Genomic DNA, 125203 nt, shown 5'->3' on the forward strand with positions numbered 1-125203 from the left:
AAATTTTAAATTCATCCCTTAGGATCTTTTATTTGTAGAATTAATAAGAAAATAAAAAAATAAAAATAACACAAGATTTTAACTGAAAAACTCTTAAGCTGGAGAAAAATCATTAGATCAGAAAAGAAAATTTACTATGTAAAAAATTGTTATAATTATACAATTTTTCTCATCACCCCAAATACACCCATAAAACTTTCTCCACTAGCAAAACTTTAACTCACACCTCTTACCCTTAAAAAAAAAGGATAATAGAGGAATTTAACTAGAGTTAAAAGTTACTAGCTAAGCATTTTACTTGTATATTTTACCAAGGAGCCTAAGACTCTTTTATAGGCCTTGGACCTTTGCTCCTTCTTCACTTCCCATCCATGTGAGACAAATGCAAATGAGCAAAAACTCAACAATCTCCACCTTGAGATTTTGGCTAGTCCCACAACCACGCTTCACTTCAATGAAGATCTTTATAGTTTCTACTATCATACTCTACCATAAAAGTATATCCATTTAGAATAAATCAATTCCAAGTATTTCATTTCGGCTCTGTCGAAAAACAACCTTACTGAAAATTGTGGTATAACTTTCACGTTTGTCTTTCTTGAAAATTCATCAGCCATCGACATGAATTTCCACCATACACCATACATCAATGTGAAACCAATGCCTGTGTACAAATTTGTGAACCTGTTAACATTAACACGTCATCTATCATAGCAACTTTAAAAATTAGCGGCATGTCATGAGAATGTACATATCCATTTTTACAAGAAATCATCTTCTATGGAGAGAGACATAATGTTAGCATCATTACCAGTATCTCCATTTACTGACTTAAAACTACTTGCCGAACTTGCTCTAACTCTTGGACAATTTTTTTTTTATATGCCCAGATTGTCCACACCCACAGCATACTGCTTTCTTCTTTATGGAGTTCTTCATCTTCCCATTTTCAGTTGCTATCAGTACTAAGTTCTCAGGTGGACCATTACTTCCACCACCTAGTCTTCTCTTTTAAGAAAAAAGTTTACTGGTAACCTTAAAAAATTATTCTCCTTCCCATGTATCTAGGGTTGTAATCGAGCTGAGTCGAGCCAGTTTTTGGCTTGCCGAGTTTGGCTCGACTCAAAATACTCGAGCTCGAGCCCGAGCTCGAGATTTTTTTTTGAATTCTTTGTTCGAACTCGACTCGATAATCTAAAATCTCAATTCGAGCTCGTTCCACAAACGAGTTCGAGTCGAGCCGAGTTCGAGCTTGAAGTGTTTTTTTTAATAATATTTAATAATTAATAAATTAAATAAATAAATAAAAATAACTAATATTGAATTTATACAACTAACAAGTAGAACCTCAATTAAATTATAAAATTTTAAAAAATTTATAAGTAATTAATATTTACCTAGTTGATATTTATCCAAAATAACAATATATTATATGGTTATATATATTATTAATACATACACTTAAATAACAATATATTATATGGTTATATATATTATTAATACATACACTTAATATAATAGCATATATCTATTTCATATATGGTTCCCACCTATTAGTACATGAAATTATTAAATTTTATCAACTAATTATTATACAAATTATAAAATATACCTATGAAGTATATTTACTACATAGACATAAGTAATTAGAATACATATTATATATTTAATTATAAAAGTGGTATGCTTATATTATTAGCTAATACATATACACATGCATAGGTGTATGTATATATTTATCAATATATGAATGAGTTTTAATCGAGTCGAGCTAACGTGTCGACTTGAGCATAAACGAGCGAGCCTAAACAAGCCTTAGCCGAATCGAGTTGAGTTTTGTCGGGTATATGTCATTTACAAATCGAGCGAGTATCTGCTTCAACCAATGAGTTTTTTTTTTTTTTTTTTTTTTTTTACGAGTCGAGTTCGATTCGAATTTAACCGAGCGAGTACCGAGTAGGTTATCGAATAGACTGGTTCATTTACAGTCCTACATGAATCAAAATAGGCTTTATATGCTCATAGGAAGGTGGAAGAGATCAGATGAGCCTCAATGCTTGATCTTTATCATCAATTTTAACTCTAATAAATTTTAGCTAAGAGATAATGCCTTTGAGAACACTTACATGATCTAAAATAGTCGTACCTTCACTTATCCACAGTATATGAAACTATTCCTTCAGATGCACTCGATTCGAGACGCCATTCGTCTGATACAAGTCTTCTAGCTTTTCTTAGAGTTCATTTGCCGTAGAAATTCCATGCACATTTGCAAGAACATTCTTGGCTAGATACAGATGTATTGCACTTGCTGCTCTCAAATCTAGATCCTCCCAAGTTTCATCACTTATTACAGATTTGCTCTTTGTTTCACCTGTCACGCTAGTACCACTGTTGACTTCAGGGGTTGGTCGGCCCTTCAACGCCTTGTGTAAACTTGATTGAATCAAAATATCATTGACTTGCACTTGTCACAAGCAAAAATTGATTCTCCATCAAATTTCTCCACATCAAATTTGATAAGATTTGAAACCTTACTTCCTGACATTGCGTTGATGAATTTTACCGTATAAATGAATAGTACCTCACTAAGTAAGTTTCCAAGAAAGATTAGAAGGTCACAATGGACACACTTAAAATTTTCAATCTTCTAGACAGAACCTCCTTAGACAGTATCTATCCACACTACCACACCAAAACTCCATCCCTACAAAAAGAACCTAGGCTTTGATACCACTATTGAGAATTTGGACCTCCCAAATTCATCCCTTAGGCTCTACCATTTGCCGGATTAATAAGAAAATATAGAAATAATAATAACACAAAATTTTATTTGAAAAACTCCTAAACTGGAGAAAAAGTACAAGACCAGAGAATAAAATTCAATATGTGGAAAATTGTTATAAACACACAATTTTTCTGCTCACCCCATATATACCCACAAAGCTTTCCCTAATAGCAAAACTTTAACTCACACATCTTCCCTTTTAAAAAAATGACAATAGAGGAATTTAACTAGAGCAAAAAGTTACTAACTAAGCATTTGACTTGTGCATTTTATCAAGGAGCCTAAGCCTCATTTTATAGGCATTGAACTTTTGCTCATCCTTCACATCCCATCCATGTGGGACAAATGCAAGGCAGCAAAAACCTAACACTACGTATAGTCATTTTTACGTATTTCTTGCGTATTCCACTGATGTGACAACGCAGCTCGTCAAAATCTATAGAAGTTGCTCAAAGGAATAGGGTATTGAAAATGAAAGTTCTATGCTCCTCCATGGTCAGCTCATAGTCCTACTTTACTTTGGTGGCTATACCATGAATAAAATGGCAAAAGGCATATCCCAATAACAATTTCTTTTAGTAGTTTTAGTTTCCTTTTTTCCAAAGAATTTCTTGGCCCAAGTTCTTCCTCAATCCCCAATCATCTTTTTTATGTTCCGCCCGCAATTGCTGTTGCATTACCAAGCACAATATCATGTTGTTGTTGAACTTTCAATGACATATGTCTTCTGCTCTGGCTCTATCCAAATTCCTCAATTCATCAGAAGCATAATCTTATAAGTTCCTCACATCAAAATCCTGAAAATCATCATCCATTTAAACAAATATCTATGGGATGTGTTATGTATTCAATTTGAAGCAGCAACTTGAGTGCATTGTGGCTGTAGTGGGTTGAGGTGGTTGTCAATTAAATAGCTAGATGCTATTGATGTTTGGTGAAACTGGTGGGTATGGCATGTTGAGGAATGTGGAGTCTGGTCCACACCGCTCGAGCGGAGGCATTGGCCGCTCGAGCGAAGTCAGGCAGAGTCGAACGCTCGATGTTGGCTCGACAGTGAGCTCGAGCAGGAGGAGTTCGCTCGAGCGGAGGCATTGGCCGCTCGAGCGAAATCAGGCAGAGTCGAACGCTCGACGTCAGCTCGACAGTGGGCTCGAGCGGGATGCGGAAGGGAAGTTCGCTCGACGCGCGCTCGACACGCCGCTCGAGCGAACATACAATTTAGGGATTCCGCCGTTTGAACTATAAATATGATTTTTGCCTCTTAAGTCTGTAACAGAGCAGCTACGAAAACACTGTGGATGAACAGTGTTGTGACCCATCTTGTAGTGTGATTCCTCAATAATAAAAATCCTCTGCAGCTCCCGTGGACGTAGGCAATTTGCCGAACCACGTACATCTTGTGTCGTGTGTGATTGCGTGTGTGATCGTTTTCTCATTCGGTGTTATTTTTCAATTCATTGTCATCGTTTTTCACAACAATTGGTATCAAGAGCCAAGGTTCGGGTCTGAGGAGAAACGATGGCTGGAGATGAATTGAAGGTATCGGGGATCGAGAAGTTTGATGGCACGGATTTTGGATACTGGAGGATGCAGATAGAGGACTACCTCTATGGGAAGAAACTCCATCTTCCACTATTGGGGCAGCAACCGGAAAAGATGGATGATGCTAGTTGGAATCTGTTGGATCGACAGGTTCTGGGGGTTATTCGATTAACCCTGTCGAGATCCGTTGCACACAACGTCATCAAGGAGAAGACGACGGCGGATCTCATGGCGGCTTTGTCAGGTATGTATGAAAAGCCGTCAGCGAATAACAAGGTACATCTGATGAAAAAGTTATTCAATTTGAAAATGGCAGATAGTACGTCTGTTGCACAACATCTGAATGATTTTAATACTATCACAAATCAATTGTCGTCTGTTGAAATTGAATTTGATGATGAGATACGTGCACTGATACTATTGGCTTCATTGCCAAATAGTTGGGAAGCCATGAGAATGGCTGTTAGTAATTCTGCTGGTAAAAATAAACTGAAGTATGATGATATTCGTGATTTGATTTTGGCTGAGGAGGTGCGCAGGAAAGATTCAGGCGAGACCTCGGGTTTGAGTTCAGCCCTGAATGTTGAATCTCGAGGGAGATCACATGACAGGAATTCAAACAGAGGAAGATCAAAATCAAAGTATAGGGGCAAGAGCAAGTCGAGGCCTGGTCAGCAGGCAACTTGCTGGAATTGTGGCAAAGCTGGCCACATAAAGAAAAACTGCAAAAACCCCAAGAAGACGGAGAATGATAGTGCTAATGTGGTAACTGAAGAAGTACAGGATGCACTATTGCTTGCAGTTCATAGTCCAGTTGATGACTGGATACTGGATTCAGGGGCTTCCTTCCATACATCTTCCCACCGGGAACTAATGAGGAATTATGTTGCAGGTGATTTTGGGAAGGTATATTTGGCTGATGGTGAGGCTTTGAACGTAGTGGGGATGGGAGACATTGACATTGCACTCCCTGGCAAGAACAAATGGACCTTGCAAAAGGTTAGGCACATTCCTGAGTTGAAGAAGAACCTCATTTCTGTTGGGCAGCTTGATGAGTGTGGTCATTCAGTGGTGTTCTCAGATAGCACCTGGAAGGTCACAAAAGGGGCATTGGTACTAGCTCGGGGTAAGAAAACTGGTACACTTTATATGACTACTGGTTTAATTGACACTATTGCTACTACCGTTGCAGAGAGCACAGCAGATTTGTGGCATTGTAGGCTTGGCCATATGAGTCAGAAGGGCATGACGGAACTTCTGTCTAGAGGCAAGCTACCAGAACTGAAGACAGTTGATCTCGGTATGTGTGAGAGTTGTGTTATGGGGAAGCAAAAGAAGGTCAGCTTCTTGAAAAGTGGCAGGACGCCAAAGACAGGAAGACTTGATCTTGTGCACACAGATGTGTGGGGTCCTTCTCCAGTTGCATCTCTTGGAGGTTCTCGCTACTATGTTACGTTCATTGATGACCATAGTAGAAAGGTATGGATTTATTTTTTGAAACATAAATCTGAAGTATTTGATGTTTTCAAAATTTGGAAAGCCATGGTTGAGACAGAGACAGGCTTGAAACTGAAGTGTTTGAGGTCTGACAATGGTGGTGAGTATGTTGATGGCGGGTTCAAGGAGTACTGTGCAGCTCAGGGTATCAGAATGGAGAAGACCATTCCTGGGACATCACAGCAAAATGGAGTTGCTGAGCGTATGAACAGGACCATTAATGAGCGTGCTAGAAGCATGAGGTTGCACGCTGGACTACCACCCACTTTCTGGGCAGATGCAGTCAGCACTGCCGTTTATTTGATAAACAGAGGGCCATCAGTTCCACTGGATTGTGGATTGCCTGAGGAGGTTTGGAGCGGGAAAGAGGTTAAGTTTTCTCACCTTAAAACCTTTGGTTGTCTTTCTTATGTGCTTGTTGATTCTGATGCTCGCAGTAAGCTTGAGGCTAAGTCAAAGAAATGCTATTTCATTGGCTATGGAGACGAGGCACTTGGCTATCGTTTCTGGGATGATCAGGGTCGGAAAATCATAAGAAGCAGGAATGTGATTTTCAATGAGAAAATGATGTACAAGGATAAGTCGAGTACAGTTCCTGCAGTAGCTCCTCAGGAGTCCGAGTTTGTAGGATTGGATGACCTACCAGAGGTCACAGTGCAGTGTAGAAATGAGAGTGACGGGGAGAGTGGGTCCAGTACACCCATTCCTATTATTCCGCAGGCAGTTTCAGAACCGTCTACTCCTACAGTTGCAGTTCGCAGGTCAGTTAGGACTATACGTCCCCCACAGCGTTTCTCACCTACTTTGAATTACATTCTGTTGACAGATGGTGGAGAACCGCAGAGTTATGAAGAAACCTTGCAAGATGAGAATTCTAGCAAGTGGGAGCTGGCCATGAAAGACGAGATGGATTCCTTGCTAGGGAATCAGACATGGGAGTTGACAGAACTTCCATCAGGGAAGAAGGCATTACACAACAAATGGGTGTACCGGGTGAAAACTGAGCATGATGGCAGTAAGAGGTACAAGGCTAGACTTGTTGTAAAAGGCTTTCAGCAGAAGCAGGGTATTGACTACTCTGAGATCTTTTCTCCTGTGGTAAAGATCACAACTATCAGGATGGTACTGGCTATGGTTGCCACTGAAGATCTATTTCTTGAGCAGTTAGATGTGAAGACAGCTTTTCTTCATGGAGACCTTGAAGAAGACATCTACATGCACCAGCCTGAGGGGTTTGTGGTACAGGGAAAGGAAGGTTCAGTTTGCAGACTGAAGAAGAGCTTGTATGGCCTGAAACAAGCTCCTAGACAGTGGTACAAGAAATTTGACAACTTTATGCACAGTGCAGGGTATATTAGATGTCAGGCAGATCACTGTTGCTATGTCAGGCATTTTGGCAATTCTTATATTATTTTGCTGTTGTATGTGGATGACATGCTTATTGCAGGGGCTAGTATTGATGAGATCAATAATCTGAAGAAGCAGATGTCAGAGCACTTTGCAATGAAGGATTTGGGAGCTGCAAAGCAAATCCTTGGCATGAGAATTGTCAGAGACAGAGTCAGAGGTACGTTGAGACTCTCACAGGCTGAGTATGTGAAAAAGGTACTCAGCAGGTTCAACATGGACAAGGCCAAACCAGTTGGCACACCCTTGGGAAGTCACTTCAGACTCAGCAAGAATCAGTCACCAGAGTCAGAGGAGGAACGAGATTACATGAGTAAGGTTCCTTATGCCTCAGCCATTGGTTCACTTATGTATGCCATGGTTTGTACAAGACCGGATATTGCCCATGCAGTGGGAGTTGTGAGTAGATACATGAGTAACCCAGGAAAGCAACATTGGGAAGCAGTGAAGTGGATTTTTGAGGTACCTAAAGGGTTCCTCAGAAACCTGTTTATGTTTCTCTGGAGAGAGCTTGGAGGTGCAGGGCTATGTTGATGCTGATTTAGCTGGAGATATTGACAGCAGAAAGAGTACCACGGGCTTTGTTTATACACTTGGTGGTACTGCAGTGTCATGGGGTTCTAATTTACAGAAAACAGTTTCTTTGTCTACAACAGAAGCTGAGTATATTGCAGTGTCAGAGGCTGCAAAGGAGATGGTATGGCTACAAGGCTTCTTGGAAGAATTGGGTAAGAAGAATCAGAAAGGCACTCTCTACAGTGACAGTCAGAGTGCCATATTCCTTGCCAAGAATCCAGCATTCCATTCCAGGACCAAGCACATTCAGATCAGGTACCACTTCATACAGTCATTGTTAGATGACGGACAGTTGTTACTTGAAAAGATATGTGGAAGCAAGAACCCTGCTGATATGTTGACAAAGGGTGTTACGCTTGAGAAACTGAAGTTGTGCGCAACTTCAGTTGGTCTTCTAGAATGAAGACAGGAGCAGTGAGTTGCAGAGGTGGAGGATATCATGTTTGAGGAAGACGGAGATACAGCGAGTGTACCAGTCTCCAAGTGGGAGAATTGTTGAGGAATGTGGAGTCTGGTCCACACCGCTCGAGCGGAGGCATTGGCCGCTCGAGCGAAGTCAGGCAGAGTCGAACGCTCGATGTTGGCTCGAAAGTGAGCTCGAGCAGGAGGAGTTCGCTCGAGCGGAGGCATTGGCCGCTCGAGCGAAATCAGGCAGAGTCGAACGCTCGACGTCAGCTCGACAGTGGGCTCGAGCGGGATGCGGAAGGGAAGTTCGCTCGACACGCTGCTCGAGCGAACATACGATTTAGGGATTCCACCGTTTGAACTATAAATATGATTTTTGCCTCTTAAGTCTGTAACAGAGCAGCTACGAAAACACTGTGGATGAACAGTGTTGTGACCCATCTTGTAGTGTGATTCCTCAATAATAAAAATCCTCTGCAGCTCCCGTGGACGTAGGCAATTTGCCGAACCACGTACATCTTGTGTCGTGTGTGATTGCGTGTGTGATCGTTTTCTCATTCGGTGTTATTTTTCAATTCATTGTCATCGTTTTTCACAACATGGCATTTGGTTAGGTGGGCCATACAGTGGTAGGCTAGTCGTTGGTGTCATCTCTTGTACTGGTGGTGGATGGGTGGTTCCGGTGGTATTGACAGGGGATTGTATGGTTATTCTAGTGCTGGTAGATTGGGTGGTGGTGCTCGTGGAGGGTATTGAGTTGGTGTAAGGGTTCAGAGGGATCAGAGAACAAGATAGAGGGGGAGAGAGGGAAAGTAAATGGATTTTTTCGTTAGGTTTACAACAAAAAACAAATGTGTGGCATGTGACATGCTATCATATCAGCAATTTATTCAATGCATTACTATGTTAGCTATATGGAAAAAGGAAAGATGAGATGAAACAGACACATTGATCAAGTTTAGAGGATCAAATATGTTTTATCCTTAACTTTATTGTTTTGCTGTTTGCTATTGCTCATGTGGGGGTGTGTGTGTGCGAGAGAGAGAAAAAGGGGGGGGGGGGGGGGGGGGGGGACAGAACATTTAAGGCTGATCCAACTAGAGGGAGGGAACTTCAATCTCCCAAAACCAAGTTTGTTTCTCTTGTTCTCTTGTTCAAAGATTCCTTGTCACCTGGACTTTAGATATTCCAGAACCCACATATGTTCCTCTTTATTGCATCAATAATGCTTTTAGGAAATAAATTGACTGACATTCTATCTGAAGGCAGAAAGGTATTATCCTCTTTGAGACTGTTATTCCAAAGGAACACCAAGTTCATGTTACTTAAAAAATATGGAAGATTATTTGCTATGAAACTTATAACCAACTCTGAATAATTTATAACAAAAGGAAGTGGTTTGTACTGTTTACTTCCGAGCAGCTCATATTTTTGTTATTTTAATATGCGAAGCGAGAGATGGTTGCAAAGAACATGGCAGGATTCTCATCATGATGTCAATTTAATCCCGCATATAAAAAGATTCATGATGCTATGTAATTCTAAGCAGCTCAGATTTTTGAAGATTCACTCTGAGGCCTGATGCTGCAGTTTTATATCATTGAAATCAGAAAGTTTGTATCTAGCCGAAAAAAGAAATCGGAAAGTTTGTAAATGAGTATTGTGAAACTATAACATATTCTCTAATGAGCTACTGGGACCAAATATGTGATTTTTCTTATAGGTTCTGCTTGGATGGCACTTTCGAGGCAATTCGTTGATTACATCATATGGGGATGGGACAACCTACCTTGACTTGTTCTCATGTACTACGCAAACTTCATATCTTCCCCAGAAGGATACTTCCACACTGTTATATGTAATGCCCAGGAGTTCCGCAACACTGTGAACAGTGACCTCCACTTCATATCCTGGGATAACCCTTCCAAGCAACATCCACACCACCTCAATCTCAATGACATGCAAAATATGATTAATAGTAATTCTCCATTTGCACGGAAATTTCCCAAAGAAGATGCAGTGCTTGACAAAATTGATTGTGAGCTATTGTCTCGGGGTCCAGGCATGCTTGTTCCTGGTGGTTGGTGCATAGGAATCAGGGAAAATGGGACTGATCCTTGTTCTGATATTGGTAATACGACAGTCCTCAGACCTGGCCTTGGAGCGAAAAGGTTGGAAAATTTGATGAGCTCTCTATTATCCAGTGAGAATTTCCGGCCCAGGCAGTGCAAATAACAAGCACCAGAAACTACTTCAGTAAGCACCTCTCGTGGCAGTCAGTAGTTTGTATTTGAAGATGGAAGACATGAGTATGATCATCAGGGACTTAGCATGTCTTCTAGTAGAAACAGAAATGAAAGAATACACAACTCTGCCTTAATAGAGTAGCATGGAAGGAGATGGATTTGGTGGAATGATAGGAGTTACAGAATGACATGGTATTTGGCATACACGATGAACTGATTGTGTAGCCCACACGTTTTCCTTCTTTCTCTTCCTTTTTTTTTTTTGTTTTTCTAATGATATGCAGCAACTCCGTATCAAGCAAGCACTGAAGTTTATTTTGCTCTGATCTGGGGTTGGGTTGGAAACTTGGAGACATATTGCCGGGATGAATATTTGATTGAGGAATGAATATTTGTTATCTGATCCGGTGTATTTTTTATTTTTTTATTTTATTTTATTTTTTGCTTTCGCTAGCCAAATCTATTAGGAAGTATGATTCAAGAATATGATGTTCCATTACTTGGGGAAAAAAATGCAACGGTCATTGCACTCGTTTACTCCACGTTTCCATTCAATTAGTTCAACGGTGATTTTTCGTTCCCTCAAGAAACTTCTACTGCGTAAGAACTTCAAACCTAGAAACTTGATTTGTAAATGGGCCTGAATGAGCATATGACGAGCTGGACTCAAACTACTATGCCCAGTGCCGTGCTTGACATTTCTTGTTTTGGGTAATTATACAATGCAGTTGTATCGGTCAAAATGCATTTCATGAGCCCAATTTATCAATGATCTTAGAATGAAGTCGAGCACCATTTGTGTGAACTCACGGAAAGGTTGTTTTCTCGAGCAATATATAAAGGAGACATTTAATTTCAGTGAACCTGGTCTTCGTTTTATTCCGTAATTATCACATGAAATGAATAGTAAGGTATTTATTCCGCTTACTAATTAATGTTATATAATTTTGTTATGCGTCAGCAACTGTTACCGCTCCACATTCCACACAGCTGTTTTTTTTTTTTTTTTTTAAATATTAAACCCATCATCACCTAACATCAATCCCATCTCTCTCTCTCTCTCTGTCTCTCTGTGTCCTCAAGCTCTCTCTCTCTTCAACTTCTCTTTCTCCTCTTGTCATTCTTCTTGATTCCAACAAGTTTCAAACACAAATAGAGAGAAAGTATTTTTTTGTACCTATATTTTTTTTTTCTGATTACAATAGTTAGTTTTATGACTAACCTTGCTTCCAAAAAATAATGGTAAGTATTTTGGTTTTTAAAAGTTTAAAAAAGATTATGGAGGGAGCATGGGAATTCAACGAGGAGGGGGAAAACGTTGAATGGTTAGTGTGAGTGTATGAGATTTGGCACACTGATCGGTGAGAAGATTTATTAAATGTAATATTTTGGTAATGTTTTTAATTGAAATCGATCAATGATTGTAACGTCTTTTCCACCATCACTTCTGTTTCAAATGCAACATATGGGAGGAGGATAGTTAGGCGACAACATACTGTTATTATATTGAAAAATTTTAAATATAAGCTTATTATATACATTATATATATATATATATTTTACTAAATGTTTGATATATGGATAGTAAGTATAAAAATTTAATTAATTTAAACAATATAAACTCAAAAAAATAAAAATAAAATATATAATGTATGAACTTACGTGTAACAGAGCTCTATTACTTTGGGGGCATGCATTTTCCCCGACATTATTATCGTCCGTGATAAAAATGTGAAAAGTAAATTTCAACGAAGGCTAAAAGCAGCCCAACAGCCTCAGCTTCTAAAACGCAGTGTGGGTCATGTCACATCTAGCTGAGAGCCCCAAGACGATAAAGCAGCCCACCACATCCTCAGCTTCTTTTCTTTAGCAATTTTCGGTCATTCTGCTCCATTCAGATGTAGTTGAGCATGCTGCATGTGACCATATTGAAGGAGAGAAGCTTTCTTGGCGAGAAACGACCATTCATTCATGAATTCATCTACAGTGAAATCAGAAAACAGATGTATAACTTGCAGAACATAATCACTTTCGGCCAGCAGTGGAACCTAGTCCCACACCCAATATAATAGCTTTTTTTTTTTTTTTTTTTCTCGAACAGATATTTTTGACCAAGCTTCATGTTCTAATCATATTTTCCGTGCTTCCTGTAGTTGTATGCCCGTGTTTGACATTGCTTAGGAATAATCATAGCCTTACTACTATTTTACTACTCTTTTATTATTTTTTTAATTTTTTAATTTTTTAAAAAATTTTTCTTTTACTTAATGATTAAGCAAGTCACTATAATTAAAATTATATATTTTTAAAATTTTTACTTAATGGCTAAGAATGTTAAAAAAATACTTAAAAGAAAATAATAAAAAAATAAATACACTACAGATGATAAAATAGTAATAAGTGTATCATTACCCAAATAGAAAATAGACGGGAAATTAAAAAAAAAAGAAAAGAAAAAAAAATATCAGATAACTAATGGAAAAATCTGTTTCTTTTTGCTGGATGTGCCATCTTGCTTGGAAATTGGCTTGCACGTTTTTAATTTGATTTTTTTCTATTTAAAAAAAATGATACTACAATTTTATTGATAATTTTTATTTATGTAGAAAAAAACTGTAATTATAACCAGACTTACAAATCAGCAAAAAAACAAATCCAAGGTATCAAAACCCAAAAACACCAACCAAATAACGAAACTTCACCATAAATGAAAAATTATAAAATCACGACAAGACACCAATCCCAGAAAACAACTAAGACCTGCAAGATAGAGCACACATACAAATAATAATAGAAATTTAAAAATACTGAAAATAAGACCAACTTACCATGAACAAAATATATGAGATGCGCAAATAAGGCACATTTTTAATTTGATGTTGTCTGAATTAAGGATGTTCGGTTGCCCAAGCGGCCAGCTATTGGTCGTCTGGCCGTTGCCTTATCTGGTTGCAGGCGGCTGCTGTGTAGGTACATGCATTTCATGTGCTGTTATATAATGGATTGAATGACTATTTTTGAAACAATTAAACAAAATTTTCTATTATTATTAAATTGCGGGTTGGTTGGAAACATAATTATTTTAGATATTTTAAAATTATTTTATTATTATTTATGAATTATTTATTATTATTTTATTAATAATCACAAAAACGGAACCTCAGAAGTGTAGAAGATGCTTGCATCCATCTATAAAGACTTCTACGCCCGCAAATAACATCTTTGTTTTTTCCGTTCTTTTAAATTGTACTAAGTAAAACTAATGATATTGGTCAGAAATAACGGAAGCTATACCTACACAACCAATGGCATCATTTTTCTTGAAAAAGAAGACAAAGTTAAGCCATGATTGATCATGATGTGAACTGATTCGCCGGTGATATGGAAGGAATATGAGTACAAGCACAATCAAATTATGAATACGACGAAGTCTACGCTTAAGTCCCGATCTTCCGCCCATACCACATATCGCTTATGTGGTTTTTAATTTTTGTTATGTACAGTAAATTATTATTTTTAACTCTTTTCAGATACATTTCGTGTTTTCCTTTTTCGTTCCCGTACGCGACGCATCTCAGATTTAGAGAAAGTTTCAAATACATTTTCAGTTCGAGAAAGTCATCCTTCCAAATTAACGCCTCTATCCTTCTAGTTAACTTTTACGATTCGTCAAGAGTATGTGGTTCAGATGATATGAGACCCAGTCTTCATAAGAGAGGTCTTGGGTTCGATCCCCTCCCCAATCCCCAATATAAGAAAAAAAAAAACTTCCACAATTCAAGATTCTGCAAAGAGGTACTGTATGAAGAAGGGCATTTCTTCGCGTTGATGATTATAAATTATAAATATATATATATATATATACACGATTTAAGTGGAAATAGTATTACTGGACGAGCGAGAGTTGCTGAAATTAAGACACCAATCACGAACTGAACATAAGCTTGTATTGTCATCATTTATCAACCAATGAAGAGTCAATGCATGGAGGGGTATGAAAGGTAACTCTGCTTCCTGTAGCATGTAATGGTTCTAAGATTGAGACTAAACGAAAGTGGTTTTCCTTACATGAATCTGGGTTCTTTATTGAGATTAGTTGAACTAAATCATTTGTGGTTAATTTTCACTTTTTCATTTCATTTTTCTTGTAAATATGCACTTGAAAAAATATATATATATATTTTATTTTCCTTGCTAAGTAATATATATGATTTTGTGATTTTAGGAGATTAAAAAAATTGTTAAGTCTGCCACTGATGCCTTACCACATGTCTGCATATGTTCATCTACATCAATGTCTTGCAAATTAACCACAACAACAATACCAGGAAGACATTTGAAGTAGAGGGGACAAAGATTCATCAATCTTGGTCAGATAATGTGTTTCCTCTCATACCTAACTAATAATCTTCTTTCAAAATTGTGTTTTGTAATTCATATATTGTAATTTGGTATTTTGTAACGTAATGTATAAATATCAAATAATGTAATATATAGTGAATTATATTGTGTTGCATGCATTTTTTACATGAAAGATCAGATGATTGATCAATATAATAAGCTGATACCCTACTAGTACTTCTCCTGCATATATGCCTTACAAATATGATAAAATTAAGCAATTTGACATCTTATATATTGTAAGTTTCAACATTATTATATGAACTAATTAATTAATTAAGATGAATTAATCATTCAAGATCGGTTTCCTTAGTGAAAACCAACTGTTTTTTTTTTTTTTTTAAATATATATATATATAAATCGAACTATAAACAAGAACATGAGTTGATCATCATGATCAGTACTGTAATTGTTATATCGATTTTTTTTATATCTAGTCTCCGGCCAAAGTTCTCAACTATTATATCATCATGGAAAATATTAGATCCCCCGGGGGATTCTGCTGCAGCTCTCAGTGTTTTTTATTTTAATGATTAAGAAAAATTTGTTTAACATTATTATAAATTTTGTTTATTTAAAAAAATGTTTAAAAATATTAAAAAATGATTTTCCTAAGCCTAGTGGAAGCTCCAACGGGGGCGGTAAAAAGATCCTATCTTCATAGATGTGGGTGGACCGATTATCAGAATCATCATGATATATGTCCGGAGAGAGAACGAACAATTTTATTTGTTTATTTATTGTTGTTGTTTTCTGGTGAGGGCATTGGGGATGGCCAGGAACTAGCGAAGAGAAAGATCCCAATTAAAGATCGATGTTCATATCAATTAAAGTCGAACATGATCATGTCTACCTGATCATGCATTTTCTTTCCTGATAGATAAGGCTTTCTAATTCCCTTGGCCTGCCTTTTTTTTTTTTTTTTAGAAAGAGACGAGGTCACCTGTCCATGAGTGACCCCTTCCCAATTTTATTAAAAAACCCTCACTTATGGCGGAGGAAAACCGTGGTTACAACCCGATACCTGGGGGTTACAAAAAAGGCCAAAACCCAGGAATCAAAAAACCAAAACCAACTAAAGAAACCAACAACTGACAAGACCAAAAACCACCAAAATAAACCAACCTGCAAAAGAGCTCACATATAAGAATCAAAAGGGAAAACACAATTACAAAAGCATACCTCATTTCGAAAGCCTCAAATATGGTAAGCCAATTCTATCCATTCGAAGGAGACCGCGCAACTGGCTAGGCAAGTCTTCCTTCTCATCAAACCAATCCCGAGTAAGGCCCCCAGCTCCCTGCTTAGCCAGAAAATCAGCCACAGCATTACCTTCACGAAAAACATGAGTTAGTCTATAATCCAAGCATGCAAGGCATGCACGAAGTTCATCCCAAAAATCCTCAAGATACCAAATATTACAGGCACCCTTAGTAACCCAGTTGACCAGAATTTGAGAATCAAACTCGATATAAACCTGTAAAAAACCATACCGACAGCACCTCCTCACACCTTCCAATAAGCCTTTCAATTCAGCATAATTATTGGAACCCTGACCTAAATCCATGGAGTAAGCTATACACAAATGACCACTGGTATCTCGAATAACACCCCCAGCACCAGACTGACCCGGATTACCCAAGCTACTACCATCCCTTGGCCTGCCTTGATTCATGAAATCATCATTTACAAATGAGATACTGTACACTTTTCCGTACATGAGCTAGCTGTCTCCCTTACAGCTAATTCTAATTTGGACCTTTGCAGGCATATATATACATATTTAGGGTAACGCTAGTCCACTGCCCACGTGCCTAAATATCACTTTTTAATTTTTTCAATAGATTTAAATATTTTTTTTTATAAATATATCAATATATTAATATTTATTTTTTTAATTATTAAGTAAAAAATAATTAAAATATATAAGCGGTCATATAAATTGATAAGACGGATTAACATTTTCCATCCATTTAATATCCCGAAAACCCCACATATGGAATAAACTCAAGACCTAAAAAAGCTTGACTTAGGGTTCCAGCTAGCGGACCCCAACAGCGTGAGGAGTCCTCCCGCCCTGCCTTGTGATCAATATTATAATTTTCTGCCCCAAAACGTGGTTACTCATTCTGGAATCGTCATTATTGAATAGTTTAATAATTAATTAGCAATTGGTATATAGGATGGACGGCTAATAATTTCTGGATGTAGAATATTAATTAAGAATTATTAAAAGTACAATCATGATCATAATGATTCGACTACTTTTAGATTAAGGAAAGTAGGAAACGACACAGACACTGCAAGTTTTGGCTTTTTTATACAATTGCTTGCATGCCCCCACTGAGGGGGTATTTATAAATTAATTAAGTTAATAAAAGCTGGCTTTATTATATATTGATGCTATAACAAATTCTATTGGTCAGAATCATTTTTTTTTTTAAAATTAAAAAATTAATAAAAAATCTTATCCTCACGACCCATTAATTGATGGGCCCAATATTAATGCAGTAGTGCTCCATAATGGGGTGCATGCTATGATCTTCATGCTTTGGTACATCAAACAGAATAGAGAGATTTTTGTTGAAAGGAATTTGTATCTAATACATGAAAAATGTACTCTAATTGAAAGATGAAGAGGAAAAAACTTCCAAAAATCAGAGGAAGGAGGGGAAATTTGCGAGTCTATCTACCAGCCCACCTAGAACCTCTTTTCTTTAAATAATTAATATTTGTAGTTTTAAAGTATATAGTCTTTGTGTATTTTATTTTTTAAAAAAAAAATAAATCTAAAACTCACATAAAAATATTATCTTTTAAATGATGATCTTTACTTTTTTTTCAAATGGAATATGCAAGAACGGTAGAATCTAGGAGTATATATATAGCATTACTCATTTCTTTAATGTTATATATTAATTATTAGCATTTAAAATGACTCCATGACAACATTACATTTAACCAACTACATATAGATATGCAAGAAAATGATTAAAATAGGCATAACAATAATGACATTAATTTATTTAACAATCTATAATTATGAAAAATAAAGTTCAATGCGTGCATGCAGTAACAGAATATATAACTCGTGAGTTATCTTACCAACGTATATATTAACTAGTATTTTAATTTTTTAAAATGGAAAAAGCATTATAAGAAAATTGTTTATTTTTTGCCAATTATTTTCTGTTAAAATAAATCTGTTATTATAATAAATAGTTATTCTCGTTACAAATAATTTGTCATAAATTCTCGTTTTTCTTATAGTGAAGATTTAACCTTTAATATTCAAATGTATAGTACTGTAGAATAGAATCGAATAGAAAAGGAATTGCTCAGTAATCCTTGTAATTAGGAAAAATATAGTTGCAAGCATAATTATGTACTAATCTGTGTACCAATATGATGTGATTGGTCAAAAAGTAGATTTTATTAAAAACAGTGTTAATTTAAATTTTAAGTATGAATAAATCAGTATTGGTACACAAATTAGTATACGACTGTATTTGTATGTAGCAAAACTCTTATAATTAAGAAAGATAATGTCATGTGCCTCAGAACATGTAGAATAAATTGGGGTCAAACCCATACGTACGACAACAAAGTATAAACATCCTATATATATATATATATATATATATGTTATACTACATTCCGCAGCCTAGGATTACCCTAACAACAAACCACAACCAGCAAATGACAACATATACATCCATCATGCAGAAACTAGGAATTAAACCATAATGATCATTGTTTCATCCCACCCACAGTACTACATGAACTGCATGCACCCAGATACAGTATAATACAATTTACCAATTCCAAATATTCAATTTTGGAGAAGCACCAAACAATATTACAACACCACACATTCCAAAAAAGCAGAAGAACATCTACCCCACATAGCAGAGCACGGACTGCAGTCTGCAAAGACAACACAAAGAGCAAGAGAATGAGTACGACTGTAATAGCCAGAATAGCACAAAAACCAGAAACTCATACAAAGCCAATTACAGGGACCAGATCTACTACATAGACAAAAACGACACATATAACAAAGCAGATCGAGATGGGGAGTGATGATTCTATCAGCTTGAGCTAGCCCCTTCACAGCTATGCCTATATATACTCGTAACTCGACGCTGGCTCCTTACGGCATAATTAACATTGGTTGGGAGAATTCTCGAAACTGTTTTGGACTTTGGAGCTAGCTCATTAGGCACAACTTAGATGTGATTATACGTACAAACCTACGTTACAACATATATATATATATATATATATATATATATATATATATATTCTCTTCCACCCCACCCAAACCTTTTCTAATTAATTCATACTTAGGATGTTCAAGAAATTGAAATGGAAAGTGGTGACCTCTATCAGCTCGAGCCCCCTTCACAGCTACGCGCTGGCTCTATACGATATAACATAGGTTTAGAGAAATCTGGAAACTGTTTTGGAGCCAATTACTCATTAGGAACAACTTTACATGACTATTAGAATCCTTAAATGTGAACGACTGTTGAGGGACCACCCCATGTGTGCCATCCACCCACCCCATGTGTGCCATCCACTATGTGTGCCCATGTGTTGGTGGTGTCCAATTCACATGATGATATTCCTCACTAAGTGCTTTCATTGAGTGTCTAGCTTGTGCATTCCAGCACATATGTGGAGGGAGAAGGGTTGAGCCTCTCCTATAAATAGGAGAGGCCATATGAAGGGAAATTTATCCCATTGAGAGAGAGAAGCAAGAGAAGTGTGTGTAGTGTGCCATTTGAGATAGAGTTGTTTTGAATATAGTGTTTCCGCTCAGTGGACGTAAGCAAATTGCCGAACCACTTAAATATTATCTCTATCTATTTTGTGTTTATTTTCAGGGTAGCTTAAGGCACAACAATTGGTATCAGAGCCAATTAGGCTCTTTTTTGTGGGGTGGATTTTTGTGGTAGTGTGGATACGTACAGTCTAAGGAGGTTCTGTCTAGGAGATTGGAAATTTTAAGCGTGTCCATTGTGACCCTCCAATCTTTCCTGGGAACTGACTTAGTGAGGTACTATTCATTTCTACCGTAAAAATTCATCAGAGCTTCGGTTCGTGCTACCCAGAAAATTGCAGTTGATCGGAATCAACTTTTGATCACACCACAACGTTCCTCTCGTCAAGACGGATCCGTTGCCGCAAACGGCATCGAAAACGAACACCGGAGGAGCCCGCACGCGCCTCTAGAAGTTAGAGCGTGCATCTCACGCGCCAGACAGATCAGAACCGTCCGTTTTTCAGATCCATTTTGGGCTTGATCTAAGCCATCCGGAGTCCGATTTCAACGATCAAATAGTGCTTTCCAACTATTTGGATCATTCCGGACTCATCCGTACGGTTAGAATTTTGAAATTTTGTGTCTAAAGTTTCTAAATTCAAATGGAAAGATCTGGAAGAGATAGGGGCTCTGAAAATGCCAGTAGCTCTGGACATCGGTCCACCGTGTCAAATGCCAAGTTTGAAGTTGAGAAGTTCGATGGAATAAGCAACTTCGGCATGTGGCAGTGTGAAGTCATGGACGTTTTGATCCAACAAGAGTTGGATATTGCGTTGGAAGGAAAGCCAGACGATATGACTGATCAGGGTTGGAAGAAGCTTAATACTCAAGCTTGTAGTACAATCCGGTTATGCCTTACCAAAGAACAAAAGTATTTTGTCATGAGAGAGACAGATGCTAGGGTACTTTGGCAGAAATTGGAGGATAAGTTCATGAAGAAGAGCATTGAGAGCCGTTTGCACTTGAAGAAGAAGCTCTTCAGATTCCAATTTCGTGAAGGTATTTCAATGACTGAACATCTAAATAGTTACAACCAAATTCTTGCTGATTTGTTAAATTTAGATGTTAAAATCGAAGATGAAGATAAAGCTTTACTTTTGCTAAATTCCTTGCCTGATACATATGAGCATTTGGTTACTACTCTATTGTATGGGAAGGAAAAGATTAGTTTTGAAGATGTATCTAGCTCTTTAATTAGCAATGAGTACCGGAGAAAAGATAAACAGGTACAACAAGATACATCGAGTGAAGCGCTAACAGCAAGAGGGAGACCCCAATCAAGGTATCCCGGAAAGAAGAAAGGTTTTCAATCGAAAACCCGAGCCACATCACGTGGTCCATCAGTTGGAAGAAAGCTCGCCAAAGACGAGTGTTCCTTTTGTCACAACAAAGGACACTGGAAGAAGGATTGTCCCAAGCTGAAGGGACAACAGCAGAATCAACCCACCACAGCCAATGTCGTGGACAGAGATGATGATTCAGATTTTTCCTTGATAAGTTCATCATCCATTTGTCATTCCGATGAATGGATTATGGATTCCGGATGTACCTATCACATGTGTCCCAATCGGGACTGGTTTACTGACTTCAAAAAGATTGAAGGTGGAACAGTACTTATGGGCAATGACAGTGCCTGTAAGACTCAGGGAATAGGTAGCATTCGGCTAAAGCTGCACGATGGTAGCGTCAAGACTCTGACAGAAGTTCGGTACATTCCGGACTTGCGGAAGAATCTCATCTCACTGGGAGCTCTGGATTCAAAGGGATTCAGAATCACCATTGAAGACGGAACTCTCAAAGTACTAATGGGAGTTCAGGTGGCTATGAAGGGTTTGAGGCAAGGAAACTTGTACTTCTTGCAAGGAAGTACTGTTGCTGGAAGAGCTTCCACAGGCTGTGAGAAGCTAGATGAGACTGATGATGACACCTCCAGTCTGTGGCATATGCGTATGGGACACGCAGGAGAAAAAGCTTTGCAAACACTGGTGAAGCAAGGCTTACTCAAAGGTGCCAAGACTGGTAAACTGTCTTTCTGTGAGCACTGTGTATTGGGGAAGCAGAGGCGGATCAAGTTTGGAACCGCAGTACACAATACACAGGGAATACTTGACTATGTGCACTCCGATGTTTGGGGACCTACCCAAAATGCATCTTTGGGAGGTAAACATTGGTTTGTAACTTTTGTAGATGATTATTCTCGTCGTGTGTGGGTGTATACGATGAAGAATAAGGATGAAGTGCTGAAAATCTTCCTTGATTGGAAGAAAATGGTTGAGACTCAGACCGGCAGAAAGATCAAGCGGCTCAGATCTGATAATGGAGGTGAATACACTTCAGATCCCTTCATGGAAGTATGCTGGAGAGAGGGAATTGTCAGACACTTCACAGTACGAGGTACACCGCAGCAGAATGGTGTGGCAGAACGAATGAATCGTACTTTACTAGAGAAAGTACGATGTATGTTGCTGGATGCTGGATTCAGTAAACAATTTTGGGCTGAAGCTGTGACATATGCCTGCCACCTCATCAACCGACTACCCGCATCTGCCAATGACGGGAAGACACCCACTGAAAAGTGGAGAGGTACACATGCTACTGATTATAACTCTTTACACATTTTCGGATGTCCTGCTTACTATCACGCTAAAGAGAGTAAGCTTGATCCTAGAGCCAAGAAAGCAAAATTCTTGGGCTTTAGTACTGGAGTAAAAGGGTATAGACTCTGGTGCATAGAGTCTAAAAAGGTGATCATTAGTAGAGATGTTACCTTCAACGAATCTGAGATGCTTAAGTCACATAAGCATAGAGATTCCAGTGAATGCAGCCATGATAGCGAAACACCTGGTGATTCGCAAAAGGTGGAGTTTTCCACTCGAAAGGATTCAGGAGAAACAAATGGAGAGCACGAACAAGATGAGGTTAATAGTCCAGTCACAGTACCTCCAATACAACCTGAATCAATAGCAACCAACAGACCGAGAAGAGAGAAACGTGTACCGTCACGTTATGCAGACTATGTGACATATGCATTACCAGCTGAAGGGGGTGAGATCCCAACCACTTACAGAGAAGCCATACAGTCCAGTGAACAAGTTGAATGGACAAAGGCAATGAAGGAAGAGATGCAGTCTCTTCACCAGAACCAGACTTGGGAGCTTGTGCCGCTTCCAAAAGGAAAGAAGACAATTGGCTGTAAGTGGATCTTCAATCAGAAAGATGATCAAGCTGCTAAGAATGGAGTGCGATACAAAGCTAGGTTGGTAGCCAAGGGCTACGCTCAGACAGAGGGAATTGACTACAGTGAAGTATTCTCTCCTGTTGTGAAGCATTCATCCATTCGGATATTGCTAGCTTTGGTTGCACAATATGATCTGGAGTTAGCACAGCTTGATGTAAAGACAGCTTTCTTGCATGGTGATCTGGAAGAGGAGATTTATCTGTCTCAACCAGAAGGATTCAAAGAAGCTGGCAAAGAAAACTGGGTATGCAGTCTGAAGAAGTCTCTCTATGGCTTGAAGCAGTCACCTCGGCAATGGTATAAGCGGTTTGACCGCTTTATGATGGATCTGAAATACACTCGTTGCCAATACGATCATTGTGTATATTTCAGAAAACTTGCAGATGGATCTTTCATTTATTTGCTTTTATATGTAGATGATATGTTAATTGCATGTAAAAGCAAGGGGGAGATAGATCGCTTAAAAACTCAGTTAAGTCGTGAGTTTGACATGAAAGATCTGGGAGAAGCTCGAAGAATACTGGGGATGAAGATCAGCAGAGATAGGGTGAAAGGTATAGTTCACCTTACTCAGAAGCAGTATCTGAAGAGAATACTGCAACGCTTCAACATCGACTCAAAGACGAAGCCGGTGAGTACTCCAATGGCCCCATATTTCAAGCTCAGTGCATTGCAGTCTCCTAAAACTGATGAAGAGCGGGACTACATGAGAAATGTCCCATATGCAAGTGTTGTAGGAAGCTTAATGTATGCCATGGTGTGTACACGACCTGATATCTCCCAGGCCGTTAGCTTAATTAGCCGCTATATGCATAATCCTGGAAAGACTCATTGGCATGCGGCTAAGTGGATTCTACGGTACATTTTAGGAACCGTAGATATTGGTTTGAAGTTCGAGAAGAGTGAAGATAGTCTAGTAACTGGGTATGTTGACTCAGACTATGCAGGTGATCTTGACAAACGCCGATCGACAACTGGATATGTGTTCACTATGGCTGGAGGACCAGTTAGTTGGCGATCAACTTTGCAGTCGACAATTGCACTATCATCAACTGAGGCTGAATACATGGCTGTAACAGAAGCCGTGAAAGAAGCCATTTGGTTACAGGGATTGGTAACAGACTTGGGCTTTAAGCAGCAAGAGGTTACCGTTTACTGTGACAGTCAGAGTGCAATTCATCTGGCCAAGAATCAAGTATATCACTCTCGAACAAAGCATATAGATGTCCGTTTCCACTTCGTACGTGAGATATTGGAAGAAGGGGACATTCTACTTCAGAAGATTGGCACTAAAGATAATCCAGCAGATATGTTGACAAAGGTCGTCACCGGGATCAAGTTCCAACACTGTTTGGACTTGATTAATATCTCATACTGCTGAGCACCCACGGGTGCATTGGCGCCTTAGGGCGCATTTGGTAGCGGAGATCTCTCATGGCAAACGAACATTTCGATAAAGGGATGAAATTATTGGAAGGATACAACATGTAGTATCCTAATGTAGCACACTTGGGTGGAGGGGGTGATTGTTGAGGGACCACCCCATGTGTGCCATCCACTATGTGTGCCCATGTGTTGGTGGTGTCCAATTCACATGATGATATTCCTCACTAAGTGCTTTCATTGAGTGTCTAGCTTGTGCATTCCAGCACATATGTGGAGGGAGAAGGGTTGAGCCTCTCCTATAAATAGGAGAGGCCATATGAAGGGAAATTTATCCCATTGAGAGAGAGAAGCAAGAGAAGTGTGTGTAGTGTGCCATTTGAGATAAAGTTGTTTTGAATATAGTGTTTCCGCTCAGTGGACGTAGGCAAATTGCCGAACCACTTTACATGACTATTAGAATCCTTAAATGTGAACCCTTAAATGTGAACGACTTATACATTTATGATTTTTTTTTGCCTTTTTATTTGAGTTTTCAGCACTACTCGTCTGAATTAAGATGATGATCTGTAAATCTATTAATCTAATATACAATGCCGGATTTCACCTCGTCTTATCTGATCATATATATGTACGTTAACATCATGATCACTTGGATGATGTCTGACACTCAAATCCAAGTGGATGAATAAATTTTAATCTCCTCCATATTGCGCGTATTTTAAAAATCCCTTTTGAAGCGTTTAGATGACTATATTATTAACTTTTTATAGTGCTTATATACATCCAATATGTGCTACAAAGTTCTTCCGGTGCTTAAAATGAACTTGTATTAAAAGAGGCCACTGTCAAAGACCAAAAAACTCTCCAACAGAAAATCATCAGAGAAAGCAGACAAATATAAAACGTTCGATCTGAAGTTAAAAGAGTACTTAGAACATCAGATTCTCAAAAAACAACGAAGCAGCAGTGATATTTATCCATAATAATAGCATATGCAGTAAATATATATATATATGTTCTATATATGGTGAGAGTAAGTACCTGCATATATACCTGCACAAAGGCACTTGGTATGATCAAAATGGCAAGGAAAGAGAAAATGGCGCACCTGAAAGAAGAAGCAGAAGAACAGGAACAAGAAACAAAGAGAATACATTTTCAAGATGAAAAAAATTCTTGGAGTTTCGTACCCTTGATTATATATAGATCATTAATTGAAATAAAAAAAGAAAGAAAAGAAAGAAAGAAAGCTGGAGGCAGAAGAAGTACTTGAAGGGGTGTCTTGTCCCAGAACAATGGCACTTGCTGCATGCATCATGTACCTTGCAATACCATAGCCAGTGCCATCGCTCTCGCGACAAGAAACCCCCAAACCTTGCGACTTTAATTTGTTTCTTCCAGTCCCGCTGCTCGGTTTCTTTGCGTTGTACACCTTTTATATAGAGAGAAAAAGATGGGTCTGATCTCTATATATCTCTACACAAATTATTGGGTATCGAATCCGGCCTGGAAGTGACTTAAAGCTCATTTAATTTGGAGGCCTAGCTGTCTACAAAATAACTACAGAATTAAATTTCTTTAATTAAAGAGTCCATCCCCACACGCATGTTTAATGTGGTTAATTGGCTTTTTAATTGAATTAGGTTCTTGAAAGAACTGAGGAACACAATTTTGCCCAACTTCCTTGAGCTTTGCCATTCCCTTCACTTCCAATTTTCAACTTCTCATGGTGAAAAATATAGGGGGAAATGAGCTATTTTGGTGCTTACCTATGCAAACCTTGTTATCATAGTGCTAATTTAGGGTCCCCAAATTTATCTTTGTACTCAAAAGTCTTGGAGATTGATGAACCTAATTTTGAGGGTACATATCGACCCTGGGCTTTAATTAAGGTCTTGTACGATCAGAAGATGAGATGACCAAAGATTCCGTGTCTGAAAGAAAAAGAGGAGGTACCTTTCATGCTGGCATACCCTCATTTTGTCTTCTTATATGAAATTCCTGCTTGATCTCATCACCTTTCATGCATGCTTGATGGTCAGTACTTATATATAGCTGTATCCACGGTATTGACAAGGATATATATGATAGCTAATGGTGATTGATGAAAAGGTTAAATAATATATAGTACCAACAAGAACATGATCATATACCATAGAACTTAACCTGCTAGCTAGCTATTCCCTGTCTGGTATGTGTAGACCTCGTGTAACTCTTGGAAATGCTGAGATTGCAATTTCCCTGATTCCCAGATCGGTTTATACTTTTCTAGCATGCCATGGGAATCAATGACCCAAAAAAAAAAAAAGGATACACACACATACACGCTTTTCAGATCAATAGAAGCTAGAAAAAGATCATTTGAAAATCAATTAATGCAATATGGAACTGCGTACCTCTTAATAGAAGCTGCATGGATTCATAATCAAGTGCACGAGGAAGAAACTTAATTAGGAGCTTCAGTCGAGGGGAGATGGAGCCTCCTGTTCAAAATGGCTTCTGCCGCTGCATAAGGCGCCATCTCTCCTTCGACAGAAGTTCCTGTACACCTTTTCTCTTGCCTTTCATGCTTCAAATTATATGTCTATTGTTGCCGAGGTCTGGTCTCTCGCAACTAGAACCCCAGTTATGCCTTCTATTGTTCTACTCCAACTTCTCAAATCCTACACACACACACACACACGCACATATATAACCTGGCCTTCATATAAGAGGAATTGTACTGGTTGGTGTATGGCATATACAATTGAAAGGCTGATTCTTTTATGAAGGAGACTTCAAAGAAACGGAACTTCGGCACAGTTGTTTCCAAGATAATCCAAAAAGGAAACTTGAAATTAAGACACACTCTCTCTCTCCCTCTCTCTCTCTCTCTCTCAACATGTTATTACTGGTAATTGGTACTAGGGAATGGGAGGGAAATGAAAAGCTCATATGGGACAAACAGATAATACAGTACTAGATATGCAATGAACTATATGCTCACTGGATCACATACAGACTTACAATATTATATATCCCCCGTGAATAAATGATTTGTTTATGCAAGTTGTCAGCGCTAATTACAGCTGGAGATGATTAAGGGAACCTTTTATTCAATACACCATGTCAGCTTCATCATCGTCTTATCTCATACATCGATGTCATCTGGATGATGAATGGCACTAAAATTCAAGTAGACATATATATATATATATAATCAGTTCTTTTTATCTTCTTCAAAACCAACTAATAACTCCAATATGACGGGTTCTGAATCCATATTCATAATCAAATGGTCTTCTTGAAAAGGATATTTCAACTGACATGGATAGCTAGATGGAATAGGCCTAAAATAAGCTTGTCCTTGAAAAGGTCAAGAGGCATTTTCTTTTTCTGAAAAATATGAAACGTGCAGACTTGCCATGGCGAAAAATAAAATAACATAAAACATAAAAATGTACTGCCTCTATATTCTTAAGAGACAACTCATACGGTTGTCATGATATGATCTGTTCAACAGAGATCACATATATATATATATGCAAAGTAGAGATATTCAAGCTACCATGGATATATATTATATAGCCGCCTGAAGCTCATTCTATTACATGTCAGAAAATTCAGATCTAATATCGGGGCCTGTAAACAGAAAATGGCATATTGGCTGAAGAAGAATAGTACAACTGGTGAAAAAACTCATAGATTCCAAATATAATGGGGTGAATATTACCTTAAACAAAATGAAGAAATAAACACAGACAATTACAGCATCATAAGCAGAAGAAGTCGAAAGTTTCTTGTTACAGAAGGGATGCAGTTGCCGAATATTGGCCTACATGGCATAACAATAATGGCAATGCTATCCCTCCAGTAACAAGAGCCCTGCAACCCCTTTTAGCTTTCTTTCCCTGCAGTTGCCCGCCATTTCCATGACTTCCACAACAAGTGGAACGCCCCCATACATTTGTATATATAGATCCAGAACGTCAAGTCTTCCAATAGCGAAAGTCATTGGAAGCTTCTCTAGTCAAGAAACTAATCGAGGAAAAAAAATCTTCTAGTAGCAGTATTGCTACTGTAACCATGCCACAATGTGAAACGCGCGCTCTGTACTTATTTATAGTGCGTGACCTTAATAATAATATTTATATGAGTTTTACTAAGTGTTAGGAATTTGGACCCCTCAAATTTACTCCCTAGATCAATCTCTCCTTTGTATGATTAATAAAAAAATAGAAAAATAATAATAGTACAAGATTTTATCTGAAAAACTCCTAAATTAGAGAAAAATCACTAGATCAGAGAAGAAAATCTACTGTGTAAAAAATTGTTATAATCACACAATTTTCCTCCTCACCCCAAATACACCCACAAAACTTTCTCCACTAGTAAAACTTTAACTCACACCTCTTCCCTTAAAAAAAAAAGGACAATAGAGAAATTTAACTAAATTTAAAAATTATTAGCTAAGCATTTTGCTTGTGTACTTTACCAAGGAGCCTAAGACTCCTTTTACAGGCTTTGGACTTTTGCTCATTCTTCACTTCCCATCCATGTGGGACAAATGCAAAGGAGCAAAAACCCAACAATCTCTACCTTGAGATTTTGGCTAATCCCACAGTTACGCTTCATCTCAATGAAGATCTTCATAACTTCTGTTATCATACTCCATCATAAAACTATATCCATTCAAAATAAACAAATTTCAAACATTTCATTTCGGCCCATGTCGAAAAACAACATTACTGAAAATTATGGTATAACTTCCACGTTTGGCTTTCTTGGAAGTTTATCAGCCATTGACATGAATTTCCATCACACACCTTACATCAATGCCAAACCAACACCTGTGTGCAAACTTGTGAATTCGCTAACATTAATACATCCTCTATCATGGCAACTTTAAGAATTAGCGGCATGCCATGAGGATGTACATATCCTTTTTACAAGAAATCATCTTCTATGGAGAAAGACATAATGTTAGCATCATTATCGGTAGCTCCATTCACTGACTTGAAACTCCTTGCCGAACTTGCTCCAGCTCTTGGACAATTTTTCTTGACGTGCCCAAATTGTCCACACCCCCAGCAGACTGCTTTCTTCTTAATGGAGTTCTTCATTTTCTCATTTCTAATTGCTACCATTACTAAGTTCTCAAGTGGACTATTACTTATACCACCTAGTCTTCTATTTTCAGAAAAAAGTTTACTGGTAACCTTGAAAAATTATTTTCTCATTCCCATGTATCAAAATAGGTTTCATATGCTCATAGGAAGGTGGAAGAGACTATATGAGCCTCAATGCTTGATTCTTATCATCAATTTTAACTCCAATAGATTTTAGCTAAGAGAAAATACTATTGAGAACACTTAAATGATCTGAAATAGTCGTACATTCACTCATCCTCAGTGTATGAAACTGCTCATTCAGGTACACCCGATTCGAGACGCCTTTCGTCTGATACAAGTCTTCTAACTTTTTCTAGAGTTCTTTTGCCGTAGAAATTCCATGCACATTTGCAAGAACATTCTTGGCCAGCTACAAATGTATTGTACTTGCTGCTCTCAAATCTAGATCCTCCAAAGTTTCATTGCTCATTATAGATTTGCTCTTTGTTTCACCAGTCACTCTAGTATTACTATTGACTTCAGGAGTTGATATGCCCTTCAACGCTTAGTGTAAATCTAATTGAATCAAAACATCCTTGACTTATACTTGTTACAAGCCAAAATTGATTCTCCCATTAAATTTCTCCACATCAAATTTGATTGGATTTGAGACCTTACTTCCTGACATTGCCTTGATGAATTTTACCATATAAATGAATAATGCCTCACTAAGTAAGTTTCCAGGAAAGATTGAAGGGTCACAATGGATATACTTAAAATTTTCAATCTTCTAGACAGAACCTCCCTAGACAATATCTATCCATACTACCACACCAAAACTCCATCCTTACCAAAAGAACATAAGCTTTGATACCACTATTGAACATTTGGACCTCCCAAATTCACCCTTTAGGATCTACCATTTGCATGATTAATAAGAAAATATAGAAATAATAATAACACAACATTTTATTTGAAAAACTCCTAAACCGGAAAAAAATACAAGACCAAAGAAGAAAATTCACTATATAAAAATTTGGTACAATCACACAATTTTTTTGCTCACCCCATATATACTCACAAATATTTTTCCACTAGCAAAATTTTAACTCACACATCTTCCCCTTTAAAAAAAAAAATAATAGAGGAATTTAACTAGAGTAAAAAGTTACTAACTAAGCATTTGACTTGTGCACTTGATCAAAGAGCCTAAGCCTCATTTTATAAGCCTTGGACTTTTGCTCATCCTTCACATCCCATCCATATGAGACAAATGCAATGGAGCAAAAACCCAACACTATGTATAGTCATTTTTAGGTATTTCTTACATACTCTATTGATATGATTGACTAAAATATTTATTTTATATTAAAAAATGAGACCCAACTAATTATATCAGTGAAATACACAAAGAACACGTAAAAGTGATTGCATATAAAATTTTTATATTAATATATATTATATATTATGTATAATATATATATATATAGAAAAGAAAGAAGAAAGCATGGTACTAGTGCCCAATGTGGCCAATGACGTATTTGGATTTGAAACTTTTACAATTACAAGACTAACAAATTTTTACGATAAAAAAGACTATTTCTGACAAAAATGTTCTAAGAAAGCCTTTTGACATATGTAGTGGCCGTTGTTGGATAAACAGGGCATATATAGAGAATTAATTACTAATTAATTATGACCCTGATCACTCCATTAATTACTATTTGAGAATGAGGCCAGGTGAAAATTAAAAGGATGAGAAATCAGACCTTCTAATTTAGGATTTGTGATACCAATTAATAGATTAATATTAGAGTACATATATATATATATATATATAATCAGATCCTCCTCGTCCTAGCTAGGTAGCTACAGCTTATAATTGAGATGATCTTATCTAATCAAAACATGAATATGGTACGTGCGTATTATTTTTATCATATATAGGAATATTCTCCGATCCCTTCAATTATTTGGCTGAAATCCTAAAATAAATAAGGCATCCTAACTTAATTATTGTAGCCTATTATACTTGAACTACTACGCAGTTTTATATAGAAGTCAATCCTAACGAGCGGCAGATACGGAGCATTGATTTAATTCAGCGGATATTATCATTGGAGCTGGTTAATCTTTAATTAAATGAGTGGTCAGATCACTGCTTGCATGCGTCCTACATATATAATAAAAACCCAAAATGAAACGACTCTATAAAATATAGATCAATATAACCCTTGGCTACTTTTTTTATTTTTCTGAAAATAAAAACGCAAAACCTGATACCGGTTCCAGTTGGACCCTCCCTTGATCAGCTACATCACACTCCGGGATTTCGACGATTAATAGGCTTTCAATGAGAGCCCAACTACTTCGACATATTCGGGCGGGTTTAGAAATGCCACCCGTGGTCCCGTGGTTACGCCTATATATACAATAAACACACAAATACGGGGATATGTACAAGAATACTCATAAAGGGAGAGAGTGAGAGGATTAATCTCTGAAAGCGAACGGCTGATCAATAAAGTGGCCATCATGAAGAGGTCGTATTAATTGGAGGCAAGCTGGCATGCTTTAGAAAGTTAGGTCCAATTCATGCGCGTGCTGATCAATAACCGGCACAAAATGCATACGAGCGGTGCTACTCTGCCGCGAGTGCACCTCTCGTTTTGACCGTATGCATACTTTTTTTTTATTTTTAATTTTATTTTTTTCAAAATTTTTTAATATATTTAAATATTTTTAAAAAATAAAAAAAATATATCAATATATTTAAAATTACTTTCTTAATTATTAAATAAAAAAATTTTGTGATCGGCAATTACTTTGAGAAGGCATGGAAAGAGGGCACACAAGCATTTTCTAATACATAAATCATGTTTGAACCACAAAACTTGATCTTGTGTGTTTTGCCTATATGTAGCATTACTTTATTACTTTTCTCTCTAACTAAAGCCTATACCCACACAGGCAAAACACACAAAATCAGATTCAAACATGTATTATGTATTAGAAAAGAGTAATATTACATATAATTATTTTTATGTACTTTCTATATATTCTATTGGTATGATTGATTAGATTATTTTATTTTAATATATAATTAATTAAATTATTAAAATGTATAAAAAAAATGTAAAAATAATTATACATAAAATTTTTAAAATAAATACATGTGTGTGTCAGAGAGAAGTAATACGTACGGTACGTAGAGGTTGGAAACTTGGAGGGTACTTTTGTAGAGGAGAGATGGTACCTAGTAATTACTAATTATTACCGTGCAGTACTAGTTACCATGACCAGTGCCCCTGCGATAGAAACCGGAAGATGTTGTAATTTATTATTATTTGATAATAAAGAATTATTTAATAATAATAAATATATCATATTTTATATAATAAAATAAAAAATAATAATAATATAATGTATAGAATTTTATATACATATATGTCAGCAAATATCTATAGTGTGCGTGATAGAGAGAGAAGTATGGGGTGACGTGGCCGATCATGACGAAATACAACCCCGGCCTCCAAAATAATTAATTGCATTAATTGGCCGTGAGTCCATATAAACATGATGAATCGCCAGATCATCAGTATTGATGCCTCAATATAAACCAAGTTCTATGCATGACGATCGAGACGTGTCTTAGTTCTGGTCCAGATAATTCATGTATATTAATATTTTGCTTAAGCATGCGTGACCATTGTGAACTCAAAGGGAGAAAATTCTAGAAGCAGATTAATTAACGTTTATCATGATCACGTTTTTCTTTAACCCAAAACCTTCACAGTAAATGGAATTAATTAAGGATCGATGAATCTAGGCTGTGTTGAGTTCATAGCTAATTTTCATCCTAGTTTCATTTACAGAGAATAGTCTTTCGATGGACTTTTCAAAATAAATATTAGGAACTAGTCATTCGCGAATACAATTAAGATTCATTCCAAAATCAATTAAAGCAATAGTAAAAAATTTAAATTAAAATCAAATTGACTGCCTTTCAATTCCATATTTAAAAGATTAAGAATATATAACTTAGATAGCACGAGACATAATTTTCATAAGATAGATCATAGATTCGATCCTCTTTTCAAATCTTTTAATATAATAATAATAATAATAATAATAATAATCTATCTTTAAAAAGTAATTAACTCTTTTATCTCTGTATTTTCACTATTATTGATAAAATCAATTTAGCCGTACCTCACTCGTTCCAATATGCCGGATGCTATGGTTTGAACATTATATCTTTTCTACACACCGTCTTAAAAGGAACAATATGTAATATCATGCATGCTAATCACGATCACCGGCAAGAAAACGCATAACAGGTTTGAAATCAAGACTAGTTACAAATTTCAATCTATAAGGTACACCAAATAATTTGTAAATGAAAGAAATCTTTTAAAAAAAGGGTTAAGGCGGCCTTTGGATATTAAGATCATTTTAGATGATTTGAATTTATCTGTAAATAATAATATTTTATAAATTTTATTAAGATGTATTTAAATATAAATAGATTAAAATATGTATTTAAATAAATGAAATAAGTTGAAATAAATTTAATTTTTTTATAAAAAATTAAAAAAATAATAAAACCTCTCAATAATAATTAATTTGAGATATTTTAAAATCATTTTGTCAACCAAACATTTGCCCTTCCGATTGTATCCTTCAAATTTCAAAAGCTAAGCGCTCGAGTTCCGAGGCTCTCCCGGCTGCCGTCTCCATACACTGATCACGTATTCATGAAATTAATATATAATTAACTTATAGGAATAGCTTAAGTATGCCAACTATATATATATATATAGAGAAATATTTTTTGCAGTCGGTAAATACAGTCGACGTGTAGTCGGCTGTAAAAAAAAATTAACACGGAATCTCCATAAAAGGAAAAATTATTTTTATAATTTTTTATAATTCATGTAAGTCTCCTTAAATATAAAAAAAAATTTTATAATTTTTTTTATTCATTTTGTACAGCCGACTGCACGCCAACTACATGTGGCGACTATATGTAGCAAAGCTGATATATATATATATATATAGCTCGAGTTTGAAGTGGCCGGAAACATTAATTAACAATAACAAATTATTATTACTTAGTCCTGACAGAGCCTGATCATTTTTTTTTTATAACTGAAATATCGCATTTACTGATAATCTGTGAGGACTTTGTATCATAATTAAGCTATTTCCAACGTATTTTTGGAGTTTTGTAGAGGAATTTGTCACAATTAACTTTATTACGGCTAGCTAGCTACAATTTGTCGAAACCTCGCGCGTAGAGAGCGACCCGACTACCGCATTTTAAAACAAGATATAGTTGTGAAATTAGCAAGTATTGCATAATTTTTATGAAAAAAAGAGTAAATATGAAGCATATATAAAAATAATAATAATTTTTTAATAATAAATTATATATATTTTTAAAATAATTATATAATATTTATACGCTTTATAATTATATATAATATTATTTACTTTGATTCGTTAGGCTTATCATGTTAATTTGTAGCTAGCATTTTGAATAAATATAATAATTTATTGCTAGCTAGCTAGTCATGAACTTGTACTGCATTATTGAAATTGTCTTTTCCGGGTCTGAGCACAGCATGCATGTGGGTCATCCATGTTGCCGTTATTTTTGAATAGTTCCAAATTAATCAAGTCCTTGAATACAATAGGTATGAATGTTTTGAAGGCTATATAATTTCACGAATAGAATGATCAGCTTTAGCTTTAGTACTGAAGATATTCTATTGTTGAAATGATTTTCTATTGTCGGTGGATCATTTTCGTTGATGGTGCGTGTATATATATACAAAATTTTTATATATAATTATTTTTGCGTAGATTCATTTACAAGATCATATATATACATATACCAATCTTTCTTTTTTTTTTTTTCTTTTTTTTTTTTTTGAAAGATACATACAAATTACGAAGGAATTAATTAAATGGGAGTAACAACTTTTGTTTTTTTTTTTTTTTGTTTTTCTTTTATATAGAGAGTAACCACTTTTGAATTGGCCTAGAGTGGGGTTATCGGATTAATTAATGTTGGGTATAACGAAAGTTTAGTTAAAGTACTAGGTACATTAATAAAGCACTAGCTAGCTAACTTATCGAGTAATTAAATATTATTTTTATATTAATCTAGAAAGTTTGACTCATACGAAACTATGTTCAGGACGTACTCATCCGGTCCTGGCCGAAATTCCCTTTGATTTTATTATTCAAAAAGAAACTTATAATGTTTTTTTATATTTAGTAGACATGAAATCAAACCGACCGGGCAGAAGGGATATTATTAATATGAGGAATGTTATATATAATTATAGAATATGTAAACGTAATGTAATTATTTTGAAAAAAAGTTGAATCTACAGTTAAAAAGTTAATTTTTTTCATGTGAATCTTATATTAATTTTTTTTTTAAATTGCGCAACATTTACATAATCACAAATATGATTTAGCATACATACATATATATATATATATATATATATATAGTTGCGTGAAACATTCATTGTCATGATGGACTTGGCATGCATGGGGGTTGAATGGCCAAGTAGACTCGATTAGCTAGTAACGTCGACTACTCCATCCAAAAGAAACGCAGCTTGCAGACCAGAAATATAATAATAATTACGACGACTTACGACGCCGATGGTCATTCTAATAATACTAGTGCAAAGATTTTTATTTATTTTTCCCTCCCACACGTGGTTAATTAGGTGATGAATGATAAGCGGATTCACATGCAATAATCAAACCACACGTTTTGTTTCCTTGAATGTGTACATATAACTATAGTCTTCCTTTCAGACCATGATGGTCGATCAATTCATGAGTCCTCTCACGTAATGAGAAGGCCAGCTAGCCCAAATTAAAGTCAATTCATGAGTCTATTCTCCACATTGTGATGCAATATAGAATTGGTCCTGAAAACTAACTAGTTAATCAACAAAAATTAGCAGTTGAGATTGAAAAAATATAAAATACAGAGAGAAAATTTTGAAGAAATACTAATTTATGATAAAATTTGAATTATTAGAATTGTTAAAAAAGAAAAGGCTAATTTTTTTTTCCTATTTTGCTAATAAATAGCATGCGAGAAAACTTATCGTTGGCCTTCAGTAACAAGTCGAGGGAATCCATGAGAATTGCGATGTCGCCAGATGATTTCTATCTCTTTTTTCTAACCACAACGTCGACAATTCCTCTCTTTTTCTTTGAAAAATTTGGTTGATGGACGGTGACGGGTCGAATCATGGTCCGGTTACGTGTGGTTCATGGATTTGGAGGCTCAATAAAGTGAATATGGTGGTGTTGGGCAGGTTGAGGCTTGGGGATGCCTCTCCTTCTCAGCTCAAGATCTTTTCCTTCGATCTCAATACCACTTCTCTCTTTTCAATTCCTCTTCTTTGATGTGTATATATATCTCTCTATCTAAAATTCAAATTTAAACAGTTTTCAGTTTGGCACCATAATTGAGGACGTTTTGATCGGGTTGAGTCGAGCACAAACCCAGCTACTAGCTAGTTTACTGACCGGGAGGAAGGGCTGTTATTGATATATGGTTGCGTGAAAATTCGTTGTCACGATGGATAATTTTATTGAAGGCCTAGAATGGAGTACTTAATTGGCTTGGGGGTTTGACTGGTCAAGTAGGCTCAGCTAGGAACGTCCAATTTTGGTTGGACTACTCCATGCATGGCATGCAGCTGGCAGCTTAAATATTCCTTAATTATTTTTTATTTAATATCATTTTTATAACGCGGTCATAATTAATTAATATTATGAATAGTATTATATATATTTATAATTTTACTTATAAGACTTATTTTATTAATTTTTTTTTAAAATTTAAATTTCATAATTTTCAACATATTTATTATTGACATATGAAAAATTAAATTTTTTATAAGTATATATTTCTTAAATAAATTTAACATTTTCCTAATATTATTGCTACTGGGAAGAAGTTAAAATATCAGAGACAAGTACTTATTGATCTCACTTATTATGCTCTTGAGCAATTAAGTTGAACTCTTCAAATATTATAATTTAGGTCTCGTTTAGATAGTAAAGTGATTTTAGATATTTTATAAATAGTAGTAAAAAAGTAATAATAAAATATTAAATAATAATGAATATATAGTAATAAAAAATAGTAAAAAGTAATTATAAAATAATAAATAGCAGTTGAATATTCTCAAAACATATGAGTTCTTAAACGGAGTCTTAGGCTCGGTTTGGATAGTGGGTTGAGTTAAGATGAGTTTAGATAAAATTTTAAAATATTATTATTATTTTAAGATTTGAAAAAATTGAATTAGAATTTTAAAAAGTTGAATTGTTTATTATATTTTGTATTGGAAGTTAAGAAAGTCGTAATAATTAGATAAGATAAATTGAGTTGGGTTAGGCTTAATAACCAAACGCTGCCTTAAAGTAGTGCTAATGGTGTACCGCGAGATTTGTCACTGATAAAACTTTTTTTTCTCTTTTCTTTTTTGTATATATATATATATATTTATTTATTTTTAAATATTTTAAGAAGAAATCATAACATTATTAAAAAAAATCTTTATTAATTATTAAGTAAAAAAAAAAAAGGGTGACGATACTCGAGACAATTCATCCGTGGGTTTAGCATTATTGTATGATATATATATATATAAATTATATATGCCGAAACGTAGATGAAATTCCAAGGATTAATATTTAGCTAGACAGGAACTTAAAAGTACTTGTAGCACAATATTGATCGCAACGTACAGCACCACCTTAATTATTCATTGCAAAGACCGAAATATTTAAATATATAGACAAGTCACAACAATTAATTTGATATGTCAATAGCATGTGATTTATATGACATGCAATCTAACTTTTATAAAAGAGATTTTAGATTCGATTCTTCTCTGCAAATCTTTTAATATCATTAATAAAAAAAAAAATTAATTTGTTTAGTATCAACAACAACAATAATAATGATAATAATAATAATAATAATTACAATTACGAGAGAATGATGATTCAAGTAATACTAGCGCAATGATTTTTTATTTATTTTTTCCATATGGTTAGGTGAGTAATACCATGCGGATTCAGAACAGTCAAACCATAAGTTTTGTTTCCTTAAAGCCGTACATATATAATTATTAAATTATAATGTTCCTTTCAGACTACGGTCAATTCAGTCGTCTCACATATAGAGGCAAGGCTAGCCGCAATTAAAGTCAATTCACGAGTCTATTCACACGTGATGCAAGCTATAATTGTCCTGAAGGCTGGTTACTCAACAAAAATTAATAATTGAGATTGAAAAAGTATACAACACAAAGATAAACTTTTGAAAAATATTAATTCATAATAAAATTTAAAGTAATTAGAATTGCTACAAAAAGAAAAAATCAAAATTATTATCCATGACTAAACAATAATCCTGCCAAAATTTGATTAAAATTGAAATCAAAATCATTTCTAAAATTTGAAATAAATTATTTCTTAAGATAACAACAATAAGGTAAGTAGATGATTTGTGAAACAAAAAAAAAATACAACAAGAGATATTACTTCAATACAATGAATATTTATTGTTTCCTAGCTAGCATATTTGCACAAATCTATTTTTTTCAATTGGGTTATTGACTCATTGATATCAATATAGAATCTAGACTTGGATACCTAATATCAATTTAGATTTGTATCATTGTCACTAGATTAGAGAGAATTCAATATTCAAGAATTCAAAATTTTATTACCTTGACCTTTTGGATGTCTAATTAACCCATATTTCTTTTCTTTTATTTGTAGTCCCATCCCAATCATGATCATGGCAAGATTGAAATTGGTTTGATCAGTTCAAAATAATAATAATAATAATAATATCAACATTGAACAACATTGAACATGTCAAACTCTAAAATCAAATTTTTTTTCCCCACATCTCAAATCCAAAAGCAATATTTTGCAAAGGAAAATTTGATAGAAAAAAAAAAAAAAAAAAAACTCATCTCCAAGAAAAATAATATATTTAATTGCCTCAAAAGTTGTTTCATATTCAAACTCCAAAACCTCACCACTATTCTTGTTTTCAAAATGTTATATGTCTTCAATAAAAATAGTTACTTTATTCACTAAGTTATTTTTGTCAGAATAAGTGTTGTAGACTAGTATAGAGTTTCACTCTATGGATGATTGTATGTATTCAAATATCTTTATCATGGTAGTAAATTCGGTCAATTTCATGCAAAAAAATCAATGAAACTTTCAACTTGCAAGTACCCAGAAAAATCCAATAAATCAACTCTGAATCCTAGGTCTTCATGTTGTCCTTCTCGAAAACTGAACTCCCAAAATAGAGCACCATTGTGGTATTGGTTGTGAAAACTAGAGTCTGAATCATGGTCATTCATATGATCCTCTAGGTCTTGCACCTCTAGGTGTAGGTTTAATTCCAATATTTGTTTCTGCAAATCTGCAATAATCACATCCTGTAAGTTACGATCGATTACAACAAGGGGCTTTCTCATTCAGAACTTGTCCACGTCAACCACCACGTCTACTACCTGCAGCTATAAAAATTGATGATAAAGTTAATCGTATTGACAGCCATACCTACATTATATACGTTATGGTCTGTAATTATATGACATACGTAGATAATGTATATGTCATGTATGCATTTAAGAGTTATAACCGATCGAATTAATTTCCTGCACACAAAAAAAAAAAGAAAAAAGAAATTAAGAAATTAAGAAAAGAAGAGGGAAAACACCAAGCAGTACGATGATTATACGTAGGCACAACCAGAAGATTATGAATAAAGACAGCCCAAGATCAGGTAGCAGGGTATCTGGTCGCAGGGTGATGGCACCTGCTGCTGGGTTATAGCCATTTATATGCAACAACCGCAGCAGGTGTCGTCTCCCCTGCGACGAAATCCCCCAACCCATTTTATCTTTCTTGCTTTCTCGCCCCTCCCGTCTACTCAACTTCCCCATCGTGTATGTATATATATAGGGACGTACGTACCAGACCCCGAGTATAACTTGGGTCTCCCTCTCTCTCTGTCTCTCTCTCTGAGACTATATATGTATATTGCGTGCCAAGACCGAGGTTTAGGGTTCCTCATACAAAGAAGATGCACTAGCTGGGCAAGCGTTGCCATATTTACTACTACATACAACAGCTTGTGCCGTCTCCCTTGCGACGAGAATCGCCAAACCCATTTTATATTTTCTTGCTTAATTCTCTCCGCTCTCCATGTCTACTATATACCTGATCATCTCTTCCGTGTATTTATAGACCCTGACCCCAGAGTTAGCCGGTTCTACTTTAAACAATATCACGAGTTAGTAAATTTCCCATCCATTTCCGTGAAGTTGCTCATCATGATACTTCTACCCAACTAATAAATAATTTGCTTCTCTGGGCTGTCCGAGGAATTGAGTGGAAGGGCCAGTGATATTGACATATAATATCTTCAACAATGACGACGTTGAACTTCTCCTTTTACACTTGAAAATTAATATTTGATGTTTTATGCCAAAACAATAGGTTATTCTATTTTTAATTTAGATAATTTATCAGTTATGTTGTAGTTAATATCTTCATTTTACTACATGATATTTTGCTTTAGGTTGCACCACAACTGTTCAACCAGGCGAATCCTTCTTTTAGTCTTGGCTCGAGGATACAGCAAAGGCAAGAGGAGTACAAGAAATTAGGCTAGTTTGGGTCCCAAATCCATTTCAACTCATTTTATCTAATCATTATAAATTTTTTCAAATTTCAACACAAAATATAATAAATAATTCAACTTTTTCAAATCTTAAAATAATAATAATATTAAAAAATAATATTCTAATAATATTTTATTCAATTTTTAATGTTTATTTCAACTTAACTTAGCTCAACATCCAGACGCAGCCTAAAGATCTTGTTTTGGAGATAACATATATATATATATATAGCCTAGTGTGGCGTACATAAAGAAAATATTTAAGCATATATATGTGAAGTACTTAAACGTAGAGTAAAGAAAATTGGGATATTCTTTTGGTTGAGGGAGATTCTTTCTCTTATATGATCGGTTAATCCTTTTTTTTTTTTAATTTCTTTCTTTCTTCTCTCCATTTTTTGTTTTCGAGCATACCTTGGTCAAACTTTGATTTATGTGTGGCTTGGATTCAGAAATAAGATGAGATAATTTTAGATGAGTTGAATAAAATATTGTTATTATTATTTTAAAAATTAAAAAAGTTGAATTATTTATTATTATGTGAAAATATAAAAAAATTGTAATGCTGAGATGAGATAATTTGATTAGTATTCTTATAATCTACATAATGTCCTTTTCATGAAATTACCTATATATATATATGATCTTTTCATCGAAAAAGAGGGGAAGTCTATAAACAATGACGTCTAAGTCGAACGAAAATTGCGAGGCAGCTGCTTCCAATTAAAGAGGCTGTCTATAACATAAGACAAATCAAGCTGGAAGGTCTTGATCATCCCCGTTTTTTCTCAGACCATGCATGTTGTGGAATTTGGAGTTGATGGTGCTATATATGACCATAACTTGTGGAATTTCTCACGCCATGCCTGGCCGTATTGAACCAATAATTTGAGTTCTATAAATACTGCATGTGTGGCTACAGCCTACATGAAGATTAATGAGGAAAGTCATGATGATCATCAAATTGGATGGTCAGATTTTGAAGTAAGAAATACATCATACGTACGCATGGATGTTACTATTCTAGATCGAACGTAACCATATATATATATAATTAGGTATGTCTCTCAAGTCCTGCCTCGTGCTTGGACGTTCCCTTTCAAACTTATAGTCTTATGGACCAAATTAAGATAGCGAAATATTGACGTAGGACCAATTCATGATGATCTATATATCTCTTCACTCCTCACAACTCAATTAAGACCACAGCACTACACTAATATATATATATATATATATATTTATATTATCCTTTATTGTCAGTCGCTTGCGATGTAGAAATATTTAACCCATATCGAATCTTCTAATTAGTTAATTAATTCACAAGTTAAGACGATAAATTATATATTTATAGAGGAGAAATAACATAATTTTTTATATTTCAATTTTAGTACCATTTGATAAATAAATAAATAAATAAAAACGCCTGGCATCTTGTGGGCGGGCTCTGGATTTAAAGATAGCCCAACTTCCGCATTTTTGGGTCTGTCTGATTAGGGCTGGGACCAATTAGAATTCGAGCCGTGATGACATCCAAATTTAAAGGTAATATCTATGAGTATGATTCGACGACAGGCCGCTGTAAGCACGTACGCTAATTTACAATTACTGGCCTGGGGATAAAGATATTTCGGAGACACCCAAGTCTTTGACGAGGCCGTCTAGATGAGAAATGTCTAAGAAGATGATTAACGTAACATAAGATAAATGGTTTCTGATATATATCCACCAACTAATTGAATAGGATTGATCATGAGAACAATCTGCGCCTTTAATTGGTTTGTATCCAACAAGTAATTATTATTAATCAACTGCATTCAGGGGAATTAATTCTTATATATATATATAATCAAACTGTATTCATGCACATTAATCCAGCATCTGAATTTTAGCCAAACCCATGCATTAAAGTGAGTTCCATTAATAATACTTCAACTAGCTAGCTTAATCAGACCCAAGAATCTGAATTTTAGCCAACCCCATTTAAGTGCTTGATGATCAGTAACCAAGACAACAAGGTCAGCAGATTTCCATTCTAGCTAATATATTATTATTATTATTATTATTATTATTATTATTATTATTATAATTAAGCTTCATGCTTTGAACTCCTGATCACCTTTGCCAAAGGCTCATTTATCATTAATACATCGTCATGCACGCACGCACGCACGCATGCACCTTCCGCAAAGAGATGATCATGCACTAGAATGAGTGAAGCAGCTTTCACGTCAACGAAAACTGGTTCCTTTTTTACCATAACCCATTAACAAACTGATGCCATTGCTGCTTCTTGTTACAGTGATTTTCATCGTCTCTGTATATAGATTTGCGATATATTCAGCATTTTTTTACCCACTGCGCTGGCAGAGAAAAAATGGTGGAACGAAACGAATTAATTAACATCCTCGACCTTTCAATTCCCAATTAGCTAGGGAGATTCCTGGCCAAGGACAAATACAGCTTGATCACAATAATAGCTCTGCTTTTAGAATCCTTTTCGTCCGGCATTATTGATTTGCTTTTTATCTTTGAAGTTAAAACAGATACCCTAATGAGTTTTCATTGGTTTAAGGGGTAATTAATTATAAGTGGGTCAGATTTCACGCCTGCATATTCCCATGAATTATACGTAACGGGAAATTATCAACATGTAGGGACCCACGTTGAGCCGCCCAGTACCATTTTCCACAAATTTTCTAATTTCTGATTCGGCTCATGTCAGATCTTCATGCTCGTCGTAGTCAGTACCACCCCCTCTCTATGCCACTCGAACATGTACTACAACACCCATATTTTCCTATAAATACTTTCGCCTTGAAGATGATCATAATTCAGATCAGCAGCTAGCTAGGAAAAATATAGAGCTGTTACAGAGGGTTTCTGTTCCAGGAGAGATGGCACCTAGTGCATCAAATACTGCAATAGGCGCCCTCTCTCCTGGGCAGAAACCCCCTTCACTCTCTAATGCATACTGCGCCACTTGGTGAGGCTGTTTGTTTAGGGCTGACCTTTCTGATCTCTCTCACAGTCACACATGACACGAAAAGAAAATATCTACACACAAACATATATATACATGGTTCTTATCGATCTTTCTGTGAGGCTTGACTATTTTGTGCAGGTTACGCACGAGCTGGACGAACCCTTTTCAAAGCACCTCCAATCTCCTCACGAATGTTTTGAGCGGTGGTTCATGGCACTTGCAGAGACTAAACTCCTCCCAATGATCTCTCCCTTGTTTCCTTGGACGGTGAGTTTGTGGGTGCGTGCACGAAATTTAAGCTGAGAATCATTACAAGCAAACAATATATATGGCAGGCCCTTTACTAATTAATCAGAACCCTATATGCGTCAGAAAACTCTTGCAAGGAGACTAGCTACTAGGCATTAATGACCTTATGCCTTCCGATAAAGAGAATAAAAAGTCGGCCGAAACTCTTATCTCTTCCTCTATATTATATAAATATATATTCATCACAGAAAGATTACATCTAAAACTTGATATGTAGATAAATTCCCAAATCACAAGTTAACTATTGCGTTCGGAGCTTCACTAGCACACACTTGTGATTGATATGTCTTAACTACTGTTGTAACTCTCTATAGACAAACAGTCTAAGAGACAGTACACTGTCTAAAATAGAAACTCATATACTACCCTCCATAGGAGGAAATGACTTAACCTCTACGAATAAAACGTCAAAAAAGCGATCTTTTATTATTATTATTATTTTTTAAACTAAACAAAAGGAAACAACAATGAAAGTTAAAAAATAGATGTGAAAATAATTAATTACAGTTTATATATATTCTAGTAGATTTTGAAATTAGCCATAAAAGTCAAATCTGAATGATCTGATCTAGTGATCCGCCACTATTTTTCCAACAATCAGCATAGGAAGCATCTTGTGTTGCTCGCGTGTCACAACAGGTGTCAAAAAACTATAGATCTGTCTTTTCAATCTTGAAGGAAACAAAAAAAATTAGGGAAGGTGATCAGGGAGAAGAGAAGGGAATGAGGGATGAAAAGGGGAGGAAATGAGAGAGGGAAAGGAAGAGAAAGAATGGATAGAGAATGAAGGAATGGGAGGGGAAAGGGAAGAGGAGGATCGAGGAGGAGGAGGAGGAGGGGCCTCCTCCCGCAATTTGAAAAATTTCTAAGAGAGAGTTTGAGAATAAGAGTGTCGGAACTAGGATTTCTAGATTCTATCTCTTCATCTATATTGATACGAAGAAACTAATTTCAATATATAGGTATTAATCCTCTTTCTTTGGCAAGTATGGCATCTCTAGTCTCCAACTTAAGATTTACGCATTCGCATTTGACAGTCTGATCAAACTTTTAAAGCATTTGATCAAATATGCCATACTGTTACTAAGGCATTAATTAAGGTCAATTATACGTGCGGAGGACAAAAGCCCTAATTAAGGTCAATTATACGTGCGGAAGACACAAGCCCTGAACCAATTAAGTTAGCATGCATGGGCAATATCTATAAAAAGAACACACGAACAAAACCTGCAAGGGAAACCAAAGTTAGCCTGGGTACTACACCATTGCAGGCAACCGGCACTAGTAATAACAAGCACACCAAAAAAAAAAAAAAAATTTAAAAATCCCAACCTCAAATTGGAGGAGTGAAAATTGAGGTAATTCATTTCTTAATCCTTGAGAAAACACACCCTTGAGGGTGCCCTTAATTAAGACATTAGAGCGGTCAGTGTCACCATAATTTTGTTTGCAAACTGGAAAGCATAGAGGCCGAATGTATCAGTTGCATCCTTTATAAATATGGCTATATATTAAAGATAAAGGCATACTGCTTTAAGAACTACTTTACATTTTATTTGAATTCCAAAGTACTGCTACTTCCAAAAGAAAAGTGTAGGTTCCAAAACCCTCTCTCTCCAAACACACATACGTAAGAGCCAAGAGGAATATTTATCTGAATTTTAACAGGGACAAACCGGCCTCATCATGAATATCATGATCATCAGAGGTAAACACACCGGTCTTACGACGAAGCTACTCACGTATTGGCGCGTGCAGCTTTTTCTTTTCTTTTTCTTTTTCTTTGTTGTCAATGGATTAATTGAGTGATCATGCGAATGTTCCTAATTATTAGCGCACGGAGTCCAAGTTCAAAGTTTGAATAAATCCCTTGGAGACAATTACGTTTACATTGCAGCGGGCGGCCGCCCCCGGGGGGGGGGGGGGGGGGGGGGGGGGGGGGGGTGGGTTAGATCATGATCACCAATTGAGGTAGTTGATTAAGGGACAAAAAGATGATCTTCCAATAGAGTTAATTTAAATTTAACTGTAAATTACTTCTCTATCATTTCATTGATTATTGAGTAATGATCACTTCGATCCCTTGTTTTTTTGTTTTTGAAAGAAAAGGTAATTTCAAAACAAGATGAGCTTCCTTTCAATTACATGGCCGGCCGGCACCCAGAAATCAAAGAATCACATCAAATCTCGGAGGTAAAATATCTTCGATCTGGTCCATGCATACGTATCTTCTGGTGCCACGTGGCACTTTTGAGTGGAATAAACTGGATCGAATCTTATTTGGTCAAGGTTATGGTGAAATTCGGAAAACTGTTTACGACAACCCTAATCAACATTAGAAGAGATCAATTCATACATATATAGTCGCCAAGATTGATCACATGAGAGAAGGTGAAATCCGAAGGAAGATATCGAATATAAATTAAGACAACGGATCGCAATATAAAAAACATGAAATCTAAATAAATAAATGAATATATAGATCGAGCAAAGAATAAAATTCGATTTCAAAACCTCCATTAATCTTTTTATACCGCGCTGAAAACATGAGTCCTGCATGATCGGTTATTCATAATCAAGCGGTGCTAATTTTTATCTGATGATCTCCATGTATCTAACATTAACTTACGTACGGTTTACATGACGTGCAATACAATCATATTAATTGATTCGTCTGATCCATGAGTCTCGTGCAGAGTCTATGCTTGTGTATCGAATATTGATAATCAAGCTGACCCAGGGAACTGATCTTTTGGGCTAGCTGGGTGGGTCATGCTTTTTGAAGGACAGGAAACTTAGAGGATAAAGCCAGGAAACTACATTGAAGCCAGGAAACTACATTGAAGCCGGCCATGATCATTTGATTAGGTGGAAGTTAAGGAAATAGAAAAGGGCGCGCATGAGTGTAATATATGTTTGTAATTTCCGGCCAGTTAGGTACGTAGCAGTTGAGAGGTGACGAGGCCTCAGAAAGTCATCATGATTACATATTCAAAACAGTTTAGCCATGCTCGCCTCTGTTTCCTTGAAGCTATACATGCATATAATAAGAATCCGGCCTCTTTCTTTCAGACGTTTTGGTCACGGTACCATCTCAATCAATCTGCATCATGTTCAAATGATTGACTTAAGCTAGCGCCCAGAAGATGTTCAGATGGATGCCTACTTTTTTCAATGCTTCGTTGTAGATCGAGATCAAGTACTCCGTCATGATCAATCTTCTCCTCGAAATTGCGGGAGAGCAAACTTACGTACGTACATGAATGAGGTCATCATCATGTCCATTAACCACGTTTTTGGCATTTTTCCCATATGGACCAAACATTAATGTTATTTTATGCATGTAAGACCATGCATGCACCCAGGAAAAAATGTACACTGGTCCACTTTCATCACAATTTTCTTTTTTACGCACGTCCGTGATCTCAGATATATGTATAAATATATATATATATATATATATATATATATTGCTGGCTGTCATCAATATTTAGAAAGTTTTTTTTAATTTTCCTCACTCCATCCGATCGATGAAACTACATCACCATTAAATTATTATTTCACTAATTGATTTCTTGACATGATAATAGTCGACATGAACCCTTACATAAATTTTGTTATAAGATCAGATAAGAACTTAAGGATTAAACATTAACCAAATATTAGTAGCTAGTTCATGAGATAATTAATGATGTAATTAATGGTGATACAACTTTAAAAAAAATTGATCTTTTCATTAATAATGATAGACAGCTAGCATCATGGTATGCAGAAAAGGAAAATTGAAAAGCTTAATTTTTGTCTTGTCACGCATGCAACTTTTGATCTTGAAGATCATATTAACGGTGGATTAATATTATTCTCTGAATATAAGTAAACACTGTTTATTCAGAAAGTAGAAAATCATTGACTTTGAGCCAGGTGCTTATTGTTGGTGTTTTTTATTAATTATAGTATCTTTTCTTTTACCGTTGGAGAGAGTTTGGGTCTTTTAGTGGCAGCCTTCAAGACTAAACACAACTAATTTTTTTTTTTTTTTTTAAGTTTTTTTTTTTTTTTTTAAATAGCCTAAACACAACTATATACCTCTCTCATGTTACACATGTAAAAGGAAATTAAGGAAAAAACACTGAGATTAACAGATTAATTTCCTGAAAAAAAACAAGCATTGGAATCCTAAGACTTCTCCTCATGAGGTATAACCAAACATAGGCCAGACATATTGTATTAATTTTAAAAAGTTTTATAAAATGCACCCCTAGTTTCAACTTAACTAGGTAGTTGAATTAATGGGAAGCTAATCCCATAGCTAGCATTAATTTTTAATAATGGGATTTAGATATGTCCAAGATTAACAACAACAATGAAATCTACGCCCATATTGTCAACTTAGATATATATATATATATATACATATATATTTATATATAGTCGAATTAATTATGAGTGACACTTTCAAAAAATTCAACTACGTACTGATCAATTCCTTAAATAATTCGTGGGCAAGAAATGGAGTACAGCGCCTACGCTATCTGCGGTTTGCGGCTAATCAATGTAAAGCACATCAGTAATTTTAGTAAGAGTAATCGATTACGTACAAAGACATTAAATTCAACGTGAAGTCGTTAGCTATATGATAGACCCTGCATTTTAGCCCTCGTTTTTCTAAGTTTCAAATTTTTGACTAAAACTACATTCATATATGTATGATCGATCAACGCTACAAAAGATTTCCATTACTTCATAATATAATATTAATAACAGATTAATGCTACTTACTAATTAATTAAAGCCCTAAGATCATAAACTAGAAAAAAAATACTATATCTTATCTCGAGTTTTATTTTAGTGGCAGCCTTCAAGACTTGAAGTTCAAGTGCTAAGTCAGTATCTTCAACCGTTGTGTTTTAATGGGCATAAAAAAGTAGCCGTTTAGCTCTTTAAGTTGTTAATGTTGGCTTTATGGGGTTGTTTACGTTGTCTCTTTATTTCTCTTATATTGTTTTTCCCGTTTATTTTAAGGATCGGTTTTTTGTGCAATAGATTATATATATGTTTGTTTATTTTGTTATTTTGATTTTACGAGTGAGAAAAGATATACCTTAAAAAATTGAGGTTGGCGTCCAGATAAGGGTTTTGTTTTACGAGTGAAGTTATTTCTTGTTTTTGATGAAAGCTGTGTACTGCTTATTTTGAGAAAAAAAAAAGAAAGGAAAATTGTATGTATATTTTTTTAGAATTTTTCCAGACAATAGAGAGATGTTTTTTGAGTAGAGATTTGGGTTCAACCACTTGTGCAGAGTTGGTTAAAACTATACGACGATCAGTTGAGCTATTGTATCTTGAAGGAGCCAAGTCAAGAGAAGTTTTACTGCACAGATTAATTTGAGATTTTGTATACTGCAGAAGGCTTAAATTTCTTTAAAGAGAACGAGATTTCCGTACCTCAGCCAAACTAGTATCGTTTGAATATTATTTTTGTTGTAATTTTTATTACGTTATTATGTATTTCACTAACATTTATTGCCGGAAAACATTAAAGATCCACACGGGGGATCTTGCATGGTTTACACATACTTCAACCAATCTATACGATATTGATATGTTTAGAAGCACGTGCTTCACGCGCTCGATTCCCTTTGCCATCATGCATTAGGATGATCATGATGTCAGTGTTCTAGCCTAGAAAATCATCGGAAGATGAACGTAAATGAAGAAGGAATGAAACAAATTAAGGAATTGGAATCCTCCTCGACCCCTTGATTAATGGTCGTGGATACGGATTATTAATTTTATTAACATGATCACTGACTGGTACTTGAATATTATAACTTCAAATCGTGGCAAAGAATTAGGATATATAATTTTATTTTTTAAAATTATTTTTGAGTTTATTCTTCTTAAACTAATTGAATTTTTCTATTCATTGTTCATATACCAAACATTTGGTGAAAGGAAAAAAAATATATGTTGTATGGTGTGTGAGCTTATGTTTAGAGTTTTTTTTTTTTTAATAAAATTTGGAGTATTTTATATATGAGTATTATTATATATATTTATAATTTTACTTATAAGACCTTTTTTTTCAAAATTAAAAAATAAAATTTAAAATTTTATAATTTTCAACATATTAATAGTTGACAAGTGAATTTTTTGTAAAATTTTTTAAAATATAGATAGCCTTTTGCTTTAAAGTGTGGAGGATAATTTTTCCTTTATAAATTTAATTAATTGTTCTCTAAAATAATATGTATCTTTGCTCATATGTGGGCCTGAAGCCTTTACATAGGCTGTTTACACATTTGATGGTCCTTTAACAGAGGTGATCGATTGCTAACTACAAAAGCGAGTTAATAGTATTTGGGCCGTCTCCACCCTAACAGTCCATTTATGCCTTCATCGCTCGGTTGTTTACTGTCCAAGTTTTCTGTTACTATTTTGTGCTATGTTTGTGATGAAATTAGTTAGTGGGTTGATATTTGCTGGTTAGCTGCTCGTAGAAAGTCCACTTCCAATTACTCCATAGTAATTTATGATTTGTAGTCGGCCAGGGCCAAGAAACTGACTCTCTGAACTTTTTCGAAGGGAAAACGGACGTCAGATTGGATTTGATTCAAGAACAGGGCTTGTGTCTGTAAGACCATAGGGCCCAAGGGCAGAGCGTACCCATCCTGGCCCGAGATCCCAAGAAGAAAGTACCGGTCAAACAGACGCTGAGCCTGAGCCACATGCAAAATATCAAACGGCATTAAATGCGCCGACTTATAATTCGAGTGGGTGATCCGGACAAACGAAAATAATAGGGATAGAACTAGGGGTGTGCAAAATTCCGAAACCTCCGATTCCGTCCGGTTCCGCTCCGATTCCGACTCCGGCGGAGTCGGAAGTTTCGGAACTCGGAATCGGAATCGGAGTAATTCCGATTCCGAGTCGGAAGTCGGAATCGGATTCGGTGACCGTTTTGGTTCCGACTTCCGATTCCGAATTCCGACTTATTTTTTTAAAAAAAATATCCAGGTGCAAAACGACGTCGTTTTGCACCCTTATTGACTGAAACGGCGTCGTTCCATTTAAATGGGAACGATGCCGTTTTGAATCACGGCACCGTTCTTCGCCCCTAGTTCTTCCCGACTGCCATCACTGCAAGAACTAAAGAACACAGGGTTCTTTACTCTCAGTGCTCTCAAGTGACCAAGTCTCACGGTCTCACCTTGACAGTTGAGACCTCCGTAGCTCGTTGCTCTCACGCCGCACGCCGCAGCCCCTGACGGACCTACGTCGGCCGTAGACTGCCAAAGGTAGCATCGCCGCACGACCGCAGTGCCAAATCCAGGTATATTTTCCCAATCGGTGACTAGAGTAACGATCATGCCTAACTCATATTCTCTACTAGATATTGACTAGAGTATAGATCTCATAAGATTAATAGAGGTGGTCTGCGTTGGTAACTTGGTGGCCCGGTGGGTACGTACTCGATCGGCCACTACGTACAAGTGTGATAGTTATAGAACTCCACCTGTTTGTGAAAATGTCACAATGAGAGTCTCGTTGCCCAGTGCCCACTACGTATTTCTTTTTTCATGTAGCAAAAGAAGTACACCACTTATTTTTCATGTAGCAAAATAAATTTAATAGATTTACTTAAAACTATACCACTTTATAAATTTACTTTCATCAAATTCTTTTATATGTCTATTGAGTGTTTTCTTTTCTTCAAAGAAAAATCTAAAAGCTTCGGGAAAGAATTTATTTGATGCCAAAATATTTATTTTTCGATTTAGTTTGCTAATGATGCAGACTATAAGCTCTGATCCGGATTGGCTGTCTATTTGCAAGAAAAAAAAAATTTTTGACAAGTATTTTGCAAGAAAAAAATTGAGAATAAACTTATGATTTTCAATCTGATGTATGCCAGAATCAACACCTCCATAAGCATGACATCTGGGGCTCATACACGAAATGAACCAAGGAGAAACCAGACTTTCTAAATTTCCTCCCAACCCCTTATCTCAACCTCCCTATGGGATGGAGGGCTGTTATAGGCAACCACACCTCCATTCAATCGTAGCTTTTCTTACCGTTGGTATGTGCCCCATGTGCAACCCTGTTCACCTGCATGCTCTCTCTCTGCTGACCCAAGCAATCTGACTCCTTACCATCACTAAACAGTGAATGGTAAGTTGATGACAGGCCATTGCTACTGCTGTTACCGTTGGAAAAACTGTGTGCTTCGTGTGTGTTGTGAACTATGGGCAGTGATCCTTTGTGCTGATTAAGCGAGGAACTTGAATTCCCATTGCCATTGTTGAAAAAGCACTTAGAGCCAGATGAGATGGTTCTAGTGTCGTATCTAGTACACTACTTCATTCCAAATTCTAGTATGTTTTGGCTATTCTGGTCCAATTTCAATTGTTTTGGCCAGAATTGGCATTTTGGTTCCTATTTTCTTTAGGATTGTTTTTGTAATTTTTTATGCTTGGATGATATTTTTATAAATTTTAAATCCAGATGTATTTGATTAATTCTAAAATATAACATGTATTTATAGAATTTTAATTCTTTTGTAACTTTAAATATGTTTTATTATTCTTTTTTTTTAAATATCATTATTTTTAATAATTTCTCTATTCTTTTAGTGTCTCAACTCAAGTTTGTGACTTTCTCAATACATATTCATTTTATAAATCTTCAATTCTTCCATATATATATACATATATACATGATACGCACGTACATATATATATATATATATATTTATTCTATTAGTTATTAGTTTATATATATATATATAAATATTTATAAATAATATATAATTAATCTAGAAAATTTCACAAAATACACTGATACCAAATATTCCATTTCAATACTTAAATCGAAATTATCATCTCAACCAAATTTAGAACATTGCTGTAAACACATTGAACGGCAATCATACATTTTCCTAACCAAAAAGAGCAACTTTGGAATTGTGACATCTTAGGTAAGCAGTGACGCATCTTCAAATCTCTCTATTTTCTATACATATATTATATATATATATATATATATATATATATATATATATATATATATATATATATATAAATAAATATAGTTGCAAGCATAATTGTGCATTAATTTTTGCACCAATGTGATGTGATTGGTAAAAAAATAGATTTGATTGAAAACAGTGATGGTGGGTAACATATTCATTTAGCTGTATTGCCATCCATTTATTATATGATTCAGTGATTCACCATGAATGACTAATTATGTATATCTAACTAAATGTGTCAGATTTCAAGCTATGGAGGAAGAACCATATGGGATGCCAGAACAAGATCAGGATGCCACAATTCCGTCCCCAGCACCGAGATCCAGACCCACTTCCAGAACACAAACTTCATGTGCAAGTAGTCGATTCCCACTCCCGGTAAACATAGAAGATGAGGATACATTTAATGATGAGGAGGAGATGGGGCTTGGGGATGAGCCGAATGTACCACCACCTTCATCCACGAGGACCAGACCACCACGTCCACGATCAAATAAAAAAAGGTCGTGGACGTGGGAACATTTCACAAAGGTTGACGGTGATCCCTCGGAGCCGCACGCAGCTTGCAGCCATTGTGGCACAGAAGTTGCATGTCATTCAAAGAAACAAGGCACTGCTGGCTTGATATCACATCTAAATAGTTGCCAGAGGTATAAGATAGCGAAAGGATTGGCGGCCCGAGATCAGACAACGCTAAGTTATGAAGCTTCTACTGCAACTGATGGTACGCAAGCCAGGAAAATGGTCATCCCTCAATATAGTGAGAAGATGTTGAGAGAGGCGCTTGCCGAGATGATCATCAAAGATGAGATGCCTTTTACTACAATTGAGAAAACAGGGTTCCGATCGTTTATCAAGCTTATTGAGCCACGATTCCCAATGCCGTCACGGTATACAGTGATGCGAGATTGTATGAAAAGGCATCTGAAAGAGAAGGCTGAGATGAGAAAGATGTTTGTGACGACTGGCCAGAGAGTCTCATTTACGACTGACACATGGACGTCTATACAGAATGTTTCATACATGTGTATTACAGCACACTACATAGACAGTTCATGGACTTTAAAAAAACGGATTATTGGATTCAAAGAAATAATTGATCATAAGGGTGCATCAATTGGGGCAGCGATGGATGATTGCTTAAAAGATTGGGGAATACAGAAGGTTTTATGCATTACAGTTGACAATGCCAGTGCTAATGATACTGCAATTGAATGGTTCAAGCGGAATATGAGAGTGAGAGATGATGTCATCCGGGACCATGAGTTTATCCATGTTCGTTGTTGTGCTCACATAATCAACCTGATTGTGACTGAGGGGTTAAAAGAGGTTAACGATTCCATTACAAAAGTCCGCAACATTGTGCGGTATGTGAGGGCTTCCCCGCAAAGGCTGAAAAAATTCAGGGCAATAGAAGAACAACTTGGGATAAAACATTCTCGGACGCTGTGCTTGGACGTTCCCACTCGATGGAACTCTACATACATGATGTTGGATGTGGCACAGAGGTACCAAAAAGTGTTTGAGCGGATGGAGGTGGAAGATGGGGGTCTGCGGTATGCTTTGCTGGAGCCTGCAGGAAAGGGGCTCGGTCCGCCGGACACACATGATTGGACGAGTGTAGGATTCTTTGTCACATTTTTGCATATTTTTTATGATATTACAATGAAAATATCTGGATCCGCATACACGACTGCAAACTTGTGGTTCAGTCAGATCTCGACACTACACCACCACTTGGAAGATGGTTGCGATGACCCTAGCGGACTGTTATCTGGTATGGCTCAGAGGATGTTGTCCAAATATAATAAATATTGGGGGCAAATAGAGAAGATAAATAGATTACTCTTTGTAGCTGTGATCCTTGACCCCCTAATCAAGTTGGCCGTGATAGAATATTGGGCAAATTCCGTCCTCGGGGCAATGAAGGCTGCATGGTTTATTACAGCGCTAAAAACTGATCTCGATGACTTGTACAACCACTACAAAAATAGTGGACAGCCTTCATCTTCAGCGGGTACCTCACACGTGACTCCGACACCTCCCTCTGATGACTTTAGCCCGACTGACACATTGCCTCGACGCCGTAGGAATTACGACATCATGAACGAGTATCATCAGCTGGTTGCATCGAAGAATATTATGGGGTGTACTTCAGAGGTTGAACGGTATTTTATGGAAGAGGTCGAGGCACCTAGTCCTGCATTTGAGATATGCATTTGGTGGAAGGCTAATTCCATCAAGTATCCTATCCTTTCCCGTATTGCCCGAGATGTGCTAGCCATTCCTATTACGACGGTTGCATCTGAGTCGGCGTTTAGCACTGGAGGTCGAGTCTTGGATGCTTTTCGGAGTTCTTTGTCACCGTCAACCGTGGAGGCCCTCGTTTGCACACAGAACTGGATTAGTGATACACCCATTGGACTAGATAGCATTGGCATTGATGATGAGAGCTATAGGCTTGAAGATGGTAACCTTATTTTACTTGATTTTTTATTATTGATTATTTTAATTGTTTTTATGATTTCGAAAATTTATTTAATTTATATTTTTTTATCATTTCACAGATGTAATTGTGAACCCCAGTATAGTTGCCGATGAATGATGGAGTATGGATAAAGATAAGTTGATGTCAGAATTAACTTAATCTTTATTGGTATTAATGGTAATTAAATTTTACTTTTATTGTGTTCAATTTTCTGTATCAATATTTAGTTATATTTATTGATTGAATACTTTTTTATCTTAATTTCAGGTACTTCGCATGACCAAGTACGATGCTGCACAGTGCAAATTATGTTTTTTATTTTGGTTGAATCAAAATGTTTATTTTTATGGACTGTTTACTGCAACTTTGAAATAGGTTGTTATTCCTATTATTAATTGTTTAGGACTTTCTGATTTATGTATAATAATTAATTATGCAGTCTAACGTGCTCAAATATATTTGACCTTTTGCATTGAAAATATTGTCCATAATACTCGTTATACCAGGAAAATGCATTGTTTATTAATTAATTATACGCTTTAACGTGATTGAAAATATTGTCCATAATACTCGACAATACCAGGAAAATTAATTAATTTATTAATTAATTATACGTTTTAACGTGATTAAAAATATTGTCCATAATACTTATTATACCAGGAAAATTAATTAATTCATTAATTAATTATACGCTTTAACGTGTTCAAGTCATTATATAATTTTCAAGCTTTAAAAATAAGGATAAAATGAATTTTAAAACAAAAAAACAAATTTAAAAAAAAAAAAAAAGGAAAAAAGATAAAAACGTATCAAAGTCGGAAGTCGGAATTCCGACCTCGATCGGAAATCCGACTACCGACAGTAATCGGAATTCCGAATTCCGAACGGAATTCGGAATTCGGAATTCCGTTCAGAATTCGGAATTCCGAATTCTGTTCGGAATCGAACTCCGATTCCTCTCGGAATTGGAATCGGAGGTCGATTTTGACTCCGACAAAAGTCGGAGTCGGAAGTCGAAATTCCGATTCCGACTCCGTCGGAATCGGAGCACAGCCCTAGATAGAACTCTCTTATTATCTATTTATTATTATTTTTTATTTTACTTAATGATTAACAAAATAATTATTAATAAAATTATATATTTTTAATTTTTTTAATGGTTAAAGATATTAAAAAAATACTTAAAATAAAATAATAATAAAATAAAAAAACTTTTAATCCTTTATAAGTAATATATGAAACCCTTAACAAAGTATATCTTGTTGCCAGGGATTGCAGTTGCAGTATAAAGAATTTTTATTTTAATTATTTTATTTATATAAGTCTTCATATTTAAATAGTTATTTTTTATTATATAATAATAAACTAATATAAGATAAATTTAACTATTTATATCAAATCTTGATATTGAATAATTTATTTATTCATAATATAGTAATGAGTAATTAATAATTAATAATTATTTATTTTTTTAATTATTAATTTATTTTATTTTATCATATTTTACTATTCTACCTATTATATGTTAATTAGTAATAATATTTTAATTAAATTATGGGTTAAAAAATTAAATTTTTTTCACTGTCATTTAACGTTAATAACCACAAATATCTAATTAAATCCATCTAAAATTCTATGTAAATGTCTTAATTATAAATCAAATTTCTATATTTCCTATATAACTATATTTTGTTTTTCCATATTTTATTTTACCCAACAACCATATGTATTCCATTTTTCAATCTAACCATTTGTTTTTTTACCAAACTTTCTTCTATCTAACAATCATATCTACTAAATTTTTCATCCAATCATATTCGTGTATCAAACTTTCTTCTATCAAACAAGCTCCTAGGTGTGGGTGGTGCGGTGGCTTCCCTGGTGTAGACCAAGTTCATTTTACACTTTCACGAGGTGGGACGATGAAAGGAAGAAGAGAAGTGAAAATAAAAATAAGAATTTGAGAGAAAGAAATTGATGGCAGTTGCATTGAGAAAATATCAAGAGAAGAGAGTGAGAGTTACAGATAAATAATAAAATAAAAATTTGCTCCAGCATTGTTAATGGATTATGCGTATGTAAATGACATTTTTGATGAGTGTAAGATGAATTTAGATTTTGACTATTTCATTCACATAAGTCTCCATATTAGAATAAATATTTTTTATTATATAACAATAAAATAATATGAGATGAATTTGATTTTGACTAGTCACATTAAATTTTCACATTTAATTATCTATTTTATAGTAATGAGTAATTAATAATTAAAAAAATATTTAATTTTTTTAATTAATTTATTTCATTTTATCATATTTTACTATTCTAGGGAAAGAAACGGACGTCAGTTGCATTGAGAAAATATCAAGAGGAGAGTGGGAGAGTTACAGAAAAATAATAAAATAGGATTTGCTTCTTGTATAGTAACAATTTGTACAATCAAACTTGATTTTATCTTTACAAATACTATAGCTAAAAAATTTGGTATTGGCTAATCCGTTACAAACGTTTTTTATGTCTAATAGTTAAAAATGACACCTTATTTTGGATATAGATAATCTGTTAAGAATGTTTTTATATAGTAACAATGAAATTTGACTTTATCTTTACGAGTACTGTAGGTAAAAGCTAGATAATTTGATATTGTCTAATCCATTGCAGGCCACTTTTTACCTCTAATAGTTTAAAAGGGACTTTAATTTTATATATGCATAATCCGTTAGGAATGCTCTAAGTATGACACTCTGAATGGACAAAATTCCTACTAAGAAGATACAAGAGGGGAGGAAAGGAAAAATAAAGGCCGGTTAATCACTCTATGAACTCTATGAGCTTTCTCTTTTGATTATATATAGAAAATACATTCTGATTTTGGCATTGAAGTGTCACGAACACACCCAGCCACCACTTCTTACTAGCTTAGAGGCACTTGAAGCGTCGTCGGAGCGGATGGTTACAAGACACGTCTTTAACAGTGTATGTACATGTAAGTTTAGTAGGTGGGTCGAGAAATATGTTCAAGTTTGTAGGACTGTCTAGCATGTACGAAGAAGGATATGAAAAATCTGGCTGCCTTCGGAAATTTTTTTTAATGTTTTGAGGACAGCTTAGCATTCTCGTCCCTTACTCCGCACAAGGATGAAAATAGAGCGAAATTCGATATTGAGAAGGTATCTAAGCCTAAAATTTATGATGTTGGTCGATGGCTATAGTTCAAGTCAAATGCTTCAGGGTAGATTCTATTTCGTCTTATGGGTGAGTTGCTTTACAAATTAATTCCTTATGAATCACTGAACTTGACAAATTATGATGTAATTTGTTTGATATAAACAAAAACTAATAAAACGTTTTGCACAATAACAGTAGGAAGCAGAGGATATAGAGAAAGCAGGGGATAAATTTCTGCATTTTCATTGATAAACAAACAGCCTATAAATAGGCTAATACATAACTGAAAGCAACATGAAAGTAGGCACTATCCCACGTTAAAAACAAACTCCGATGACTAGGTAAACAAACTCACTAAAGACTAGGACAACCAACGTGCAAATTATTAAATTTCCTCAACATTGTTGAGGATGGAAGTTGAAATATGCAAGCCACCTCGATCCTTGAGCGTGGGTAGTCATTCCAATTGCATCATACCAAGGATACTTGGCCAACAAAATGGAAGATTGCTGACAAAAAATTTATAATGTTCAACCAGGTAAATTTTCCAAACTTTGTGAACTATGTAGAGGATTTTCATTAGCTTAACTCTGGATTTAGGCACACCAAAAACAATAATTCGATTAAACTCGTAGTACACAAAAGTGGTTGGCCTGTAGCAGGTTTTCTTTTCATATAGTAATAAACCTTCTTTGTCCAGTCGTGGAGCTTTGGACTCTTAATTCATACACCAACGTCACTCATTTCATCAGGGATGGCTCCTCCAGTTTGGCTTATTTTTATTTGGCTTATCAGGGCTGATGGCTGCTTTTCTGTGGCATATTTAGGGAGAATTATTGGTTCCACATTATCCTTCATCAGTCATGATTTTATCTTGCTCCTTTGCTTCTTCCTTGGCTGATTGTTCTATCTTTTGCCTTTCTTCCTCAGCTTTCAACCTTGCTTCTTCTTTTTTCGTTTCAAGAGCTTGGATCAGACCCTCCAAGCAAAATGTTGCATCCCCTGAAATTGTCTTGGGCATCAAATGCTCGGCAACATCAGCTGGAGTAATGTTTGTTTCTTCCAACAACTCACGGATTTGGGGAAACAAGTCATGAGATTCAAGATAGAGATAGTTCTTAGCCAGCACCTTGAACGCCTCGAACCTGCAGTAGGACAACTCTATATGCTTATCCATCCGTCCTTTCCGAATCAGTGCTGGATCGAGCTTCTCCACAAAATTAGTCGTGAACACAATCAGCCTTTCCCCACCACAAGCTGACCAAAGCCCATCTATAAAATTTAGGAGTCCCGAAAGAGTCACCTGGCTCCCTCTGGCATCCTTTTCTTCTTTTTCTACTTTTGGCTTCGGATCCTTTTCTTCTTCTGCTTCCACTTTCTCCTTTTCCTTCTTCCTTTGACCAGTGAGATCGAGTGAACAATCTATGTCCTCAATCACAATAATAGACTTACTTGATGTTTCAATCAATAGTTTCCTCAGCTCAGTGTTGTCCTTCACCGCGGTCAATTCAAGGTCGTATAGATCATAGCACAAAAGATTGGCCATGGCAGCAATCATGGTAGACTTTCCAGTTCCTGGAGGACCATAAAGTAGAAAGCCTCTCTTCCAAGCCCTCCCAACTCTTGCATAAAATTCTTCCGCTTTGCTGAAAGTGATGAGGTCATCGATAATCTCTTTCTTCTTCACTGGATCCATAGCCAGCGTCTGAAACGTAGCCGGGTGCTCAAACACGACATGGCTCCAATACGAGCCGTTGTTGGTGTACAGCTTTCGTTGCCGGTTCCTAACTTTAATCGCCTTGCCTTCTTTCAGGACATGATTCAGGTACGGCCGGAGAATGAGATCCCGATGTCGTTTATGGAAAGTGAGCCTGTAGAATCTCTTCTCGTCCGAAACTGGGTGGAAAGAAAGTGACGGTGTTTTGATGATATTTTTCCCAGAAGCCCACCATAGCTTGACTCCTTTAAATTCGTCAGCAACCTCTTCGTGGTCATCCATGCTAAGAACAAGAGACTCTGTGTTCTTAACTATGTCAGCCTTCAGCCGCTTCGCCTGCGAAGAGGTATTGGAGCTGAGGTAGTTCTCGATGGCCGAGTAAGCTTCACTCCGCATGAGACGCTCTCCGGTGAACTCGTTGAACCTGATTTGGATGTAAGGATAAACCAAGCTCAGCAATCTTTGAGAGTACTTCTCGATGCAGTTTCGGAGCTGATAAGGTAAGTATTGCTGAAACATTGCCCACACAAACATCAAACTCGCTATTATGGATCCTGGATGACCAAACATATCTTTAGGTGTCATGTTTGTTTGTTTTCCTTCTTCCTTCTCTGCCTCGTTTTTCTCCTCTAGAAGGAATGCTTGAAGTTGAATCCTTTTAGATCCCTTATATAACGAAGGAGGCGTGGGTGAGTTTGCATATCAGTGTTCATGCCGTGTGATTGAAAATTGACTGGTAGCTCGTCTTGGGGTCCACAGCAGCAGCGGCGAACTTTCCCACGATCACATAAACATGTACGCTGACATCAAAAGTTTGTGATGTCATGGATGGGGGGCTCCAGCCTCCAATCCTCAGAATATCTCTTGGCTCCCAACAGTCCACAAACATATGAATCAAATTTCTTCATGAAACAGGGCTCGGTTGGCTGGGTCTTGCCCAGTGGAATGGCTCCATACATATATTATATTAAACTTGCCCTTTCTATTGCTTGGCTCCCAAAAGTCCACATGAATATTTTTGTTTAGTGCCCATACCGCGGCTTAGCCAACTAAAGGACTTGCGTTGATACAAGTTACAACCAGAGCATGAGAACTCATGTCTTGATTAAATTAAAAAAATCCGCTTTTTGAAATTTGATTTCCTAACTTTGCAGTATTAATGTCCATTTTCGAAATATATATATATATCTAGTTTGGCCCAGATCCTACACTGTGCATATCAACTTTCTTGGATTATATTAACTCAATAAGCTATGTATTTATATAAAAGAAAAAACAATATTAGAGATTTAGGTCAAGAAAGCAGCAAATTATATTAGCGTCATTTACCTCTTCATGAAACAGGTCTCGGCTGGCTGGGTCTTACCCTGTGGAAGGGCTCCTTACATATATTATTGTATTATATTAAACTTGCCCTTTCTTTTTGTGCAGGGGTTAGTTGCCGGTGTTTATGACTCCGTTTGCTTAATTTAAAAATTAGATGATTTTGATTTCTGAATCTGCATGGTGTGTGATGATAAAAAGGAGAGCGAGCAAAAGTAACATTCAGGGATGGCATCGTAGTTTTGTTTTCGTGGAAAAAAAAGATTTTGTTTTGTTTCGTTTTGGTTCTTTCTTATGCTTTTTTGGGTGTACTATAGTATCAACTAGTTGTCTGTAGACTGTACTAGCTATTGAAATTAACAAGTCTGTTCAATATTTTATATTACAGCTCACATGTGTCCTACTCATCATGTTGGGTAAGTCCGAACACCATGACTCTGCTCTTTCGACTGCTATCTTCTTTTCTCCTTTATATTTGCTTTTGCTTACTTTGTTTGCCTTGTCCTCTTCTTTTTCCCGACAGCTTCCAGATTCAGGCTTTGCAAATTCAATTAAAGCATCTTCTCTCCCTCAGTCTTTGGCCTGGAATGCTCAGAAACATGAGTCCTACTCACCTCTTCCTACAAGCTGTGTCTGATGACTGATCTTTCTTCAAGCTGCTGGGCGCCACCCAATGTCCAAATACTTATTTGCTAACATCTTTCAAGGCTTCGAAACTGCATCCATTTAGAATCTTACTCTTATCTAATTTAGAATAACTCTTTACCTGCTTTGTCCCGCATGCTATGTGGTACTTTGCATTATAGCCCTTTGAATTATTTTATTTATTTATAAATAATTCATGTTATATTAATTAACCACCACGGAATCCTAGCCACCAATGTGATTGGCTCGATCTCGACCACCATATGGGTGCCACGCCAAAACGTGGATGGACCGAACTTCTGACAGTGACACTCACCATAGTGGATAATATCAAATCCTAACCTATAAAGGTAAAAAAGACTTGTTCTCCAAGTTTACAAATTCTTTTTTTAAAATGTATTTGGACGGTTTTTAACATTTAGATGAATCCTAACATGGGTCCTCAAGGACCTTTTATCTAATGACTTTAAAATATTTGTCTCTGTTTTATTTTTTTTTTCCTTCTAAGTGGGTCTTTTTTTTAGGTTTAGTGATGTAATCTCAAATAATCTGTGAATAATAATAAAAAAATAATAATAAAATATTAAATAATAGTGAATAATAATAAAAAATAATGAAAAGTAAGTTAAAATAATAATAAAATAATAAATAATAGTAAAATATTATCAAAATACTTTAAAAAAAGGAAAAAAAGAAAAGACTAACATCCTAATGTACACATCACCAATCTAGAGTATTATTATTCGTATGTTTTTTTTTTTTTTGGGTGACTAGTAAAGCCTTACATAACAAGCAATTACTTCAAATCATCTAAGTTAGACAAGCAGACAAATCACACCTTATATGGAAGTGTGATCGTCACCCCACGCTGGACAAAAGGTTATCACATACTCTCTGGAGGCGCAGTTTACCAACGGAGGGGGTGCGTCAAAAGCATAACTATAGTAAGAAGGACATGCATTTTTAAATATCTTTGAGTAGACGTTGGGCTTGCATTTTTCTGGGCTTCCGTACTCATTTCGGCAACAAAATTTGTCAATATCAAAAGCCAAGCAAGCACTTTTGCACGCCACCACTACTCCATTTTTGTTCAAGACTTGGAGCTCTTGCGGGCACATGCTGTTCACATTTTTCAAGCACCCTCCGACTGTACATTTAGGCGATATTTGCCTTGTTGTGACAGTAACAGGGATATTGTACCCATCAACCAAGCTTACATCATAAAAATTTGGCTTGCCTTCATCTCCTTCAAGTGAGATTTCCACAAGTGTGGCTGGGGGAGTGCCTATTAGTCCATTGCAGGCTACTCGTCCATCACAGTCACCTGTTTCACAAGCAGGAGTCCAATTGGTATTGAATTTGCAACCTGTTCTTGCCCAAATCCGGCCACTCCATGTCAGTGGGGCGTAAATCCGCTGTGTCTGGCCTGAGGGAAGGTAAAATCCGCCATCAGCTATAACTGGGAAACCAGTATTTGATGCTGTTGCAGGCCATATGGGAAAAGAGCATTTATTGTGCACATAAAATGTAACCTGATGTGCAGCTGCATTGCCTGCGATATGTTTTCAATTGGATCATCAGCATAGGCATGCAAATTACAAAGTGAAATGGGAAAAAAAGCACTCGATCCCTAGTCTCCAGGCCAACTTAAAGGAATTTAACCACACAAGTAATTTGGAGTATGATATTGGGATTGAGGAATTCAATGAAGAAGCGAATGAATGCTCGTGTTGTGTAATTACCTGCAGATAGCATAAAATGCCAGACTAGGAAGAGGAAGAAAGCAGCAATCTGATCTGGCAACTTCATCTTGAATGCTATCAAGGGAAAGGCAAGATTTGGATATCCTATTTATAGTTGAAAGGTAGCGGCGGTATGTGCTTCTTCCTCAATTGTACTTCAAGGTTTGATGTGAAATCTTTGAAGACAAGAAACGGCAATATGTTTGGCTTTAAAGTAAGCATTGTCATATCTTGAAAGAAAATCAAGAACATGTGGTGCCGTTGAGAAATTGACGCCTGCGAATAAATATTAGTATGAAACAGTCTCTAATTGCTTTGTGAGAGGAAAATCTCTTAACACAAAACCGCATGCAATTCTATGAACATCCCTGATTATCGAAAATTGAATTGAAAGAACAAACTTTGGGTGACATGCACGTTCATGTACCAAAATATGCTTAGCTTGTTTCCATCAAAGCATCATTTATCCTTCTGCTGCTCTGCATGTCACATTTTTTTTTCTTCCTTCCTTTGTTCCCTTTTCGTTTTTCTTTCAACTCTTTTCTTTTTAATTCTAATTATTATTATTATGTTTTACTATTTCTAAACTTCAAAAGGATTATATAACCAGCTATTATTAAGGTCTGGGATTCTGCTACTCCTGTAGGTGTACTGCTGGAATCAATCCCGCATCGTTATTTTCTATCTACTGTGTTGCTATAGAGCTACTCCTACATATAAGGCCACTTCTATTTATGGTCTTAACTGTACTTGTTCTGGATATGATGCAGCTTGAATTAAGTTCCTGTAATCTAAAGCGTACAGCATGAGCTGTGTGCTGAAAATGAACTGCATATGTGCTGTGTTCGCTGAATCGCTGGAATGTAATTCAGTGCTGGTGTAAGTTCTCGTTGCTGTTGGAAACTAAGCAATTTACTATAGCATTGCCGCTTCAGCTATTTCCTCGTGGTTGTGATTCGATTGTACTTCAACGTCACCATTGATAATCACAACTGGGGATGACACCTTGTAGCCTTTAGGCCACATATATCAAGAGTATGCATTAGCTTATTTCCACTAAAGCGTCATTTATCCTTTAATATTTTGGACAGTAACAGACAATTCTAGCAATATTATTAGGTCTAATATTCATGGTAAAAATTATTGTGATCAACTACCAATCTGCAGCCCAGTTTTTATTCAGACATTGGCATTATTATGTTATAAGCCATATTAATGCCATGAGAAATTGCAGGTCATAAATAAGATGGATACTCTGGCCTAACCAGCAAGTGCAGAACTATAGAATTTTCTCATCTAGTAGACACAAATAAAGATTGATAGAAACGGTAGATATTGCAGGTCATAAATAAAATCAGAAATTTAAAATGTACCCAGAAAATTATGTGTAATTGACCAAAGGTGGGCCTCTTTTGGAGGGAATATCCAATGGAATTGGAATCCACACTTCATGACTGCTTACGCCTACTCCTGACAAATACTGTACAATACAGCTTCTGGACGAAACCATCTGACAAATACTACACCCCATTCCCAACAGCGGAGCTTTCATGAATCATCTCGATTCTCATTCCCAAGATGCGCAAGCATTTTCTACAATTTTCTATTTCCGACCCTTTAGATATAACATTAAATACTACAATCCACTCACATATAACATTTAATATTGTAAAATATACGTATTATTTTCAGAAATTGTAAAAAATACCCGTTCAAATACGGATTTGATTCCCAACAAGTCACGCGATACCTAACCTAATTGCAGCTACAAATCCAAAAATCTGGAGTAACGGTACTGGCGGAGAAGGGTTTGTCCGTATAACATGTTCGTTTAGAAAATCTGAAAGGCTTTTGTCGTCCTCGTAAACAGGAACTCTCTCTCTCTCTCTTTCTCTGTGTTTTGTCTCTTAGCTGTAACATTTTCTGGGACGGCAAGAGAGAAATGGACTCAAAGCCCAATTCACTCATCGGGGCTCTCCCTCTCACCCCTGCTCTCATTTCAAATTTGAATACCCTTTTCACCCATCTTTTTGGGTCCCTACGCGCAGCTCTCTTCGCGCCCGCGTCTCTCTCGCCCTCCCTTTGACCGCCTCGGTCTCATCCCCACCCAACTTGACCTCCCCATTCGTCATATTTAATCCAAAACATGTTCGAGTTCGATCAAAGCTTCCATCAAACACTTTCAAAGCCGATTCGTTCAGGCATGGAAAAACCACCCCATCGTAGTGCAAACAATGATACCGAATCCCTCACTGGCAACCTCCAAGACCTCAGTTTGGGTGCCAGTGTTAGCATCAGTCTCTGTAGCAGCACGGTTTCTGGGTCTGATACTAGCGTGACTAGCAGCGATATGAGCAATGCCAGCACCGTGGACGCTCACAAGAATGCTGAACCCGTGCCCGTGGGTGACTACGAGGAAAGCGACACAAGCAGTTCGAGTTGTGTAAGCAAATGTAACAGCTTCGATGCAAATGAGTCCAGCTTTCGGAGCTTTTGCCCGTCGAAGCCGCACAAAGGAAACGATATACGGTGGGATGCAATACAACAGGTAAAAGCTAAAGATGTGGACTTGGGGCTGGGCCATTTCAGGCTTTTGAAGAAGCTTGGTCGTGGGGATATCGGGAGTGTGTATTTGGCCGAGTTAAGAGGAATGGGCTGTTTGTTTGCGATGAAGGTTATGGATAAGAGCATGTTGGCTGGGAGGAAGAAGCTGGTGAGAGCTCAGACTGAAAGAGACATATTGGGTTTGTTAGACCACCCGTTCCTTCCTACCCTTTATTCCCATTTCGAGACCGACAAGTTTTCTTGCCTGTTAATGGAGTTTTGCAGTGGTGGGGATCTTCACACGCTTCGGCAACGCCAGCCGGGCAAACACTTCACGGAGCAGGCAGCGAGGTTAGTTTGTAGTACTAGACTTCCAAATTTTTCTTTGTTCTTTATTTATCTGGTATAGGCTATAGCTATTTTCAGAAGTTGCAACCTTCACTAATACCTCTCCTAATTACTACTGTTACATAATTACTACAACAAAAATCTATAGCCCAGCATTAGTTTTTGATACTTGAGAACAAAAATCGGAGAGAGAGAGAGAGAGAGAGAGATGTTCCATCAGATCTAACTCCTCCCGAACTTGATTATGAATTTAACATTCGATATTAGATGAATGGAATAGAGGAAAGAAATCGAAAAGCGTTTTTGTAACAAAAAACGTAATGTTTTCTCCTTTCATTCGGCTCTCTTCTCATAATCCAAAATTATGGAAAAAATTCTTTTTTTTTTTTCTTTGGATTTGCTAATTGATAAATAAACGAGAAAAGCAAATTGGTTTACTATAAATTCGGTCATACTTTTGGCCAAGTTAAGTTTATATTTGTCCATCTCAATCACTCACATTTAATGAGAAGAAAAAATATAACTGAAATAAGAAGTGGGTCATGATCGCAATCTTATTTACTTATTAAAAAAGCTATACTGTCGCAAAAATACGCTTTTCCATTCCTTTTTGTTAAGACTTTTGCTATTTACTTTTCTTTATTTTTTATTCTATTTTCTAAACATACAGATTCCATCTGTTTTATTTCGCTTTGTTCCTTTCCTTTGTACTTTATTCATTTTCAGTCCTAAATCTCGAAGGAAACGAAAGGCTTGGCTAACGTCCTTCCATTATTTCCCATTCCATAAAGCTGGAATATCCTTAGATGATGGTGTTTGCACTTCTAGTTTGCATCTCATTATGGTCCCCTGTGGCATATTATTAAGGATGATGCGATTGGTTTTGTCTGGGTTTTGTTTCGCTCTTGTAATATTAGCTCAGATTAACGAACTGTGCCTTTTAATATCATTTTTTTTAGCTCCTTTGGGCCATCCAAATGGACTTTAGTTTATATATTATTAAATTTATGATGACTTCTTTGTTGCTGATGTAAAAAAGATGTCTGAATTTTTGTTTTGCTTTCCAGATTTTATGCTTCTGAAGTGCTTCTTGCGCTCGAGTATCTACACATGATGGGAGTGGTGTACAGAGACTTAAAGCCTGAAAATGTATTGGTGAGGGAGGATGGCCACATCATGCTCTCTGATTTTGATTTGTCATTAATATGCTGTGTGAGTCCCACCCTTGTTCAGTCCAGTATAGAGCCATCATGCAGGATATCTGCTTACTGTATTCAGCCATCATGCATTGATCCAGCCTGCAAATTACCCGTTTGTGTGGAGCCTTCTTGCTTGCAACCGTCTTGCTTTAGGCCACGTTTTCTCAGATCCAAAACGACTAAGGTTAGGAGTGAAAAAATGGTTAGTGCAGATTCACTTCCTGTACTAATTGCAGAACCAACAAGCGCCCGCTCTATGTCATTCGTTGGGACACACGAGTATTTAGCACCTGAGATAATAAGAGGAGATGGTCATGGGAGTGCTGTTGATTGGTGGACATTTGGTATTTTCCTGTATGAGTTGCTACATGGGAAGACACCTTTTAAAGGCAATGGAAACCGAGAAACACTATTCAATGTTGTTGGTCAGCCCCTAAAATTTCAGGAGGGATCTTCTATCAGCTTCGCTACAAAGGATTTGATCCGGGGCCTGCTTGTAAAGGACCCACAAAAGAGATTAGGATTCAAACGAGGTGCCACTGAGATCAAACAACATCCCTTCTTCGAGGGTGTTAATTGGGCTCTCATTCGGGGTACTCAACCTCCAGAAATTCCAAAACCTCTTGATCTTGCATTTTTGAGCCACACATTCAAGTCATCGGTGCCTCCCAATGACAAGGGTGTCGCTGATTCGGATAGCTCATCAGGTCCTTACTTAGATTTTGAATTTTTTTAATGAATTTTAGTAGCCAAAGCGGAAAAAAGAATAGAGGTGTTTTATTCCTCGAAATTGTCATGGTTACGATATTTTCCTCGTGAAATTGTCATGGTGGAATTTTTGCTGTTCTTTATTTCGTTATGGTGTCTGTAGTATTGGCATATAGATGATGATGTTGTACTCGCTTGATTCCTTTTCAAATACATCGAAAAGAGAAAAATGAAGTAAAGGGACAGAAATGAAGCTGACGTTTGTTGTGCATGATCTCTTATCTCTATCCCCCAGCTTTAGTGAGTTCTTTTAACAGGAGAGTTTCTTGAGGCAGTCCTTTGATGGTGGGTGTGAAGCCCCTTTTTGATTGTCCCTTTTGTGTCATCAACGTTTGTCTGAAATGTCACACTGTAAATCTCCAAAACTTTATCCACAGATGAACTTTTCACTTTTGTAAAAGGAAATTTCTGATTTAGACAACACAGAAACAAAATCATACTGTTGGGCTGGACTCTGAATGCATCTGGCATTGATACAATGTGATATCTTTGTAGCATAGGTCTTTAACAGTGTTGGGTTCTGCTTCCTGAATTGTTCCAAGGACAAAGATGCTTTATTCCTCTGCAATTACAGGCTTTTTTATACCAAAATCATACTTTAATCATATGTTCTTTCCAGGTCACTGACCACAGTATCAAAATTCAAGATCATGTTTAGTGCAAAATGACCAAGGCTCGACTATTGCATTTCACCCATCATTTTCACCATCATCAGTCCTAAATGTCGAGAGAATTGAGACAAACCAGACCAACTTGAGCTCATCTTAACAATACTTTTTTCAACAAAACATTACACCCATGATTTCTCTGATTCTTAAAACTGTCAAAAAGAAAAAGAGAAAGCCTGTGGAGTGTACTCGTGCATCTTTTGTTTTACAAATAAAAAGGTCCATGGAGCGCCTTAATGTAAATTGTAATGATAAAATGTAATAACTCCTTGGTATCCATCCCCTTCAATAACCCAACACCAAAAGGAACAGATTAATACTGCTGTTTAACAACAAAGAAGGGACAGGAACCACACACGAAAATATGGGGGCCACCCAAAAAAAGGTGCATCTGCTCCTCTTTTACAGTTGGATTAACTTTGGGACAGGGCAACATTAAAAAGTAAAAATAAAAGACAAAACTTGTACGCAGCAACCGAGAAGTTCGTCCAGAACCAGTTAGAAGGCCGTCTTAAATACCAACCCTTTACAGTCATTATTTTTTATTTTATTTTATTTAAAAAAAAAATAGAAGTGGACCAGCCATGTACTAAATTAGGTGTACTTGTTCGGTTTGGACCATTTTATCCCTTCCCACCGACAGTCTTCGGCCCTCTAGTAAAAATTTTCCAGAGATATTTAAGACGGCAATTCAAAGTAGGGCAGTGAACTTAATTACCCCCCGCCCCCCAAAAAATAGGGCAATGTTAGTGTTCCACTCAGTTTTGACGTGCTTATTAATATATTTTTTAAAATTTTTTAACATATTAAAATTTTTTAGAAAAATATAAAAAATTATTTCTTTAATTATTAAGTAAACAAATTAAAAAATAAATACATAAACGATTAAAATAAAGTACAAACTTAGAGAGCAAATTAACATTTTCCTTCAAAGTATCATGTATATGCTTTTAAAGATAAAGATAATTAATATTATTATTCCTTTTGAATGCCTTTTTATTCAGATTATTAATATATGAATAGCAGCCACTTAATTACATTATCAATATATGGAGGATACTAAATTCAAAAAATAAAAAATAAAAAGTAATTTTTCAAAATATACGTAAACTGCTTTTTTTTTAATCAAGTTATCAACACCATGTAGGTTGGATTTTTTTTTTTTTTTTTTTGTGTGAGAAGAAAAATTGAATTTTAAAAATAAAAATTAAGAAGAAAAGAGATGAATTTAACATAAAATATCTCTTCATTGATCTAATATCTTAAGTCTCGTTTGGTTTTGTTAAATGAGATTAAATCGAATTACTTCAAGGAGCGAAATTTTCACGAGGTCGGATCTTTGTTCGTCTTACGGCCCACGTCACTATGTCGTTTATACTTCTACATCACTTAGGAGGCTATTAGAGTCTCCTAAATAATTACACGCTTCAAGATCAAGAGATCTAGATGGTTTCTCTAGGAAAATGTAGAGAGAGAAGATAGTTCTTCTTAGACTTTTTCTACACCTATAAAATGTACGTACACTCTCTTTTAAAAGAGTTTTCACATCTGAAAGTTAATTAACTTCCCTGCAAATGAGGAAGTTAAATAACTTCCCTTAAAGTTGTGATAGTGGTGGGGAGTTAACAAATAACTTCCCCACCTATGTGGGTAGTGGACACAACTTGGTAATGGGTTAACCCATTACCAACATCTCCCACTTGTCCACTATGGACGTTATGTCTATTAACAATCTCTTTATGTTCTCTCAATCAATTATCCCTCATATAGAAAATGAAGCGTGCGACTTGACGAGAAGACAAAGGGTAGGAGTACTATATTAAGTCACCATCATACTAACATAGTACATCACTCATTATATCTCGTCGATGCCCCAGATTATTTGATCTCACTAGATCAAGTGTCCTTAATCCCTCACAAGTTTATAACTTAAAGCAATTCTTGACCTCATATCATATAATATGCTCATGATTATATCGAGTTTAAACGACATAATCGCCCGGGCTATAAGACATAAAATAACAAGTAAGAATCCAAACAATCTTCCCTAGACACTCATGTCAATTCCATTAGACTTGACTGCTTTCCTAGACATGTTCCGCGAGACCGTATCATACGTGGCCCTAAGAAAACATGTTAAAGTAACAACATCAAGTTTTCATTTCATGACATAGTTACAGGTTCAAGGGCATTAGATCATTTATTGATCCATTAGGGCTCACATAGTGATGGAGTAGGGATCCATCCAATCACTCCCTCAAAAGGTCGTCTATAGCACATACAGTATGAAATGTATGTAACGACGAAACCCCCGCTTAATTGGGCATGTCATATTCAAAACGAATCTTAGTTTAGTCGTCACAAAGACGTTCTAACTTGAGTTTTTTAGCACAGTCACTCATCTAGCGCCTACCTAAGATCTCATATTCCGCTTTAATTAGGCTTTTATGAAGTTGTGCAAATGCTTCATATACGACTCTTGTAAGTCTCATATTAACTAAGCTAAGGCGATATTATTTAAATTTATCTTAAATGCCCCCAAAGCATCAAGATATTTACTAGCTCGCTTTCCAAGCGCCAAAGTAAACAATTTGTCTCATCTTGCTCGCAACTCAAACACCAAGGTGAACAATTATGTGAGTAGACTGATCTCTGCCTGTGACATCTTTATTATGTGTGCTTTACACTTAGTATCACTTAATTAATCATTTGAGATAAATACAATAATCTTACTGCGATAGATACTAATAGTGTTAAATATACAATAAAGTTAAGGTATCATCAATACAACATATATCAAATCCGAAGAAGTCCCAAACTCCTAACATGAGTTTGGAAAACATTTTTACTAGTAGCCTTAGTAAGAGGATCAGATACCATCTTGCTAGTAGAGATATGTTGCAGGATCACCTCACCCCGCGCAACAACATTTCGAATGTAGTGAAAACAAATATCTATGTGTTTGGTTTTGCCATGGTATTTGGAATCATTGGCATATGCCAAAGCTGCCATACTATCACTGTATATCTTAACGGCTTCATTTGCAAAAGCCGTAACATCTAGGCGCTGGAAGAATCTCCTCAACCAAACAGTTTCTTATACAGCTGCTGAACAAGCAACGTACTCTGACTCCATCGTGGACAAAGCAATACATGATTGTTTCTTGCTACACCAAGAAATAGCTCATCCACTAAGCATAAATGAGTAACCCGTCGTGGATTTTTGCTCATCTTTGTCACTAGCCCAATCAGCATCGCTATAACCCTTCAGTCTCATGTCTCCACCCTGGTAACAAAGAACGAGGTCTGCTGTCCCACGAAGGTATCAAAAAATCCTCTTAACTGCTTGCCAACGAACAGGTCCTGGGTTACTCTGATAACGACTAACCAATCCAACCGTAAAGCAAATGTCAGGTCGTGTACACAACATAGCATACATCAAACTTCCAATTGCACTTGCATAAGGAACTCTGGTCATTTCTTTCTTTTCCTCATCATTCTTAGGGCAATGTTCTAGGCTCAAAGAATAACCCTTCTCAATTGGAGTGTCTATGGGTTTGGAGTTATGCATGCGAAATCGTTCTAGAATTTTCTTAACATAAGTCTCTTGAGACAAACCAAGAAATTTCCTAGATCGATCAATTGAAATTTTAACTCCCAGCACATAATTTACTTCACTCATATCTTTTATCTCAAAAGTATAGGACAACCACTCTTTTGTGGCGACTATTATCTCCATACTATTTCTAGCTAATAATATGTCATCCACATGCAAAGATAAAATTAGAAAATATTTTTCCTGTACGTTTGACATACACACAATGGTCTTTTTCTAGCATTTCAAAGCCAATTGAAGTAATGGCCTCATGAAATCTGAAGTACCATTGTCTAGACGATTGTTTAAGGCCATAAATAGAACGTTTCAGCTGGCATACTTTGTGCTCTTGTCCCTCAGCCTCAAAACCAACAGGTTGATCCATATCAATCTCCTCGTCTAGTTCTCCATTGAGAAATGCAGTTTTTACATCCATTTGAAAAAGTTCCAAATTTAGATATGCAATTATAGCTATAATGAGGTGAATATAAGCAAATTTTACCACAGGGGAGAATGTTTCTTCATAATCTATACCCTCTCTTTGAGTATAACCCTTTGCCACTAGTCGGGCCTTATACTTGTCAATTGATCCATCTGCCTGACGCTTAATTTTTTAAAACCTATTTGTTTCCAATAGATTTGCGCCCAGGTGGAAGATCAACTAACTCCCAAACTTGGTTCTTTTCCATGGAACTCATCTCATCTCTCATAGCAGCTAGCCATTTATTTAAAGCAGGTGAACTTAGTGCTTCTTCATAAGAAGAAGGTTCATCAAAGTTATACGGAGCACACATGAAAGATTCCTCTTCAATCTCAAAACGACGACGAGGAGTGGGTCCACGTTCGCTTCTACGTAACTGAGACTCTTGTGAGTCATTTTCTAGTGGTATACTCCCACTAGGAGGCAAGTCACTCTCACTATCTTTTGCGATTCTAAGATGTGACAATACTCCACCCTCGCCAAACGATGGTGTAACTCCCTCAATTTCTTGTAACTCTAAAAGTTCACAATCATTCTTTGTTTCACCAATACTGGAAAAATCACTCTCGATAAATGTAACATCACGAGACTCAATTTCTGTCATCCCTCCGCTAGGATATTCACCAAACATTACATAACCCTTTGAGCTCTCTGAATATCTTATAAAGATATACTTATTTGCTCTAGGGCCAAGTTTCCCATACTTATGGGAAGTAGTGTGAACATAACCTGTACAACCCCAAGGATGCAAATGTTCCAAATTTGGTTTTGCATTATTCCATAACTCATATGGGGTTGACGGAACTAACTTGGAAGGCACACGATTCAAAATGTAGGCTGCAACTAAAAGAGCATCCCCCTAAAAAGATATTGGCAGGTTAGCTTGCACCATCATTGATCGAACCATTTCCAATAGGGTACGATTTCTTCTTTCCGCAACACCATTTTGTTGTGGTGTGCTAGGAATCGTTAATTGCCTGCGTATCCCTTTTTGCTCACATATTCCTTGAAACTCTTTAGATAAGTACTCTCGACCCCGATCAATTCGTAGAATTTTTAAATTCCTTTCTTTTTGATTCTCAACCATAGCTACAAAGCGTTTGAAACAGTCGAATGCTTCAAAACGATAGGAGATCAAATAGACATGACTGAAACGTGAATAGTCATCTATAAAGGTGAGAAAATAAGAGGAGCCATGTACATTCATAGGTCCACAAATATCAGAATGGACTAGCTCTAAAGGATAAGATGCCCTATGAGCCTTTCCAAAAGGCTTCCTACAAGCCTTACCAACTAAACAAGGCTCACACACAGGTAGGCTTATATTAGCGAGAGACCCCAATAGGCCTTCTCTAGCTAGTCTAGCCATTCTATCTTTTCCTATGTGGCCTAGTCTAGCGTGCCATTTCAATGAATTAGAAACAACATTATCATCATTTGAAACCACAAAAGAAAATGAGGAATTATCTAAATCCAACGTAAAGAAACCATTCAAAAGAAAACCATGTCCATACAAAGCCCTATCCAAATAAAAGTCCAGCTGAGGGCCATCAAAATGAAAAGTAAAACCAAGTTCCAACATAGAGATAACTAAAAATAGATTACATTGAACACCAGGTGCATATAGCACATCATGAAGAAGTAACAAGCGCCCTAAACGTATCTTGAGTTGGTAGGTGCCAACTCCAAGCACTTCCTCCCGAGTTCTGTTACCCAATATAATGTACTGTCTGCCAACTGGTATTCTTCTATAATCTACGAACCCAACTCGATCTCGAGCTACATGTTTGGTTGCTCCTGTGTCTACAATCCATTCAGGGATTGAGTGAGCAACAAAGATATATGAACAAATATAAGTAATGAGAGAGTTGTGTTTAAGGGGTACCTTCTTTGCCTCAGTGCACTCACGAGCAAAGTGTCCCATTTTTCCACAGTTATAGCACTTCAATTTGGACTTGTCCTTGCCAGCACGCTTGCCTCTGCGGCGCTTTGCTACTTTTCCATCATTTGGCCCAAGATTTTTTGTCGTTCCAGTAGATCTCTCATGTTGCTTACGCTTAGGCATGAATGCCTTGCGCTTTCCAACTTGGGCAACAAGTAGAATATTACGGTGCGCATTTATGCGCTCCGCCTCTAGCTCTAAATGGCGAGATATATCAGCAAAAGTCTTAATATTCTCACTGTGTGTCAAAACAAGTTTCATTTGCCCCCAAGTTGACTTGAGCAATGATCGTATCACAGCAGTAACTTGTTGTTCATCAGTGAGATTATTGCCAGCAGCCTTCAAATCACGAATCAAGATAGACATCAACCTCAAATGCTCAGTCATGGTATGTTTAGGGTTCATAACATTCTGCTCAAACCTCAAGGTGAGTGCACGAAGCCTAGTAGCTGATGTTCCCCTATAGGTGATTTTCAGTTGGTTCCACATATCTTGAGCAGTCGGGCAGTTCTCAAACTCCTCAATAAGATCATTGTGCATGCTGCTAAGCCTGGTAAAGCGTGCACACCGATCTTTCTTTACCCAAGCCTGATAGGCTTCCATATCACGACGATGTTGGGAAGTATTCCCTTCCTCAGGTTGAATCATAAGGTGAGACAGATTCTCAAGGACCTTTTGTTCATTAAGCAGATATTGGATTTTTCTATGCCACATATCATAATTGGTCTCATCCAATTTCTCTCCTTTAGTAAGGTCAGCAACTTACGTTCTTAGTAACCATTATCACTACATTCATTACACGAAATTGGACATTAGCACATATTTAATTTTATTCCAAAATCTAACTAGACAATGGAATTCCTTCCTATATAGTGAGATTGAAAATTTCGCAAAAAGCTAGTAATCATCTCCCACTATATGAGTCAAAATACCATATCCAATTAATTTTGAATAAAATTGATTTATTTATTTTTTTAAATACTCAAAAATCATGCACATATACTCCATTCATAAAAAAAAAAAGAATTCATAATCATGCGAATAGGCTCCACCCGAAACCTCATTGGTAATTTGGTGCATCATGTTAAGGTGACCTTAAAGTATATCGATAGACGTGAAACACATCTCTTTACATGGCTTCAACAATAAAATTACATTCCCAATATTACATATCCAAAGAAAAACCTACTACAAATTTTCTAGGAGAACAATAAATTAATAGGGATGCCACATCATCGATATACTTATAAGGTTCACCTTATCCATTCACTTAAAAAAAACACATGAGCCCAACAAATTACCAATATCAACTCTATCCATTTTAATTAAATAAACTAATAAACTCAAACATTCAATCATAGTAGTATGGATGATGGTTTAATGGATAGAGAGCCCACATTCTCAACTAATGAGAAGGGTTTCATAGGTTATCAAAACTAGGGACACATATTCAATGTGGACATTCATTTAATAATAAATCAAGACATATATTCACAATTGATTTATATAAAAAACACATAACATATAAAATTTAGACTTGAGGAAGTATGACAATTTTTTTTTTTAACAAAAAAAAAAAACGGCTCTCTATTTCAAGGAAAAAAAAGAAATGAATCAACTTTAAACACCAACACTTGATTACACATGCTGGAAGTGACAAAAAAAATGCGTCGGAATCCTCCGCACGCGCCCCCACGCTCCGCCTATGCGTGTGGGCTTAGTTTTTGCTCTAGAGGCTGGTTTTCCTCTGTTTCACTTGTTGCGGCGGAGAGTGCACATCACCTCCTCCTCTCATGGTGTTTTCAGACTCTAAACTTAAACTCCAGTGATTTTAATGTGTATATTTGTTGGTAAACTGATTAAAAACCGGAGCCAAATAGATGGGTGCACTACACTTTCTTTTACCGAGAGTGGGACAAGGAACAAAAACTGTTCATCGTCTTCTTCCTCAAGCCAAAAAATTGGTTTTTTTTTTTATTTTGAGCAGCCACATTCAATCGATCATAACTTACTCATACGAAGTCCAAATCGTGCATATGATATATCAAATTAAAGCTATCGAACCCAGCTTTCTAAACATGTAATATTTATATCCATAAAATAAGATATGATTTGTTAAAACGGGGCTCAAAGTCACGGTCTCAACATGAACTTTAAAAACTAGGGTTTTGGATTTCTTCTTCTATATTCAACGAAATTTCACCAAATTTAATAGACATGTTTCTGACATTATATGGAATATTTTCATGTAAATAATTCAACCTTAAACAAGTCATACCGTAGCCTCTAATGAAAAATCTGAAACATAAATAATCATAACATATCATCAATTACATGCGTTTACACTCATTTCAAAGCATCAAACAACATGTAATCATATTCATATGGGCGAAAACAAGCAACCTGGCTCTGATACCAATGTTAAATGAGATTAAATCGAATTACCTCAAGGAGCGGAATTTTCGCAAGGTCGGATCTTTGCTCGTCTTACGGCCCACGTCACTATATCGTTTGCACTTCTACATCACTTAGGAGGCTACTAGAGTCTCCTAAATAATTCCACGCTTCAAGATCAAGAAATCTAGATGGTTTCTCTAGGAAAATGTAGAGAGAGAGGAGAGTTCTTCTTAGACTTTTTCCACACTTATAAAATGTACGTACACTCTCTTTTAAAAGAGTTTTCACATCTGAAAGTTAATTAACTTCCCTGCGAATGAGGAAGTTAAATAACTTCCCTTAAAGTTGTGATAGTGGTGGGGAGTTAACAAATAACTTCCCCACCTATGTGGGTAGTGGACACAACTTGGTAATGGGTTTTACCCATTACCAACAGGTTTGATTTGGTTATACAGTTAAAATTATCTCATTTTATCTATCTTATATAATTATTATAATTTTCTTAAATTTTTATATAAAATATAATAAATAATTTAATTATATTAAATTTTAAAATAAAAATAAAATTAGAAAATAAAATTTTAATAATATCTCATTTAATTTCTAATTTTTATCTCATATTTTTTTTATTATTTTTTAACTATAAGAACTTTTGAAAAAAGAACAAATTAAGAGCCGCACCGCACATCAGACCAACATATGAAAAAGTGTCGAATCAAGGAAAAATCTAATTATAATTATAATTATATATTAATATATGTACTAAATTAATATGATTAATTTAAAAATAAATTTTATTAAAAATAATATTAATTTAAATATAAAAAAATTAATATTCATACCTAAATTAAAAGGTAACTTTGTATACGTAGGAAAACTCCAAATCCAATTCCAATGTGGCGCAAACAAACAATATTTAAACGAAGAAAAAAAGAAGCCTAGACTCCCCTTGGCGGCCTTGTCCTTCGTCTAGTCGCCTGATCTGCCCGGTCCAGACAGACTCCAGTTCTCCATCTCTTCGTTGAATTTTCAAAGCATTTAATTCAAATCAGGAAACCTCATACCCTTCTTCTTTGTGCCCGAACCCCAAAGCCAAAAGTCTGCCCCTTTCTCTCTCGAGATTGTATCTAACAGTGACGGACTTCTCATGGATTGTCGATATTTAATCCCACTCTCTATCTGTTTTCTTTTCCTTCTGCCTCGTCTCTCACTTTCAGCTATCCAATTGCGAGGATTGCTGGGAGACAAGAATACGTATGCCTCTGTGTGTGTGTTTGTTTTGTGGAAATGCCGTTAAAAATCATTTATTTAAATTTTGATGCGGTTTTCAGGCCTGAATCGGTGCTGAGATTGAACGGAGGTGCTTTCTCTCCTGCTTTGGATCCCACTCGTGTCACTCAGCTCTCATGGCGTCCCAGGTCTCTCTCTCTCTCTCTCTCTCTCTCTCTCTCTCTCTCTCTCTCTCTCTCTCTCTCTCTCTCTCTCTCTCTCTCAGTTTAGTAAATCTATTTTTCTCTTTTGCTGTCAATATTTATTTATTTTACCTGCATTTTACTACCGAAGGGCTTTCGTTTATAAGGGATTTCTGACCGATGGAGAGTGCGACCACCTGATCAAACTGGTAATTCAAAAATACTGAGAATTCTCCCTTCGATTTCGTATTTTTGTTAGAACATGTAGAATTCTATGAGCATACTGAGAAATTGGATTTTATTTAAATGTATCTCTTGTCCTTAATTCGATTTCGATTTGAATTATTTTGGGGAAAGTAGTCTAGGGATAAGCTGGAGAAGTCGATGGTAGCGGATAACGAGTCCGGTAAGAGCATTATGAGCGAGGTCCGAACAAGCTCTGGCATGTTTCTTCAGAAAGCTCAGGTATTGTTTATCCCTCATCTGCCCCACATTTATGGACTTCTTCTGAGACTGCGTTTAATTCTGTGCATGTAGAATTGTACGAATTTATTGCCATTGCTTATTTCGTGTAGCGTTGGAGATGCGTATACATTGGCAAATTTAGTTGTGAATCTTACCGTGTTAAATATTTGTGGTTTTTGTGATCTTATATGCTTGTCTCGCAGTGCCTAACCCAATCAAGAGAATGACGGGCTGCTTTTGGCATTTAGAAAGCGATGCTGGTTTTAGGCGATTGCACTCGGTGTTTCGTGTATATTATCTTTAGTAAGCAGGGCGTCTCTCAAATTTATTTAACTAGGGGATCATTAAGTACAGTTTTTACTTAACTAGCTAGTCTAACAGTGAGTTATGATTTTAAGGTTTGGAGCGTATGGGTAATTTCCAAAGATACAAACAAGGTAATAAAATTATAATGAAAGGTTTAAACATGCATTTAAGTTCGGGGATTAGTGCATTTAGGGTTAAACAGTGAAAATTACTGTTGGATGGCTAGCAAAATATGTCAGTTTTCTTTATAGGTAAATTGATAACAAATTATATTGTTATCAAACGTTTTTGACTCTTTGTACAGCAGAATTCTCCTGCTTTTTTGGTGACCATGTCATGGAAAGAATAACTTTGTCTTAGGAAACAAGGTTAGCTGAACGTTTTCTGTAGACACCCTTTGAACTAATTTAATGGGTGGGCACTGAACCCAGTGCATGATACAATGGTATATATAGATATCTCTTTGGTATCTGAGGGTGAACTATATTTGGTTAAAATCGGCTTTCTACATCAGAGAAACTGACTTGGAGCTGTACCAGTTATGTCGGGTATAATATCTGTTCAAACACTTTTTTTTCGTCCCAGCCGTTTGAACATCCATTAATCAACATGAAAAACTTTTGGAAACTTATATGCATATGTATCTGCATGTGTATGCATGCTGCCTCATGTGCATACCTCTGTTTGGCTGTGAAATAGTGAACCTTTATTTATGCACCCCCTTAGAATCACATCCGAGAGGGTGGTTTGTGTTAGATCTGGAATGTTTATGACTATGCTGCAATTGGTTGCTGCAAGGACATGACCTGTTTTTCATATCTATCTTGTGAATATGCACTTGTCAAAAATGAAAACGAAAACTTTATTTTGTGAACATGCATTTTCCAATTATTTTTTTGATAAATAAACAAATTGTATTGATCAATGGCAAAGCCAGTGTTACAACTCTAACGCCCTAACTAGGTAGGCACATCAGAGATAAGAAAATCATGCATGGCCATGTCATTAAAATCCACAGCAATGGCCCAGCTACAAAGTGTTCTAAAAAATAACAATTTAAGCTCCTCCACTGATCTTTCTTGGTCCTCAAAGGTCCTTTCATTTCGCTCCTGTCATACGCACCACATAATGCATAGAGGGATCATCTTCCAAATAGATTTGATTGGTTTTCTGCCCCTTATATTTGACCAGCTGGCCAGCGCCGCCTCCATTGTTTTAGGCATCACCCAAGCCATATCCAGTCGCGAGAATACCTCATTCCAGAGTACCCTTACCGTATCACAGTGTAAAAGGAGATGGTCTACCGACTCTCCCCCTCTTCTGCACATGCAACACCAGTCGGCGATAATGATCATTCTTTTCCTCAGATTATCTGTAGTAAGTATCTTTCCCAGAGAGGCAGTCCAAACAAAGAATGATACTTTAGGAGGAGCCTTATTTCTCTAGATTTTTCTCCAAGGAAACAGAGAAGTGGGCTCATTGGTGAGGGCCTTATAGAAAGATCGAACTGAAAAATTACCTTTGTTTGTTAGAGTCCACCACAACACATCCTCTTGTTGGCTATTTGGTCTTATAGAGTATAAGAGGCTATAGAATTCTGCGAAAATACTTAATTCCCAATCTTGTGCAGCCCTACTAAAATTAATGTCCCAAAGAATTTGGCCCCCCTCTAACTCCATGATGTCTGCCACTAAAGCTTCCTTATCTCTGGCCAACTGGAACAAGGGAGGGTACATGTCTTTCAAAGCCCTACTAGCACACCATACATTGCTCTAGAATTTGATCCTTGATCCCATGCCCATACAAAGCTTAACATGCCGGTTAAAGACCCCCTATCCTCTTCTTATATGTTTCCATAACCCCACTCCATAAGCTCCCCTTACTTCTCTAGTACACCACTCCCCCCATAGACCACCATGCTTCTTCTCAACCACCAATTTCCATAGAGAGTCATGTTCCTTGGCAAATCTCCACATCCATTTGCCTAATAGCGCACGATTGAAAGTCCTTAGGTTTCAAACCCCTAAGCCTCCCCCTGATAAAGAACGACACACCTGCTCCCACTTAATCAAGTGGAACTTGAACTCCTCCCCCAAGTCCCCCCATAAGAAATCGTGTTGGAGCTTTTCAATACGTACCGCCACACTTGCATTTTCCAATTATTATAACTTGGAAATGCTTACTCGGTGTCTTGTTTCATCTTGAAGGATGCAATAGTTGCAGAAATTGAGGCCAGGATTGCTGCATGGACATTCCTCCCAGTAGGTAATGTCATTACATTCTTGTAGGTTTATGATTTCTTCGTGTATTGAAAATTTTTGAATTTATCTTTCTGTTTCTGTGTAAACAGAAAATGGGGAGGCCATGCAAGTACTCCACTATGAGCATGGTGAGAAATATGAACCGCATTTTGATTTTTTTCATGACAAGGCTAATCAAGAACTGGGTGGCCACCGGGTTGCCACTGTATTAATGTATTTGTCTGATATTGAGAAGGGTGGGGAGACAATCTTTCCCAATTCTGAGGTAAACAATTACTTGTCAGTGTGACTATCCAAGTGGTCTTCTCTTTCTTTTTTGTCTTTTCTTGAAATTCCATGGAGAACTTTTATCTGGTTTCACGGCCCATGTCTTTATGTCATGTTGTGTGTGCGTTGTCCATTTTCCACTTTCTGTGTCTCTAAGCCGGCATTTATTAGTTCTCTTCTACAGGTGTCTCAACCAAAGGATGATGTCTGGTCATATTGTGCTAAAAATGGCTATGCAGGTATTAATTTGTTGACAGATAACAAATCTGAGTCTCTTCTATTGCTTTACTTAAGAACATGCTAGTTTGTGTTGGTTAATTCAGAATCCTTGTGAGAAATTGACGTAGCTACGAACACTCAATATATAGTGCACAATAAGTTCTGTTTTACCCTTTTTCCTTCTTGAGTTGGAGTACTGGAAATTACTTGTAGGTTGTATGCCAATAGCCTTTTGCGAACTGATTACTGGTCACTTCTGAATTGTTTGTTTGGTAATTTAATTTATAAGACAGAATCAAGTCGTTTTTTAGAATCAGTTCACGCCACTGCTATTTTTTGGTGGGAAAAATCCACCACTTTTACCCAGTGTTACAAGATGCTCCACATGATAGGGCCCATTTATGAGAGAGTAATGCTATCTACAAGCTCCAAATAGACAAGTCCGATGCAGACATTTTGTAAAAAAGTTCTCACTAAAAAAGAATAGGTTTTTAAACACTTATTGAGGTGGGGTCCATTTTTTTATAAAGGGACTGTGCGGAGCTTGTACAAATAATATCTCCTCCAGGTATTACACTTTTAATTTTTGGACCTTGTCTCCAAATCTATTGGCTTGCAAACCTTGCTTAACTTTGATTGGGGTCCTGGGGATGCATCTTACTATAATGTTCTTTCAGCATTGTATTAAACCTGGTAAATCCTTACCAACCAATAGTTCTGCTGATACCTTTCTTACAACATTTCTCCCTTTCATTACATTTTTTAGTTAGTATGTCATACGATTGTATAGCATAGCATCCGGGTTCCCTCCCTACGTCCATTTTAGAATCTGAAAAATCCTTTTTATAACAATGCAGTGAAACCCAAAAAGGGCGATGCCTTGCTGTTCTTCAGTCTTCATCCTGATGCAACTACAGATACCTACAGCTTGCATGGCAGCTGTCCTGTTATTGAGGGTGAGAAGTGGTCTGCAACCAAGTGGATACACGTGAGGTCCTTCGACAAACCTGCAGGGGACACGGACAGTGGGGATTGCGTGGATTTAGATGAGAACTGCCCTATGTGGGCTAAGACTGGTGAGTGTGAAAAGAACCCTCTTTACATGGTGGGTTCTAACAACTCTTCCGGGAAATGTCGGAAGAGTTGCAAGGTCTGCTCATCCTAAGTAAACCATTTTCTAGTTTGTCCTTCAGTTAAATCATGTAATTGTTGTATATAACATTGAGCTCTGACTTACTGGCACATTTATCACATTTCCGCAGAGCCAGACCCTCTTAGCAGGCTCACATATATATAAATGAAGGGAAAACCTGTTTATCGTGAATCAATCACGTTTTTCTTTTTAAGGCTTTACATTGATACTCGATCTTGCGTTTCTAATGAATCATATGAATTGTATAATGGAATCTGAAGTTAACGATGCATTAGGTAGTTGTGGCCTGTGCAGGAGTTGCCTCCCTTTTATAATTGCATTCTCCTGGGACTATAGTTCATACCAAATCAAATTTGTGTTTTAGTAGAGATCCAATGTCTAGGAAATTGTCGTGAGTGAAAAAGGTTTGAGTTTTAGCTTGAGAATGACATGCGGCTGGGAAGGGGCTACCAATGGAATTAGTATATGAAATATTAGCCGTAAAATCGTTAGGTCTCACCAAATATGCCATTCAACCTTCATTGTTACTCTTCCAACTTGATCTCTCTTAAGACACATACATCTCACCACATGACAAAGACAGGTATTCTATTTAGATTTATAATCTGATGCATTATGATTTTAAATCATTATCAAGTGTATGAACAACAAAATCATAAAGAAAGAACACATGATGATAATTTGTATCCTTGGAGATCGAGTCGAAAAGGGTATGAATGAAGGTTCAATGCCAAATTTCCATGAAAAACTAACAATTTTGGGGCAATTGATGTTCTAATTCTATCACCTTGGGGGCATGACTAGGTTATATATAGAAATAGTAATACATACATCAGACGTTGGCTTAAACCCCCAAAACTAGTTAATCCTCAATCCTGAACAATAGCTGTTATATTGGGATATTTTGGATAAGTGGATTTTTCAAACCAACTGACAACTGTTTCAACCTCCAAAACTAACCAACCAACCATATTGTTAGCAGAGTACCTAATTAATATCAACAATATTCCGAAAAGCAACCAGATAATCCAGGAGCTCTGATCGTCAACAAGAAAATGCACCGATATTTTTGCCTAACACACGTCCATCCGCAAATCACCCAAATTCTAGAGTTCATACAGTTCTGAAAACTTCATTAACGGACAAGCAACGAACAAAAAGGAGATAAAAGCTCCCATGCAAGAAACAGTTAGTTATGTTTAAAATCAAATGACAGAGAGACAAAGGCAGCGACAGAGTTTAGAAAAGAAAGAGAGACACGACATACAGTACATAGAAAGATTTTATCCATGAATACGTTGCAGAGATCAAATGTCTCATTCCGGAGGCAAGGCTCTTCCGGCCACATTTGGGACGACCGACTTTTTGGGGTGCTGGAACCAAGGGCCGGCAACAAATCCTCCGCCACCGACAAAAGAGAAGCGGAAAACCGCCAACGTTACGATAGAAGCAAAGAAGACAAGAGGTTCCTGTTCCACTCTACGGAGATTGCTTATAATTCGGATTCTCCCACATCATCATCGAATTCTAAGCGTCAAAACAAGGTCCAAAGCTGCTGTTGCTGTTCCCTCCTCGGCCGATGTATGGGTTCTTCTCCTACAGCCTAGGAAGATCTTTCGGTTCTATTCCTCATAACTAAACAATCATCTGTGCAAGAATTCTGTGTAATAGATTATTAGATTTCTCTTTTATTTTCTTCCTAAGAGTTTCTTTTATTTCTTTCAGACTAGTGAGCTTTATAATGACGTGAATATATGGTATTTTTGCCTGCAATGAGTTATGGGATTCTTTGGAAGAAACGTTCATTTCGTGCCTTACGATTCGTGAAGGTGTTTAGCAATTCTTTTTGCATGTTTTTTGCTTCCAACTAATGTTCTCTTGTTTTCCTTACAAGTCTTCAACAATTGTTTCAATCCCTTCGAAAGAAACTATGCATCTACAGGGAAAATGGATGCCTGGAGAAGACGGGACATCCTTGGAGTATATTTGGTTCCTAAAACATTTCTCAATTTCAACAGAGGGAAGAGACATCCTCTTTTAATAACTTCCATTTTAATTTTTTTTTTTTTCTTGGATTGTTTTGAATGACATAATTAAGTCGTGTGATATCTTTTGGAGAAAATTTTTTAAAAAAAAATTAAACTTAATTTCCAAAAAGGACAAAAAAAAGGTATAAGTATAGAGCCACTTCCAAGCATGAAGCATCTTCGCCTTCAATCTTCTTTAAATTTAACGTAGTTAAAGAAGAAAGAATAATTCTACTTATCATCCTCATATATTAGATTTCATGTATATTTTTTTTTAATTTTTTTATAATAAATATATGGTATATGGACGATAAGTAAAATAACTAAATTAGTTTAATAAAAATAAAATAAAATAAAAATATATAAATTATGTAATGTGGAATAATGAGTAACATCTTTTAAAAAAAAAAACAATGTCATGTCAAAGACTCAAAACTATTTTTAGTAGAATCCTACTATGCCCCTTGTATGTACTACTGGACGTGTCCGGCTCATTTGTACTTTTTTTTTTTATACATTTTTTAATAATTTTTAAAAAAAATACATAAATATAATAGTAGTCAATTCTTTAACTACTTAAAAAAATTAAAATACATGAACAGTCAAATCCAAAGAGTAAAAACATGGGACAAACTAGCATTTTCCTTTTATTATTTTTATCAACTCATGCTTTTTAGTTGGTTATTAAGTTTTAGAGGAAGATAAAGAACTTGGCTCTTTATTAAAAAAGAAAAACATATTATGAACGCACAAGTAATAATTATTGACGGGTTGAGTTTTCTTGGCACATTGTATTAAGAGTTACTTGTGTATGTCTCCACTCAATAAAAACTTGTGAAATTTTATATTAAGAACAAAAAAAATATTAGGAGTAAGCAGAGGAAATGACAATGACAAACTATTTTTCTTTTAAGAACTTAAAATGGGTGCTATAAGCCACACTATCGTCTTCTACCATGTTGTATTGATGAAGGGTTGCCTTTCAACTCTTAGATGAATTCTTTATCTTTAATTTTTTTTTTTTAAATAACAAATGAAGAATTGATAGATAATAACGTATACAACTAATGAAACAGGAATAGGAATAGAATGAAAGTGAAGTATATATAAATGAATAGCAAGAACTATAATAAGTTAAAGAGAAAACTGAATTTGGATTGAAAAGTCGTCCAATCTTATCACATTTCATTCTATCTCACTATTATAACTTTTTCAAATTTTCATATAAAATATCATAAACAATTCAATTTTTTTAAATCCCAATTCAACTTTTTCAAATTTCAAAACAATAATAACAATATTTTATTTAACTTTTATCTTTTATTTAAAACTATCTCGTTTCATTTTTTTTAATCCAAACCAGTATTGTTATTGTAACAGATAGTAAAAATCATTTCATCCAACATGCATATTTTTTTATTTTCTAATGAATTTACATCTTTCATTAATGGAAATCTTTTGATGTAGTGAGTAATAGTTCTGGTTGTTCACTGATCAAGAATTTTTGTTTAGACAGTTCATATCTTCCATACATAATGTTTTGATCTAAGATTTCAATTCTTCCGTGTTTCAGCAGTAGTATATTGTTCCACGGAGCAAAGGTCTAAAATATGAAAGAAATAGGTGTTTCCACGACTCAACCACCCAGTCAATTCTGTTCTGCTTAATCGCTATTTCGTGACCACATATCTTTCCAAACTTTTATCTTGTTACATAATCCAATTTTTGTTTCATCTGGGAACCTTCTCCACATGTGAACCACAGATTATAAAAAACAGGCTTGCGTGCAGCTAGAGTCAACATCAGTTCATAAAGTAATTTCGTATCTTCCAGACCCACCCAATTGAGCTTGTTAGCAGCCACCATATTCTTTAGCAAGCTTTGAGAGAAATATCATGAGCATCATTTTACGAACAGCAATCTCATAAAGAAAAATTCACTGCATTTTATTATGTTATCTTTTTCAGAACCTTACATTTCTAGTTTGAACTTCTGTACAAATGAATGAGGTCCTTGCGTTTCAAAATTCGAGTTACTAAAGTTAATGTTCGATCGAACGACAAGATACAACAGGGAGGGCGTCTCAATTGATATTAAGGATGACACTCTCCATTATTTCTTCATTGATTGAAAACCCTGACGGCATTCGATCACTTGTGTATCAAAGGCTCAGTTGGTTATAGTTAGTGCGGTCTATTTCATTCAACCTTATGCAACATAAGATATGCTCTGGCAACTCTTCTGCCTTGTTGCCCTGTTTCAAAAGAACAAGATGCAGAGCGCAAAATCAGATCTAGATCTTTACTAAAGCCAATAATTAGTGTCACCGAAAATCTCGACAAAGATCGTTACCTGAATTGTCAGGCCAAAATCCAAGATGCTTAACTTCAACCTGTCCTCGAATGCTTCTACACCTTTTCTGGCAATGTAGCCGAATCTGTGCATATCAATATCGATCTCAAAGTAGTTTTGTCCCTGTAACAATTTTTATGAAAAAATATCAAAAGAATAAAAAACAATCTTTATTTTTCTTTGATGCTAGATGAATAGCTTCCTCCCACAGACTCGTAATAATAACTACTGAAAACTTCTATTTCAGAATTCCTGACGAAACTGAGCCTAGTGAATGGAAAACATGAAGAAAAAACAGGATACTTGCAATTGCAGGATTGCATGCTAGGTCAATACGAAACTATAAGTTCACCATTCTCCTTTCGAATTTATATTTGATAAATACACAGGCAACCTTAGAACAAACTGCAATGGGCAAATTCTATGTTTCTTCTTTACAGTCTCATACATGGCAGCTTTGCATCCGAGTATCAACTCAAATATGTTTTTTATGACTGGAAACCACCCCACGGCAACGCCCTTAGGATTCACCCATGGAACAGTATCAACTCAAATATGTAATGTCTTACCAACCTAATATGACATGTTACTTATTATTAAGACAGAATGATGCTTCGGATTAACAAAAAAAAAATATGGCAAAATGTGCAGGTCACATGCCTAAATGTAACAAACCATCAGCAAGAAATTGCTTGTCAGGAACATGGAACAACATTTTTTTTTTTTTTTTATAAAGAAATGATTTGTACAATCTTAAGGTATGCAAGCTCCATGCTCTCCCTTTGAAAAAGGTGGACTTTGGGACCCACATAAAAAAAAAATTCATTTTTAATGGCGGGCCCCAATTTTATTCAAAGGGAGTACACAATGAAACTTGTACACCCTACTAAGACTATATCTAGCATTACTATTTTTTAAAGAGAAAATGGAACAACAAAAGTAGTGTTCGATATGGAAAAATCATCTTGGAGGAAAATGGAATTAATAGAAACTTACCAAATAAAACTCATGTTGAGGACGTGATAGAACGGGTTTTTCATTGTAAGTATTCATAAGCTTCTTCTCAGCTGCACTTAGATGAAGCTCCTCCACATTTGCCAGCCTGCCCAAGATTTTTAATCTTTCCCTAAAAGAGGAAATTGTGTCCACAGGGAAACCTCTAACTCTCTCCACTTCATCATTGATCAACCTCTGTCAAGAACAGAAACAAAAACACTAAGGTTAATAAAGTATTAAGAGCGCAATAAATACAAGGATGATCATAAAGCTACCCAGATAGAAGCATTGAGAGATATTCAGAAGCAGAAATAGAGGTGCAATCATCTTACATTGATACTTTCTTGGAAATGAGTGGGAAGCTCTTTTAAATAACTTTCAGATAGCTTAAAGTAGAAAACCAAGCTCATTCCTTCTCCATCATTTTCACTTTGAAAAAATGTGGCAGGATATAATGGTATCTGCAAGCAAAACGGATATCAAAATATTGACAGGACTATCTCTAGTATTTAAAAAGACAAAAAAGGGGGAGGAGGGAGACAAAGAAATTGCAAGCGTATTAATTACACCCCTACAGGATGTATTAAAAAAAATCATCAAGTGTCTAGCACAGGCACTATGGTAGAAAACAGGAACCAATTGGTTGCAGCTTCTTTCCACTAGCAATGATGAAAGGAACACAGTGCAACATTCAGGCTAGGGAAAAGAAAAAGATATGGATACCTGAACATTTACAACAAGTATGGAAGGGATTTCTCCATGTGGATTTATATGAGGAAGTTCCACAAAACGAGCAATATGATCAATTTTCCTTGGAGATAGGAAGACGTCAGCACCGAAAGGATAATATGCAGCACAGTTTGGAGCAAAATCTTTCTTTTTATCCCTGTCAAGTAAATCAAGAATAAGTGCAACATCCAGACGAAGAACAAACAGCCCAATAATGGGAAAAAAAAGAAGCATGTGAATGAAAGAAACCATAACCCTACAAATAGTACTACCTCTCACCTAAAATAATTTTTCCCTCTGACTTTGAAAGCACATGGTTCTATATGTGACCAACAATCAGGCATTCTCTTCTCTAAGGGGCAGTTAGAAATCGAGGAACCTGCTATCGGTCTTTGCAGAAGCGCCTTGGGTGAAACTGAGACAACAAGAGAGCACCTACTTGAGCTGCTGGTTAACTGATAAACAATCTTATCTAAGAACTAGTTGTCATTATGCTGGAAAAAAAGGAATTACGAAAAGGTCATCTAAGGATCATAAGCATCATTACATGTAAAATGTGTAGGCTAGATATTTTTTAAAGCATATCTGTTTGAAGAAAACAAATACTACCTTTAGTCTTCTACCTATATTCCACCATGCACTCAAGCGTGAAAGATCTATCTTTGTACACAAGAGTTCTACTACATACAATCATTTTTGCGTACTCTTTGAGTACTTTACTGATGTGATTGGTCAAAACAGTTATTTTATATTAAAAAAAAGTGATGCAACCAATCATATTAGTGGAGTTCACTAGGAGTATGCAAAAATGACGGCACATAGAATTTTTGTTTTTGCTATCACTTTAGCCTCAGCGATTAAGGCCTCATGCTGATGCACATAGTCCGGGTAATGTTGTCCCACTCGATTATTTACACGAAATTGAGAAAGTTATTCTACCCTTTCTGAATTAAAGTTTCCAATAACAAAAACTCATAATGGTATTTACCATCAATTTTAAATGAGGTTAAACATTGATAATAAATGTTAACCAACTCGTCCTTCTGAGCAAGGCTCAACATATAATCACATGTACGACCCCTAAGTAGGAGCCACCTTCATGACCGATAACAGAAATGCTAGAGCGTTTTTTTTTTTCTTTTTGTGGGTGGGTGGGTGGGGGGTAGGAGGATTGAAAAACACTCACCAATTGTCGGATCGGCCAGTCCTTCCCTCAATTTGAAGGAAAGCTTCAATGGCACTCTTCTCCTGAAACTCGGTGCGCCAGAACCGAATGCTCTTCTTTTTTCAACCACCGCAGTTCCAGTAGAAGTAAGACACGGCAAGCAAGTATTCGGAAGAATACCACTATGATCCGGTGTTCCTGCTTCATCCCATCTAGTACACACATCGGACTTGAACAGAGACTTGGAATCATTCCAATGAACCTTATTGGCATTCAGATTTCTAGAACCCTCTATGGAAGACTGGTTTTGGCAATTCTTTTCGAAATTAAAATCCTTTCGGGACGAAAACGTTGATTCAGAGCCGTTCGGAGAAAAAGCATCTGCAAGTAATTTATTTTCTTTTTAAGTTCTAAATTCAAGAATATGTTTGAATAATTTTAATGCTAAACTGATTTTCAGTAAGGGGGAAAAAATAGCATACCACCATGAATGCTATAAAACTCGTCGTCCAATTCGGACTCGAGCACTGAGGCAGAATCAAACCATGCCGCATCTATACTTGCTGAACAGTAAATCATAACAAATCAGAATTCCAAACCACCCCAATTATCAATTAAATTACAATTAAATCAAGCATGGAATTAAAAAAAAGTAATCAAAAAATAATCACAGGGAGATAGAGTGCGAGATATATGAAGAAGAAACTAGCAATGATGAGGTAGAAGAAGAACCTTGGAAATTAGGATTAGAGTAAGAACGATCAATGGGGCCCCGGGAATCGACCTTGGGCTCGCGGGTATTAGATGAAACACGGCGCTTAGAGAGTCTTCTTCGCTTCCGATGATTCCTTTTCTTCTTAGGGAAACGAAGTTTCCCTCCCACGCAGCCCTGTGGCCTCGAACCACAAGCCCCCATTTTTTCTCTACCTCTCTCTCTCTCTCTCTCTCTCTCTCTCTCTCTCTCTCTCTCTCCGAGCTTCTTTTAGCTACTCGTCGTTTCCCTTTTTTCCTATGCAAAATCTCCAACAAGCTCCGATCTTTGTAAATTAGGCAGCCTCCCCAGGGAAAGAAAGTCGTTAAAACGATTTATAAAAAACAAAGCAAAAAAAAGAAACAGGCCAAAATTTGAGACCAGTTGTAACTGCAGGAGGACCTTCCGCGGGGGACTTCACGCGCTCTTCTCAACGGCTATTAACATGCCACGTGGTGAGTCAGACCGTGTCAGTTTGTCCACTTTTTCAAAAGAATCGTGCTGGGGTGAGATTGACGAGTAAACTAGACAGTACGCGTCCGAGGCCTTAGCCGTCTTTCAGTTTCTAACTCGTATTTAATCGGGATACTTTTAATATAGGTGATATTTGGTTAACGGAGAATGTGATAATTCTAGATATTTGCATACAATAGATAAGCATCGCATTCTTTTTTTTTTTTTTTTTAAAGGAAAGATAAATATGAAATTTATATAAATATTATTATTTTTTTAAAAAAATATACAGTCTATAATTATTTCTAAAATTAATTATGAAATAATTAAACAAAATATATGGACACGTGGCTCAATATTTCAGGACTTCAGGCGAAATCAGCAACCATTTGAAATCATGAACTATTTGTATATATATATTAAAATTATAAGAGATAAAAGATTAATAAAATATATTTAAAATATTATTTTTAAATATTATTCTTATTTTAAAATTTGAAAATATTAAATTATTTATTGTATTTTATTTTAAAATTTTAAAAAACTATAATTATTAAATTAGATAGTTTGTAAAAACGAGGTGTTTAAATATTTTCAAATATAATTTTTTTAAAATTATCATTTTCAATTATATTTATAGACATAACTTATTTTTAGTGATTGTTGATTTAAATAGTTAATGTCTAAACAACTTAACGACGGATAAAACCTAGAATGACATTTGCCTAACCTCTTCTACAGTTCTACTGTCAAGGAAAGAAAAAATAAATAAAAAAAAGGTAACTGCCTAGCACTTGTATCGGCTTGACTTCAGACGTATCTGATTGTTCGGAGTGCAAGATCCGGGCACTTGGCCCATGAGAAAAAGTGGATTCGGTTACTTGGGCCTGCAGATAAGATTGAGATTCTGGGCTTGGGTCTGAGTGAACTCCATCTGTTTTTTGTTTTTGGAAGAGCCCCGATTTACTTTGACTCCTGCCCTCTTTCTTTAGGCTTTAGTTGCAAGTCTTGGCCCTTCTCCAATTAACTGGAGAAGTAACATCCCCACTTCTTCATGGGCCCTTTTTAGGTAAAGCTTCCTTCGGGAGCATCCTCTCAGTTAATGCTACTCAAGTTCAGCTCAAACACACGCAATTAGGGTGGTAATCAGGTACTGTTTAGTTACATAAAATTCTTATCTTAAAGATAAAATTTTCATCTCATTATTATAATTTTTTTAAATCTCTATATAAAATATAATAAATAATTTAATTTTTTCTTAACTTTTTCAAATCCTAATACAATAATAATATTAAAATATAATATTTTAATATTTAATCTTAAAACTTAAAATTCTCATCTGAAAAATCTTAGTAGCTAAACAGAACCTCAAGTTGAGTCGATCTAGTCTTTGGTTTGTCGAGTTTAGCTCAATTCAAAATTCAAAATACTCTCGAACTCAAAATTTTTATTTATTTTTTGTTCGAACTCGATTCAATAAGTTAAACTCTCAACTCGAGTTCGGCTCAAATTATTTTTATTTTTTGAATAAAATTTAATAATTAATAAATTAGACAAGTAAAAAAATAAAAAAAGTCTAATATTGAATTTGTACAACTAACAAGTAAAACCTCTATTGAATTATACATAATTAATATGTAATTAGTTGATATTTATCTATAATAACAATATATTATATGCTTACGTAAATTATTAATACATACATATAATATGATATCATATATCTATTTCATATAGTTCTCACATACTAATATATGAAATTACTAAATCTTATAGACTAATTATTGTACAAGTTATAAAATATAATTATGAAATATATTCAATATATAAACATAAATAATTAGGTTACATATTATATATTTAATTATAAAAGTGTTATGCTTATATTATTAGCTAATACATATATATGTATATATATACATAGATGTATGTATATATTTATCAATATATGAATGAGTTTTAATTGAATCGACCTAACGAGTTGACTCGGGCATAAAGAAGCAAGTCTTAACGAGTTTTAACTAAATCGAGTCTAATTTTATCAAGTATATGTCATTTACTAATCAAACGGATATTTGCTTTCACATGCGAGCTTTTTTTTTACAAGTCGAGTTCAATTCAAATTTAAACAGACAAGTACCAAACGGGCTATCGAACAGACTGGTTCATTTACAACCCTACACGCAACAGAATACCAACACAACCTCATTGTTCTATGTAAGTCATAATTTAAGTTCCCTAAATAAATTAATATATACATATAGAGTAATGCTAAATATATTTTTAGAGTATGTAAATTCTATGTATTTTTTTCAAAAATAAAAAATATATGATTCATAATTAAAGAAAAAATAGATTTTTTTCACATAAATTTCAAATTTAAAATAAGTATGCGAGATTTATATATCCTAAAATTATACATATAATAAGTATATATATATATAGAGAGAGAGAGGTGTATCAACCATAAATCAAATTAAAAATGTGTTATCTTTTCAAAATATAAGTTGTATTAACCACTGATCTTTCTTCTATTGCTGCTATCTCAATCCCCAACTTTCTTCTTCTTTTAAAAATTTTTTTTAACATTTTTTACAACTTAAAAAACTGATGATTTTTTCTCCGGCATACGCGTGGTGTATGTACTGTCTCTAGTGCATCATTTTATTCTTTTAACCTTTTGTTTTTAGCTAATACTGTGTACTTTTTTGACTTTAATAAATATTGTCTGCACGCCCATGCCCTCTTCACTACTCTGTCTAGTATGTCTTCTCCTACATTGTCCTGTCTAGCTAATTCCAAGCTCAATCCCACAAATATCAAATGTTTTATAAGAAATATTGTTGTTCATTTTATTTTTAATTTTGTCAATTGTGTTTACAACATAGTAATTATTTAAAAAATTAATAAATGAATTCACTTAACGCGTGTGACCAATGCAAACGTGGAAAAACTTTGCATTCCAAATATTTTAAGCATGAATTTGATGAACATAAGAGCGGATGTTTAGGACAATGTTCACAAATCAAATGGTAAGAGTCTAAAGTGAAACTGATCACATCTGGATAGGATGATAGGGGAACATAAATACATGTGGGATCCTTCACAGGATTGTGGGCCATGTTTTGATCAATCATAATGTCACCTAGAAGTCATGAGGGTTTATATTTTAATGGCAAAACGGCATTCTGTCAATCAAAGGAACTGCCCAAGATCGGAATCTGTCTCCCATGCAGCAAAAAGGCACTTAAATTTGAATCTTATACTTTGGACCGAGTCTTTCCTTCTCGAACCAACCAAAAATCAAACCAGAAAAAGAAAGATAAGGAAAAAGTAAAAAGAAAAAGCAAGGAGCAGATGTTGCTTCTTCCTTTTTAACTCTTATAGAGAAGATTTGTTTTATTTGTTTACACCTGTGTCCATGTATATACCCGCCCATATTGTGTTTATCTTTACCGGGAGAATTAATTTCCTTAAAAGAAAAGGGAGTCTTTGGATGAAGCTCATGCAGTTTCTCTGATGTTAATAAAAAGATTACAAAAAGGGATTTACTAGGGAGCAGCTACTATTCATGTTGCACACCATTCATTTTTTTGGTCGGATGCTGTCCATTGTATTCTGCTAATTCAGTTGTGTGTATGCTGTTCTTTCTTTGGGCAAGAGAATATTACCATTAGAAAACCAGTTTGAATATATAGGGTGGGATGTGAGTCTCCTACAATCATCCAACTGACTGAAGGATGCCAGTAAATTAAGAAGTCCACAAGTTTAGAAGAAACAGATCATACAAAGTGAGAAAAAGAGAAAAAAGAAGATCGGAATTGCTTTAGGTGGGGAGCACAAGCCATTTAAAAAAGTACAAATACAAGAAAAAAACAACACCAAACCAACTGCAATAAGCTGAGAAAAAAATATTTTACAAGCTTAACTCATCATGTATTGGGACTACACAGAGTAGAACCTTTCTGGGGGGTATTTCCTTTTTCTTATGGTGTCTATTTGATCATATTTTTCTCCATGCAAAGTAATCCCTATCCACGAATCTCTCTCTAAAAATATTCAAAGTAGGGACAAGAAAACAGCACTTGGGATACCTCCAAAAGCTCAATCTTTCTCAAGGTTCCCCGTGTATTTTGTCTGATCAGAAAAATTCTGCTTCTTTCAATAAGCACGAAAACTTTACTGTTCATGCAATCACCAATCCAAGTAAACCACGCTGCAGCTCTTGGAGAATGCTCTAACATTGGAGTAATCAAGAGAGATTAATGATCAAATTCTTCTTCTTCTTCTTCTTCCTCTCTCTCTGTCTCTCTGTCACTCTGTCTCTCTCTCAGGCACACACACACAGATTATTAATCAACACAAATCTTAGGATGGTTCCAACTTATTAGTAACTGAATGAATTGCACATAATCTCACTACAAAATATTTATAAGCACTCGGACCCAATCATATATAACAGTTTTGCATCAGTGTTCTGGACAACACCATTAAACTTGGATTGCCTAATGATTGAAGGATCATAAAAAATCTAAGTCTCTTGCACATTGCCCTCCACACAATTTCTGATGCTTCTCTGCTCTGCACGCTCAGGCTCGACCAGGCGGTCGTCCAGTCTTCACTGCTTTCCTGAATAAACATATCACAAAACACTAACATCAGAGAGAGAGAGAGAGAGTCATTATTTTTTGGGCTGGTTTAATTTTCTTAATGGCTTTTATCTTGAAGGCTGAAATAGACTAAACAAAAGGCAATTTCCGTGACAAGCTAAGATAGCTCCATGATTTATTTAATGGGAAACTTCCAATTGGGAGCTTCAACCTAAAATATTAGGAGTATCAAGTAGTATGAAAGGTGTATTGAAGAGCCTAGTTAAATGGAGGCACCTGATCTCTTCGTATTGAACAACAAACTTTTACGGGAATGATGGTTTTAGCACTCTTAATGGGCCATTAATGGAATAAACTTGCAATATATTAATTAAAATTTGAACAAAAGGGAAAGGAGTCATCTCTGTATGCTCCCTCCTAACTAAAGTGGTCCACTTCTTTCCCCGATGTCTTTATTTGTTTCTCATCAAAATAAGAGAAAGATTGGTTCAAAGAAGCTTTTAGTAAAGAGTTAAAAACTATCATCAACTTCCACGCATGTCATATATCACTTCATGATAATCTTTCTTTTATGATCCACCGCCTTAGCGACAGCTCAGGTCACAACACGGCTGTTGAAGAGCTGGGTCAGTTTTGATTCTTGATGTTAAATAAAGACAAAAAACACAACAGTTCTCTGTCATTCTGATCATCAGATGTACAAGAAAAGAGCAGAGACAATAGTATTTTTTTAAGTGCACTGTCACTCTTGAAAACCACGTTGAGATTCAAAGCAATTATGAAATTGGAGTCAAGCTTTCTTCTTTGGGTTCGTTCCTCGGCTGAGGAAGAATGTCCCTCCCTCCATAATTTAGAAGCGTAAAGCAATGTTCGTTCATCCTCCAATTTACACGAGTATGCTTTCGACATGGTACATAAATTATAATGCACAATTGGTTAAGGAAGAAAATAGAAACAAGTACCTGTTGTGAATTGGATCAGGTCCATTAGGTACTCTTCTCTTGCTCACGTAATTGGGATCGGAAGGCCAATGAACAGCACGCTTTTCTCTTCCAATCTGTTTCCAATACTTGAAGATTTCGGTTGATCTTACCGTTAAAGTCGATGTTTTACTTGCCCGGTTTACTAGGATTCCAACTGTTAAAAGCCAAATGACACCCACAAATACAAGAGCTACAAACAGAACCTTGAAAACCCTACTACCCCACACCATGTCTGTTCTTCTCTTTCTCCTATAACTTTTCAGTCAAGTAAATTGGGAGGCTGTTCAAAGCAGTATATGAAGAGTGACACAAAACGACCATGTTGGAATGGAGAAGAAGAGGATCAAAAAGATTATGGAGCTCCCTCCCACTTGAGCAGAACAGAAGAATAGAATGAGAGAATACAGTGGGAGAAGTGATTAGGTGGTGTTTTTAAGTTGGCGCGGAAGAAGTGGGTTTGTTCCATATAAAGGCAGAACATAGCAAGAAAGTGAGTAAGAAAGTGAGTACAAAGGCCAATAAAACAAAAAAGTTGGTTATTCTAGTTTGCTTTATGTATTGAAATGGGTCCGTGCAAGGCCTCTTTATTCATTCTGCTTCGAGCATTTTCATGCAGCGAGCAAAGGGGACCTCACTATTCCCCCTAATCTGGCGTACTCGAGTTTTGTATAACACATAGCTTGGTGCCTATGGAACAATGAGGATCCAGATACCTCCCATTATTGGTAGTTGGCTTCCAAAATACAACATTATCTTAACCACTTGATCAAAAAGATCTCTCTCTCTCTCTCTCTCTCTCTCTCTCTCTCTCTCTCTCTCTCATAACATCTGCATCTCGAGTATCTGAATTCTCAAGGAATAACCTTTATTATATCTGAATGGCAAGTGCTATTGTCAAAACAGAAAATCTTGTTGCCAAGCAATTGCAGCCGTGCGCTCTGACAGTAACATATTGTGCACGAGTAGTTGCATTTTCTATCTGAAATTTCATACACCAATCCCATCAAGGATACACGGAAAGATGAGCAAAAAGAAAACAGAAACTAAAAGAAGGAAACCATTGAAAAGAAGGGATTCAAGAGAAACTGTCAACTGAATCAACTGTTATTTATAATGCAATCCGGTCAATTTTATAATTGAGGAACAATGCTTTCCTGACCCGTGGTCACTCGTATGTACCCTAATTGGACAATACTCAATAGACCATTAATAAGGCATTAGCGTTTCATATTCTTCAGAGAAGGAGGACCACGTCACTCTTCCAGCAAGTTTTATCCTTACAAATAATTGCCACAGAATACGGACAGTTACAGAGGAGTAAGAAGACAAACATGCAATCTCATATGAAATAATTCTGCGAAAATGCAGTGGAACAGAACAAGGGCCTATGAAATTTGCAAGAGACAGCAGAGTAGATTCCTTATTATGGGTTCCTTCTAAAGATTTCATAAAAAGTTGCACAATATACACTCATATTTGTCATAGCACAAGATGAGAAAGTAAAAGGGGATAAGCAGATTCTAAATTCTGATTATATCTGTTGCACTTGTGATAACTATAGAATGAGTCCCTATCCAGTATAAGAATCTCTGCAATGAACCAGCATGGCTGAGAGTGATGGTTGAAGAAAGTATCGGTCGCAATCTCCTAAGTGCTAGACCACATGACAGGACTGCCACACGTTATGCAGACAGTGAAGAATATACTATGGTAAAAGACCTTAAAACACCAAACATACGAGTAACATACACCCAATGATTGCATTCTTGGTGTCTGAAAAGAAAGTTTTTGCCTGCCATTAAACCGATTATAGATTATAATAACCTGTTTGGAGAAAATCCCACATTAAATCGCCATATCGAAGCAATCACCATAATGAACAAATATTTTGATAAGCAGTTCCTTCATCTCCCCCACCCCCCTCCTTTTTCTCTTCCTAATACAATGCCTATGAGAATAAAGGTTCCATTGTTCTATCCAGCATTGAATTACGGTCTTTTTCAAAGCTAGATGATTTAATGCACAGTTTCATAGTCTTTAGTGCATAATTCCCTTAAAATAGAATATAGTTATGCAATTCCAGTAGGATTGCAGTTCAATTATAATTGTGGGGTAACTGTTTCAATTATGAGGGAAATGAAAGGTCCACAAGGTCACAAATCATTATTCACCAGTGAAAGTCCCCCAATTTCTTTGGGGTCCCACTGAAGGGATCTTCTCTACAGAAATTTACTTGTGTGGTCCCTAACTCTACTATTAACAATCCAAACAGGGGGAATGGGAGGGAAAGGAAAACAGAGTTAACATCACCCATGAAAGCTCACAATAAAATGGCCGAATTTAGTAACCTAAAGAGGGAGAAAAAAAAAAAAAAACATTGGCAGCTAAAAAGAATACAGCATAAGTACTAAAATAAGTTTGAAGAGTCAAAAGTAGATCAAGATGCTCACACGTCCGCAGGTTGCCCGGTCCCAGAATAGGAGAGAATAAATAGTAATTAACTATAAGTATTTGAAACATAGAGACCCCAAACCAATCCGAATCAGTTAATAATGAGTCCAGAGAATACAACTTCGAACCCATCAGCCTTGAATTAGACAATGAATTGGTGACCAAACTCAAGCCCATTTCTGTCCAAAATGAGCATGCTTCAGGTAAGCTTGAGGAAGTATATTTCGATATAGAAGATAGGCTGATTGCTTCTTGTTTTTTCCATCACAAAGTAACCATCTCATCTTCTCGAAAACAGAAAAGATGCAGTTCCCCATACATATCTCAAATTATCAAACTGAGGGTGGTCCACCTTCCCCCGTTATATCAAAATCTTCCTCTCTTCATGGTATTTAGTATTTGTATACATTGCCCCTCTGACAATGTATGCTCTTCACAAGCTCCATTGATTATTCTATTCTACAGAAACCAATAGATTTTAGGTGTCAGTCCCTTGTATTATAAAGATTAGTTAATGCAATCAATCAGCGAAGATGCCCTGACAACCTAGTTTTTTGACGCCCAATGACTGGCAACCTACCTCTAATGGTATAACTTAGTTCCAAAAATTTCAGCTACCTCATCCAAGTTTCAGATGTTTGAGGAGACTTTAAAAAGCCAAAGGTGGGGAAGGGGAGAGCTCATTTTTCCCCGTCTTCAAAACAACCTGCTGCTTATTGGTCTTTTAAACAGGTTCCAGTCCATAATTTAAATTTAAGTTTTGTCAAAGCCACTGGAACATTTTAAGTTTACTTGACTGCTGATTTATTTATTTATTTTTTTAACTTGTAAAATAAACATTCAACAATCAAATGAACTTCAAAATACTCGTATAATGATTCCCAACATTAAAAATTATGCGCCTATAATCGCCTCTATTGAGTTAAAAATGACATTCAAACTTGCCATGATGCTTCAAAATTAACAACAGAGGGAAGAATTTTAAATTTATACCGACTTGTTAAGTACTCAAATACAGATTGTGGAATTCCCTACATCTGTTATAAATCAGACTGAACTGTATGTATGGTATGACGCCATTAAATCCGTTACAGCTCATGTGGCAAGACAAAAATTCGACAGGAGACGACAGTACATCAATTACTTATAGATTTTGCAGATGCCATGTCTTCCACTGCAAACTCTCTTCAGTTCCAGGTTACAGTTTCCATCTCCAAGACGGTACACCAATTACTTCTAGATTTTGGAGATGCGATGTATTCCACTGCAATCTCTTTTCAGTTCCAGGTTACAGTTTCCATCTCCAATAGCGGATCTGAGTTAAACTTCTACTGCTGGCTTCCAAAAGTGACTTTTAAGGCTTCCTTTTCTTCTGGGCCCATGTAGGTCCATATATCACTAAGTGTGTCCGTCCAAACCGCCGATCAGTTATCTGCGCTTCTATTTTACCAGTTAAAATCCCATAAAACACAGAGATATCACTTCAAAATACATAACCATACTTGTTGGCGTATTGAGAGTCACATATCTAGTTCTTTGAATGATATATGTAGACCCAATCCATCTGGGAAAAATGAAGAAGGCGTGTTTGGTGCTAACAGAAGCATAACTGAAGAAGGTGATCATGCATATACGTAGAGCCACTTTGATATAGAAAATTTACCATAAACCCACATCATATTGCCAACGGTTTGAAATATCGAATTTAACATCCATGCCACAGAAAATGTGCAGTTTTGCAGTCATTACGATGATTCATTAGCTCTTCTAAACTTTATTTTATATATATATATGATTATTAGAATTACCTTCACCAGGCATCCACATGCATCAAGCATGTCCGTTCTTGAAGGATACTCAACTACCTAGGAAAGTTCATCAAATTAAGAGAAACACCGTTAAAACATACAAATCCAAGCAAAGCAGAACACATGAAATCTGAGCTTACAATAAAGGTATCATCTCCAATTAAGGGTGACTTTGAAATCTGGCCCATTAGAACTCCATAGTCAACTTCAGTGTATGGAGGGGTAATGCTAATGTAATCAAATGATCCATCTTTACCTACACAGAAAAAAAGAACTATATTGTGACATATAGAAAGGGAATTCAATTATATAGCATTTTTATCTTTAACTATTTGTTATTTTAATTATTATGCTCCATGACAGATCTGAAGCAACAATTATTTTTCTTAAGGCTTATTTGAGGTTGCGGTGGGAGTCTTAAAAAGTATTTAAATATTCTTAAAAGCTCTTTAATGAAAAAATTAGGTCGTTTGGATGTTAAATATTAAAGTACTTTTAGTCTCAAATAAGCTGAAAAGTACGTTTGAGGAAAAGTATCAAAATGATGCTTTTTCTCAAACGTGTTTTTCCGGATAATGCGGAATGTAATTCGAATTTAAAAGAACTGTCAATGGACGAAAATATCCTTATAACTTTAAGATAATTACAACTTTCAAACTTTCAAAGATATGATCATAATCTTTAAAAATTTAAATAATCGTCATTTCTACTTCATAAAGTACTTTTTTAATTTGTTTTCAAACAAACGTAACATGTTTGGAAGTGTTTTAAACATATGATTACCAAACAGTAAATAATTTTTTAATAGTAGAACTTATTACTTAAGTTATAAGTTATATTTCCTACCGCAATCCCAAACATGCACTTATTCTATATTCCATGTCACATGTTTATTGCATCATGATACATGTCCAGACCATTCAATATGTGTAAATTTGGCCACACCTGACTCTTCTTTTTTTGCTCTTAAGGATTTTGGGAAATATGCTTATCAGCATATGCATGGAAAGGGGAAGTTATGAATCCAGAGATTAAACATTTTATTGAAGATAGAGATGTAATCAAGAGGAGAGGTCAATGAGCTGCTAAAAGTTCTGATCCATCTCATTGCACGAGAGGTCTTTTGGGTACACTTCTTCAGTATCGGTCATAAGTTATGTTAACTAAATGGCAAGCAAGAAAGTCCTATCAATGTAATAACATTGAACATTGATGTATGTGTGTCGTTTGCAAGACCTTCAGTATGTTGAGCTCCACAACTACAAGTTATAAAGCGGCAGATGCCACATGAATCCACTGAGATGTACAAGTCTGATCGGAAAAGTGAGTACCATGCTCCCTATTAAACTTATAATCCCGGTCCAGGCAGATTTTGCGATTTGATAGAACTATTAATTTATATTCGAAGAGCAAGTTCAACGTGTCCTGGCAGATCATATTATTCTAAGCAACATGCAGGACTGATACTTTTTGTTCAGTATTTTGGACTACACATTCCTCAACAAGATAAATGTTCTGGTTAATTTTATGCATATGTTTCTTAAAAGCATATGTACATGCATGCACAATCTCCCACACAGCCACACACGTGTGCACACACACACACAGAGTAGCACTTACCTACAAATTGCTCAGCGCGTTCCAAGAAATTCTCAACACGAACAGTATGTATTATTGAAACATCAAGAAACCCAGTCCATTCCAAATTTGGACGCAGAACATCAGACACAACCCAAGGATCCATCTCAACAAAATGCACCTGAAAATGTTCAACTCAATGAAGCAGGAATTTCAGCAAGATAAAAAATGCAACGAACCTTTTAAAGCAAAATTATGCAGCATATTTCCAGCAATTTTTATGGGCCATTGGGCTCTAGCTCCCTAAGTAGACGTTCCAAGTATCAAACCATCATAATTTGTGATCTTAAGAGATACTTAATGGGTAACTGATTGTACCTGAGAGCATCCTCGGCTAATTGCTTCAATCCCAACAGATCCAGTACCACTATACAAGTCCAACCAGCGACCAGGCCTTAAAGCTGCAGGACAACCACTAGCTGCCTAAAAAGTGTTGAATAAGTTAGTATCACAAACATGAGTGTTCATACTTCATATAAGTATTTTCCTTATCTAATCAACCGCTAGTTTTACAATTCAAAAAACACTAACTGATCATAAAAACTTAAACATTTGTAAAGAAAAACGTAAGTAGAATTTAAGATTAAGCTAAAACTAGTACCTGCAATATATCAAAGGCTGCACCTTTCACAACTTCCATCATCGGGCGTACATCCATACCCTTGGGCGACAACAACTTCTTTCTTCGAGCCTTTCCGCCAAGCACCTGCAATGGCCAAAACTTTATGATTTCTTGCACAAAGGACACCTCAGACTGCCAAGATAACCGGGGGGGGGGGAAAGCATTTTAGTGTTCAACATAGTGTAAATTGCCTTGTCTAGGTTTTCTACCTACAATTTACAGGGCTACTGGAAAAGGCAGGAACCATCTTTTGGAGTCATAGCCATGACAGTGTCAATATATGGAATCCGCATGCCATGATTTGCAAATCGGGCATCTACCTCAATTAAAGGGCCCTTTAGCAGTGAAGATAAGGGAACGTCACATAGTACACGTAGGAAAAAGGAACCATTCAAAAGTCCATTTTACAGCAGTGCTTGCATCAGAATTCAAAACCAACATTGTTTAACGCATACTAATTTGGAATTAGTGTCCTATGGGCATCAGCTTTTCACCCTTGCAAAAGCAAATGATCAAGAGAGACGAATTAGAGAAAAGGCATACCTGAAGCAACTTATGCGTAGCCCGTGGTGGCTTAGGTTCCTCTGGTGGTTGGACGGATTTGCCCCTTCCTCTCTTTTGCAGCTCCTTTCTCCTCCTAGTCTAAAATTCATATATAAAACCACCAAAAATTCCAAGGAAGAAAAAGAAAAGGAAAATGAAAGTTTTACTCGACTAAAACGAAATTAAAAAACTAACAAACAAACTAAAGACAAAAAATAACGAATTTCTTCCTCATTTCGGTTTTCTCAGCAACCAAACGGGAATCCGGAGGAGGGAGAGAGAGAACCTTAGGAGGAGGAGGTTCAGATAAGAACTCGTCAGGGTCGAGACCGTAGCGCTCAAGCAACAACTTCTTCTCCTCACTAGCTAAACCATCTCCCGCTTCTGCTACCATGACACGAAACGAGAAAGTTCAATAAGAAAGCAGCAAAATTTGAAAAAAGTTGTACACACACAAAAGAATTACGAAGTTACTGTAAGAGAAGACGATGATTGGTCGAGGCCGATTGCTCGGTCTGGAGGAGATACTGAAGAGAGGAATATTTGGAGAAGATGAGCCAAGGTTCATGCGCAGTGGCAAGAGAATTGGAGACGATGAAACCACCGCCATTGCCGGAGCAGAATCTCGGTTTGGCCTTAAATTCTTATAATCGAGTTCGAAGCGAGAACTAGGACAGAAGAAAACCCATTTCCTAACAACGTTGCGTATTCGTGCATCGAACGTCGTCGTTTCTGCACTGGGGAAATCCGAGAGCGACGCATCGAATCCAGTCCGTTTTAAAACGTTGCGTTTGGAAGATTTACCACCAGGTATAAAAATAAGAGAAATGATATTTGCAGTCGTAGTTGTGCAAGTAGTATACAGTTATTTTGAAAAAAATGAATTAATATAGAACCCACATAAAAAAAAAATTAACTTTTTAATCGTAGACTCCACTCTTTTTCAAAGCGATTGCGCGACGTTTATAATTTTACGACTGTATGTAGCATTGCTCTAAAAATAATTGTTTGGTTGAATACTCCTGAAATCTTTATTTTTGTAAATTAATATTCAATGAAATTGTAAATTGCGCCCTAAATTCTTTTTTTAGTCATTGCAACAAACTGTTCCTCTTCTTTTTTTTTTTGAGAAATACTTTTTGCAATCGGGAAATGCAATCGGCATGCAGTCGTGGAGAAAAAAATGAATTAATACAGAACCTACATGAAAAAAAAAATTATTTTTATAACTTTTTTTATTCATGTAGGTCCCTCTGAATATAAAATAATTTTTTTATAATTTTTTTTTATTCATTCCGTACAGCCGACTGTACACCGACTGCATTTCCCGACTGTATCTAGCAAAACCCTTTTTTTTTGGGCCCCAGTTCGCAGAATAAGACCCAGTTTTTAAAAATACCCTGCTATCGTTCAATGATTCTTTCAATGTCGAGATTCAAAAAATTGCTGAATATTTTCAAAACATACCCTGCTATTGTTCAATAACCTTATAAAAGTGTTGGCACAATGGCACCATTGAAAGGTCATCTGTTAATTACTGGCATCGAAACTGCACTCCCCCAACAAAAAAACAGCTGAATATTTTCAAAAAATACACTGTTATTGTTCAATGGTTCTTTCGAGTGTCCTATATGGCTTATGTGCAAACTCAACCGTTTGTATATGAACTTGGACGCCCTTCCCTTAGAACCCAACTTTCAAGATCAGTGAGTTATATTCAGAGGTTTGTATAGAGAAATCCAGTATGGATTTAGCATTTTTCTCATGGTCTCTCATGGATAGAGTCTCTTGCTTATCCAGTTAAGAAATGATGAGATCTCATCATGATATTTCTAGAGTACTACAATGAAGCCTTACACCACACATTTTCACCTAACAAACATGTGCTTAATCATTTTTTGCCCTTTTATTTAATCGTACATATTTAAGCATTAAAATAGACGGACAAAAATGACAAATTACATATTGATTAGATAAATCTGTGTGGTGCCAGGCTTCATGTAAAATTTCTCATTTTTTTTAGACGGATACCAAGTTACAAACGGCAAATCAGTGGTTAATAATCCACAAGCTCTAAGGACAACCCATGCAGCAGTTATAAATTATAATCACTGATCTGCTTTCTGCCACAGAATCACGAAAGGGAAATTTGTTATCGAGGAAGCACCTCTGATTTTTTCAGTTCTGCCTGTTCAAGGGGGACGTGCCAAACTTACAAGTTCAAGGCACCAATCTACCTGAATGATTTGTTGAAAGACTAAGCAAATAAACAAAAAGATTTGTTGAGAGACTAAATGCATATTGCCAAGTCTACAACCAGTGCATTGCACTGTTGATACTCAAATCATTCCAAAATTGTGGCAGATAAGTTCATATTTGGAGCTGTTAATTTATTGAAGAACTAATGGTACTTCATTGGCAGAGTAATGCAGACTATGAAAGGGATTTCGACAGCAAGTAAAGTAGGGAGTATGAACAACAATAGTTTCATGTACAGGAAAAAAAAAAAAAAAAAACATACATATTTTGTGGAAGCCATTGCTATTAAAGCAAACCAGTATCGATTTAAAAGAGTATCTCAGGTATTCTGGGAACATGGGTACGGGATCTTAATGCTTCAGAGAGCTTAAATGATAAGGCTGTAAATAAGGTGAATGATTCCTTTAATGGCATACTGATGTTAAATGGCAGGCAGGCAGCAACCAGCAGGGGAGTTTATCCCAAGTGTCTTGAAGACTCTCAGCCTCTTTTTAGAGGCTGTATTTCATACATTAAACGGCAAATATATTTTTAACCTTCGGTTTTTAAGTATTTTATTGAATGACACAGCTATATGTAAAAATGGAACAAAACTAGCTAGAATGGAGATGACACCATTTACATTAGTTAAGATCCTTCAAACCTTTACCACAAGATGTAGAAATCCTCAAAACCACTTTGTCATGCTTCTTCCTTCATTGCTCCAGAATCATTTCCTGGTCTACCAAATATCAGTGGAAATTCATCGTCTTGTTCAGAGAAACCATCATCTCTGGACATACTCTTCAATGATTGATAAACCTGGTACATAGACCACCTGTCCTTGGGCCGAGAAACCACACAATTACATGCAATTTTCAGGAACTGCAAAATTTCCTCATCATGCCCTTTTCCACAAAGAGCCATATCGATGGCATTTTTTGTTTGACCAGAAGAAGAGAGTTGATTCACCCAATCCACCAAGTTGCCCTTAAATCCCTCCTCAGCAGTGCTGACATCAAGAGGTTTTTGACCAGTTACCAATTCAAGAAGTACCACCCCAAATCCATAAGCATCTCCTTTCAGGGAAGTAACCAATGTGCTCGGGTATTCTGGAGCTACATAACCAAGTTCTCCCAAATCGCCACTGACATAACTACTTTCATCGGAATGAGAAGTAGTCATCAGCCTTGCCAACCCAAAATCCATTATCCTAGCATCGAAATCCTCATCAATAAGGATCGCATTGGAGCATATGTTCTGATGCAAAATTGGAGGGTGGCACCCATGATGCAGCCAAGCAAGACCCCTTGCCGCACCCAAGCCAATCCTAAACCTACTTGGCCAGTCCAATGCATCCCCACTTCCATGTAACAAAGAATACAAAGACCCATTAGACATGTGCTTATAGACCAAGAGCTTTTCTTCCTCCACCACACAAAACCCCAAAAGGGGTGCCAAATTGGGGTGTTTAAGCTGGCCTAATCGATTCATCTCCAAACGAAACTGCTTCTCCCCAAGCTTACAAGTACTCAAACGCTTGATCAGAAGTGCCGATCCATCAGGCAGCACTGCCGTATAGGTAGTCCCCGTTCTAGTGGTAATACTTATATTTTCTGGGCTGAAATTGTTGGTGGCCGCCATCAAATCTGCCAATTTAACCTTGACAAGCGGTTTCTGAAACAAGGAAACTTGAACAAGCTTGTGAGCCCTCAACCTCTCAGCCCAATCATCATCTCTTCCAAACCCATACCTTCTCCTAGTCCTCTTCCTCAACCTCAAATGGTACCACCACCACACCCCAAAACCCAGCAGCAGAGACCCCGCGGCACCAAACACTCCGGCAGCAATTATAATCGCCAAATTCTTCTTATTCAACCCACCACACTTCCCCAAAGGTTTCCCACAAAGCCCATCATTCCCAGTAAAACCGGCCTTATCAAACCTGCCGAAATACGACGGTAACCTGCCCGTAAGATCATTATTCGCCACTGAAAATTCTTTCAGCCTACCCAAACTAGAGAGCCCGTAAGGTATGGTACCAGAGAGCTTATTGTCCGACATCATCAGAGTATTCAGATATGTACAATTTGCAAGTTCGGGTGGGATAGGACCGGAAAGATCGTTATTAGATAGATCCAAGGTTACTAAGTAATGCAACCAGGTACATGTTTCTTTAGGTATCGTACCGTCCAGGTTGTTGGCTGAGAGATCCAGGTTCTGCATGTTTCCGCAGTATTTCAAGGACTCCGGAAACGTGCCCGACAGGTTCATGTCGCGGAGTTGGAGGCCTAATATGCGATTCTCGCGCTCATTCCAGCAGGTGACCCCAACGAACTTGCATATGAAGCCCGCGGACCTGTTGTTGAAGCTCCAAGAGCTGAGCTTCTCCAGTGGATCTTTCAATGAGTTCTTCAAACCTTCGAGGCACTTGAAGTCGTCCTCCACCACCTGCGCCGAAGAAGCACAACACGCCAGAAACAACGCAATCGGCAGGACAACAAAGTTAAATATCACGAGAAACTTCTTGGCATCGCTCAAACTTATCATGCTGATCATCAAAAGCGAAACAAAACCAGCACCCAATTTTCAAATTTAGAGTTTCTAAGAACTCAAAACCATAAAAAGGTCCAAGAAAGGCGATGAATGTTTACGCGTACAACTGTTGGAAGCAGTAAGGGGGAGAAATCAGGGCCATTGACTTGGTGCGGTAGGAGACTAAATACTGGAAAAGTGGCATCTCTCACAATTCCGTAAGGAGTGGGGTGGGATGGTGTAATTATTGTTGGTATAGACTCATGGTTGATGAATTGTTTTTCAATGGGTTAGTGTGTACTAGATCTGATTAATAATTACAACTTGTTTGACTAAGGTTTGTTTGATTAGAGGACTCTAATTAAAGGAAAGGGATTTTTTTTGACCAAAAGGCTGTAGACTGACCAGGTCCACTGAGAATGCCTGGTTGGATGCAGGATGCTCCACTAGAAATCATACCCTAGCCGTCTTTGAAGTTTATCTCTGTGGAATTTTCCTTTTCTAGACAGCCAATCAGAAACTGGCTCTTTTTTTCCATTTGGGAGTACTGGGCGGAGAAGGTTTGGGACTGTAGGTGGATTTTTACATGTGGGTGGATCGAAACGGTCGTATTGGTTTAGATATTGGTTTAAATCATATGATTATAAAGATAATAATATTGCAATCATACACACCAAAATCTTAAATACCATCATTAGAAAATGGATCATTCATTATATATTAATCTTAAAACATCTTATTGCAGAGAGATGAACAATTTTCATAACATCAAATATTGTAATGGAAATTAATATAATATTTATAACTTATAATGACATAAAAATATATCTACTTTCAAAAACTTAAATGCGTGATTGGATTTCAAGGAATAAAGGAGACTTCGTCGTTCATCCTGATCCTGCAGAGTCGTTGGTTTGAAAAACCAAGTCTTTTTGCAACAAAATTCCGCATGAATTGTAGCCTAACTTGTAATATGGTTTAGTTTCGTGATCGACGGGGATTGAATTTCAAAAAAAAATAATAGTATCTTTCCACGATGAGATTGATGGAACGGAGACGAGTCATAAGGGTTGGGGTTTTGAAAATTCTGAAACGGGAGAGTGGTCAAAGATGAAGCAGTAAATGTTACGTTTGCAAGGTGTCAATCTGTATGCGTAGTTTTGAGTTAATCTTATAACCAGTCCAACTATTTTACTACTAATAGCAGCCCTTTAATGGGTGACCTCCACGTAGACTCCATACTTTATCTATCATGTGCTTCCCTGCAGGAGATCATACCTGCTCTCCATTCTATCCCATGCAACCCAGATGGAAAAAAAAAAAAACTCCGCCCTCTCTGCAACTTTATATATTTAATAATATTTTATTTAATTTTTAATTTTTATTTTAACTCACCTCAATTCGATTTTACATTCAACAGATAGCTGGATGTTACGTTTGCAAGATGTCAATTGGTATGTAGGACTGTTCACATATCCGACCCGACCCGGTAACAAGATATTCCTAACCGACCCGATTCTAGATGCATTCCGTTTATCCGTACTCGATACTCGACCCGATAGCAATTTCGATCCATTGCGGTCTGTCTCCGTCTCCCTCTCTCTCTCTTTCTTGTTCTGAGAGTCAGTGCATACACAAGCTTGTACCTGATTTCTGAGATGTCAGTCGAGCCCTCTCTCTTGTGCTGAAGATCCACCAACAGCCACCATTGATTTCGGATCAACCACCCCAAGATTCACCCCAAACTCTCACAGTCCAGATTTGAGCCCGACAGCCTGAGCAACGCCGGTAAGATCTCTCTCTCTCTCTCTCTCTCTCTCTCTCTCTCTCTCTCTCTCTCTCTCTCTCTCTCTCTCTCTCTCTCTCTCTCTCTCTCTCGATTTTTCTTCATTGCAGTTTGGGGCTGTGATCTGTTGGCCCTTCTCTGATTTTCATCGCCATCGAGCCTCCCAGGCAGAGACGCAGGCAGTCAGTAATGAGGATAACTTCAACACCCGAAGAAATTTTATGACCCCATCCCAGGAAACCCAAAGAAAAGATAACCTAAAGAAAACATCCACACATACCGCATACATGCACAAAAATCACAGATTCACAATAACAAAGCGAGCGAGAGGGAGAGAGAGAGAGAGAGAGAGAGAGAGAGAGAGAGAGTAATACCTATAGATGAGGGAGACCTTCTGAACAACAGATCAATGCCGACGGAGAGAATCTCAACTGTGAAAATTGCGAACAGACCAACGCCAAGGGAGAGCGAGCTGCACATTTTGTGTGAAAACGGGTTACGAGTATTACCCAATAAAATTAGAAACAATTACGGTATAACCCGTTTCCGATTTTTCAAGTAAACGAGTTGATATTTTGTGTCGGGTCGGGTCAAAAAAGGGCCGGGTTGGGTTTACGATTTATTTGTACAGTCCTATTAGTATGTACTATGAATAGCTTTTTCCTCCGAAGGATGGTGTAGATTTTAGGTGGGACACGAAAAGACTTGGTGCGGTCAAACGCTTGTAGTCGTGAAGTGAATATTAATATAGAAAAAAGCTGGATGCAGTCGGATGGCACAAGCGCGGGATAAACGTTGTTGACGTGGAAAATGTAAAACGACATCGTTTTAATTTTTTTTTTTGTTTGCCCCATTTCCTCCTTCTCTATGTGTTTCGGATTTGTCCTCTTGTGTTTAGTTTCACTTTCGGGCTAAGTTTTTGACGCATCTTCCATCTGCAATGAACTTTCTTGTTCAGAACCTATATCCTCTTCTCGATTCTCAGCTACCACTGGTTTGTGTTTTGAGAATGTGAAGTAAATAGCATACAAGATAAATACTGTAGATGAAAGCTGGAACAAGGATGAGAACCCTAGCCTGAGAAACCAGCAGAAATCAGGAATATTAATGGAGCAAGAACGGCAAACCAAGGTAGTGGGTTTTTAAAGCAACATAAAGCATAAGCCATTTGATCTTTATCTGTGTTTACCATAATCATGAATTAGAAAAAAGCCTAGAGGCCTACTAATCAGTTATCCCAAGAAAAGTAATTATGCAAGAAAGGAACTAACTTTCACTTTTATCAAACTGGAAGAATAGCAGATAAGATCAACCGGAAGAACAACCACGAACATTGTAAACAAAAGCTAAAGTTAGCTCCAAATGCAAAAAGCAGCTCAAAAACAGAGTGTTCATCGTTTTTCTTCAATTTCAGAACAAGCTTCACAATTTCATCTTCTCAATTTCTATTTTTTTTTTAAAGAAAAAAATATATAACAGCTGACATGGCAGCTGACTGCCTTCCGTTTGCAAGCAGCGACTGTCCCTAGCATAAGTGATTAATATATTATGGAAGTTGCGAAGCTTTTAGCATAATTTAATTAAGGCCTTACAAAAATCGTTAAAACCGACCGTAACCGTCGGAGCATGAAATTGGCAAAAATCGACATAAAACTGGTTTGACAATAGTAGAATTATGTCAAAATCACCGTAGTTAGTTCGAACTGCTGCACCAATCGATTATAAATTATATCTTTTAGATAAAATGATGTCGTTTCACATATTTTATATATTATATCAAGTGAAACGATTTCATTTTACTAATATTGTTTAGAAAATAAATTTAGAATGAAACATTGTTGTTTGGTTTAAGAAAAAGTATTGGCATCAGCCACTATTTGGCATCAGCCAAAACACACCTTACGTGGCTAAGCAAAGTTACCAATTTCTCCCTAAATAAATTGTCTAATTTCTCCCTAACCCCAAGACCCTAAAGCCCCCCACACCCAAAAATGGCAAACGGCCGGGAGTATGTGTGCTGCGATGGAGAGGGAGGAGGGGGTGACTTAGGTTCAACAGTGGGGATTGTTGGGAGGTCGTGGGGCTCGTTGGTGGTGGTTGGGCTGGCGTACGGCGGCGGCATCGTGGCGAGAAATTGGGAGACCCATTTCGGATTGTGAGCTGCGATGGAGAGGGAGGAGAGGGTTGCCGTGACTCGAGGGACGATGGGAATTGCTGGGAGGTCGTAGGGCTCGGTGGTGGTGGCTGGGCTGGCGTACGACGGCGGCGGCATTGTGGCTAAGTTCATGTAAGACCCATTTTGGGAGAGGAGAGGGGGCTGCGCGTGGGGGCTGTCGTGGACGCTCGAAGGTGACTAGAGGGTCGGCAGTGTGAGGGAGAGCCGGTGAGGTGGTCGATGGCGCTGCTGGGTGGCCGACGATGGTGGACAGAGGCTGAACGCAATGCGGATTGCTTGGCTGGGCTCGATGGTGGTGGTTAGGAGGGAGGAGTACCCGGTTGGGGGCTACCGTGGAGGCTTGAAGTTGGCCGGCGTGAGGGGGAGCTGATGGTGGTGGTCGGTGACTGCAGGTGACGCACGGCGGAGCTGGGTGAGTTGAGAGAGGGAATCGGGTAGGGGGAGGGGATGCACATCGGTCTTGTTTTTATTTTAAAAAAAAAAAAAAAAACAACAACAACAACAACAATAACAAATTTACACGTAAGGTGTGCTACGGATCAGTCGTGAACAGTGGCTGATCTGTAGCAAACCTCCTCTCTCTCTCTCTCTCTCTCTCTCTCTCTCTCTCTCTCTCTCTCTCTCTCTCTCTCTCTCTCTCTCTCTCTCTCTCTCTCTCTCTCTCTCTCTCTCTCTCTCCGCCCCATCGCATTTTGCATCTCCATTTCTGAGTTTGCACCATTCGTGATGTTGAAGGGACACTGAAGACCAACTCGGATCACGCCGAAACCGACGTCGCTAGTTTCCTTCCCCTTTACCAGCCAGTTCTATCCACGTGTGGTAGTTATCAATGGATTTCCTCACCTTTACTGAACTGAAACCATCGGCCTTCACCCCTAAATTCAACCACCCACCAACTTCTCTCAGTCATTTTGGATGTGAATTTGAATATTTGTTTTAGAATAATTACTTCACAAGTTAAATGATTTTTTTTAAAAATAGTTCATAAGTTAATTTTTTTTATTATTAAGAGAAATTGTTATCATTCATTCATCAAGGGACTTACATCTATAATTGGATACATTTTGAGATATTTCCGTATCAAATATGATATCATAAAATACACTATTTCTTTTAGTTCACAAGTTAATTGCTTTAGCAGTTTGTTGATATTTTTTAATAAATAATATTTATTATTAACATTTTTATTATTGCTGTTTCTTTTGTCATTAAGCTTCCATTCAATTTTTTTTTTTTTTTCCTTCTTGTATTCTTGAGGATAACTGTTACAACATCTTTTATTTCCATTGTTTTCCCGTTCGATTTTTTTCTAAACATTCTTTAAGGCAATAAAGAAAAAAAAGCAATTGGGATCAGTTTTTATTTTTAAGTTTACATCTATAGCTTTAGAGAAATAATATTTGCAATCGTGGTTGTGTAAGTACCGTGTAGTCTCTTTAAAAAAATGAATTAATACGGAATTCACATAAAAAAAAAAGCTAACTTTTTAATCGTAGACCCCACTCTTTTTTAAAGCGATTACGTGACGTTTGCACATTTCACGACTGTATGTGGTATTACTCATATCTTTTAAGGCCTGCAATCATATCTTTTAAGGCCTGCAATCAAGAGTCTTAAATAAAAAATTTCTTACGTTTAGCTTTTAAAACCGGATGTACGATATGTTTTATAAATCAATGTTTTGAATACCGTACCGGTCAAGACATTGGAACTAAATATTTTGGTATTGGTACCGTTTCGAGATAGTCGATATATAAATAAATTATACATGAATACATATGTATATATAAATTATAAATAGGTTGGTATGAATTGGGGGTCAAAAAATGAGATTACAACTTGAAAAAATGAAAAAAAAAAAAAAAAAAAAGATAAAGGCCAAAATACCGACCGATACAGGCCAGAACGACCGGTATTTTAGTCGGTACAAAACAAGTACCATATCTATACCGGACCAGTGACCGGTATGGAATATACCGACCGTACCGGCCGGTACGGTACAGTATAAAAAACAATGTTATAAATGCACGAGTAGAAATTAAACCTGTGTGGTTCTTTCTCAATGGGAAGTTGGCTACCAGTTGTGTCGTTAGCCTCTAGTATTCAATTTTGGTATGTCTTTTTCACATGAGATAGAGAGAAATAACGAAAAGTGTGTAGATATTTTTTTGAGGGTATTTTTTAGATTAAAAAGAGGTGTTCTTTTAGTAGAGTTTTGGGCTAAACTACTTGTGTAGAGTTAGTTCGAGTTATACGATAATCAGTTGAGTTGTTGTATCCTAGATGAGTCAAGTCAAAAGAAATTCTGATGTACCAGTTAATTTGAGACTTTGAACACTATAAAAGGCTTGAATCTCTTTAAAAAAAAGTAAGATTGCAGTGCCTCAATTCAAATTGGCTTCGTTTGAATGTTAATTTCATTGTAATTTTCATTATTTATTGTGTATTTCACCAACAAAATCAATATGACTTCCTATTAAATTGGCTCGCATTAATAGATACTTTAATCACAAATAATTTTATGTTGTACATCATATTATAAAATTATTGTAAAACAGATCTAACATATTACATGAATTATAAAATTATTTTTATTAAGTAAATCTAATGTATTACATGAAACTATTTAAATTTATAAATTTATTTTTATAAAACATTTGTGTGGCTTAGCACTTCTCTTAAAGATGTATATATTGCAATATATTGAATCCAAGTATTACACCTATAGGCTATTAAGCATCAATCCATGGGTGGCTTTATCTTATAATTCGTTCTAAGTAATTCCATTAACAAAATTGAAAATATTTATATTTAAAATAAAAGATGCTCAAAAAATTAAAAGAGAAAAATTAAAATCTTAAATTTATTTATTTTTTATGTTTATATTTTTAATAAGTTTTTTTTATAGAATATTTTTAATAAATTAAGTAAAGAGTATTGATATACACAATACTCTTCACAATACTTTTCACGAATCACAACACATTATGTAAACTGAAGGTATTTTTATAAAATAGTATTATTTTTATATGATATTTTATAATTATATTTTTTATTTTAAAATATAATCATTAAATGTATTGTAAAAAGTATTATGTGTTATCCTTTTTCTAATAGGATATCGGATATCCATACAACTCGATAATTCAAAAGAGAAAACCTTCCCGCAGGAGCCTCCGTTATTCTTCAACCAACGGAGTCAAATAGAGACATGCCACGTAGAAGTCACAAGAAAAAACGGATAGATCGCATTGCATGGGATTTCAAAAAAAAAAAAAAAATCTCACTTCGTGTGACTCCGTCCTCCTTCCCCCACCCCCCCCCCACCCCAAAAACTATCTCTCTCTCTCTCTCTCTCTCTCTCTCTCTTTGTGCCAATAAAGCCTTCGAGAATCGGGGGCCACCGTTGACTCCGTTCCCCACTGCCAATCTCGAATTCTTTGTCGACCGAAACCCACTCCCGATCTCGGATTCCTCGTCGACCGAAACCACTTCGTGGTCCGTAAGTCACCTTTCTCTCTCTCTGAGGATTTCGTCTCTTCCTTTCTGTTTTTCCTTCTTTTTCCATTTCTCTAATGTGTTGGTTTTTTTCCTTGCAACCTATCTGTTTGTTATCTCACACCGTAAGTCACCCACTCTGTTGATTGTTTACTGTTTGCAATGCTTGAGTTTTCATTGAAGGGTGTTTGCGTGTGTCATCTTCCACCTTCTTGTAAATCTATGTGATGTATAATATAGCTGTTGTTATGTAATAAGGGAATCGGCTGAATGTAATAAACTGCTGCATAAAAGAAATAAGAATATGCAGGGAAAGTGTTTGATAAAAGTTCTCATAGATTCATATGCATTGATAAGGACAGTTTCGAGGGATCCAACCCCCAGAGTCCTCTTTTTCAACATGTCTTCTTCCTCATTACAACAGCTACATTCTTCATGAAGCTAGATTGTTGCAGGACTATATATATTAGGACTGTATATGGCACTGAATGGAAGAAGTATATGGCCTGAATCGATCTGGATCCACTAATAATTACAAGCAGAAATTAATATTATACGGGCTATATATCTTCAATGCATGGTTTAGTTAGATCAATTACCTTTAATATATTATTGATAGGCAATTATAATGGGAAATCTTTCATGAAGGTTCCATGCATGTTTTTCCTTCAACCTTTTAGATTAGTACCCGCCGTCACTGATTTTTTTCTTATATATTACTTTTTCTTCCCCCTCAAAAAAAATTTCCAGATTATTTTGGGTTTGTGTTTTTGGGAAGATGTTTTTATTTTAATAATGGCATTAGGGTGTTCATCTCATCGGTTGAAGAATATCCAATTTTTTTTTTTAAATAAATTGAAGAATATCCAAATTAAAGACTATGAATATGGTATCAAACAATGGATCTGTGTGGTGTTTTGGTTGTTGTATTTCTTGAGCTAATTAATACAGGTGTTGTTGAGGAGAATACTTTTTAGGCATCCCGTCTATTTCAGAGTTGCTTATGTTTCTCTTGTGGGATAAAACAGGTTAATATTCATGGACTCATGGTTGTTGGGTTCTGGACTACCCTATATGTTTGTGTCATTCTAGACTCATGGTTCATTATTTAATGTCATAAGCATCCAATGTGAGATTATTTCCTGTCATGGCATTACTTCAGAGAAATCTTTGCCTTTTTTACATGTGCAGTTGCATTGACAGCGATGCTAGTTTTTCAAGCGATATGAAACACACGAAAAAGCGATATGAAACACTCTGACAGCGGTAATGGTTCAACTTCTTGGACTTCAAGAGCAAAAGACCAAGCTGATTTGGAGAGACCAGTTTTATTATCGTCATGGTTCTGTTTTGTTATGATTTGTGCTGTAATTATTTTGTATTAAATTTTGTAATCCAAACTAGTACTTTTGGAATGTATCTACATCTTTTTAAATGTAATGAAAGACTGAATGTACTTCTCCAGTATGTAATGCTAATGTTTTGTAATGTAATGAGCATTATGTTAAAGTTCCAATGTCGGTCCATATATTCTTGTGTAAACAAGCCATTGTGCTAATTATTATTATTATTATTATATATTATAATAATAATAATAACAAAAATAATATCAGCAATACACAATAGTTAAAAGCCAACACATGTTCCTAGACAAACAACTTTACATGGACGTTACATGGAAAAAAACATGTTCCTGGACATTATATCAGCAATACACAATATATCAGCAGCTCCATTAGCCATTATATTAGATTGCTCTCAGATTGCACAATATATCTGCAATACACATTGGAGAAGATTGCACAATAGCCAAAAGCTTAATGACAAAAAATATTAAACATTGGAATGTATCCAGATATTCAACATCTGTCTAAATATTCAAAAGCGCAGTTCTGTCCAGCTATTCAACGGCTCCAAATAAACCTTTATCTCCATCCTAACAAGCCTTCATCTCCACTGTCATTAACTGTAACATAAAAAAAATCAAATAAGCTTGTGAAGAATAGCACCATCCTTTCTAACTACCAACTCAAACACCAACCTCATCTCGTGTTTGTACGAATCCTCTAAGCAGGCAGGCTGCCTGCTCATATCAATTGCACTACCAATTGGTACAATTCATTAAACTATGTAGGCAAGAGACCTTAAAGATTTTAGGAACAACTGCAAAATCATATGCTTCTTTAGGCAAGGATTTTTCTGTTGCAAAACAAATTATGAATAAGAAATGAAAGAACTGTTCGTCTTATACCAAACCATCTGAAGACAACAAGATCAAAGCTCTTGCGATATATTATATTTTCCCCAAAGCATTGTTCTTGGCCGAAGGAAGTAATTCACCCTTGAAGCTGTTCTATCATTTTGTTTTTCATTCTCTTAATGGAGGTGGGTAGGATACATTTGATCTAGAGAGTATTATGTTTGCAGAGCTAGCTATTGGAAGCCACTTTCCAACCGAAAGTTGTGAACTTCCACCGAAGGCATGGGGAAATCTCAGCATGCCTGTTTGGCCAGTGATGACCCCAACCTTCAAAGCAAGGAATTTGCCCTGTGTTTATCGACTGCATAAGAAAAATATATGAAAATGGGTTGCAAGAATCAACTTGAAGACATAAGCAGGAATAAAAAAAAAAAAGGCATCAAAGAAAACCTTCAAATATATGGCTGGATAAATGAGAGCCTCCAACCGGTCCCCAGTTTGTAAGTCTTCAACTAATAGTTCACGTACAACTTCAAGCTTCATCAATAAAGGGAAAATAAATATAAATAGGGGTTATTTCATCAAGTTAAGCAATGAACTGGGAGTTAAAATACTACTTCCATTCCATAATGAGAAGAGAGAGACCTTAGATGAAATGATAACACCCACCCTTGATGGTTTTCTTCATTCTCACGATTAACCTTATTATATGAGTGACAGCTGAATAGTGTAAATCATCCCTCAAATATATTCCCTTGATGAAATATAAAGGTTATTTAACAGATAAATTTATTTTCTTATTCTCTTCCTTTTTACAGTAATGACTACAATAACTGACTCCACCAATAACGTTGATAAACTAAACAGGTGACTTATAATCTTGTTCAACTACAGAAAAAGAGTTGTGATTCAGGTGTATTTAGAGGATAGATTTGAGGGAAAATTCTCCCCTCATTTTCTTACTAATTGTTCTACCTACTCGTTCTACAAATTCATCTGAAAAACTAAACACTGTACTGGAAGAAAGAATCAAAGCTATTTCGAAGTTCACGGGCTGCTTGCTTGCACAAGAATTTGGTCTATCCTAAATGGTTGCTATTAGAGCATACGAATAGGCATAGACAAACAAAAAATGAAGGGAAAATGAGGAGAAATTGATACGGACCAGAATAATCGAAAATGGTGGTCGACCTTGACGAACTTGGGGTCCCAGGAATTTGATCTCTGCGTGTTGCTTGCTTGCAGTACTCTATGGCCAGCCCAGAAGATTCAGATTTAGCTGGTAATGTTAGGGTTTGTGAAAGGGAGAGACTAGAGAGAGAGAGAGGATTTCAGTTTGAGACACAGAGAGACAGAAAATGGGTGTGCGAGCGTTGTTCTCGGCAGGAATTTTCCCCTGCATCGCGGCGTAGTAGTTTAAAATTTTAGCCCTTACGTGGCACAGACCAATTGGTCTCCGTTGTTCTCCACTTATAGGAGTATCCGGTCTGAAGCGTTTCACTTCAAAAGAGAAAACCTGGCACAAAAGAAACTCATGGCTGACGGCAACGGTGTGAATTCAAAATTTGAAAAATATCATGTCGTTGACCCCGCATGCTAGAAAGGTAGACAAGCAGCGTCCCGTCCTATCCGATGGGGCCGGGCCGGGGGACCACCTCTCCTCTCCTTTCCTGCGCGACACGAATACAAAAAGACAAAAGGAACCCCGTTTCACCAAAGGCAAATCAGCGAAATGCAACTCCTTAATAATGGGCAGGGGCAGCCACCCTCCGACTCTGAGGCCGAGCAATACCAAATGAGCTGTCTTATTAATAAGCCTCACGCGCTACATTTTTTTTTTTTTTAATTTTTTAATTTTTTAAAAATTTTTTTTAAATAATAAAATTATTCTCTCATTATTTATATATCATATATTTAATAAAAAGAGTGATATATGATATATGATATATGAAATTTATAAATATAATTTTTCATATCAAATTACCAATAGACAATCTCGTAAATTCGTAATTCAAATAACAAAAATGCTAAAGGCAAGTGGCATGTGTAACCGCAGGGGAACATTGCCTATGTGGAAAATAAAACGATTCGTTTTGTAAGTGGAGAAAACGGTTCGTTTTGATCAAGTGGAGAAACCTATCATTCGTCTTCCACATCCTCTCCCTCCATTCGAAGACCAGAGCTTCCTCCCTCAGACTTCCACATTCACCCCCTTCTATTTAACCTCTTTCCAATTTCCCAGCCAAGTTATTGGCCCAGAAGACGGAGATCCGGCGGCCGGACACTTCCTTCATGAATTCCAAGAAGTCCGTGACGACCGCGTGCTTCGAAAATATCTTGGCAGATCAAAATGGACATGGAGGGGAGCGAAAGCTCGTCCTCAACCTGTTCGTTTGAAATGGGTGAAAATCCCATTATTAATGCATGCGAGATCGCCGTAATGCCCCTATGAACTAGCTTTTTACTTTTAGTTTCCATTTTCTTCTTTCTCTGAGAGAAAAAGTTTTCCCAGAATTTAAGCTCGGCGAGATTTTGTGAATGACCAATTTCTCTCTTCTTGTCATTTAAAAAAAGAGAGAGGAAGATGATGGTTTTATCTGTAATTTTTTTTTTGTTGGGTTTCTTGGTATCTTGTATTATGTTGCTACGACTGCGAGACAAAAATTCTGTTTCTTTTGATTTTTCTGTGTCTTATCAAAATTCATGAGTGGATGCATTGGATTTAAGAGCTAGGTAGGAATCATAAATGGTCAGAGTTGCAAGTGGGTCAGGGCATATGGCAAAAACGAAGACCAGAGGCACTCCCACATGAAGAAGAATACGAGGCAGAAGTGAAATCAGAGAGTCCAGACTCCACACGAAGACAAAGATCAAAGGGTGTTTTGGTCTGCCTGTTTCATTTTTTTTTAATATATAGGCTGACATGGCCAGCCGACTCCCCACTGCTCCGCGGCCCGACCGTACATAGAAGTACTGGATAAATATAAATAAAAATTTTACGAAAAATTATTTTATATATTTTAATGATATAATTAATTATATATTAAAAAAAAATTTACGAATTATTTTATATATTTTAATGATATGATTAATTATATATTAAAAAAATTAATTTAATTAATCATATCAATAAAATACATAAAAAAAATACGTAAAAATGGTTATATTTTAACATTTGTCACACATAAAACGTAAAGAAAACATCTACGTAACCTAACATAAATGGTAGCAAATTACCTTCTCCCAGTCCTCTTCCTCAACCTCAAATGGTACCACCACCACACCCCAAAACTCAGCAACAGAGATCCCGCCGCACCAAACACTCCGGCAACGATTATAATCGCCAAATCTTTCTTATTCAACCCACCACACTTCCCCAAAGGTTTCATACAAAGCCCATCATTCCCAGTAAAACTGGCCTTATCAAACCTGTCGAAATACAACGGTACCCTGCCCGTAAGATCATTATTCGCCACTGAAAATTGTTTCAGCCTTTGCAAACTAGAGAGCCCGTAAGGTATGGTACCAGAGAGCTTATTATCCGACATCATCAGACTATTCAAATATGTACAATTTGCAAGTTCGGGTGGGATAGGACCGGAAAGACCGTTATGAGATAGATCCAAGGTTACTAAGTAATGCAACCAGGTACATGTTTCTTTAGGTATCGTACCGTACAGGTCGTTGGCTGAGAGATCCAGGTTCTGCATGTTTCCGCAGTATTTCAAGGACTCCGGAACCATGCCCGACAGGTTCATGTCGCGGAGTTGGAGGCCGAATATGAGGTTCTCGCCATCATTCCAGCAGGTGACCCCGACGAACTTGCATATGGAGCCCGCGGACCTGTTGTTGAAGCTCCAAGAGCTGAGCTTCCCCAGTGGATCGCTCAATGAGTTCTTCAAACCTTAGAGGCACTTGAAGTCGTCCTCCACCACCTGCGCCGAAGAAGCATAACACGCGAGAAACAACGCAATCGGCAGGATGACAAAGTTAAATATCACGAGAAACTTCTTGGCATCGCTCAAACTTCTCATGCTGATCATCAAAAGCGAAACAAAACCAGCACCCAATTTTCAAATTTAGAGTTTCTAAGAACTCAAAACCATAAAAAAGTCCAAGAAAGGCGATGAATGTTTACGCGTACAATTGTTGGAAGCAGTAAGGGGGAGAAATCAGGGCCATTGACTTGGTGCGGTAGGAGACTAAATACTGGAAAAATGGCATCTCTCACAATTCCGTTAGGAGTGGGGGGGGATGGTGTAATTATTGTTGGCATAGACTCATGTTGATGAATTGTTTTTCAAAGGGTTAGAGCATCCACAATGACTTTTTTTTTTTTCATATTTTGCAATTATATGGATATATATTTATATGGATATATATATTTTTGCCTTTTATTAACTTATATGAATATGCAGTATATGCAGTAAAGCAGTTAACTTATTAATATGCAGTAAAGTATTTGATGAATTAAAATGCAATAAAAAAGTTGACGTATAATATGCAGTAAATGCAGTAAAACATTTGATGAATTAAAATGCAGTAAAATAGTTAACGTATAATATGCAGTAAATGCAGTAAAGCACTTGATGAATTAAAATGCAGTAAAATATTTAGATGATGAGTGTACACTAGCCCTTCATATTTGAAAGAAATGGGGCAAATATTGTAGGTCAAAACTTCCCATTATTTGGTTTGACTAATTTAATGTAGCTCTTTTCTACCCATATTCATCATTTTATACATTTAGCTTGACTTTTGATGAAGTCAATATCAATACTCTTAGCGTGTACTAGATCTGATTAATAATTACAACTTGTTTGACTAAGGTTTGTTTGATTAGAGGACTCTAATTAAAGGAAAGGGGTTTTTTTGGACCAAAAGGCTGTAGACTGACCAGGGTCCACTGGGAATGCCTGGTTGGATGCAGGATGCTCACTAGAAATCATACCCTTGCCGTCTTTGAAGTTTATCTCTTGTGGAATTTTCCTTTTCTAGACAGCCAATCAGAAACTGGCTCTTTTTTTCCAT

At 36.4% G+C, this 125203-nt stretch overlaps 8 protein-coding genes and 5 long non-coding RNA genes across 17 annotated transcripts; 6 read left to right on the plus strand and 7 right to left on the minus strand.

Moving 5' to 3' along the window:
- Positions 1-10003: 10003 nt before the first annotated feature.
- On the plus strand, positions 10004-10864 carry LOC122305686 (beta-glucuronosyltransferase GlcAT14A-like). The gene has a single exon (XM_043118250.1). The coding sequence runs from the start codon at positions 10019-10021 to the stop codon at positions 10448-10450; it is 432 nt and encodes a 143-aa protein (XP_042974184.1). The 5' UTR covers positions 10004-10018; the 3' UTR covers positions 10451-10864.
- Positions 10865-18584: 7720 nt separating this feature from the next.
- Positions 18585-27316, minus strand: LOC122303845. The gene is made up of 2 exons (XR_006240837.1): positions 25357-27316; positions 18585-18790 (listed from the first exon to the last, which is right to left on the minus strand). It is a non-coding gene; the product is annotated as an uncharacterized LOC122303845 (long non-coding RNA).
- Positions 27317-44024: 16708 nt separating this feature from the next.
- On the plus strand, positions 44025-46347 carry LOC122305679. Its single transcript, XR_006241203.1, has 2 exons — positions 44025-44161; positions 44300-46347. It is a non-coding gene; the product is annotated as an uncharacterized LOC122305679 (long non-coding RNA).
- A 13024-nt stretch (positions 46348-59371) lies between these two features.
- Positions 59372-61976, minus strand: LOC122302505 (AAA-ATPase ASD, mitochondrial-like). The gene has a single exon (XM_043113800.1). The coding sequence runs from the start codon at positions 61460-61462 to the stop codon at positions 60008-60010; it is 1455 nt and encodes a 484-aa protein (XP_042969734.1). The 5' UTR covers positions 61463-61976; the 3' UTR covers positions 59372-60007.
- Positions 59553-63060, plus strand: LOC122302507. The gene is made up of 2 exons (XR_006240475.1): positions 59553-59698; positions 62589-63060. It is a non-coding gene; the product is annotated as an uncharacterized LOC122302507 (long non-coding RNA).
- A 481-nt stretch (positions 63061-63541) lies between these two features.
- On the minus strand, positions 63542-64778 carry LOC122302506 (thaumatin-like protein). The gene is made up of 2 exons (XM_043113801.1): positions 64588-64778; positions 63542-64397 (listed from the first exon to the last, which is right to left on the minus strand). The coding sequence occupies exons 1-2, from the start codon at positions 64652-64654 to the stop codon at positions 63685-63687; spliced, it is 780 nt and encodes a 259-aa protein (XP_042969735.1). The 5' UTR covers positions 64655-64778; the 3' UTR covers positions 63542-63684.
- Positions 64779-66410: 1632 nt separating this feature from the next.
- Positions 66411-69660, plus strand: LOC122302504 (serine/threonine-protein kinase D6PKL2-like). The gene is made up of 2 exons (XM_043113799.1): positions 66411-67482; positions 68547-69660. Exons 1-2 carry the CDS (start codon positions 66734-66736, stop codon positions 69412-69414), a joined length of 1617 nt encoding a protein of 538 aa, XP_042969733.1. The 5' UTR covers positions 66411-66733; the 3' UTR covers positions 69415-69660.
- A 9789-nt stretch (positions 69661-79449) lies between these two features.
- On the plus strand, positions 79450-84786 carry LOC122302508 (probable prolyl 4-hydroxylase 7). 2 transcript variants are annotated; one of them, XM_043113802.1, is made up of 9 exons: positions 79450-79782; positions 79860-79946; positions 80092-80149; positions 80301-80405; positions 81903-82088; positions 82919-82976; positions 83062-83237; positions 83424-83478; positions 84316-84786. In XM_043113802.1, exons 1-9 carry the CDS (start codon positions 79676-79678, stop codon positions 84621-84623), a joined length of 1140 nt encoding a protein of 379 aa, XP_042969736.1. In that variant the 5' UTR covers positions 79450-79675; the 3' UTR covers positions 84624-84786. The 2 variants fall into 2 exon arrangements, with proteins under 2 accessions (XP_042969736.1, XP_042969737.1); XM_043113803.1 differs by lacking the exon at positions 81903-82088 and having other exon boundaries at positions 79453-79782.
- Positions 84787-88563: 3777 nt separating this feature from the next.
- On the minus strand, positions 88564-92947 carry LOC122302510. 2 transcript variants are annotated; one of them, XM_043113805.1, is made up of 9 exons: positions 92613-92947; positions 92366-92443; positions 91902-92261; positions 90995-91130; positions 90710-90872; positions 90319-90447; positions 89987-90181; positions 88991-89113; positions 88564-88892 (listed from the first exon to the last, which is right to left on the minus strand). In XM_043113805.1, exons 1-9 carry the CDS (start codon positions 92794-92796, stop codon positions 88800-88802), a joined length of 1461 nt encoding a protein of 486 aa, XP_042969739.1. In that variant the 5' UTR covers positions 92797-92947; the 3' UTR covers positions 88564-88799. The 2 variants fall into 2 exon arrangements, with proteins under 2 accessions (XP_042969739.1, XP_042969738.1); XM_043113804.1 differs by having other exon boundaries at positions 92363-92443; positions 92613-92946.
- Positions 92948-102088: 9141 nt separating this feature from the next.
- Positions 102089-106598, minus strand: LOC122302511 (putative rRNA methyltransferase YlbH). Of its 3 annotated transcripts, none has more exons than XM_043113808.1 (9): positions 106214-106598; positions 106026-106126; positions 105740-105838; positions 105176-105280; positions 104893-104997; positions 104557-104695; positions 103077-103192; positions 102937-102993; positions 102089-102560 (listed from the first exon to the last, which is right to left on the minus strand). In XM_043113808.1, the coding sequence occupies exons 1-9, from the start codon at positions 106347-106349 to the stop codon at positions 102483-102485; spliced, it is 936 nt and encodes a 311-aa protein (XP_042969742.1). In that variant the 5' UTR covers positions 106350-106598; the 3' UTR covers positions 102089-102482. The 3 variants fall into 3 exon arrangements, with proteins under 3 accessions (XP_042969742.1, XP_042969741.1, XP_042969740.1); XM_043113807.1 differs by having other exon boundaries at positions 102089-102568; positions 106214-106427; XM_043113806.1 differs by having other exon boundaries at positions 106026-106123; positions 106214-106424.
- A 1665-nt stretch (positions 106599-108263) lies between these two features.
- On the minus strand, positions 108264-110824 carry LOC122302512 (inactive LRR receptor-like serine/threonine-protein kinase BIR2). Its single transcript, XM_043113809.1, has one exon. The coding sequence runs from the start codon at positions 110534-110536 to the stop codon at positions 108680-108682; it is 1857 nt and encodes a 618-aa protein (XP_042969743.1). The 5' UTR covers positions 110537-110824; the 3' UTR covers positions 108264-108679.
- Positions 110825-117798: 6974 nt separating this feature from the next.
- On the plus strand, positions 117799-119488 carry LOC122302515. The gene is made up of 2 exons (XR_006240478.1): positions 117799-117976; positions 119164-119488. It is a non-coding gene; the product is annotated as an uncharacterized LOC122302515 (long non-coding RNA).
- A 205-nt stretch (positions 119489-119693) lies between these two features.
- Positions 119694-121641, minus strand: LOC122302514. The gene is made up of 4 exons (XR_006240477.1): positions 121338-121641; positions 120623-120709; positions 120014-120533; positions 119694-119938 (listed from the first exon to the last, which is right to left on the minus strand). It is a non-coding gene; the product is annotated as an uncharacterized LOC122302514 (long non-coding RNA).
- Between the last annotated feature and the right edge of the window lie 3562 nt (positions 121642-125203).

Source organism: Carya illinoinensis, chromosome 3 (genome assembly GCF_018687715.1).
Source record: "Carya illinoinensis cultivar Pawnee chromosome 3, C.illinoinensisPawnee_v1, whole genome shotgun sequence".
NCBI lineage: Eukaryota > Viridiplantae > Streptophyta > Magnoliopsida > Fagales > Juglandaceae > Carya > Carya illinoinensis.

Coding starts and splice junctions, on each gene's coding strand:
- LOC122305686 (XM_043118250.1), top strand. CDS start 10,019: ATGTACTACGCAAACTTCATATCTTCCCCAGAAGGATACTTCCACACT.
- LOC122302505 (XM_043113800.1), bottom strand. CDS start 61,462: ATGACACCTAAAGATATGTTTGGTCATCCAGGATCCATAATAGCGAGT.
- LOC122302506 (XM_043113801.1), bottom strand. CDS start 64,654: ATGAAGTTGCCAGATCAGATTGCTGCTTTCTTCCTCTTCCTAGTCTGG. Junction 64,398..64,587: donor GCATTTTATGCTATCTGCAG/GTAATTACACAA, acceptor AACATATCGCAG/GCAATGCAGCTGCACATCAG.
- LOC122302504 (XM_043113799.1), top strand. CDS start 66,734: ATGTTCGAGTTCGATCAAAGCTTCCATCAAACACTTTCAAAGCCGATT. Junction 67,483..68,546: donor TTCACGGAGCAGGCAGCGAG/GTTAGTTTGTAG, acceptor TTTGCTTTCCAG/ATTTTATGCTTCTGAAGTGC.
- LOC122302508 (XM_043113802.1), top strand. CDS start 79,676: ATGGATTGTCGATATTTAATCCCACTCTCTATCTGTTTTCTTTTCCTT. Junction 82,977..83,061: donor ATGGACATTCCTCCCAGTAG/GTAATGTCATTA, acceptor CTGTGTAAACAG/AAAATGGGGAGGCCATGCAA. Junction 83,238..83,423: donor CAATCTTTCCCAATTCTGAG/GTAAACAATTAC, acceptor TCTCTTCTACAG/GTGTCTCAACCAAAGGATGA.
- LOC122302510 (XM_043113804.1), bottom strand. CDS start 92,796: ATGGGGGCTTGTGGTTCGAGGCCACAGGGCTGCGTGGGAGGGAAACTT. Junction 90,873..90,994: donor AGAGGGAAAAATTATTTTAG/GTGAGAGGTAGT, acceptor TTTACTTGACAG/GGATAAAAAGAAAGATTTTG. Junction 90,448..90,709: donor TACTTGTTGTAAATGTTCAG/GTATCCATATCT, acceptor TTTTGCTTGCAG/ATACCATTATATCCTGCCAC.
- LOC122302511 (XM_043113808.1), bottom strand. CDS start 106,349: ATGGCGGTGGTTTCATCGTCTCCAATTCTCTTGCCACTGCGCATGAAC. Junction 104,696..104,892: donor TTAGCCGAGGATGCTCTCAG/GTACAATCAGTT, acceptor GAACATTTTCAG/GTGCATTTTGTTGAGATGGA. Junction 102,994..103,076: donor TTGGAGATGATACCTTTATT/GTAAGCTCAGAT, acceptor GAACTTTCCTAG/GTAGTTGAGTATCCTTCAAG.
- LOC122302512 (XM_043113809.1), bottom strand. CDS start 110,536: ATGATCAGCATGATAAGTTTGAGCGATGCCAAGAAGTTTCTCGTGATA.